We start from the raw sequence: 142,370 nt of genomic DNA on the forward strand, positions 1-142,370 counted from the left end.
AGTCATTTTCAAAAGGCTCAGAGCAACTGAGAGCCAGCAGGCCCCTCCAGCCACCGTCTCACTTTTCTTCCCTGACCCTCCTTCACTCTCTAGTTTCTTCTTAAGCCTCCTCAGTCTTGTTTGCTCTGGGCTGCAGAACTCTGCATCCACTCTTTATTCCCTTCATTTGGATTCCTATCCCTTTCTACCTGTCCCTTATGGGTACTTCCAAGTTTCCTTTAGCAATCACCTTAAACTTTCCTTCTTGACACCCCGTCCCCACTTTACCTTGCTCTTTCCCAGTAGTGGCACACAGCACACTTCATTGTAATGGTTCATTTAATTAACTGTTGCCCCTGCCAGGGCATAAGTTCTATAGGGATGTGGTCTTGTGTGTGTGTGTGTGTATGTGTGTGTGTGTGTGTGTGCGCACGCATGCAAGCAGTCCTAGGGATCAAGCCCAGTGCCTTATGCATGCTAGGCAAGTGCTCTGCCTTTAAGACACATGTCCAGCCCAGGACATGACCCTTCTTGTCTTATGCATAATTGCCTAGCACAGTGTCTGCCTCCTCATTTGGGCTTGGTACATATTTGAGTTCATTGTGAATGAATGAATGAATGAATGAGCAAGCAAAAATGAGTCCTGGGTGGGCAATGCTTTTGATGCCCATGCTCATTGCAGAGGTAACTGACCCATGGCCCCATTCTTGCCGGTGGACTCCCTCTCCACCGGTCTCAGCCCCTCATGCTGATGGCCCTCATGGACCACAGGCTCCTCCGGGCTATTTGGCCTGACCTGGGATTCAACAGGAGATCTTGTTCCAGCACCTGGGCGCACTTCAAAGAGGGCAGAAAACAAGAGCTCAGCTTTCGGAATATTGGGTACCCAGGAAAGAACTGAAGACTCTTGAGCAGCCTCAGTGAGGAGCAGACTCCCCCCAGCACAGGCAGCTGCCTGGACTGGTGGCATCAGTGGCAGTTTGAGACTCACCTCCATCCCCCTACCCCTCCACCCCAATTCCTATTTGAGTCGAACTCAGCCGATTTCCAGCTTCTCTGTTCTCCTTGTCTGTTCTCTTCTCCCCCCCACACTAGCTCCTGGCCCCGGTACTCAGGGTGGGGGCTGCTTTTCCCAGCTCGTCCCCCACCAGCCTCTGGCTCCCAAGAGAGCTGCCCCTTTCGCTGCTTCCTGGGGCGGAGGCAGCGGGTTTGGAGGAAATGGGCTCACTGCGACTGACTGACGTCTCCACCTGCTGGCCATCCTGACCCTTGCTGCCTGCAGCTCTCCGGCTCTGTCCCCGCCACCACTGCCGTTACTGTTGCTGCTGCTGCTGCTGCTGCAATATTTTATAACTCATGACCCAGAGACCCCGGGTAGGAGGCATGCCCCAGCAGAGGACCCGGCATGATGCTCCCGCCAGGATCTGCTGCTGTCGGATGCTCCGAACAAGTTTCCCCTGAGGAAAAGTGAGAGGGGGCGGGGAGCTAACCCTCTGACTGTGTTGCTGTCCCCTAGGGACCCTTCCATGAAGACTGAGGCCCACGTAGCTGCTAAGAACCTGCTGGCATGACATCAGCCACGGAGTTTGAAAACGTGGGCAACCAGCCACCGTACAGCCGGATCAATGCCCGCTGGGACGCCCCGGAAGATGAGCTGGATAATGACAACAGCTCAGCCAGGCTCTTTGAGAGGTCCCGGATCAAGGCCTTGGCAGGTACTGCTTGGGGCCACAGGGGTGAGAGAAGCATGTTCACAATCCCAAGGTCCATGCCCCTCCCCACGACAGTGAAGCCTCCGTGCATGTCGGGTGAGCCCTGGCATGGCAGCAATAGAGATGTGTTTGCTGGGCTCAGAGAGGCTAGGCAGCCCTGAGAGGGAGTAGAGGCTCTAGCAGGTTTGCCCCAAACAGCCCCCATTTCTTCCCAGGTCTTTCTGAAGAGCAGGGAGGAGCTGGAGTTGGTGCCAGTTGGGCTCTGCCTTCTGTTGCTCCTGTCTGGAGCAACCTGCGACTAATGTTAAAAGTATGAAAAAGCCTGGGCAAAGGAGTGTGTGAGGGCTAGACAGCCAGGCCCAGGTGCAAGGGGCCTCCTGGGCACCCCAGTTTCCTGCCTGGCCTTGGAGAGAAAAAATATTTTCCTCTCTGTGATCCCCAAAGAAAAGGGTGATTCAATTAGAAATTGAGAAGAGATAGCATCCTCTCCACACTGCCTTAGAAAGGAGGATTTTCTGGATAGAACCTCTCATCTTTAAACTGGAATTAGATTTGTACTTAGCAGGTTCATAATAGATTTTTTTTCTCTCTCTCTCTCTTTCAGAGAGAGTATCTTACATCTCTAGCAGAAATGGCTTCTCCTCCCCCTGCTGGCTGAGATCTGATTCTTGGAATTTTTTATTTTTATTTTTTTCCCACCAACCCTTGTGACTCTTGTCTCCCTGGAACTTGATTTGGGGGCAACTAAATTCTGTCCTGGTATCCTTGGCCAATAAATAGAGGTTGAGTTACACAGGGGTGTGTGGGGAAACTTTCTTCCCCTAATCCACCCATCACCACCCCATCTGGACCTGGTTCCTCATCACTGATTGTGCTCGACTTGTAAGAAGAGCACAGCCTTTCCCATGAGCACTTTCTGGAGTGATTTTTACCCTGTTTCTTATGGTCCTGCTGGAACTTGACGTTCATAGCGATCCTCTTCCTCCTGCCCTTCTTTCCCCTCCACTCCCAGATACTGTGGTCCCTGCTGACCTTGAGCCATGAGCAGGGCTCTAGGCCCCTCTAGAATTATAATGACCATTTATCTCAGAAGTATCTGGGCTTCTCATTCCATAAAAGGAATGCGGTGTCTCTTCTCTCTTGTCATGACAGGGAACTCACTAGGGACTTGGCCATCACCCTTTTGGTTCTGATCTTTACTGGAAGCTCCCTTTCTTCTTCCTTATCTTGTCCTCACCTTTTCTGACCCCAAACAATCCTTCCTTAGTTTTCCTGGGGGAAACATAATAGCTGTGACCCCTTGCTTTTTTGCTTATGTAATTTAACCTCTTTAAATAACCAAACTAAACTGAAACCCTTGGTTTTGTCAGTTTGGTTTTATATTTCTGCTGGCTGGATTTGGCTATGGTGAGCCTGGTGATACAGATGGAGGGAGAATGGTAACCATGTTCCATGAGGTTTGCCAACGGATGGAATGAGGTGACCTGTGTAGACGTTATTTGATCTGTTTCATACGTTACCTATATTATAGAAAACCAAGGTAAATTCGATTTTTAACAGTTATTCATTGTACTCTTACTAAGTTTAAAGCTAAACCCCCAGCCAGACACAAGAGGAGAGGGGTAAACCAAAGAAATGAATTCAATATAGCATCTGTCTCTAAGGAGTTTTAATCTATTAGGGAAAAATGAACTATGCTCACAACTAATTAGCATGAGTAGAATTAGAGAATTGTAGGAAAGGCATATAATTTAAATAGCAATGAGAGAGCAAGGGAGGATATGCAGGGAGAATTGTTCCTGGAGGAGAAAGCCATCATGCTGGGGAATTGAAGGGTGCTTGCTCCCGGGATGGGCAGAAAGCCTAAGGGTTACCCCAGGTGGCCTGTTGGTGTGGTAGCCATGTCTGAACTGCCTGGGAAGCTGGTGGAGATGGATTAAAGGGGCAAGCATAAGAGGGCATCACAGGGAAACAATGGTCAGTCCTAGGTCCGTCAGGAAAGAGCCTTCACTGACCATGGCTGTGCCTGACACCCTACCCCTCACCAAGAGTGTGTGTGTCCTACCTACCTAAGAATCTGAATGCTCCTGTGGAGTGTCCTGCCTGGACCTTAATGTTTCAGAACATCTGGCTCACAAGTAAACACTTAAGTTTGGGGTCCTTTCAAGATTTTTACAAACAACCAGGCAGTTTATGCTGAGATCCCATCAGAATGACCTCTGCTTAAAGCTAACTCTTTGAAAAGATCCAAATAGAGTGGCTGGCTGGGTGCATTCTGCTGAGTGGGCAAGGTGAAGAAAGGAAGTGTGTCCAGCTTCCCCAGCTTTAACTTCTTGACATTTTTTTTCCCTTCTGTACCATCTTTGGGGCCACCTCAGTAATCCAGGCGGGGGCTGGCCTTTCCAATGAGGCCTTAGGAAGTGGACGCTGCTGTTAGTCTCAGCATGTCAAAGTGGTCTATGGCTGTTCTCCACTTGTAAGAATATTAAGGCCCAGAAGGACTTTAGCCCTGTGTTCCTTTTGGGGTGAAGGCAGTCTGCTTGGAGGTTATGTAGCAGGTGGGGGAAGTTGGTCTGGCATTTTTTTTCTGCAATTGAAGGTGTTGGTCTGTCACCAGACCTGGATTTGAGTCCTGATTCCACCTCTCATGCTACTGCTATGGAAGAATCACTGGCTCAAACTTGATTTCCTGTTTTTAAAATTTGGACAATGGTCAGTCCTAGGTCCGTCAGGAAAGAGCCTTCACTAACCATGGCTGTGCCTGACACCCTACTTTCCCAAGGTGGTTGTGAAAATCAAATAAAGTGCATGAAAATATTTCATCAATAATAAAATGCTAGATGAATTTGGGATGTTATTAATACTAAGAACATTTCCTATAGATACTTTCTGTCCTTTCTCAACTTCTTATGTTCAAGATCATCAGCTCAGTCTTGGTCCTGGTTACCTAGGCCTGTTCCAGGACCTGTTTCTTCTGCTTCACCCCTACCTCCTTTGCCTGGGAAAGCCTGGGTTGAAGAACCAGGAACAGGGAAATTAGGCAGAGGCTTATGCTTGAAACTCTTGGCTCTGTGCCCTGCCCCTAGACCTCAGGTCCATGAGATTAAAGCCCCGTGCCATGCAGGTCTTTCCCTCTATAGGGCCATCTACTCCCACACCATAGCTGTGTCTCCACCATCCAACTGGGTGACACAGGGGACCAAGAAACCAGAGGGTTGATGGGCCGTGTCAGATGCTCTTCTGACTTGGCAGCTCCTCCAAGTCCTTCTCCACCCAGTGACCTGTGGTTGGAAGACCACTGGGCTAACAGGACTCTATCTTTTCTGCTCTTAAAGTCAATTCCTCTCTGCTCTATAGGAAATACTCCCTCTTCTGCCTTTCCTACTATTCCCAGCTCTTCTTGTCTGGGCCTAAATATGCAAGGTATCTGGTTACTCCGTTTTTTAAAAAAATATATAAAAATCTGACCTCTCTCCAGAATGAATGACTTTTGATCTGAAGTGGGGACTCAGCCTGGCTAAAGTGAAGGGGAAGGTAGGGAAGAAAGCTTGCAGAGGGGATGGGATTGACCTTGGCGATGCCAGGGGGAGGGCATGGACCCAGCAGGAGTTGTCTCCTTTAGATTTTGGCTTCTTAACCTCAGTCTCTGGCTGGTAACACTTCACAGGGTTAAGTGGTGGGTTACAGGGGACCATTTTGCTGTGCTTTGATGACCGTCTCTAATGTCTTTCTGCTTTTTGGATTAGAGGGATTAGAGGAAGGGGAGCAGTTGAAAAGCCCAAGTTTCTGTCCCTCCAGAAGGGTCTAGCCTTCATGTTTTGATAGGAAGACTCCTAGTGTCTCCTAGAGCCACTGTCCCTGTTGCTCAAACCCGGTTTCCTCTCGTTCTCTTTCTCACACTGGGAGCCACCCTGCACACATGTGGCTGTCCAGATGAGGGATGAAGCACTGCAGACTGCAGGGAAGTACCAGCCAGAGTGCCCGCCCTCTCGACTCTCTCCTCATGGTGGGGGTGGCAGGGAGTCAGGGGGAGGGGGCGGGGGCGGCCTGCCTGCACACCCCTCCTGGCACCAGGTTATGTCCCCCACTGACTCTGGTGAGGATGCCTCCTGGCAGATGTGACCCAGCTGAGAGAGGAGGGGGAGGGGGAAAGCAGCAACAAGATGCCCCCCAAAGAGAAACCCTGTGCATTAGCCTCTCCTCCTTTCTTTCCTCCCACACCCTGCTTCCCTCCTGCTCCCCCTGCCCTGCACATGCACACAGCTGAGTGCCCCCCACCCCCTGCTGGGTGATTTATGGCTCATCAGTACACAGAGGCATCTCAAAGATAGCAGCACATAGAACAGTCCAGAGCCTCCTGAGAGGGACCTGAGAGGAAGAGGGATGACAGGCTCTGTCTCAGTCTTTCTCCTGTTCCTTGTCCAGTTGGGCAGTTGCTAAGGGAGAAACTAAACAGAGCTCCTTCATTAAAAACCGAGTGTGTGACATGATGCAGCCTGCTCCATTTTGCCTTTAAATTAGAAGCCAGGGACGTCTCAAATTGGAGGTGAGCTTCCTTTCTGCATTATCTCATGTGGCCTTCTTCCTGGAAATGAGAGGAGGCCCAGTGGTGGGGGTGGATGAGAACAAGCCAAAGAATGTAACAGGGTAGCAGGTGCACCACAGGCCGTGGCCTTGTGCTCGGAAGCACGTAGTTGCTGCCACTTTGACCATCTTCCTGACCCACTGTGTCCAGACCCCAAGGTTAAGTTCTGTAACCAGCAGATATGACATCAGAACCTCAGGTCGGTGGGCCTCAGACCCTGCTGCTCCTTGCCCCATCCTCCCTGGCTGCCCCAGTGCTCCCCTAAGAGGGACGCCTGGGCTCCTTCCTTCTGACTTTGGTGACCAAAGGCCTTGAGAGCTCCTCAAGAGATTCTCGGCCTCTCCTTGGACGCCCCCTCTTTACCTGTACCAGGATGATACTGATCCCAAGTGGCCCAGTGACCTAGGAAGGGCTCTGTGTCCAGAGGGCAGATGACTGGGGTCTACCATTTCTTGGCAGTCCGTGAAATCAGTAGATTCAGAGGCAGCTGCTGGAGAACAAGGCTTTAGCTCTACATGGCCCCAGCATCTCTCTCCTGCTACCTGTGAGCACAGAGATGGTATTATTAATGGGACATTTAAATTTTTTTTCCTTCTCAGATTTCAAAACATAAAATTGAGTTTTACTTAGAGACTATATGTTAGGAAAATATACTATTCAAGGAACTATCTGTTACCATCAGCAATTATTTTAATGTACTATCAGGAAAAAAAATAATTGGATCAGCTGCTTCCTCTTGGAGGTCAGCCATTGTGAGATTGTACCCACCCCCACTGTATAGAAAGATCTGCCTGTTACCTGTGCAGGTAAACCCAAAGAGGCAGCATTGCCACCTGCACTGTGTGGTCCAGGACCTTGCCTGGGAGATAACACCTTGTCCCCTCGTGCCTTTTGATCAAAGCTGTTCTTCCTCTTTGAAAACTCTCAACAAAACCAGTCAGTTCCACCTTCTTTGGTTGACTGCTATCTATCATTGTGAAGATGTTTTATCAAATATTAATACACCAAAGTTAATAACAAGACTCTCTTCCCTCCCCAGGCAGTGCAGTCTGAGCGAGCCATGTTAACAGCCTCCTCCATCTTTGGGACATTTCTATGGGCTGTCCCCTCTGTACCCAAGGGCATGCTGTGACACCAGGCTTCTTAGGAGCAGCCCAGCACTCATTCCCTGCCCCCTTCCCCCCGAGGGCCCCTTTGCATGTTGCTTGGCTGAAGTGGGGGGACCCAGGGTGTTGTTTTCAGAGCATCTGTTCATTTTATCGTGTCACACAGAGAGAATGGCAGGGAGGCTAGTAGCAGCTGTGATCTGGGAACATTTTGCCTCCAGACCCTTTGGCCTTCAGACACTGAAAACTGAATCAGCCAGGGAATCTCACCTTACAGTCTGGTGAAAGAGGGGCAGATCAGATCAGCACACACGTGTCTGTCTACAGATGCACACACTTTACTTAAATTATGATACATGCTGTGAAGATATCTGGGGAACTATAAGATTTTATAATATAAAGCACAGGTTATAACTCATGCAAAGTATTGAGTAGGGGCTTATTGGAGTCAGAACAGAGGTCAGTGGTAGAGAGAGGAGGGGCAGGCAGGAGGTGTATCCCAGAGGGCTGGTTATGGTAAGATCAGACACCTGGCAAGAAGCAGCTGGAGATTCCAAAGGGGTGGCAGAGGAAATCATTTGCAGAAGGTGGCAGATTGAAGAGTCAAAGGGAGGGAGCTGTTAGCTGGGAGAGCAGTCAGGTTCAGGCCAGGAGCTGTGGCCTTCAGTAGAAGACTGGGTGGCCAGCGCTGCTCCCAACCCATCACTGAGCAGGGAAGTGACATGTGTAGGTTTGGGTTTTTAAAGATCACTCTGACTTCAAAGGGGAGATACGTGGCGGGGAGGCTGTGCAGAAGTCCAGGAGAGGATTGATGGCAGCTGGGTTGCCACAGTGGGGAGAAAGCGGTCCCTCGACTCTTTCTTCCGTCCTCCTGCTGCTATAGTTGGGTGGCCTTGGCCATGCCACTTTTGCTCCTGCTCCTCAGGGGCTGTTTCCTGGCCTGAACACCAGGGGCTCGGTCTAGATGATGCCCAGGGCCCTTCCAGCTTAGACAGCCCCAGAAGAGGCCACCTATGGGACAGCGCTGACAAAGTGCTGCTTTATCCTGAAGCGTGACATTTTGGATCCTGGCTTGGGAGAAGGAGGTTAATTTCTTTTAGCAAAGCAGTGGATACAGCCAGAAATCTCCCCTGGGCTCAGGCTGAGTCCTGGGCGGTCTCGACCTCCCAGACCAGGTTCTCAATGAGTATGTTTCTTTTTAAGCAGACAACACCAGCTGCTTGCTGACGATGCCTGGTGTGTGCACACTACTGTGTGTTCTGGGTGTTTTAAGGTTGTCTCGTGACCCTGTTACCACCCTGTGAAGGAGCAGGTAGAGCTGTGTCCATTCCCCCCTATACAGGAGGAAGGCCTCAGAGCCAGGTGGCAACCGACCAGGCAGGCCTAGAGAGAGAGCCAGGGTTTTAAAATCATCACTGTGCTTCTGGCTTCTTGAATGTTCCCGAGTCCTACATTGTCACCTCCTTTGCATCTCACCCAAGATACCCCTTCCCGTTTTTCCTTCCACCACCAGTCTCATCAGGCTCTTTGATCAAAACTTCCAACTCAGTGCTCTATCTCACATCCTATATGTACTGTCACCTGCGAGGATAATTGGTCCTTGTTCTATGGTGTTTTCCAACACATTTTTAGTGAGGTGCTGCTTCAGCTAAGAACCACCTTTTTTTGGTGGGGGGGGGGGTGGTACTGGGGATTGAACCCAGGGACACTCGACCACTGAGCCAGCCTATTTTGTATTTTATTTAGAGACAGGGTCTCACCGAGTTGCTTAGCACCTCCCTTTTGCTGAGGCTGTCTTTTTTTTTTTTTTTTTTTTTTTTTAGAGAGAGAGAATTTTTTAATATTTATTTTTTAGTTTTCGGCAGACACAACATCTTTGTTTGTATGTGGTGCGAACCGGGGCCGCACGCATGCCAGGCGAGCGCCCTACCACTTGAGCCACATCCCCAGCCCCTGCTGAGGCTGTTTTTGAACTCCCAATCCTCCTGCCTCAGCCTCCCAAGGATTACAGGCATGTGCCACCACGCCTGACATACCAGGCTCTTCCTCACTTGGAGTATAAAGTTCAGATTCCTAGACTGCCCCTCAGCTGTGTGGCTCTGAATCAGTTAAGTACCTCATCCTCACCCAAACATGCACACATGTGCACACGGGCGTGCGTACTCGCTGGGGACCAGAGGAGGGTTTTTGAACAAGACCCCCCTTTCTTCCCTGCTGTTCCAGAGGCATTATCTTCAAACCTCAGATCAAAACTAGGTTTCTTCAAAAATGAAACTTTTTTATTTAAATGGGTCTATGATAACCTGTTTTCTTTTGCTGAAATATTTAAGATCCTCTTTTATTAAAAAAAAATATTAAGGCAATTACTTTTATATTTTTAAACATTAGCAAGAATATATATTTAGTACAGAAAAGATAAGAAAAACAGGTAAAGAAAAAAACTAGAGCCACTGTTAATCTGTCATGTGGATATATTTTAATGCCTGTAGATACGTGACTGTGTATAAATGCCAAAATGTTACTATAATGTTATAATTTTCGAACTTTTTCACTTAATATTACCATGAATATCTTTTCACACCAATAAATATGCAAATTATCATTTTGTTGGCTTTACCATCCTCATTTACATGACTACACCCCAACCTAGTTAACCAGCCCCCTTGTGTTCAACTCTGTTCACTTTCTTTTTTTTTTTTTTTTGGTACTGAGTATTGAACCCAGGAGCACTCAACCACTGAGCCTCTTCCCCAGCCCGTTTTTGTATTTTATTTAGAGACAGGGTCTCACTGAGTTGCCTAGGGCCTCACTAAGTTGCTGAGGCTGGCTTTGAATTTGTGATCCTCCTGCCTCAGCCTCCTGAGCCGCTGGGATTACAGGCTTGCGCCACCTCGCCCGGCTCAGTGTATTTTCAAAGTCAGTCTTAAATGCTTTATTCTTGCATTTTGCATTATCAAACTTGCCTAAGTACCCTACAGTCCTACCCTGAAATCAACCCTAGTTAGGTTGCAAATCCTTCAGGGCAGGAGAACTGCGTTCCATTGTTCACAGGTCCAGTGTGATGAAGTTAACTGGTTGGAAACAAAATTCCCCACCCCCCAGCTAGTTAAACAGGAACAGTAGAATCCATGCCAACCCCTCTTACGATGTGGTGGGAGGCAGAGTGTGCCTGGCTGCCCCGCCCCCCAGGACCCCAGGATCCATCCCTGGAGCTCAGGAGTGTTTCCCCTCCTTGACCTGCCCCCTCTTGCCCTTGTGCAAAGGTGCTTAAAGATGCTTGTGATTTTTGCCTAGTGAAAAATCCTTAGGAACTAGCCTATGTTGGAAAGAGGGGGAAAGAAAAAAACATTTTAATTTTCTGTAAAAAAGGAAAATGTACTTATTTCTGTTTTAAAGAAGAAATATGTGTATACCTGGTAGTTAAAACTGAAAAGTTATAAAAGGGCAAATAACAAGTTTTACTCCCTCCTTAGCCTTCCAGGCACCCAATTCTTCTCCTACAACCTACAACCTGTGTTAACCATGTCTTGTATATCTTTCCAAGACTCTTTTATTCACATCTAAGCAAATGGTCTAGATTGTTTTCTGCCTATTTTTTTTTTACTATACATTCTTCTATACTTTTTCATCCAATACATCTTGAAATTGCTTTATATTAGTACATAAACAGCCTCCTCATTCTTTTTACAGTTGTATAGTATTCCATTGTGTGGACATATAATTTTAATTTAACTAGTCCCCTATTGATGAATATTTAGGTTGTTTCTGATCTTTATTTCAAAAAGTGCAATGAGTAAACATTCATATATATTATTTTGCAAATGTACGTGTATAGCTGTAGAATAAATTCCTAGAAGATAAATTACTGGTTCCAAAAGTATGTGCATTTGTAATTCTATTCAGTCTTGCCAAATTGCCTCTCACAAAGGTTGCCCCAGTTATGCCCTTTCCAGAAACATATGCATGCTTTCTTCCCCACATCCTTGCCAACATCATATTTTATCAGACTTTTTGATCTTTGCTTATCTGATAAATGAAATATAGTGTCTTGGTGTACTTTCACTTACTTTCTGACTTTAAGTGTGAAAAACATCAAATATACAAAAAAAAAAAAATCAGAGACAAAGGTGAAATGAACTATCACCCACATATAATAGTTGTTAATAGTTTGCTGTATTTGCTTATCTATTTTTGGGATTGAAGTATTCTAAAAATAAAGACCATCATGACATTTTACCTCTAATTAGTTTAGTAGGTGCTTCTGGAAGACAAGAACATTTCCCACCTAAGCATAAAATACCATTATTATATCTAATAAAATGAATACTGATATAATCTAATACCCACTTGCTATTCAAAGTTTTCTACTTGTCTCACAAATATCTTTTATAATTTGTTCAAATTAATTAAAGACACATATTAGACTTTGTGTGTGTGTATATATATATATATATATGTGTGCTTTTAATGTGAACTTCTATTACAAATTGGTTGGACAGCTTTTTACATATTTAAGAGATGTTTATAATTTTTTTCTGTTAACTCTTTTTTTGGGGGGGTGGGCAGGGGTGATTCCAGGAATTGAACTCAGGGGCACTCAAGCCACATTCCCAACCCTTTTTTGTATTTTACTTAGAGCCAGAGTGTCACTGAGTTGCTTAGGGCCTCACTAAATTACTGAGGCCATCTTTGAATTTGCAATCCTCCTGCCTCAGTCTCCCAAGCTGCTGGGATTACAGGCATGCGCCACCACTCCCGGCTTCTGTTAACTCTCTCTTCCTATTGTTGGTCTTTTTCCTTATTTATATTTAGGCATTTGTGTAAGTTAGCTTTCTGTCACTGTAACAAATACCCGAGATAAACACCTTATAAAGAGAAAAGGTTTATTTTGGATCACAGTTTTGGAGGTTTGGGTCCATGATCTGTTGACCCTATTGCTTTGGGCCTGTGGTGAGGCAGCACATGGTAGTGGGGAGTGCACAGTGGAACAAGGCTGCTCCCTTCATGGCCAACATGCAGGAAAAAAAGCGGAAGAAAAATAGAGTCCTGCAATACCCTTAAAGGGCATGACCCCTAGTGACCTGAAGACCCCTACCAGGCCCCACCCCTTAAGGTGTCCACCACCTCCCAATGCCAAGCCGGGGACCAAGGCTTTAACACAAGAGCCTCTTGGGGACATTCCAAACTTTAACGCTGTTCTTTTCATATTAAGTAAATCAGCCCAGTGACACGTTACAAATGCATTTCCCCATCAGGTGGACTTTTCTTATGGTGTTTTATTCCACACACATAAATTTTTTTGAACATAGTTGAACTTTCAATCTTTTATTTTGTGGCATTTGGATTTTGTGTTTTATTTAGAAGGCTCTTTTCTACACTAACATTATTTTGAGGAACATCTTAGCATGATTGATTTGGGTATTTTAATGGTTTCATTTTGTACATTTTGGGTTTTGATTCAAATGAAATTTAACCTGGAGTAGGAAGTGTGAATTTAACTTTTCCTGGATGGTCATTTAGATTTGCAAACACGTTTTACTGAATAATCGTCTCTCCTCTTCATATTTGAAACATACCTTTATCAGATATTAAATGACCATATGTATTTTGGAATATTTTCTTTCTTTTTTTTTGTAGTTGGGATTGAACCCCAGGGGCACTTAATCATTGAGCCACATCCCCAACCCTATTTAAAAAATATATTTATTTAGAGACAGGGTCTCGCTGAGTTGCTCAGGGCCTTGCTAAATTGCTAAGGCTAGCTTTGAGTTCAAGATCCTCCTGCCTCAGCCTCCTGAGCAGCTGGGATTGCAAGCACGTGCCACCCTGCAGGGCCTATTTATGGTTTATTGATTCTGGTTTCACATGCTAGTACCATGCTGTTTGGGAGATTTGGGTTTTTTTGTTGTTGTTGTTGTTTATTTGTTTTTTAGTACTGAGGATTGAATCCAGACATGCTCTACCACTGAGCCACAAATTTAACCTGGAATATGAAGCCACAATCCCCACTGCTTTCCTTTTTTTTGTTGTGAAGAAAGGTCTTGCTAAGTTCCTTAGGATCTCACTAAGTTGCTGGGGCTGGCCTCGAACTTGCAATCCTCCTGCCTCAGCTTCCTGAGTTGCTGGGATTACAGATGTGCACCACCATACCCAGCAGTACTACACAGTTTTACCATAAATATTCTTTGAAAGAAAAAATACCTGAGAAGATTGGTTGCCTTTTATTACTCTCATTTTTAGAATTTTCCTAGTCATTTTTGTTTGCTTATTTTTCCAATGAATTTTTGGATCATTTCTCTAATTTCTCCTCAATTTAAATTACATAATTAAATGCATTTCAATAGTGTTAAATATGTATTAATTCAGGGTAAATTGATGTGTCTTGCTGGTGTTGAATTTTCTTATCCAACAATTCAGTGCGCTTTTTCAAATGACCTGAAACATTTTGTCTTTTTATGGTTGTTTGGGATCCTTACAAATTAACATTTCAGGAAATGACTGTGCCATACTTTCTGTGGCTCCCTTGGCCTCTAGGATTAAGTCTAAATGTCTTAGCTTTTCATTCAGGGATGGCTATATCCTGTTTAAAACCTGTTTTGCCTCTCTCTCTCTCTCTCTTTCTCTCTCTCTCTCTCTCTCTTTTTCCTGTGGTACTAGGACTCTAACCCAGGGCAAGTACTCTACCACTGAGCCACATCCCCAGCCCTTAAAACCTATTTTGCACATGTCTGCTAACCTGCAACATTCAGTAGCCTGTGGACAAGCTTTGTCCTTTGATGCCTGTCTGCTTGGGCTCATTCTGTCTTCCTGACTTTCCTTCCTTTCCACATATACAAAATGCTTTTCTGTAGAAGGACCCTCTTGATGACTCCAGTTGAAATGACCTCTGTCTTCTTTGACATCTGGAACTTTTATTATATGCACCATTTATCTTGTAACTAAGCCAATATCACCTTGTAGCAGCATTTGTGTGATTGAAACTAATTGCCATTTATTTCTTGTGTGGTTGAAAAATGAACAGTTAGTGAGTATGTGTCTTGTTTCCTCAACTCCATCATGAGACCTCCGGGAGCCTGAGGCGGCCTATGCGCACGCATTCTCTAGGACAGGCCCATGCACGTAGTAACAGTAGCCGTGGTGATGATAACTCACATGATGTCATGCTTTCTGTGTGCCAGCATTTTCCATGTATGAACTCAGTGGAAAAATATGTGAGGGTTTGGTGTCGTGTGTATATTTGACCTCAAGCTTAACTTTTGAAGGGGATTATGAGAAAGAGATCACTCATCAAGATACCCAGAGAGTAATTCTGGGTTAGAGCTGACCATTGAGGAAGATGAATTTTCTTAGGGCAGCCCTGACATTTAGTGGGAGTGGAAGTGGCCACGGCCTGAGAAGGAGGAGAATCGGAGACGCCCTGGGTTCCATGGTGGCCAGAGACCAGGAGCCTGTCCATGCTCACGCACTCCTTCCTGCAAGGACAGGGTTAGAGCTCTGGAAATAAATCCTGGCTCCTGCAGGGCCTTGCTGAGGCTTCCTTCCCACAGCCTGATCCGCTGCAGGATGGCTCAGGTGCCCTGGGGACAGGCCTATGCACAGCGCCTTCCCTCCTGTCCACAGTACCAGGGTTCCCCACCCAGCTGGCTCTGGGCCACTGGCCTCTCCTGCACTTGGAAGGTTCTTGAGGAGTGACCAGGCCATGCGGAAGTGAATGTGCTGAGAGGGTCCATGGGGAGCAGCCAAGTGAATGGACTGATGGAAATTAATCCCCACCCCTGGGCCTTTTGTCTCCTTTTGATCATCATTACCCTCTCGGGATCTTTCCTGTGTCTCAACACTGCAAAGCATTGCAGGGTGCGGGAGACTCTGGGTGCTTCCACCCCAGCCTCCAAGTTACAGCAGCCAACAGGCCACTGCCCGTGCTCTCAATCTGCAGCTCGAGCATTTGAGGGCCTAAAGCGCATCATTTATGTGTTGAAAACTGGGGAGCTCTGAGGATGCTTCATGAAACTTCTGCACCAATGTATGTGCCAGCCCAAACTCCATGTCTCCAGCTAGAAATACCCCCTTATCCTTTTACCAGATACAGATAAACACGTCTGAGCACTGTGTGTCATGAAGCTTTGGGGTTTAAAGACAGGAGAATGTAGGAGGAATAAAAAATTAGCTTTTGGGGACACTTACTTGCTAAAGGGGCTAAAAGTTTCAGTGCCTTAGTCAAAGGTTGCACATCTAATTGAAAGGATGAGCCACTTAAGAAACAGATCTGTTTTCTAGGGAAAACCCTGGGGGACTCTAGCTGGCTCTGTTGAATCCCCAAATGCCCCAGAATAAATGCGGTTGCTTTCTGTCCAGCATTATCATCAACACTTTGGATGCATTTTGCTGAAGCTGTCTCTGAAACTAGGAAAGCATTTTAATTTGACGCAGACTATAGGGTTTCCCCCATGCAACTTTGCCCAGAGGTCCAGAATGAATGAATGCCGTTTTATATTTTGTATTTATTTAAGGTTCAGATGAGCTGTACTAGTACTTTTCCTCTTCTTGGAGAGCTTCTTTAGGACGCTGCCACAGAATTTTTCATATATGACTCAAACACCCATCATAGGTGTCATAGCATTCGTCTGCCTCAAAGATGGGGACTGTCCTGTCCTTGAATTCCCTACCTCCACCCAGAGCCTGGCACCTGCTGGGTGTACGGTAAACATTTGCTGAATGAATGAACAGATGAATAGAGAGGCTGAGTTCCTAGCACTAAAATAGCCATGAAGTAGGAAGGAATTTGATGCTAGAGCCTCAGGAACTGCCAGCTTTATACCCTTGAGGCGGCACTGGCTGGGCTCCTCTTTTTGTAATCCTGAAGTCAGGTATTTAATAATTGAAGAAGCCAGCCCTTCCACGGTTTGGGCTCCACTGAGCTCACATCCAGCCTGCTTCCGCAGTGCCAACGTTCCCTCCGGGCTTAGCCACACTATGTCTGCTCTGCCTGTGACCCACCCCCCACGCACCATCCCTAGGGATCCTGCAGGGCCCCCAGGCCCAGCCACGCTGTCAGGTCAGCTGAGCTCTGAATGCCCAAACCCAGGTGGCCAGGAGCCAATTGCCACAAACTGTACACAAAACCAAGCAGAAGGAGGGCTCACGCCACCTTCTCTCTTGTTTCTATTTCTTCTTTTCTACCTCTCCTTGCTCTCTTTCTCCCCTTTCTTTGTGTTATCCCAGTCTTCTCTCTTCTCTCCAGCCTTACCTGGACAGGTTAGTGGCATTTATTTATACAAAGATATCAAGAATTACCCACTCGAATTGGCCCAGCACAAGCTGGGAGCTTCTTTGGGGCTGATGTTGATTTAGGATGGAGGTGTCTTGTCACCATCCCAGAGCTGAAGATCAAGAAGCCCTGCCTGCCATTCTGAGGGTAGGAAAGAGAGAATTGTGCAATGGATAGAATAGATAGAGTAGTGCAATGCTCGTAGCTCCCAGCAGGAGCATTCATTCTCCTTAACCCCATGTGGATCACCATTCTATGTATCCTAACTCTTCATCTCTCTCCTCTACCTACCAGGAACTCCTTGTAGGCGGGTGATTTGTTTTACCTTCCTATGTCGTCAGGCCTAACATAGGCCTGCCACCTAGTACAGTCATCCCTAGTTCAGCTAGGAAGCACCAGCTGTGAAGCACGAGGCCCTGGGGGTGGAGAGGTGAACAGAACACCAAGGAGCCCACAGTCTTACCAGAGGATCATACATTTGGCTAATACTTGGAAATGCAAATGCAGGGGTCAGGACATGCACAGGGAGACCTGCCCCAGCCAGAGGATCAGGAAAAGCTCTCCTGAAAAATCCATTTACACTGAATCTTAAGGGATGGATGGGGATTAGATGAAGGGAATATGGAAGAGTGGATAGAATAAGAAAGAACATTGGATGGATGGGTGGAGGAATGAATGGAAGGATGGAAGGATGGATGCATGGGTGGGTGAACCTAGCATTGAAGTCTGAATTCAATGCCACAGTAGTACAGAATATTCTGACTGACAGTGGGAGACAGAAAGTGAATCCGGGGTGTCTTGCTAGGTACGTGGTGGTGGGAGCAGAGTCTTCATTGCCTTCCTCGGCTGGTCTGTGGGCCAGAGGTGCCAGGAATGGCGCATGCTCTTGGGAAACACGTGAAAGGACACACCAGCCTCCTCTGCCAGGCATGGGGGACCCTGGGACTACGGTGGAACTCCTCAGCCTAGGTCACATGGCCCTGCCAGCCTCACACAGCTCACCCAAATCTCTTCTTCCTACCCAGATGAACGGGAAGTTGTTCAGAAGAAGACCTTCACAAAATGGGTGAACTCCCACCTGGCCCGAGTGTCGTGCCGTATCAGCGATCTCTACAAGGACCTGCGGGATGGGCGGATGCTCATCAAGCTGCTGGAGGTGCTCTCCGGAGAGATGCTGGTAAAGCCCCTCTCTGTGCTGGGCCTCTTCCTGGACCCATGGCTGGTACCATCAGCCCCATTTTAGGAAAAGACATGGTCAGGGTACCTTCAATTCTCATGGCCTGCCAGGGTTTCTCCTTGTTCTTTTGGACTTCCCGATACTTAGAATGTCAAGTGTCCACATGGCTGACTAGGTCCCCTGACCTCTTCCCAGAGCTTTTTGTCCCTTCTGACCACTCCCACAATGGACAGTTAATTGAGCTCTTATTATGTGCCAGGCATGCTTCTCATAGAAGCCATGCAAAGCACTGTTGTTCTCACTGGAGTCTGGGCCTCTGGGGCTGCCTGAAATGGCCTGAGCCTTAGCCCCCTCACATGGGCTGAAATGTGTGTGTTGTTGGAGAATTTACATCTTTCCTGGAAGCCAGAGGAAAGTATGGAAGGTAGTTTAGCCATGTGATTTCCCACATGTGTTAGTAGAATCTCTTAGAGACCCTCCCAGCAGACCCCACCTGGTGGTACAATTGCCTCTGAAGGAGAAGTAGGTGAAAGTGCTTGTTTTGCTCTGTTACTTCCTTGGTGATCTTGGGCCTGTCAGATAGGACCCTCTTTGCTTCCATTTCCACGATGCATAGACTGAGAACAAGGATACGTGTACCTGAGGAAGTACTCTGAGAACCTTGGGGTTTGAATGAAAATGTACCTCACCTTTTCAACTCCAGGCTGAAGTTCTCTTTCTTGCTTGTTTTGAAATGCCACCGAAGAGTATTACCCTTGAGATCCTTTTGAATGGGACATTTAGCATCCCTGATGAGCCCCTTGGGTTTGGGCTGGAGGCATTTAGTGCAGGGAGGAGCATGATCCTGCGGGCACGGGTCTGTTATCAATCACCAAGCTTTGAATTATTCTTGTCACTGACCTGCAGTAATTAGTTCTTAGAACTGTGTCTGGAGCATAGTAAGTGCTCAATTAACTGTTTGTCCCATTATTGTGTTCGAAGGCCATTTGGTGCCTGCTCAGAAGGCTGTATTCAGACCCAAAAGGGCACCCATGTAGTCTGGTTGCTGAGCTCTGAGTGCTCACAACAGGGAACCTCCTACCTTTGCTAAAAGGAAAGCAAGAGTGACCCGTTGGCCAGGGAGAGTGGAGGGTGGTGCTGATGGCAGGAGCTGGTTCAGCCTGCAGACACCTGTGTAATCCCTCTGTGCCAACTGGTGCCATTTTGTCCCCCAGCCAAGGCCCACCAAGGGAAAGATGCGCATCCACTGTCTGGAGAACGTGGACAAGGCCCTGCAGTTCCTCAAGGAGCAGCGTGTGCACCTGGAGAACATGGGCTCCCACGACATCGTGGATGGCAACCACCGCCTGGTCCTGGGCCTCATCTGGACCATCATCCTCCGCTTCCAGGTGGGTCCCAGGGAGGAATTCAAGGAGGCCTCTTGGCACTTAGGGATTGTACAAAATGGTGACTAGAGAGCAAGTGAGTGTGTACCTTCTGGGAGTCTAGAAACCCATCTACGGGACAGAGGTCTTGGAAGGAGAGCCTATCCCGTGTCATCCCAAAGTGCCGAAGCTCAGGGGCATCCCTCAGTTGTAGAGCAGTGTCTTGAGGGACACCATAGAAGTCAATGAGAAATAATAATAATCAGGGTCCAGATTATTCCTGAGGACATTTGGAAAGGGTGAGGGAAGGAAAGCAGGGCTTTTGACCCGCTGGCTTGAGGGTGGCCAGGAGGGAGAAGAGAACAGCCAGCCACCGATAAGGCCTCATCTCAGTGGTCCCGGAGGAGGGATGTCACTCCACGCAAGTGAGGAAGAGTGGGTGGTCATAACAGCAGGACGAAAGGGCAGGGGGAACCGCTAATGAAACACCGCATATCCAGCTTTCCTGTTGTTCTTCCATCCTGGGGGGCATCGTACTGACCGGAGGAATCAGGGCGTGGTGTCGTCGGTTCTCAGTGTCCTGCTAGAGTTTCCCAATTTAAGCTGTCTCCTCTGACGTGAGGAAGCCATCCCATGTGCTCCGGCAGACTGAGGCCACAGGGACCAGGGCCTCAGGGTGGTGTTGCTGCAGAGCCGGAGCTGTGGACGGATGGCTGCAGAAGAGGACAGAGGAAGGGCGTCCCTCAGGGATCTGTGCTAAACTACTCCCCCCGCCTCCTCTCTCTGCCATCCTCAGATTCAGGACATTGTTGTCCAAACTCAGGAAGGTCGTGAGACGCGGTCAGCCAAAGATGCCTTGCTGTTGTGGTGTCAGATGAAGACGGCAGGGTATGTGTGCCTCGGCAACCTGCCACTACCACGTTCCCCCCCCCGTGTCTCTGGCTCCCCCCGGGGGCTGCCATCCCCAAGGGACACAAGAATCACCACCTAGAACTGTAATAGCTCCAACATTATCGATGCTGCCAGTCCTGACCTGGTTGTTGGGGCTGAGGCAGGTTCTTTTCTAAAGTTGCCTGAGGTCAGACTGTGGGGCCTGTTGGGTGTGTAGGCCACAGCCATGGGAGAGCGTCTTTGTGTGGCTTCGGTCTGCCCCCTGGTGTTGAAGTAGCTCAGAAGGGACAGATCTGTTCCTCTCCTGGCATATTGGCCCTCAGTTCACACACTTGTTTATGGCTCCAAAAGAATCTATTTCTCATATTTTTTTTTTGGTACTGGACATTGAACCCAGGGGCATTTATCCACGCTGAGTCATACCCCCAGCCCTTTTATGAATTTTATTTAGAGACAAGGTCTTGCTGAGTTCCTCAGGGCCTTGCTAAGTTGCTGAGGCTGGCTTTGAACTCACGATCCTCCTGTCTCAGCCTCCCAAGTTGCTGAGATTACAAGCTTGAGCTACCATGCCCAGATATTTCTCAGATCCTTTTTTTTGGAGTTGGGGGTGGGTACTGGGAATTGAACTCAGGAGCACTTGACCACTGAGTCATATCCTCAGCTTTATTTTGTATTTTATTTAGAGACAGGGTCTCATTGAGTTGCTTAGGGCCTCACCATTGCTGAGGCTATCTTTGAACTTGTGATCCTCCTGCCTCAGCCTCCCAAGCCAATAGGCTCACAGGTGAGCGCCACCACACCTGACCTATTTCTCAGATCTCACTGTTTCTCTTGAATATTTTAGATACCCCCACGTCAATGTCACCAACTTCACCTCCAGCTGGAAGGATGGCCTGGCCTTTAATGCCCTGATACACAAGCACCGGTAAGAGGAAGGAGAGAACTGTGGGGACGGACTGGGTATTTGGATGTGTTGCACTTAACACAGGGGCCCAGGGAAGGAAGGCTCCTCTGCTGTTTATTCTCCTTTCGCCCTTGGCCTCCCAAATGCCCATGCTTCCCTTAAGTTCCATTCGCACCTGATGCCCACTTCCTCACCAGCTGGTGCTCACAGCAGCCCCTCTTCGCTGTTCCTGTCTCTCATTTCTCCTACCTGGCTACCTTCCTGCATCTGTCCAGTGTCTTTCCATCATGCTAGGGCTGCCCTCTTAACTGTCCATCTTTGTCCCCAGGCCTGACCTGATCGATTTTGATAAGCTGAAGGACTCCAATGCCCGGCATAACCTAGAACACGCATTTGATGTGGCTGAGCGCCAGCTGGGCATCATCCCGCTCCTCGACCCTGAAGGTGAGCCAGCCCCCCTCACTATTCTAGAGAGAGCCGGGCTGAAAGGGTTCCTGGAGGCTGGCCAGGTGCCAGGTGCACTCAGGCACGGGGAGGGCGTGGAGACAGGCCAGGGCTCTGCACTGGACCAGCTCATCAGCTCCAAGCAGGTTCCAAGCACCTCCCCTGCCTATACACAGGTCTAGTGTGGACCTTGGATCCCTCTTTCTGCCTTTGTGGTCCTGCTGTGCATTTCATCACTGTGTGAATCAGACCTTCTACTCTCACCCCATTGGCTGTCACTTGATGCCTATGGTTGAACTTGTGCCGGAGGAAGAGGGGCTGAACCTCAGCCTGACCTTTCTGGCTTTGGTTTGGTGCTGAGAGGGCACCCTTTCCCCTTACAGATGTCTTCACAGAAAACCCCGATGAGAAATCCATCATCACGTACGTGGTGGCATTTTACCATTACTTCTCCAAGATGAAGGTGCTGGCAGTGGAGGGCAAGCGTGTCGGCAAGGTACTGAGCTCTTCTGTCAGTACAGCATCATTCTTCCCATTTGCCAGCCCCAGGCCCTGTCCAGTCTGAGAGCTTCAGGTCTGGGCCCCCAGCTACAGCGTGTGTGTGTGTGTGTGTGTGTGTGTGTGTGTGTGTGTCTAAAGCATTCTGTCAAACTCTCCAGCTGACTTCCAAAGCAGATCTTTGTCCAGAAAGAGGTTTCAGAGATTTCCACCTGCAGCTCCTAGTGTCTTCCGCGTGGAGACCTCATGAACATTCCCAAAGCAAACCCTGTGGGCTTATTTGGTTTGTCTGTGGTTTCAGACCTCTGAGGCTCCCACGGTTTACCAGAAACCCACCCCTCTGTACAGAACCTCAGGTCAGATTCCTTTCCCTTGCTGGGTCATTAAATTCTCAAGGATAGGAACCATTTCCCATTCATCTGTGTGTGTCTGGTATTTAATAAAGATGGTTCTCAATTCCTAAGAAACATTTTTGGATAAATGTATCCCTGTTTTTAAATAAATGAATCCCTAGCCACTCAAGAACTGGTATCCTGGTGCAGTGAGCTTACTAATCTTATTTATTTATTTATTTATTTTAGTTTTAGTGGGACACAATATCTTTATTTATTTTTATGTGGTGCTGAGGATCGAACCCAGGGCCTCACACATGCACCGCGGGTGCCCTACCACTGAGCCACAGCCACAGCCCGAGTTTACTAATCTTTTATAGGGTTAGAAGAAGGGGGCAAATTCTCCTGAACCCCAGCTCTCTGCCAATTTTGCAAGAGGGCTTTACCTCTTTCCAGCCCACCTCTTTTGCCTTAGCCACATTCTGGGTCTCAGGGGACAAACCCAACTTAGAACTCTCCAGGGCTTGAGAGGTGGGAGCCCCACTTTAGGCACCTTGATTTTGAGCCCCATTGGTGACCTCAGCAGTGGAGATGAGAATGACTGAAAAAGCAATTCCTTAGGTCATTGACCACGCCATTGAGACTGAGAAGATGATTGAAAAGTACAGTGGGCTAGCCTCAGACCTACTCACTTGGATCGAGCAGACCATTAACGTCCTGAACAGCCGCAAGTTTGCCAACTCGCTGACTGGTGTCCAGCAACAGCTGCAGGCCTTCAGCACCTACCGCACAGTGGAGAAGCCACCCAAGTAAGGGCACTTGGGAGGGTGTGGTCGTCGAGGGCTACCCGACTGTTCAAAGGTAGAGCCTGGCTCTGGGTGTTATGAAGTGTATCCTTGGGCCACAGCCTCAAGATTCAAGAGCTGCATGCACATCTGTCACCAGCATCATGCCCCTCTTGGCCACCCTACTCCCAAGTCATCAGTTTATAGGAAACAGGCATTGATGAGAAACCCTGACTCATAACCAAGGAAGGTACTTTGTAGAACCCCTGCCCCCCACCCAGTGAGGCGCAGGAGAGGAACTTGAGGCTTCTGAGTCTCCTTGGAGCACTAGTTTTGGAGAGCTCTGCTTTTGTCTGTGTCCTGAGCTGCGGGTTTGTTTTCTGGAGATGACCTCTGTATTCTCAGCCTCTGAGCTCTCTGTGTGGGGCCTTGTGATCATCAAGTATATCCATCTATGCCTCTCCCATCTGTCACTGCTCCTCTGCAAAGCACTAAGCCTGCTGCTCAGAATCTCAGCACCACCCCACCACATGTATACACACACACACAACCATGCAGGCACATATGTGGGCACACACAAAACTGCATGTGCATGCACATGTGCACAAACAACCACACACATGCATAGGTCTGTGCACACAATCATGGATGCACACAAACAACCATGCACACACAGGAACATATTCCCAACTGTGCACAAACAGTACATCCACACATGCACATGAACACACATACACCACACACACATGCATGTGTGTACAATGCAGTTATGCAGGCATATATATATACTCACAACCATGTGCACACGTACATGCATGTGTCCACAAACATGCACACAAACATGTATGTGCATGTGTGGTCTCCCTTCGTATCTCCCACACTCTCCATTCAAGACTCTCAAACAGGGTGTTACCCTTGGTTGTATAGACAGTGCTTCAAGGACTTAGCCCTCTTAAGTGCCTCTGAGCACTGAGATCCATCAGGCTGAGCTTGTGGTGGACATCTGGCTTATAGCCAATCCCAGCTGCCATGTGAAGGGTGTTTACATAAGTAGCCCCCTGAGTTTCATGAAGACGTGTAAAAGTCCCCAGTTACGTGGAGCTTAGAGCCCATGTGGCAGACATCAGTCCTGCTACCAGTTCTTCGTCTCCTGTACCCACAATCCTCCCAGAGCCTATCCTTTCCTGACCCCTTGAAAACATCTGGCTTATAGGACTTGTTGGAAGATCCAGCTTATTAGCACTTGGGGGGAAAGTTGCATTCAGTACAATATGTTCTTATGTGGATAATGCTGCTCCTAAGGTTTTATTGACTCAATTAAAAAAAAACTGTCCAAAGAGCTAGTCAGAAGCCTTCATCCTTTGCAGAAGAGGGAAGAGTGTCTTTATGTCGATTGCTAAAACCTGATATCTACCAGAATATTTCAGTTAACTGTTCCCTGTGGAAGCAAATGATAAGTGCTGTGTTAGCCACTGTGTTTTCTCTCATATGCGTTATGAAAACCCAAACCCCTAAGATCTCCCTTGGTGAGAATGATAGATGTTGTAACAGGTAAGCAGACCTATGGCTTCCCTTTACTTTTCCTTTGTTTTTAAATCAATATGCTTTGCTGTCCAAGATCCAAAAACCTCTGTTGATGTCAGCAAGCAATTTGGCCATGAGGATCATGACACCAATCTCCTACCTCTGATTTCTTGACAGGTTTCAGGAGAAGGGGAACCTGGAAGTCCTACTTTTTACCATCCAGTCTCGGATGAGAGCTAATAATCAGAAAGTGTATACGCCCCACGACGGGAAACTAGTGTCTGACATCAACCGGGTACCGTGGTGTTTTCCATTATGCATTCTCAGTGGTGGGCTGAGCTCCTGATGCAGGCATGGGGAATGGCCCCTGGACGAGGTTAAACCAAGCCAGTTTGTTTAGTGGTATTAGCTGCTTGCTGGCTATTTGGAGGCGTTGTTCTGAGAGAACAGACTCTACCCACCATCTTTTTTTGTTCAACTCCTTATTCAGATACTCAGAACTATTCTATGGAGCCAGGTGCATAGCCTGTCCTTAATAGAACCTTTAATTTATCTTTGAATATGAAATATTAATTACTTATAACAAAAGAGAAATGTCTTAAGATGTTTCCAAGGGTTGGAGGTAATCCTTTAGTCAACAGGTATTTACGGAGCTTCCAGAGAGTCGGAAAAACACAATATTGGGTCTAGAGTCTGAGGCAGATTTAGGGGAAGAGGGAAGCGAGAGGTCACGACCAGTGCTCCTCCACTCTTTGTGTGGCCCAGACATGAAGCCCGAGCTTTAAACTGCCACCACGTCGCCCAAGAGCATTGAGATTTACCTAGAATCCCGAAATCACTGTCTGTCTGGTGAAAGAGACGGGAGCCCAAACCCACCCATTTCTTCTGTGCCCCAAGAATTCTCCTTCCGCCCCACACAGGCCTGGGAAAGTCTAGAGGAAGCTGAGTACCAGAGGGAGCTGGCCCTGAGGAGCGAGCTCATTCGGCAGGAGAAGCTGGAGCAGCTGGCCCGGCGCTTTGACAGAAAGGCTGCCATGAGAGAGACGTGGCTCAGCGAAAACCAGCGCCTTGTGACCCAGGTAATGGGGAGGCACTTGGGGATGGCAGGAGAGGAGAGTGCTTCAGAGGCCCTAGCTCTCAACTGACTTGGAGCCTGATCGGCCTCTCAACAGCAGCTGGATAAGCTTCTCCTCACCCTTGTAGCCCAGCTCCTTGAGATTGGCTGGATTAAGAATGGTTTCTGAGGAAGAACTCTCTGGAATTTATCGTCTGTCTTTTTTTTTTCTGTGCTGGAGATCCAACCCAGGCCTCACCCACGCTAGGCCAGCACTCTATCACAGAGCCCTATACCCCCAGCCTGTATTAAATTTCCTTTTTAGGAAAGAGCCTCATAGTCCAGAAGTGGCCCCTAAAGTTGTCTTACGTGGGCTGTAGCATCAGCAAAAGTGGGGGTCAGAGTTGACACTAAATGATGGTTCTCTGGGAAAGGTGAAATCAGATGCACCTTTTGGAATCTAAGCCTCTAGGCTTGGGACATATTTTACCAGCTAAGAATGGACCCCAGGGCTGATTCTCCATCAGAGCATCTGTTCCCTCCTACTTAGAGCTTAGAATGAAATTAAATTCTGTCCAGAAAGGGGGTAGCGAGTATATTGAGAACAATGGAGAGTGTATGTGCGCCCCAGATAGCACAAGGGTAAACCATCTGTTCGCAGCTTTGTGGCTTCTGAGAGCAAGCAGTCCCTCCTACCCAGAATCAGACAGGTCCTCTCTTGGCAGGGTGGGGGAGTGCCACCAGAGCTCTGCTAGTAATACGCCTGTCACATCACCCACGAGTGTGACACAGAGAATAAAATAAGGGACTGCTTTTAAAGGTTCTTGCAAGACATTTCGTTTTTGGAACTTGGCTCTGATAAGATAGACTGCCAAAAGACAGCAGACTGTCTCCTCGCTGGGAGTGCGCTTTCCCACCCAGCCGTTGTGCTGAAGGGACCTGCTTGCTCTCTACATTTGGGAATGAACTCGGGGGAATCTGATTGAACTGCCTATTGTTGTCCCTGGGGTACAGGATAACTTTGGGTACGACCTGGCAGCTGTAGAGGCTGCCAAGAAGAAGCACGAGGCCATCGAGACTGACACAGCTGCCTACGAAGAGCGGGTGAAGGCCCTGGAGGACCTGGCTCAGGAGCTGGAGAAGGAGAATTACCACGACCAGAAGCGCATCATGGCCCGCAAGGACAACATCCTGCGCCTGTGGAGCTACCTGCAGGAGCTGCTGCGGTCCCGGCGCCAGAGGCTCGAGACCACCCTGGCGCTGCAGAAGCTCTTTCAGGACATGCTGCACAGCATCAACTGGATGGACGAGATCAAGGTGGGCCCCAGGGACCACCTACCCCTTCCCCTACCCACCCCAAGTGGGTTCACCATGGGCCTTCGTGGCCCTGCAGTTAGCATATGCTCCCTTAGATACCGTTTAGCCAATCATATCCCTGAAGCAAAATGGAGAAACTGAGGCAGTAGAGTGTCAACATCATCTGCCTGTCTGCTGCTTGGCTCATTCTGCTCCATCCAGGCAGATGTCACCATCCCACGTACACAGTATCCCCAGTGACTAAGAAATCTTGGGTTTGTGGTCACTAGGGGCCAGCCTGCCGGATCAAGAAGAGACAGGCATTAATCAGGAGCCTGGAGAATCAGGCTGACACTGGTTGGAATCCACTCACAGTATAGGAACAACCAGAGTCTGAACTCTCCCCTGTACTCCAGTGGGTCTTGACCAAGGAAGTCACATCAGACTGACTGCAGAGCTTTCTAAAAATGCACATGCCCAAGCCTCGAGACTGATGTAGTAGACGAATACGGGGCTTGGGCTTTCCGTAGGACTGTCCATGGGTGATTCCAATGGGCACCCTCCGCATGAATTCCTGCTCTGTAATTTCTTCTGTCCTGAGCAGCAGCTCAGATACATGGACATGCCCTTGGGAGGGGTCCCATCTCTTCACTTCTTTTTGTCTGCTCTATCATGTCCTCCACCAGGCTCACCTATTGTCTGCTGAGTTTGGGAAGCACTTGTTGGAGGTTGAGGACTTGCTACAGAAGCACAAGTTGATGGAGGCTGACATCGCCATCCAAGGGGACAAAGTCAAGGCCATCATCGCAGCCACCCTGCAGTTCACTGAGGGGAAAGGTGAGCCCAAAGGTGTCTCCTATGGCCAGAGCCCCATCCTCTGGCCTGACACCCACTTTGGATATATCTTTAGAATTCTGCTTCTTTCATCAAGTAATAGTGCATGAAACTTGAGGATAGCCAAGCTCTCCAGATAGCAGGCAGCTGCCTTGGAATCTATACTCAGGAAACATTCAGAGCACTAATAAGACATCGTCCATCTTCCATTCTCTTTGCTAGTTCATTATGGCTGAGACCATTTAAATTTTTAGTTTCTGGTCTTAAATAGAAGATCTCACTGCCTCCTTAAAATTTCATTCTAAACTTTTTAATATCATGGACTGGGGATATAGCTCAGTGATGGAGTACATGCCCACCACACACAAGGCATGATTGCACACAAGCAGTTTGAATGCAATCCCCAATATTGCAAATAAATAAATAAATAATGTTGTATCATGCATTTCTATTGAGAACTGATTTAACTTTTAATCTCTCTTATTCCTAAAGTTTAGTGGGAACCAATGATAAAGAATTTGGCCTGACCTCTGAGTAACTGAGAACTCTGGCATCCAATCCTAAAGCCCCAACAAGATAGTAGCTTCGAGAGTGTATGGTTCTTAATCTGGTAACCGAGCTGAAAGTTGCCTATAAATAAAGCCCTTCCCTATAGTCATCCTCCCTCTTCCTATTCCAGGGTACCAACCTTGTGACCCCCAGATCATCCAGGACCGTGTCAGCCACCTGGAGCAGTGTTTTGGGGAGCTGAGTGATATGGCAGCTGGGCGGAAGGCACAGCTAGAGCAGTCCAAGAGGCTCTGGAAGTTCTTTTGGGAGATGGATGAGGCCGAGAGCTGGATCAAGGAGAAAGAGCAAATCTACTCCTCCTTGGACTACGGCAAGGACCTGACCAGTGTGCTCATCTTGCAGCGCAAACACAAAGCCTTCGAGGATGAGCTGCGCGGGCTGGATGCCCACCTGGGGCAGATTTTTCAGGAGGCCGAAGGCATTATTGCACGCAAGCAGTATGGGTACCCGCGGATAGAGGCCCGCGTCAAGGAGGTGTCGGGCCAGTGGGACCAGCTGAAGGAGCTGGCTGCCTTTCGTAAAAAGAATCTCCAGGATGCGGAGAACTTCTTCCAGTTCCAGGGAGACGCGGACGATCTGAAGGCCTGGCTGCAAGATGCCCACCGGCTGCTCTCTGGTGAAGATGTGGGGCAGGATGAAGGGGCCACGCGGGCCCTGGGGAAGAAGCACAAGGACTTCCTAGAGGAGCTGGAAGAGAGCCGAGGGGTGATGGAGCACCTGGAACAGCAGGCCCAGGATTTTCCCCAAGAATTTCGGGATTCCCCCGATGTGACCAACAGGCTACAGGCCCTCCGGCAGCTCTACCAGCAGGTGGTGGCCCAGGCGGACTTGCGTGGGCAGAGGCTGCAGGACGCCCTGGACCTGTATACAGTGTTTGGGGAGACGGATGCCTGTGAGCTGTGGATGGGCGAGAAGGAAAAGTGGCTGAAGGAGATGGAAATCCCAGACACCCTGGAGGATCTGGAGGTCGTGCAGCACAGGTCAGAGGGGCTCAGCCTCTGCTCACCTCCCCAGCCAAGGCCTGGGTGCCACCTTCCACCTCTAGGTCAGCAGGGGTCTCTGAGAGTCAAAGGATATCCTTGGTGCAAATTTCAGGTGGTAGGAGCCCTGAGTTCTGTTCTGGCTTTGTGGCTTTGGGCGCTTCACCCATTGGGCTCCTCACAGGGATTTGCTAGTCCAGTTGCTGAGTTCCTTCTCAGCTCTAGCAACCTTTGCTCAAGGAATTGAATGTGGAAAGTAGGAGCTGGTGAGGATAAAGGGGCTGTGAAGCTAGGACTGTGCCAGTTCTAGTGTCCTGTGACAGTCCCTAAGCCACAGAACTCCAAGCAGCTGCAGAGACCAGTTTGTAAACTAGCAGTCTGCAAGGCCACCCTCACTTCTGGTGTTCTGATTCTAGCAGCCTTCTGGAAGGGGAGGCATGTTCAGTGTGTGCATGGAGGAGAGGCAGCATTTCAGCAGCCTAAGCTCAGAATCCAGGGATAGAGGAGGATAGAGGCTGCTCCCCAGAGCCATGCTCAGGTGGCCCCGCACTGATGCCTGAAGGTCCTGGGCTCTTACCCAAGAAGGCTGACCTTCATAATTCCAAAGCCCACTCCCCTTGGCAGCTCTCCCTTGTCTACTCAGGAATGGAGCATATCCTTGCACTACAGAGGGCATCCTTTGGGTCAGGGTATCAGGGAGTGGAACCAGGTCCAAGAGCAGTAATCAAGACGTTGGAAGTGTGGCAGGTGGTCAATGGGTGATTGACTCCTCTGCCCGTAAACACTCCGTAACCTCTTTAGAGGCCTCCCTTCCCTTCACACTTCTCCATGGAGCCACCAGCCCTCTCCCAACCTGATCCAGGAAATGCTAAACCACGGAATTGAACCCATGAACCAGAAAATAAGGGTGTGCCAGAATATCTGTCCCCTTTTCCTGCTCACCTGAACAAATGATTTTAGGAAGCAGAAGGAGAAAGCACCTCACTGCTCCTCATTTTCTCTATCAGGTTTGACATCTTGGACCAGGAGATGAAGACTTTGAAGGGTCAGATCGAAAGCGTGAACCTTGCTGCCAACAGCTTGGTGGAGAGTGGCCACCCACGCAGCGGGGAAGTGCGGCAGTACCAGGACCACCTGAACACCAGGTCAGGTGTGGTGGGACTTGGGCTGGGGGTACCTGAAGTATCCCTTGTGGCTATGCAGTGCCACATTAGTACCTTCAGTGCCCCTGTCTTTCTCAGCCACAGTCTTATACCTAGACCTGGGGCTGGGCAGCTAGGAGGAAAATCTGTGGTGAGCAGCAGGGTGAGCAACCAGGAGGAGAGCCGCGGTCACTGAGCTTTGATGGCTGCACATGGATAGAAGGGGTTATAGACACTTGCGCTGGAAGGGACTTCTGAGTCCATTTAGATCAGCTGTATGGTACTCATGCCATATTTCCCTGGACATGCTTGGGCAGGGAAAATTGCTTTCTGAGAGCTCTTAAGTACTGTCCATAAAAGAATGCTCCCGCCTGTGCCAAAATGCAGCATCGATAATAAGGTTGGCTTGAATGAAGAAGAGAATTAGCAGGGAGCCTCGAGCAAGCTTCATGGTTGGAACAAAAAACAGGCCCCAAGGAGCCTTTAGAGAGGGGGTGCTTTCAGTGCAGGATGTAATTGCTCATTAGTTCTCGAAGGATCTCTAAGGACAGAGCAAATGCCTGCAGTCTCTGTTTTTACCCTAGGCTCTGCACACACACTGCCATGTGTTCTACACTTAGGCTTGAGCCTCACTCTGCCTGGGGTAATCTGGAAGATGGGCTTAAGGAAGACCCTGTTGTAAAGAAATGGACCTGTGCAGTGGAGACTCCACTGAGGGCCTAAGGGAAAGCAGGCAGGAGTGAGATAGATACTTTGGAGCTACTAGAATGGGGTTGATTGTCTCAGCCCTCAAGGATGGAGACTGTAGTTCAGAAGATCCCTTTATAAGTCTGGTGTTTATGCAGAGCAGGGAGACACCTCTTCACTCTTCTTTAAGCTTGTTAGGTTGTGTGTGAGAGAAAGGCAGCGGGAGTGATTGAAAGATTGAAAGACTGAGAGATTATTGTAGTTGCTACTTAACTGAGGAAATTAGAGCCATCTAAATCAGAGGAACTTCCAGATAGGAGGAACTTCCAGATAGGAAGAACTTGTCAGCTGCACAATGAACTGAAGCCAGAGACTCTTGATCTTTACAGACCCCTGATGCATGCCTCATCCCAAGTGAAAAATATCAAAGTGCCTGCCATTCTTAGATGAGGGAAAATCTGAGGCTTTAATAATGGTAAGATGGTTCTGCATTGAGTCTGAGAGTTGAAAAGGCCCGAGAAGTCATCTGGTCTACCAGGCATGGGAAGCCCACCCTCTCACAATGCAACTCACCCTCTTTTGGGCAACTTCTTTTGGTTAGAATGCCTGATTCCATGTTGAGTGGAAATTGCCTCCTGGAACTTGTACGTGTGGCTTTTGTTCACTCTGATACTTAGAGATGTTAAAATTTATTCTGATTCATCTTCCATGTGTAGCTCTTCAAATAGTTTTCAAAACAACTATTCTACTCCTCCACCCCAGTCCTACTTCCCTGCATCTGCTCTTCTCTGCCACTGCGCTTGTCCTCTGGTCCCTATCCTGTCTGTCCTTTAGGCCAGTGCAAGTTCATCTCCTTCCCATTTTCCCAGATGAAAAATGATCTTTCCCTCCTTTGCACTGGTTTCAAGCTTCACATCCTGCGTTGAATTATAATTACAGTCACTCATCACTTAACACAGGAATACACTCTGAGAAATGAGTCATTAGGCAATTTCATCATCATGTGACCATTGTAGATAGAGTGTACTTATGTAAACTTAAATGGTCTAGCCCACAACACACCTGTGCTCTAAGGGTGTGTGTGTATGTGTGTGTGTTACAGTCTGTTGTTCCTAGAGCCACAATGCACAAAACAACATGAGATTAAATCAAGCACAAGAAAAAATTATGCAATCGAGACACGGTAAACATGAAATATTTGAGGCTGCTGGCTGACACAGCACACTGTTTCATAATAAACTTTTACAAGCAGAAGGAGCACACTCTAAAATAACATTCAGGAGTAGGTATAGTTAATATGTAGACCAGTAACATAGAACCAAGGAAGTAGCTCAATGGTACAGCCCTGGCCTAGCACGTGCAAGGCCCTGGGTTCAATACCTGGCACCACAAAAAAATACCACTGAGTAACAGTCATTTATTATTGTTATCAAGTATTATGTACTGTACGTAATTGTGTGTGCTAGACTTTATATAACCGGCAATGCAGTAGGCCTTACACCAGCGTCACCACAACCAGGTAGGTAACATGCTGCACTGTGACTTTTCTACAACTGCAACATATTTCTTAAGTGGTAGGCATCACAAATGAAATATCGTTATATGTGCAGGAATGTATGTATGTGTGAGCTGAAGGACTTGCCTACTTTTCCTATAGGCAAACAAAGGGCCTTATCTCTACCTATGCCCACCATGTTTTGCATAACAACCACATTCTGGTCTTAGGTTCACTCTGTTTGGAATATTCTTTTCCCAGATATCCACTTGGCCTGCTTTCCTACATTCTTGAGGCCTCGGCTCCATGTCAGCTTACTGGAAGAGCCCTCCCTGACCACCCCATGAAAGAAGCACGCTGTCCTCACCAGTCCTCTCTGCCTCTGTACCATAATCTGGCTTTATTTTTTTTTCTTTGCATGTTATCACTCTTGGTGATTACAGATGCATGTATTCATCCCTGCCCACTTGAGTGAAAACAAGATTTTCTGTTCTTTGCCATATTCCCAGTGCCCAGGTCAGTGTACTACACACAGCATGTGAAAGTTGTGTGACAGATGCTTAGTGAATGAGTGAACAGGGACAAAGCTGAAATATTTCTGCCTACTTGGCACATATGAGTCATTCAAATGCTCATCGAATGTGTGATCATCTTCACTCTGCATTCTAGTTAACCAAGATTTTTCTAAAAAATCTTGGGCCCAGGACCAACACTGGGTTCCCAGTGTTGCCTGATGCCAGTAAATAGAGTGGATATACCAACTTCCTCCTTGGAGATGGTGCTATGTAAGAGGAAAGTGTGGATTGGGAGGAAGACTAGACCCAACCCCAGCTTCTCTCCTTATGGGGGCTTCACTTGGTGGCTGCATGGAGGCCACACAGGAAAGGCCTGGACAATCACGTTGGGACCTCTTGCCCAGGGGCACAGCCAGACCCTCTTGCAGGGGCATTTCACTGTCAATTCAGAATGATTTTACACCAACTTGGAGAAAGCCTTCAGCTTCTTTCCCCTGGCTTCCCACCCTCAGAGGAGCGTCTGTGTGCCAGGCACAGAATCCCCTTAGAGCACAGGGACCTCATCGTCTAGGAGGAGAGCTGAGAAGTCCTCAGGTCTTGCTTTTCTCGCTCATGCATGGTCTTCCCAATCCCTTCCCATGGGAAAGCCTTCTTTCTGCAGACCTGTCTTTCAGAGCAGACTATCCACTGTTGTCTACTTTGGGAATGACACAGTGCCTTCCACCTGGCCTGTCTACCTAGGCCCTCCACTTCCAACACCTGGGTGCTGGGATACAAAGATGAAAGAGAGTCTCAGGATCCTCCTCCTCCTCCTCTTCTTCTTCAAATATTTTTAGTTGTAGATGGACACAATACTTTTATATTTATTTTTATTTTTATGTGGTGCTGAGGATCAAACCCAGTGCCTCACATATGCTAGGTGAGCGCTCCACCTCTGAGCCCCAGCCCCAGCCCCTCAGGGTCCTCTTCTTAAATAGCTCACCTCAGTGGAGGCACAGCTCAGGTGGCGTCTGCGAAATCTGTCCTCATCTCCTCATCACTCCTTACAGCTCCCTTCATCCTCTCTGCCTTATTTGTGCCATGTACACGGTCCTTTATACAATAGATATTTTGTGAGCTTGGCTTATTTTTTTCTCTAAGTCATATACTCCATAGTTCAAGATCTGGTTTTGTCAGTATTCTTCCAAAGTCTAATCTAATGCTTCATTCCCTTGTGGGTAATAGAAGAGAGATGGGTTCAATTGGTGCATGAGCAGTGCACATCCTCTCATGTACTTATATATTATAATGGTGCAGAATGAGAAAGCCTGGGCCAGGGAGGTACCTCTAGTAATCTGGCCTAGCTGATAGGCAACTCTTTTTTTTTGTACTGGGGATTGAACCCAGGGGTGTTTAACCACTGAGCCACATCTCCAGCCCTTTTTAATATTTTATTTAGTGACAGGGTCTCACTGAGTTGCTTAGGGCCTCACTAAATTGCTAAGGCTGACTTTGAACTCATGATCTTCCAGCAGAAAGCCTCCTGAGCTTCTGGGATGATGGGTGTGTGCCACCGTGCCTGGCTTGATGGGTAACTCTTTAAAAGAGGCTTATGTGCTGTGGAGCAACCCAGGTCCTTGGGACATCTGCCAGACCTTAGTATATTTCCCTGTTTCATAGCAACACTGCACTTGATGGTTAAGATAATGTTACCTATTTTAATTAAGATCCCAGCCAAAGTCTTCCTCCCTCTCCTCTTTCTCTTCTTCCTCTTCCTCCTGTTCTTTTTCACCAGGCCTCTTTTCTTTTAGGCTCTAGGGAATTTTTAACATGTCTGGGCAGGGCAGGGTTTCTCTGGCACTCTTATGTCCTAAAGTATCCTTGAAGTTAATCAAGTGAGCTTTCTAATTATTTTCAACATTTCTAAAACTCTGGGGAAGTTGTATACAGATGCTTCGTGACTTATGATGGAGTTACAGCCTGAAAAGTCTGTTGTAAACTGAAAATATTTTAAGTAGACAATGCATTTTGTCCAGGCACAGGGGCACTACTCCCAGCTACTTGGGAACCTAAAGTAAGAGGATTCCTTGAGACCGTCCTGGGCAACATAATGAGACCCTAGCTCAAAAAAGAAAAAAAAAATGCATTTTCTCTGCCTAACCTACCAAACATCCTAGTTTAGAACACAGAACACCAGAAAGCATCCATTATTTACCCTCATGGTCTCATGGTTGACTGGAACAGCAGCCCACTGCCCCTGCCCAGTATCTCCAGGGAATATTGTAATTTTTATCAATAGCCCAGGAAAAGATTAAAATTCAAAGTATGGTTTCTACTGAATGCCTGTTGTTTCTGCACCACTGAGAAGCTGAACTTTGTGTATGCCCAAAGTCCAGCTACACGTGCGACCTCGACTTGCAAGTTCCCTTACCTGTGGTTGGGAATCACATCACTGCTTGCCCCTTGCTGATCAGAGATCTGATTGTTGGTTAGATAGCTCTTGAGTAAAATTAGACAAATGAATTTTGCTCATCCAGTTTGTTAGGTAGATACTTTTTGTTTTTCAGCATACAAGGTCTATGGTGGGGACTGGGTGAAAATCTGGGAAGGGATACTCTCTAGGAAGAGTTAAGGAACAAGGTATCTCTTTCCTCTGGGGTCTCATCCCACTCTGGCAGGTGGCAGGAATTCCAGAACATGGTGTCAGAGCGGCGGGAGGCGGTGGACTCAGCCCTCAGGGTGCACAACTACTGCGTGGACTGTGAGGAGACCGGCAAGTGGATATCAGACAAGACGAGCGTTGTGGAGTCTACAAAGGACCTGGGGCGGGACCTGGCAGGTGTCATTGCCATCCAGAGAAAGCTGACAGGACTGGAGCGTGATGTGGCCGCAATCCAGGCCCGCGTGGGTGCCCTAGAGCGTGAGTCTCAGCGGCTGATGGAGTCACACCCCGAACTGAAGGAGGACATTGGGTCGCGGCAGGCATATGTTGAGGAGCTGTGGAAGGGCCTGCAGGAAGCCCTGAAGGGCCAGGAGGCCTCGCTGGGTGAAGCCAGTCAGCTGCAGACCTTCCTGCAGGATCTAGATGACTTCCAGACCTGGCTGTCCTTGGCCCAGAAGGCTGTGGCTTCTGAGGACATGCCTGAGTCATTCCCAGAGGCTGAGCAGCTCCTGCAGCAGCATAAATCCATCAAGGATGAGATTGATGGGCACGAAGAAAGCTTCAAGAAGGTGAAGGCTTCCGGAGAGAAGGTGATCCAAGGCCAGACAGACCCGGAGTACGTGCTTCTAGGCCAGCGACTGGAGGGTCTGGATATGGGCTGGGACGCCCTGTGCCGGATGTGGGAGAGCCGCGGCCGTTCCCTCGAACAGTGCCTCGGCTTTCAGGAGTTCCAGAAAGATGCCAAGCAGGCCGAAGCCATCCTCAGCAGCCAGGTAGAGGGGCATGCAGGGCTGGGGCTCTCTTGGGGCAACGTCATTGGTGGTGAGACTTCAAATGAGCCGTAGAACTTTGGGGCCAAATGATGCTTTCCTTGGGCTCTTCATAGTGACTAACTGGGGTGGGGATGGGGGTCTCTTTCTTCTTCCTCATGTGCCTTTTCCAGCCTTGAGTCCCAGACTGTCTTGTTCTCGGGTTAGTCAGAAGTTACAGAAGTGAATCTTGCCCTGGTTGGCTCCCCTTCCGTGTGACTTTAGACACACTGTTCACTGGGTACCCTGGGTACTCTTTGCCCCAGCATAGAGTCTTCTTTTTGCCCAATTCTAAGGGACGCCATTCACACCTCAGCCTCTGCGACTGCATGTGGTGTTACTGCTTGGCAGGAGCCCTCACCACCTCCTCAGCTAGTCCTCATGCCTTGTCTGGAAACTTCCTTCACAGGAATACACTCTGACTCACACGGAGCCCCCAGACTCCCTAGAAGGTGCAGAGGCTGGGATCCGCAAGTTCGAGGATTTCTTGGTGTCTATGGACAGCAACCGGGAAAAGGTCTTGAGTCCCGTGGACTCTGGAAACAAGCTGGTAGCTGAAGGAAATCTGTACTCTGACAAGATCAAGGAGAAGGTGCAGCTGATTGAAGAAAGGTATTCTCTGCTTCGAGCTACCTAGACTACCCAGGGGTTTGGGGTGCTGGGCAAGGGCCCAGATTCAGCGTTATGGTGATGGGTTTTGGCTTCCCTTCTAGACACCAGAACAACAATGAGAATGCCCAGAAGCTCTCGGTTCTTCTGAGAGACAACCTAGAGCTACAGAACTTCCTCCAGAACTGCCAGGAGGTGAGGCCATCAGGCAGGGCTCGCTTTCCAGGAGATTGCTGTCTGGGAGCAAAGTGACCTAGAGGTGGGAGGTCACAGGAATTCTTTCTCACCTAGGAGTGGTAGGATTTCACGAATGGAGAACTGAGGGTCCTCAGCAGCCTAGGTCATCCTCTTAATCTTCAATTCCACATCCTTCCTTCCCCCCACCTCCCAACCAATCCAAAAAGTCATCCTTTGATTGGCCAGATTTAGGATAGGGATTCTCAAGGAGTAGTCTGAGAATTCTCTATATTGGAATCACCCAAGGGCCTGAACAGGACTGGCTTCAAGAGCGTGTAACCCTGTGCTTGGTAATGTCCTGCTGTTGCCATCTGAAAACTTGTGATACCTTTGAACATCTTTATTTTGCTCTGGGCCTTACAAATTGTGGAGCCAGTCTTGGCCCTTGTTAAAGCAGACTCCTGGGCCCCACCTGGGCACTGTTAAGTCAGGACCTTAAGGAACAGGGGAGAGAAGGATGCATCTGAAACAAATCTCCCAGTCGGAAAACTGCTGGCTCAGAAGGTCCTTGCTCATCTGGGACTCACTCTATAAGGAAAGACTTTAATCCGCCCTCCCAAGTCCTTCCATTGACAGGAATTCCTTTGTCATGGGGCTTTCCCTGGCTTCCTCCCTACAATCCCCTTTCTTCCTAGTCCAGACAATTTTGTATTCATCTCCCTCTGCCCTTGGCACAAGACAAGCTTGGTATGGTGCCAGGACATCTTGGAAGCATTGAATGCTCATCACAGTTCTTCCTTTCTTTTTAATTATAGGATCTGTCCCTGGCCTCTCCCTCACATACCATTTTCTCTGTGTTTATTAATGATTTCTCAACCTACTGCCAAGGAGGGATTTTATCCATCCATTCAGTAAAAACTTACTGAGCTCCTATAATATACCAGACCCTGTGCTAGATCCTGGAAATAGGGAGAGAAGAATAAATAATCCCTGGTCTCACATCACATACTCTCTAGTGAGGAAAATATATCTATGGCCACATTATAGCCTAGGGATCCAGAGTTAAGAGATTAGTTCTCTTCTGTGCTCATGCTTCCTCCCCTGGATCTCTTTCTGGTCAAAAATGTACAGTCAGGGAATGTTGGCAGTTGGCAATGACAACCCGCCATCAGACCATCAGACTGTTTCTGCCCACAGCTTACTCTCTGGATCAATGACAAATTGCTGACTACCCCGGAAATCTCCTATGATGAAGCTCGCAATCTTCACAACAAATGGCTGAAGCACCAGGCATTTCTAGCAGAGCTGGAGTCCCACCAAGGGTGGCTTGAGAACATTGATGCAGTAAGTAGAATGAGTGGGTGGTGGGAAACTCTCTGCTCAGATATTGTTTTGGTCAGCATTTTTGTTGCTGGGACCAAAACAATTAAAAAAAACCTAACAAGAACAATTTTAGAGGAGGAAAAGTTTATTTGGTGCTCATGGCTCCATTGCTCTGGGCCCAAGATGAGGCAGGACTTCATGGCCGAAAAGTGGGGTGGAGGAAAGCAGGTCAAGACATGGCCACCAAGAAGCAGAGATAGGTTTCGACTCAACAAGGACAAAATATAGATCCTAAAGGCAAGCCCCAGGAACCCACCTCCACCAGCCATACCCTACCTGCCTACAGGGGATTGATGCACTGATTAGATTAAAACTCTCATAACCCTATCATTTCACCTCTAAACTTTCTTGCATTATCTCACACATGAGCTTTTGGGGGACACTAAATATCTCAACCATAACAGATATATGCATGAGAATAGGGCTTCACCCACAACAAAGACACTGTCCTGAAGCTTGCTGGACAGTATAGAATTTGGCAGTGAAAAAAACTTTTCTAAATAGTTGTTCAATCTTCAGAGATCCCGATTCAACAAGTCTTTTTAAAAAAAAATTTTTTTAGTTGTAGATGGACACAATATCTTTTTTATTTTATTTTATTTTTACATGGTGCTTAGGATCAAACCCAGTGCCTCAAACATGCCAGGCAAGCACTCTACTATTGAGCCACAACCCCAGCCCCAGCAAGTCTTATTAAGTCTGGTCATAACTGGTGCCTCTTATGGATCCCCTGATTTGAGACAGTCCAGGGCAATGAAGACATCCAGTTGGAGCTTTCAACATCCGTGCTAGGACAGTAGATGTTTCTGTTTGCCTTTTATTATCCTCACCAGGACTCCAGTACTGTCCTGACAGGGTCAGGGGAATACATGAAATGACCAGAGTCATCCAAGGAAGCTATTAACCCTCATTGTTTGGATGGGCAAAATTACCAGGAAGCAATCATTCATAGCCCTTATAGTCCTCTGGATAGAGGACTGCTCTCTAATGAGCTTGCCCAGTAACAGGGGTTAGATCTGGGAATCATGTCCTTGTGCTCAGCCTGCTGTTCCTGTCCAGGAAGAAGCAGGCCTAGGGTCCACACAAAGCCATGCTGTGCAGCAGTTAATGGTGCAGCCTCTGGAGCCAGATAATTTGGCTCCCTTGCCTCCCTGAGCCTCAGATTCATCTCTGAAATAAGGATAATAATAGCACATAAGCAATGGAGTTGAGTGCTGAATACTTAAGGACAAGTAACGAACTCAAGATAGTATTTGGCAATTGTAAGACTTGATAAGCCAGGTGTAGTGGCGCATGCCTGTAATCCCAGTGACTCAGGAGGCAGAGACAGGAGGATTGTAAATTCAAGGCCAACATCAGCAATTTAGCAAGGTCCTGTAATCAAAATAAAAGGGTTGGGGATGTAGCTCAGTAGTTCAATTCCCAGTACCAAAATAAATAAATCAATTCAGGAATAAAATAAAAATAAAAGATTCTCCATAAACATTGACTACTGTTGGCTGTATATGCCTCTAGGCTTAAGTCCTATCACATGATATGCACCCCATAAAAATACTCTTAGACAGGCAAAAACCAGATAAGGCAACCTCAATAATTAAAGGTATCACCAAAGGTTAACGTCAACCTCTGGAACCCCAAGGAAGGTTTCTGGGATGCTTGAACCTGGATAGATCACGAATCTTTTGTGTTTTCAGTACCAGCTGACCCCTATCTCCGGCCCCCCGTACAGTGGTCTCCCTGAATTGTTTACCCTCAATGATTCCAGGGGCTCAGATCCATTTCAGTGGAACCTTACCAAATCAAGTTCTGTGCTGATTCTTTGCCTTACTGACCTCCATTCCAAAAGCCCCTTGCAACAGCCTGGAATGGGACTGCTCAGAGGCCACCGAAGCCTCAGAGGGTGAGCTATCTCCATTCCCCCACAGGAAGGAAGGCAGCTGAAGGAGGAGAAGCCCCAATTTGAAGCCGTGGTGTCCCAGAGGCTGGACACACTGCACCGGCTCTGGGATGAGCTGCAAGCCACTACCAAGGAGAAGACCCTACAACTCTCTGCCGCCAGGAGCTCCGACCTGCGCTTGCAGACCCACGCCGACCTCAACAAATGGATCAGCGCCATGGAGGACCAGCTTCGGTCGGATGACCCGGGCAAGGACCTGACCAGCGTCAACCGGATGTTGGCTAAGTTGAAGGCACGTGAGCAGGCTGTAGACTCAAACTGTTAGACAACGAAAGATCTTGGGGAGGAAACCTGAAACCATAAAGCAAGTGCCTTTGTTCCTCCTGGTGGACTTGCTTTTATCATGTGAAAATGTCTTATGATTCACAATCCATCCCCTAACCCCTTTGGCAGTACGCTCCAATAAAAGGATGCATAAGAAATATGGGGCAGGTACTCAGAGGAGGGAAGGATGAGTGAGGGCAGCCAGGGAGACTTCTTGGAGGAGGCTGAGCTCAAGCTGGGGCTAACAGGATAGGCGGGGGATAGATGGGTGGAGAGCCAGGAGGGACTGCCCAGGTGCTGAGGCCAGTGCTGTGCTATCCCATTGTGTCTCAGAGAGTGGAGGACCAGGTGAATGTGCGGAAGGAGGAGCTGCAGGAGCTGTTTGGCCAGGCACCCTCACTGAGAGAAGAGGCGGGAGACGCTGACCTGAGCATCGAGAAGAGATTCCTGGACCTCCTGGAACCTCTGGGGAAGAGGAGGAAGCAGCTGGAATTATCCAAAGCCAAGCTGCAGATCAGCCGCGACTTAGAGGATGAGACGGTGCGTGGGCTGCAGCCTCTCCACCCCCCAGGGCTGAGCCGCCAGCTGCTACCAGGAGTAGCTGGCCACTGCCCACAGCAGTTCTTGGCAGCAGATGACTGCTCATCTCACCCACTTATTTCATAGGGTTGCTGTGATGATTGCATTAATTTGGGAAGCCAAGCCAAGCCAGTGCTTTTTGGATGGTAACTCATTAGTCCCTGGCTGATTTTGATGGTGATGAGCCTGGGATTTAGGTTCAGACAGCCTTGGGTTCAAGATCCAGCCTATGGCTTGCTCACAGTCTGGCCAGGAACAAGTTCTTTGGAACCTCAGTTCAAAATATCAGAACATCCCCATCTATAAAATAGTGGGTGGGGGACCCTAATGGGTGTTGGGAGGAACCAGGGAGACTGCTGACAATGCACTCTCAGGCCCTTGATGGTTACTTGGGAGAAAGTGGCTGTGTTTGTCATCAGCTATCCCCCCGCCTTTTGTCTCTGCAGCTTTGGGTGGAGGAGAGGCTGCCACTGGCCCAGTCAGCCGACTATGGCACTAACCTGCAAACAGTGCAGCTGTTCATGAAGAAGAACCAGGTAAGTCCTGTCTCACCTGGTCAGTGCACCTGCCTCTCCCTGCCCCTACCTGGTTGGGGTATAGCCCAACCCTGATCTGCAGAAGGTCAGCCATAGCAGATTATTGCTCCTGTTAGGGACTTGGGGATCCGTAAACTGTATTTGAAGTCTCACCGCAAAAAGAGCAGAGAGAACTCTGGGAGGATCCCAGAAGAAGGAGAAATCATGATACTTGGGGATTTGGGGCCATTCAGTCTCCATCAGGCTCAGATGGGTCCAGGACCCTGGAGCCCCTGGCCTGGATTTAATGTGTTTTCACAGTCCTGAATTCAGTGGCTTCCCCAAGAGAAGCTGATAACTCCTGGGTTTTCTGCCCTAACACTGCCTTGTTCTCTTTGAGGGCTGAGCTTGGAAAGTGTGCTGTCATCAAGGTACATAGGCCCCACTTCTCCAGTGGGCTCAAACCCCATGAGAAAGCTGCTGAACTTGGACTTAGAGTCCTAGAAGCAAACATCCAACTGCTGTTCAGCTCTCTTAAGCCAGACTGGGCCCTGGTCACAATTCTGGACATAGCAGATGCCAAATACTTCCTCTGTGTCAGAGCAGCAGAGGGAACCTGAATCTTCAAGGAAGCCAGCTGGGTGGGGTCACAGTGGCTTCATGTCTGGTCAGGAGCTGGCCTCAGTCCCTTCTCTTGGGCAGAGAGTCCCTTTTCCTGCCTGGTCAGCTCTCTGGATCAACAAGGAGAGCCCAGGAACTTAGATCCCAGAAAAGAGCAATGTGTCCCAGAGTGTCACGTCAGTACTGCAACTCCTTGGGGAAGGAAGGTCATGGCACGGCAAGCACTCCCGTCCTCCCAAATAACTGCAGCTGCCATCTGCTCCCAGACCACTGGAGCCCAGCAACTGTGCAAAGGCATGAACTATATTCAGAGAGGTTTCTCCAAAGCTCCCCAGGAACCTTTGTTTCCAGTTGACATGATCTAATCACCAAGGCTCCAGTGGCCACACGCAAGGACTTGCACTAGGGGATGGTAGAGATTCAGGCTCAGTTGATGCCACAGCCTTCAGTTATAGGAGGAAGGCTGACGGGAGAAAGTGTCCCCGGGACCTCAGTTTCTTCAGTTGTGCAGTGAGCCACCTCTAATCTTTCCAGCACCGAAGACTTTTGAGTCTATTGAGCCTCAGTAAGTATTAGCACCTAGAGGTTTCCACTCCCCTGGCCGGCAGCTGCTATTTCAGGAAAAGGGCAAGACAAATACAGATGGGGTTGCTCTAACCAAGAAAGAAAGGAAGCTCTTCAGAGAGTGTGGCTGCCCTAGTAAAGACTATTTGGGTCTAGGCTGCTAAAGTACAAGCCCTTGTAACCCTTCCTCCCTGAAAACCCTCCATGGAAGGGGCTCTGACTTCAGTGCCCGTTGGCCTGGGGGGCTTGTTCAACACAGTTGCTAGGCTTTACTGGGTGGTGGTGGGGGAGCCCAATGATTTGCATTTCTAGCTAGGCTCCAGATGCAGCGAGCTGGAGCCCCCACTTTGAGAACCACTGTTCTAGCAGCTGTCCGTTATAGCCAGAACACATCCTGCAAGGTGGCTGCACATTAAAAATCACTTGGGGAACTTTTAAACATACAAATGCCAGGTCTCACCCCAGATTCATTGATTAGTATCTCTGTGAGTGAGGCCCCGGCTGCACCTGTTTTCCTGGAGTATTGAATGTGCCGCCAGGGTTAAGAGCCGTCACCTCACCTGGTCTAGTTTCTGCCTACCTCTAAATCACATCACTTGTCCCATTCAGCCCCCTTCACTAGCTCTTCTCTTCCAGCCCTTGTAGCATCACACAGTCCAGGCTCCTTTCCACCCCAGGGCCTTTGCATGGACTCATATCTTGTGCTGGGAACACTCACCCCAAACCTTTGGTTGCCTCCCTCTCACTGTTCATGGCTCCCTCCAAGGTCTTCTCCTCAGAAGGCTCTTCCTGACTCTCCTAGCCAAAGGAGCCACCACCACAGCCTGGCAGCCCTTCTTCATTCCACTGTGTATTTTCCCCGTAGCACCAAGGGAAGATGGCCCAGACTCCATTTATTTCCATGCTCACATCTGTTTCCTCTGTGAGACTAGGAACTTTAAGAGGGCACAGGTCTTCTTCTTCTCTCCATTTAGTCCCTAGTCCCTAGAACAGGATCTGGTATGTACATAATACCTTAATAAATTGTGGAATGAATGAAAACAGGGAGAAAGACATCATAGATACGTACCCCAGAAAGACTAGAGGGCAATTGCTTAAAAAGAGATAGAAATACCTTTTTAAGGCACCAGGCAGAGGTCATAAGACCTCAGAGAAAGTAAAGAGGCCGACTAGAGCTGGCAACACGGGCTATTTATATACAATTGCACAGCCCACAGAAAATCCTCAAAAATTAAGATTTTGAATATAAAGTACAAAAACGTATTTCACCAGGTTAGATATTTTGTGGATCTTACTATTCTAGCATTTTTCTTTTCTTCTTTTTTTGCATTTTTTCTTTTTTAAATATTTTTTTAGTTATAGATGGACATGATAACTTTATTTTTATACTGATAAATAAAAATAATAATATTGACAAATGAAAATGGGGAAATGGTGCTGAGGATTGAACTCAGGGCCTCACACGTGCTAGGTAAGTGCTCCACCACTGAGCCACAACCCAAAACCCCATAGTTTAACATTTTTCTTTTTCTTTTTTTTTGTACTGGTAATTGAACCCAGGGGTGCTTTATCACTGAGCTATATCCCCAGCAACCCCCACACTTTAAAAAAAAATTATTTTGAGACAGAGTATCACTAAGTTACGGATGCAGGTCTAAACTTGCGATTCTCCTGACTCAGCCTCCCAGGCTACTGGGATTACAGGTGTGCATCACTGAGCCCAGTTTCATAAATATTTAAAGTGCTGGCAGTCACCGTTCTACCTCTGTGGACTCTTGCCTCTGCCTTCTAGATGGATTTTAAAGGCATGGGGAAATGGCCTTTAAAAGAGAGAGAAGAAACAAGGTGTAAAGAGGCCAAGAATCATATGAGAAGCAGCTAGTGTGACTTCAAGGACCCAGAAAGGATCCTGTATGTGTGTCCGGGCCTCCTGAAGGCAAAGGTGACCCAGTCATCAGAGGCAGAGGAAAAGGCCATTTTGGTAACCAAAGGCTCAGAAAGGAAATAATACACGATTCACAAAGGATTGATAAGTAAAAATAGGGAAAAACAAAACCAAACCCCAGACTCTACACAGGGACAGCCACCAACTGTCCTTGTATCTGGAGCAAAAGCTGCTAAAAGAAGATGTCAGGTGGCCATTCCAAGATTGCTTTCCTTCCCTCCAGTGTGTACACCTAAGAGATCAAGCTCTGTTGAGCAGAGGCGGGGTATGGAGCAGTCGAGAGCCCAGGCTTTGGAATTGGGTGGGGCTCTGTTCCCTCCTGGCTCTGCCACCGGCTGCCAGCAAGTTCCTTCATTGCCATGTGCCAGTTCCCAAATGCTACTCTCAGAAAGCTATGAGGGTCGAAGGAGGAGGCACAGGTGTGTTTGACGTCCTGCTGGCAGGTGGTCACGGGCAGCTTTATTATCATCACCTGCTTTGCTTTAGCAGGTGGCGGAGAGAGGCCCACAGTGCCCTGGTCCTGCAGAAATGGGCTCCCATACCTGGTGGGAGGACTCTGCCCCTGAATCCCTCCTTATGGTCACAGACACTGCAGAACGAGATCCTGGGCCACGCGCCGCGGGTGGAGGACGTGCTGCAGCGGGGACGGCAGCTCGTGGAGACAGCGGAGATGGACCTCCAGGACATCGAGGAACGCCTGGGGCACCTGCAAGACTCGTGGGCGGCGCTGCGGGAGGCGGCGGCTGGGCGGCTGCAGCGCCTGCGGGATGCCCACGAGGCGCAGCAGTACTACCTGGACGCCGGGGAGGCCGAGGCCTGGATCAGCGAGCAGGAGCTCTACGTCTTCTCTGATGAGCCCCCCAAGGTCTTCTGGGCCAGGGGCTGCCAGCTGGGGTGCCCAGATGGACAGGAGCGCTGGAGTGGGCAGTGAGCGGGGTGGAAAGAGTGGGGAGGCGGTGTACAGGGGACCCAGGCAATCTCCCTGCCTGTGGAGAGGGCTGGGCGAAGGGAAGGGTCTCTCAAAGCTGGGTTGAGTTAGGAAGTTTTCATGGGGACAGCAGCTTGGCAGTGGGCCTGTGAGGAAGGGCACGGAGCAGGCGACAGCAGGTGAGCCAGAAAGGCAAAAGGTGGGCAGGAGGGGCAGGCACATGGCTCTCTCCTCACTCGGCACCTCCAAACTCTGTGGCGCTGACCTCTGCTGCCTCCTAGGATGAAGAGGGTGCCGTCGTGATGCTCAAGCGGCACTTGAGGCAGCAGCGCACCGTGGAGGAGTATGGAAGGAACATGAAGCAGCTGGCCGGCCGGGCCCAGAGCCTGCTGTCCGCGGGACACCCCGAGGGGTGCGTGTGTCTCCTGAAGTGACTCGGCAGGTCATGGGCATCAGGCCAGGAGCCCCACCAGCCAAAATCCCTCCAGGTCCAAGAAAGGAAAATCGGAACAGTGTTCCCAAATATAGAAGTTTCTGGACTGTGGATTGGCCCAGTCCCATGTTATGCTTTGGTCTTGCGGGAGGGACTCCAATGTGGGCCACCTGAGGCCTGGTTTGCAAAAAAAAAAAAAAAAAAAATCAGAGAATGGAATAGCAAAACTATGCATTGGTTGAACTTAAAGCTGCAGTCTTTTGAAGAATTAGAATATGCTGTGAGATACTGAAGACTAATTTTGCTTTTCTTTTTGTGGTTCAGAAGGTACTTCCAGACCTCATAAAATCTTCAGCAGAATCCTATGTCAAAGCAAAAGTAGAAAATTACACCTGTCAGAACTGTTGAGTTGCAGGGATTCTGCATAAATTAGAACCCACTGACCAGATTCCTCAGGCTGCCCTAGTTATAGCCCTGTCCTCTGCTGCCTTTAGGGCATCCTCCACTGTATCCTCGCAGCCGCACAGCTCCCAGGGAACCCCAAGGACCGAGCCCCTGAAGAGCTAGGCAGGGGAACTGCTGCCAGAGCCCTCTCAGCACTGTCCCATCGGCCTCCTGTGTACCTGAGAGCTTCCCAGAGGGAGGGCTACAGCAGCAAGTGTCACACCAGGACAGAACTCCATGACAGAGTCCTGCCCTCCCCTGAGGCACTGTGGCCAAACGGGTCATTCCTTCTCTCACCAACTCTTCCCCAAGAAAAACCACTATCACTTCCCTTAAGCTTCACTCCCCACCAGTCTGTGCTAGGGATCTAGGGAGGCGTAGGTCAGCTCCTCTGAGTCAGCTGCTCTGGGTTCTTGCTGGCCATCTTTAAGGGATTTCTTGGATTGAATTCCAGGGAACAGATAATCAGACTTCAGGGGCAAGTGGATAAGCAGTATGCAGGGCTGAAGGACATGGCAGAGGAACGCAGGCGGAAGCTGGAGAACATGTACCATCTGTTCCAGCTGAAGAGAGAGGCTGACGACCTGGAACAGTGGATTACAGAAAAGGAGATGGTGGCCTCGTCCCAAGAAATGGGGCAAGACTTTGACCACGTGACTGTGAGTACCACAGCTCCTGCCTTCTCTGCAGTAGACACAGCCAGCCATGGTTCCAGACCCTCACGGTGCTCCTACCACTGCAGGGCATCACAAAGGGATTCAGTCACACTAGGGTGAAGTGTGGCCAGCGGGCTCAGGCCGCCCTGGGGAAAAACTGAGAGTCAGGGTCAGATGGTCACAGTGGCCACCTAGCAGCATCTGCAGCTGAGAGCATGATGACACCCGTCTGCCCCTGAGCCCCACTAACCCCATTTCTGTCTGCCCCATGTTTAGATGCTTCGGGACAAATTCCGAGACTTTGCCCGGGAGACTGGGGCCATCGGGCAGGAGCGGGTGGACAATGTGAATGCCATCATTGAGCGACTCATCGATGCAGGCCACAGCGAGGCGGCCACCATCGCCGAGTGGAAGGACGGGCTGAATGACATGTGGGCAGACCTGCTGGAGCTCATCGATACCCGCATGCAGCTGCTGGCGGCCTCCTATGACCTGCATCGCTACTTCTACACAGGGGTGGAGATCCTGGGCCTCATCGACGAGAAGCACCGCGAGCTGCCTGAGGATGTGGGGTTGGACGCCAGCACTGCTGAGTCCTTCCACCGGGTGCACACGGCCTTCGAGCGGGAGCTCCACTTGCTGGGAGTGCAGGTACCCACAAGTGCCATCACCCACCTGGCTCCTGGAGGGGAACCTTCTAGAATGGGCACCTGGTGATTTCTCTTCCTTAGAGAACTAACAGCTCAGAACAGGGAGTAGTGGCTTTCAGATGCTCTTTAACTTCAGAAGTACTTTAAACTGAATTCTCACAAAAAAACCAATGCATAAAATACCTTATGCAATATTATTAGCTAATGCATAGTGCTCTTCTAGCACTGTTCTAAGCGATATATGCAGCACTGGATCCTCATAGCCCCCCTCTGAGGTACTAACACTGTCTGCATTTTGTAGAAGAGGAAAGCAAGGTGCAGAGAGCCAGTTAGTGGCCTGGGAACGTGCAGATACCCAGTGGAGCCAGGACTGAGGCTTTGGTGCTCTGGCCATGGGCCCTACATACATAGTCCCCAGGCAGGCCAATCTTTCCCGTGGGAGGTGGGGCATTCCCAAGATCTGCTTTCTCAACACTCTTAATCACTGGGATATTTGCTGAGGCACCTCTGCAGATCCCTAGGGTTTCCCCAGAGCTTGGTGTGATAGAACAAGACAAAGGTGAGAGGCCCCAGCTGCCAAAGGTTCCCCAGGCCTCCACTGGCTATGCAGTCCCAGGCCAGCCCAGTGGGGTTCAGGGATGACACCAAGGTAGGTCGGGCTGGGCCCCTGGTTCACCTGGAAGTAGACCTTTCAGAGATTTATCTGACAGAGAAGGTGGGACCTGGTGTGCAGCCATTGTGCTTGGTGGTACCAGAATCCCTGAGACAGGAGTAGCCACACTGAGGTCTCAGGAATGAGAATTTGTTGTCCCTGAGAATCTGATGCAGCTCCTTCCTGAAGATGTGGTGGTGGTTAAGAACAGGGGCCCAGGAGCACAGCTCTAACCCAGCTGTCCCTTTGACCAGGTAGTATGAGGGAACTTGGGCCATTTACTTGGCCTTGCTATGCCTTAGTTTCCTCATCTCAAAAGCAGGGATAATGAAATTCCCTTTCCATGGGATTGTTGCAAGGATGCAAAGTTAACATAAACTGTCTAGAATGGTGCCTGGTTCACACTTGCTCTCGTTATAGTACCTCTAAGGAGATCAAAGGGTATTGAGTTGCTGTCACTCCCAAATACTCATCAAATTCCTTGGATAGACAGAGGCGCCCAAGCAGGGATCCTTCTACAGCATCTGCTGGGCAGGGGATGGAGCCTTCCTATGGTGCTCTGGGGAGGAGACAAGAGACAGATGTCCTTCCAGTGCCAGGCCTGAGATGCCTCTGTTCAAGGAACAATGTCTGGTTTTGCCTGACCACAGGTACAGCAGTTCCAGGATGTGGCTACCCGCCTGCAGACAGCATACGCCGGGGAAAAGGCAGACGCCATCCAGAGCAAGGAACAGGAGGTATCTGCCGCTTGGCAGGCATTGCTCGATGCCTGTGCTGGGCGCCGGACTCAACTCGTGGACACGGCAGACAAGTTCCGCTTCTTCAGCATGGTCCGGGATCTGCTTTCCTGGATGGAGGGTATCATCCGGCAGATCGATACCCAGGAGAGGCCCAGGTAAGGGGGCATCCTCCATGATAGGTGAGGCTGGCAGACAAGGGTGCTGCCCAGGGCTCCTCCTCTCCTAAGGGGCACCTGAGGTGAATTCCTCAGTGGCTCAGGTTCTGGGAGCACTGACCATTTCAGAGTAAAGGGAGAAATTCAGCCTGTCCAGCAGGGACAGTGACCACTGTCAACTCACACTTTCAAAGCTGGACAGGTCCAAGACAGGTCCATGGGACCTTCCCCAGGTTCCAGCATATGGGGCCGTTCTCCTAAAACTCAGGATGGAGCTGATTATCCCTGAAAGGTGGGGTCAGGCTCCTGAGCAGTGAGCACCAGTGAGCTCTGAGCTCTCCGCCCAGTTAGTGTCCATTTAGTAATTATTGACAACTCTCTGTCCCTCTGCCTACAAGACACCCACCTCAGTGACCATACTGTTATCTTTAACATTTTTATTGAGATATAATTCACACACTATACTTAATCCATTTAAAGTTTTCCATTCAGTGGTATTTATCTATTCCTAGTTTGTTTTGTTTTTGTTACCAGGGATTGAACCCAGGGGTGCTTAACCATTGAGCCACATCTCTAGCCCTTTTTAAAATATATTTTATTTAGAGATAGGATGTTGCTAAATTGCTTAGGGCTTCCCTAAGCTGCTGAGACTGGCTTTGAACTCGAGATCTTCCTGCCTCAGCTTCCTGAGCTGCTGAGATTTTAGGTGTGCGTCACTGCGCTCAGCTATATATTCCTAGTTACACAACTATCAACTACAATCCAGATTTAGGAGATTTTCATCACCCGCCACCACCAAATAAGCTCATCCCCATTAGTAGCCACTCACTTTGCTTCTTGCCCCAGATCCCTGGCAGCCACCACTTTCTATCTCCTTAGATTTGCCCATTCTGAACATTTTTCATAGAAATGGAATCACATAATATATTGTCTTTTGTGAATGGCTTCTTTCACTTAGTCTGTTTACAAGATTCATTCTTATTGTACCATGAAGCAGTACCTCATTCCTTTAAAAAAAAAAAATTGATGATGAATACAATACCTTTATTTTATTTCTTTTTCTGTGGTGCTGAGGATCCAACCCAGGGCCTCACACATGCTAGGCAAGTGCTCTACCACTGAGCCACACCTCATTCCTTTCTATTGTTGAATAGTATCCCCTGGCTGCTTCTGGGGACCCATGCCCTGACCACTAGCCACGGGAAGGCATTAGGACATCAGTGTTCCTGGTGGGGCTGGACTTCCTGGCTGAGCAGAGAGACAGGAGGGAGCTGGCCAGACTCCCTGGAGCAAGTGAGAGGCAGCCCCCCCCACTGCCAGAGTGACCCAGAGTTTCCTTCTTCCCCAACTGCCTCCCTGGCCCTGTCCTGCCCCCAGGGATGTGTCCTCCGTGGAACTACTCTTGAAGTATCACCAGGGCATCAAGTCAGAGATCAACACCCGGGCCAAGAACTTCAGCACCTGCCTGGAGCTTGGGGAGTCCCTGCTACAGCGGCAACACCAGGCTTCAGAGGAGGTGAGCCCCTTCGTGTCCTTGTCCCCACTATTACTGGCCAGGCAGCTTCTTGGTAGGGCAGTGGGGGAACTTCTGAGGAACTTATCTTTCACTTATGGAGCATCAGGTCTGCCTGTGGGTCAGGAATCAGAGCCACACCCAGCCTATTCTCCATCTTAAGGAGTTGGCCTCTCACTAGAGGAGAACAGGCTCACCATCTACCCATCACCCATAGGTGCGCATGCTTAGAAGTCGATGACCCCATCTCACAGGCGAGGCATATTTAGGTATCTCAGTGAGGTTAAGTAACTTGCACAGCTGACAAGTAGCAAGGCCAAGACTTGAAGCCAGGCCTGTGTGATCAAGCCTGACATTCTCTGCGGCCATCTGTGCACTGCTTCAGAGAGAGGGAAGGGTTACCAAAGCCCGTGCTTTTCTCCTTTCCTCTCTACAGATCCGGGAAAAACTGAAGCAGGTATTGATCAGGAGGCAGGAGATGAATGATAAATGGGTGACCCGAGATGATCGGCTCCACATGCGTGAGTGAAATGCAGGGCCTGGGACCTGGGGGCAGGGCCTCACCCCTACTGGAGCAGAGGAAGGGAGGGTGATGCTGTAATAGGGTGGCTTCGGGCTTCTGGTGACAGGGGACCAGGCAGGAAAATCAAGCAGACTTGCTCTGGAAGCCTCCCTCCAGCAACCAGGTGCCCCACTCCCAGTCTACCCCGTGCTGGGCTGCTGTGTCTGCTGAGCTGAGGCTGGGGAGGTGCAGGGCGGCGCTCCCCTGTGCGTTGGGTATTTGCTCTAAGGAGCATCAGTCAGGGACTCCTTCCTCCAGTGGCTGGAGGCTGAGGAGAGGTGCAGAAACTCTCACCTCTCGGGTAGGAGCTGAGAGCCAAAAAGGCCTGGTCTGGTCGGCGTGGCTCTTCATCCACAATGATGAGAGACAAAGGCCAGCAAGAGAATTAGGGCAGAAGACTGTTCCTCAAAGAGAGGCATCTAAACTGCATTTGGCTTCCAAAACAGTTTGTTTCAATTAATGTGTTTTAAAAATATGGCTATTAGGCTGGGTGCGGTGGTGCACCCCTATAATCCCAGCAGCTCAGGAGGCTGAGGTAGGAGGATCACAAGTTCAAAGCCAGCCTTAGCAACTTAGCAAGGCTCTAAGCAACTCAGTGAGACCCTATTTCTAAATAAAATACAAAATAGGGGATGTAGCTCAATGGTTGAGTGCCCCTGAGTTCAATCCCCGTATATATATGTATTTATATTTGTCGATGGAGACGGGGTAGGACCCCAGAGTGAGCATGGAGTGGTCTTGAGCAGGATTCAGAACTGAGCAAGATATTCAGGAGTTTAGGGACCCCTGTGGCCCTTGTACCTGGCCACTGGCCACCTAGGTCCCTGCAGGAATGGACTGTTGAATGCTAACAGGCCCCTGGCCTTGCGGGTGGGTCTTTGGCTTGTTCTCGTGGCAGTGCTGGAGGTGTGCCAGTTCTCGAGGGATGCCTCTGTGGCCGAAGCATGGCTCATTGCCCAGGAGCCCTACCTGGCCAGCCGGGACTTTGGCCACACTGTGGACAGCGTAGAGAAGCTGATCAAGAGGCATGAGGCTTTTGAGAAGTCCACAGCCACCTGGGCAGAGCGCTTTGCTGCTCTGGAGAAGCCCACCACGGTGAGCTGGGACAGGCTGGAAGGCTGGGGAGGGCAGCAGCCTTGCCTTGTGGGCGGGGGTGTCCCAGAACTCTGGCCAGGTGTCAGGTGTAAGAGTGGGGGCGGGTGGAGAGGAAAGCTGGGCAGCAGACCGTACTCACCTTTGAATGCCAGAGATGAAAAGGGGCGTCTGGGACAGAGAGGGGCAAACCCCAGGGTGTGCTGGGGCGCAGGGCCCTGACTAGAGAGAGGTCACCTGAGAACCCAGCTCTGCTTGTGGCTACTCTGATCTTCCCCCTTTCCTTCCCCAGCTTGAGCTTAAAGAACGCCAGACCCCAGACAGACCTGCAGAGGAGCCCGGGTGAGTGGTGGCTGTGTGTCTGAGGAGCAGCGCTCTGTGAGAGGGGTGGGTGGGAAGGAGGAGGAGGAGTTTTTGATGGCAGCTGGGCATCTGAACCAGACACGCTTGACCCCGCGATCCTGGGCACCTTGTCAGTGAAACCCAGAGTGCATGGAGCTTGAAGCCACAATGTTCTGCTGCCCTCATCACAGGTGACCCAAAGCCCTGCACAGGAAGGAAGGGGAGGCCAGCAGTGGCTGCCACTGAGATAGGGCTTTCCCTCAGGGAGCCAGCCCCCCAACATCGCCCCCAGGGCTGTCTAACGTGGAACTTGTCCATTTCTGAAGCATGTGCTTCACTTTTCCTATCTATCAAGCCTCTGGGTGACTCTTTTCTGAGCACCTGGGGCTGATGGAAGTCTGGTGGGATGATGAGTGGCACACATGCCACATGTGCGCAGAGCGGACCGAAGCCAGGCCTCGGGGGGAGGCGCCGGCCTCAGTGAGGTACCTGTCATTAAAGAGAAGCTGTGTCTTCCTTAGGCCTCAAGAGGAGGAAGGCGAGACAGCAGGGGAGGCTCCCCGAGTCCCCCACCGTGCGGCGACTGAGAGAACATCCCCGGTCAGTTTCATGTCCCATTTGTCTAGTTCCTGGGAGTCGTTGCTGCCAGAGCCTCCTCATCCCTACTAGGCTCCTCCAGGGCAGAGGGCGAGAATGGGGCATGTGCCACTCTGCTCCCCAGGCCCTCCTCCTGCCCCTGTGTCCCCAGAAGCCTCATTCCCATCAAGTCTACTTTTACACTTAGGTTTTCTTAATTCTTAGAGTAATTCCCCTCCTCCTCCCAACCCAGAGGAAACTGACAGCCAGCCACTGACATGACTCTATTAGTTTGGTTTTATCTAATATAATAAATTTTATTACATAAACTTATCACCATCTACATCTGGAGAAGCACTTTATACAGGGAGGATTCACTTTGTACACTTTCCTTTTTCCCATTCTCCTGACTCCATACAACACACACACACACACACACACACATACACACACACACACCCCTGAGACATGAACCAGTAGACATCCCGTTCTGCCTGCCCACCCCACCCCCCGCAGGCATTTGGGCAATGAAGTGGGGAGACCCACCCTTCCAGCAGATTCCTCCCTCTCATGCAGAGCTCTCTCCCTCTTTCTACTGACCTGGACCAGTGAGTTTGGATGTGGAGCTGGTTCTGAGGCAGATAGACTAGAAGGGTCCTGCAGGAGTGAGGGAGAATCCCAGGGCTTTGGGTATCAGGGGGACTAGCCCCAAAATTTGTAGAAAAGGAGGGTGTGATGGAGGCCTGGCTGGGGGAGGGGCTGGAAGGGCCCAACAGGGCCACTTTGGGGAGCAATGGGCTGAGAAGAGAGCAACAATCAGCATGAAACTTGCATGGCTTTTCTACTGTGTCGAGCTCTCATGGCATGTGGCTCTGGGGGTCAAGGGAGCAACAGATCCTTCAAGTGCCCAGGTGAGCTCGCCTGATTTCTGAGTGGGGACTAAGAAAGATTAGTATTCTTGGTGAAAATTTCTGGTACATGAACCACCCCAGAAGAATACACATACAACTTGTCGAACAAGCACAAGGACCTAGAAGGAGGTGGGGAGAAGAAAAAAAGAAAAGAAAAATACATATAGTAATTCCTCCCTATGCAGAATCTCTGTTAGGCTCGGATCTGAGCACCCTGCCTCCCCCAATCTCTCTCACTCACTAACACACACAAACACACACATTTCCCTCTGCCTCCCTTCTAAGCTGTACCAGCCCATCATGCCCAGCAGAGGGCACTGCTGGGCTCTGCTGGAGGGCCTCTCTCGGGAGTCCCCTCTGAAGTGCCCAACGTCTCTGTGGCCGACCATGTTCCAGCCCCTTTTCCTAGCACCAGCCCCCATCGGAGGGAGAGAAAACTCTGGGGGCTGAAGTGGACTGTGGACACAGGCTGGGACTGTCCCTGCCTCCTGCTCCCACCTGCGCTTCTGCCCTGCATCCCTGTGTGTCTGCATGCCATGGTGTCCTGGTGTGCGGGCTCCTTCGTGACCACCTGAGCAATTCCACCATTGTCTGTGTCATATATGTTTGTGCAAATATAATTACATGTGCATCAGAGCCTTCTCCATCCAGCACCTGAATGTCACTGGGTTGGGGGGAATAAAACTTGCTTGGACCTGAGTGTCTCTTTGGGGGAAGATGAGTGAGCCCACATCTGAGACCCTTCCTGGAGAGCCAGCCACTCTGCCAGATGGGAAAACTGGCCCTTGCCTGGTTCCAGAAAGAAACCAGACGGTGAATCAAATGAACACAAGGCCAGAGGCCTCCTGGAAACCGATTTCCTGCTGCTTCTCCTTTCTGAGCATCTAAGTTTTCATGAGGATCCACAAAACACAGAGGGAAGGGCTAACGCCCAGTCTGTCAGTCTCTGGCATGAGAGAGACAGGAGGATGGAGAACCACCAATCCAGCCTCGCAAGGCTCCTCACAAAGCCAGCTGCTGACTCCTCCAGCCTCCCCCGTTCCTGCCCTTTACAGAACCTCTGGCCCATCCCAGGAAGGTTCGGCTTCCTCTCTGGGACAGGCCTGGGGTCCAGTGGCTCTCCTGCTGGTCTTGTGTGTGCAGTGTGGCGTTGGTGCCCTCTAGAGTAGATACGTGTTGCTTCATGTAAAACCCCTTACTAGTGCATGTCGCTTCCTGCTGGGGGGCGGCTGGGAATGGCCCAGGCACCCTTGCCCTGTCCAGACAGGCACATACTCCAGTCCACCTCTTCCCCGGGGGTGCATGCGCACACATGTGTACACGCAGTGTCTGAGCTGCCATCCCATCACTGCAGTAACGCTGGCTCCCCTCACCTCTGGCCTCTCCACGTTAGTGCACGTGCTGGGTAAAAGCAACCCCTTCCTACAGGTAAGCGTGTGCAAGGCCACACAGAAGCAACACTAACCAAAGACAAAACCTACGACGGAGAGCACATCAGGGCATCTGGGTTCTGCTGGAAACTTGCCCCTGGTTTTAGATAATGACCCTGAGTCTCTTGCCCTTATAAAGGCCTCTCTGTGGGATTACAGAAAGTCCAGAATGTTCCTTTATGACAGCATTGTAGCAATTCAAGGGAGGGGCTGGGGAGGTGGTTTCCCACGTTCCTGTGGTCTCGTTCTTAGCTCTAAGGTACCTGGTTCGTTTATCAGGCACCAGCCAGTGCCAGGCCGGGACCGGGAAGAAGAGCTAAAGGGCCAAGGTGTTTGTCTTTTCTCCTGTTTGGGGAAGAGAGACCAGGTCAGACCTTTGCTGCTGCCAAGGACAGAGCCCTGAAGGGGACCTGCTGGCTTTTCTGTGCCTGTGGCAGCAGTGAGCAGGCAGATCTGCCTGGGCCTGGTGCATGAGAGCCTCTGGCCAGGGTCACCTCACCCCACACCCTCTGCCCGTGCAAACCCCCTTCACCTGGGTATATGGCCCTGAATAGGGCTGGAGTGTCCCTCAACTTCCAGGCTCCAGATGCCTCAGACTCCCCAATGTAGCATTGGTGGTGACATGTTCTTTTCTCCTGGGAGGGAAAGAGACCATTTCCATGGTGTTGGAGAGAATAGGAGTGCCCCTAGACTAAAGGGTCCCCAAGCCCCAGGACATAGTCCTACACACTGCCTCTCTCCTGGCTTGGGGGTGGAAAGAAGGACCTGCTCTAGGAATTCACCTTCCAGCGCTGTGAAAATGTACCATCCTTCACAGGGATGGGTGCTCCCAAGGGCTGTGACAAGAAAGGATTTCCTTCATTGTTTGGGGACAAAGATACCCTGACTGTCCCCAAGCTTCTGGGATAGTCGGGTCTGCACTGGAGGGGAAATCCTGAGACATAAGACCACTGCAAAGAGCAGCTGCCCGAGTGCCCTTCACGATCAAACTTCAGGAAGTTGTCAAGGAAAACTGACCCAAGGGCAGCTCACAGATGTCACTCTTGCAAGTGGCCTTCCAAGACTGCACAGTGGGCCTCCCTGAAGAGGGGCAGTGAGCATCCTGTCAGGGCTGAACACAGAGTCAGGATTCCTGCGTCCCTTGTCTCCCTTCCATGGTCTCTTTGGGAAAGTAGCCGCCCTTGTGAAGGTGTGGGGCAGCGTTGCAGGGCCTAGCTGGCCCCAGCTTCCATCACCCTCTTAGCAACCTGTGAAACTCCCCCAGCAGCAGCCTCCCCTCAGCTCTGACGCCCTTGGGTGGAAGCCATGTGGGTGTGGAGACAGCGGCTGTGTTTCTTGCCCGAACAAGCTTCCCCAGGCTTTCCCTCCTCCCCCTTAAGAGCAGTTTTTTCAGACATTTTGCAGTGAATGCAAATCCTATGTTTGTTGGAAATCGGCAGGCCCAGCCTGGAAAGAAGGTCAACTTGCCCCCAAACCTGGGCGTGGCCCTGTCTCCCCAGGATGCCTGAGTCAGCATGGCAGGGGTGTGTCTGCCTGCAGCCTGGCGTGGCTCCCTGAACATCTGCCCACTGCTGGCTGTGCCCAGCTCTCTGCTATGGTCAGACGCCCTCTTCCTGGCCCCTCTGCTTAAGAAGAACTTCCGCTCTTCCTAAGTTCTTTCAGGCTGTCTCAGAGCATCTCAGATACTGGTAGACTCAGGATGAGACTCAGTTGGAAGTGTCTCAGAAAGGGTTTTGAAGTTGGCAACTTGACCATTGGGTGGTCGATCTGGATGCAGGGGCTGGTATCTTCTCTCTAGTCATTCTAATGCTCTGGATCACCGAGAGATTGAGCAGCCTCCAGCTCCTCCAGGACGGTGACCAAAGAGACCACACAGGTGGTGGGCAAGGTGGAGAGCTCCCAAAGAAGCCTGTTTCCCTCTCAGCTCCTGGTGGCAGTGGACCAGGTCTCCCTCCTAGGGTCTAGGGAAGCCTAAACTGCCATTGCCCTGTCCCCTCACTCTCTTTACCTGGTGGCCTTCTCTGCATCCCTCCCTTCCTGGCATCTTGCCCAAGCTCCTTAGTTGCCATCTTGGTCGGGTAGCTTGAGCCATTGAGCTGCTCTGCTCACCCTGCCCAACCTACTATCCAGGGGATCACTCCCCCTGTCATCAGCCTCTATTTCTCCCTGGTTCCTTCTTCCTGTTCAGCCAGACTTCTTTCTTGTTTGAGCATTTGTCTCTGCCTATCTGAAGTTGCCACCTCTTCATCTTTGGCTGGTTTCAAGTCAGCACACCATTTATTTATTTATTTTCTTGCAAACAGTTGCCTTCCTAACCCATCTAGATGGCCCTTCTCATCCAAGGCACAGGAGTCAAAGCATCAGACACCAGGGAGGGTAAACATTCTCAGCTGCCAGAGTTCTAGCTCTGCCCACCCTACTCTCACCCTATGCCATTTAGTTATCTAAGGCATCTAGCAGTGGGTCTTCTCTGTCTCCAAGCTCCTCTTCCATCCCCTTCCAGTGTATCTCTAACACAATCAGCAGCCTCAACAGACCAGTCTTGTGTCTTACCTAAGCTGGGCACATTTCATCTAGGCTGTGAACCCCATTGGATAGGAGGCTTCCTCTGGAGTGATGGTGCTGGCTTCTACCTCTTACAGCAGGCCTTGTGGGGAAAAGCATCGAGTTTGGGGCCTACATCCTCTACTTTCCATCACAAGATATATGTGTGGACAAGCTACTCATTAGCTCTGACCCTGGTTCCCCTCATCTGAAAACAGGGGTTCCAATGGTACCTGCCTTGCAGAAGCATTGCAAGACTTGGAAGAGAGAATATAGGTAGAATACCTGGTGATCACTTGGCAGGTAATATTTTAAATTCCCTCACCTCTTAAAACGCACACACACACTCTATATGAATTCTAACATTACCAAGTTCTTTCCCAAGCCAGCCTTCAGGGAGCCTCCCAATCCTTGAGACCCCTCTACACACACTCTAGGCTCATCATATATCGTCCTATGGTAGGCTTCTGAGGTACATCCTCATGCCCTGGCTTATACCTTCCATCATTACCTTTAGAAGATCCTATCACCCATGTAACTTTGCTTGCAAGCATATCTGAATTCACTGGGCATCTTTGGAACTTGGGAAAGAGCCAGGTTATCCGGGCATGGTGAGTGTTGATTGCGTGTAGTTCCCTTCGCCACCTGCTGGCTGATCTTGGAACTACACCTTCAGCTCCTTAGTCCAAAGACTCATCCTGCCCATCTGGTTTGAAAATCCTCTGTGGAGGAAATCCCCCACACCAAGCCAACTTCCTAGCAAGGCAGGGCTCCAAAAAGTTAAATTTATATGATTCTTGCTTGACTCCGAAAATCTCCACCAAGACTTTGAGTCAGCCTTCCCTCCCATCAGAAACCTGGGACCTCACCCTCTTTGACCTCAATCCTGTGACAGCCAGCAAGGCTTTCCTGACATATCCTTCCTTCCCCTAATGTCCCTCAACCAGCCACAAATGTTGCCTGTCTCCTGCTCTCCTCTGATGTGGTCCCAATGTCTGGCACACCTTCCTAATGACTGAGGGCAATGGCAGTAGGTCTTGTACCTCAGAGCAGAGGATGGAAGGGATCCCAGACCATCTCCTGTCCGTTGGCACAACCTGCCTGTCATCACAACCACACCTCAGCAGCATGGGTAGCCAGCTCTGAGCCTGGCCAGTGTCCTCTTCTCCTGGCACTCTCTAACCAAATTCCTCCAGGAATAGCATGCTTCCAGGGATGGCAAGAGAACTGTCACCTCTTCCCAGGGCAATAATGGCCCCTCCACCCAAACCATCCACCAGCCTAACCCCAGGTCCCCCTGTTGATATGGAGGTCATTGCTTAAATGGGAAGTCCTTGCCAGATCTTCCTTAGCCTCAAACTCACTCTGCAGCAGGTTTGGAGTCTGGGCCACAAGTGGGTCTCTGCCCAGCCACTTGGTCCCCCCCCCATTCCCTGACCATCCTGTATGCCAGTACCAACTGTCCTGTGCTACACCCTTTCAGATTCTTCTTCTTCTTCTTTTTTTTTTTTTTTTTAATACTGAGGATTTTAATCCAGGGGCACTTTACCACCAACCCACATCCCCAGCACTTTTTCCCTTTTTATATTTTGAGAAAGGGATTCACTAAGTTGCATAAGGCCTTGCTAAGTTGCTGAGGCTGGCTTTTAACTTGCAATCCTCCTGCCCCAGCCTCCTGGGTTGTGGGACATGTCTGGCTCCCTTTCAGATTTGAAAGACGTCTTACTGACAGGGAAGCAGAAAGCATGTGTTCTTGCTTGGCTCTACCACCTGCTACACAATCTCATCTGGTCCCTGGGCTTTTCTGGAACCCAGTGTCTGTAATAAGGAGAGGAGGGCTGAATCCATGATTCCAAGGCTTCTTTCCAGTTCCAGAATCTCTTGCATCAACTTTGTCTGCCCTCTTCATCATTCACCATCCCCAGCCTTTCCCCATGGAGTCTGCTTCCGTAACAACGTCCCCTTTTCTGATCTTACTATAGGTCTTCCCAGTGTCACGGCTCCAAATAAAATTCCCCAGGGAAATTCTTGATCTCTTATGAATTGCAAAATAAAGATCTTTCCAACACACCGAGGTTGCCAGCACAGCCATGTGCAGGGTTTACCCATGGGAGTGAGGAGGCGGCTTTCTCCTGCTTGTTCTCACTGTCTTGTGAACTTGTGCTCTGCAGATCAGGATTATGACGGTAATTTTTTAAAACCGGTTTTGCTTCAGGTATATGAATATGTGTCGAGGTATTATCTTCCTGGAAGTCTTTTCTTTACAAAGTTGTGAGCTCTTTATAAAAATCTAATTCTGAATTACCAGAACCTTCCATTAAGGAGCACCCTGTTGGCCTCAGCCCCGTCTGATAACTTCTGCCTTCACTTTCTCGGGGTCTCCTACTCCAGGCTGCTTCTGGTCCTTCCTGGTAGGGCTCACATGTTCACAATGGTCCTGCCATTCCTGCCTGGGGTCTCGGAATGCTCCAACTGAAAAGGGCAGAGGGAGGAGGGAGTCAGGTCTTGCCCGGCAGAGGTTGAGATTCAACATTTCTCAGTCCTGAGCAGCCCATACTGGAGACAAAGGGGTATTTGAGATGGTCGTGCTGGCCACCTAGGGCATCGGGCACAACAATTGCTCAGCAAAGCTCCAAGATAGTGGCTGGAAAATCACCAAAGAGCAGCACTTGCAAATGCTTTCTCACTTTGAAATGCTCCAAACCACCTGCAAAGTAAGTGCTGACACCCTGCCACTAACTGACCGCATGGGGAAGGGTTAGTGACTTGATACTCTGCCTTCCCCCAGACAGAAGCCCAGGCTCTTTACTCCAGGCCTGTTTGGCTCAACCCTTGGTCTCCATCCCTAGAAAGGGATAAGAATGTATTAGAAAGATTCAGTGGGAAAAAAGAAGGTGGCTTAAGAGAGCTTCTGCCTACCCCTACGCTTCTCCTCTTTGGGGATTTGGCCAGCCTCCCTTAGGAGCAAGGAAAAAAGATTGATCCCCAAAGCCTCTTCCCCCTCTCTGCATCCACCTTCATTCCATCCCCATCTTCCTCATCTCTGTGCCTCCCCCAGCCCAGGAAGGAAGGGAATCCTGGCAACGCCTAACACCTCCATCTCCATCTCCACCCTGGTTCTTGGCTCCTCCTCTTCAGGCCTTAACCTTTGGGTGGGAAGGGGAAGGATGCATTTAAATCATCACCATACAAACAGGAACACAGAAGAAAGCTTTGCATATAGTGGGAAACCCGCACTCCAAAGCCAACCCATGACCCAGCCATATTGCTTTGGAACACACTGGCTGGCCCTCTGCATGTCCCTGCCAGGAAGCATGGGCCAGGCACTTATGAGGAGGGAACAGAGATTATGTTGGGAGTCAGTCTTGGCTAAATCCATCCTGATTGTCAGAGATCAGTTCCCTAAAGAAGGAGTAAGAATATAGGAATCAGATGTGGACACAGAGCTCTCAGCCAGTCCCAAGTGGGTAGAAACTGGGTGAGAGGGACACATATGGCTGTGAGGACTGGCAGGCTTCCCTCCTGTGTCCACTATGGCATTTCTCCAAGACTCCAGACCTGGGACTCGGAGTACCTGGCCCGTCATCAAGGGCAGCCATGCACCTGCACCTCCTCTGGACACTCTCCTCTCCTGGAGGAAGAACAGGACCAGCAGGGCTTGAGGCTGGCGAGGTGGGGCAGGGGGCGGGGAGAACAAGGCTTCCTTTCTGCACTAATCATCCACTCCTGCCAGGAACAGGGGCACACGCCTGTGATACCAGGAGGCAGAGGCACGAGGATCCCAAGTTCAAGACTGGCCTAGGTGACTTATGTGTCTCAAAATAAAAAAAAAAACAAAAAGGGCCAGGGGGGGTAGCCCAGTGGTAAAGCGCTCCAGGTTCAATTCTCAGTATGGGGCCGCAGGGGAAGTACTTTTGAACCTTATTCCCAAAGCAGAGGGTTGGCCTGACTAGGGTCCCAGAAGGGCTCCAAACCCCGTTCTCCAGTCCCATTTTTGTCACTCCTGCCCTTCCTGTAGCTAGAGAATGATTCAGGCAGGGATTCAGGACTTCCAGAACTTTGTGGCCAAGGCAAGCTCATCGCAGATGGTGCCAAAACTCTTAAGACAGAAAGACCACAAATAATGCAGAGAGGAGAGTGGCCCAGCCACAACTCTTAAGGGAGTCTAAGGAAGGAAAAGATGAGTGCCCGAGGGTGGCATAAAAACGCACACCTGTTCGATTCTGGAGTGCATGCACCCAATTACCTCCTTACTTATTAGCTGTGTGACTGAGCAAGTCACTTAACCTCTCTGAACACTGATTTTATTACACATAGAAAATGTGAGAATAGACCAGTGGTTTCCAAACTTTTCCAACCACATTACCCTTCCTTCATTTTTATTTAAATTAAATCAATTATTTTTTTAGTACTGGGGAATGAACCCAGGGATGATTTTCCACTGAGCTACAACTCCAGTCCTTTTTTTTTTTTTTTATTTTTTGAGACAAGGCTCAATAGGTTTCCCAGGCTGGTCTTGAACTTGTAATTCTCTTGCCTCAGCCTCCCAGTTGCTGGGATTACAGGTGTGTACCACCACTCCCAGCTACCCTTCTTTACATAAAATCTTACCAGGCCCTCTATTTACAACGTGTTTATTGAAAAGCCCTCATTTGATGGGTTACAAATATGATCAGCTTTTCCTTTCTTCTGAACACTACCTTCAAACTTCTCCACCGAGCCCCTCCTTCACAGAGCCAGTCTGTTCACTGTTAAAAAGTCTACTCAGTTTGTTTCAGTTTCAAGTTTCAATCTGATGTCCAACATGGTGCCCCCCTCTATTTCTCTCCATCAGATTTAGCCCATGGCCTAAGGAACCCCTGCTGCAGAGGAGAACATAGTCTGCTCTTTCTTTGCTTCTCCCCCAGCACTTTTCTGGGCCTCCATGTCAGTTTCTGGGGCAGGGAGGGAAGGGGAACAGAAAAAGAAGCGAGTCCCTTTACTACCCAGGGTGGCTCTGGTCCTCCTGGGCTGTCTGTGTCCATGCCCTTCAGGCGTCCAGACATGGTTGCTTGGGGCATCTTCCCTCCCCTTGGTATCAAGTTCCAGCAGCCACCCTGTGCTGGCCAGATGGCCCAAGCGAGGCCATCCACAGCCCTCAAGGATTCTAAGGTACTTACTCTTGCTAGCTGCTCCCTGCTACCCAGTTCTCCTGCTGCATGAGGCATAGGTAAGAGGCCTCTGCAAAAGGAAATGCCCAGTCAGGGAACAGGAAGTGTGCAGGGAGGGAGAACCCACAGCAGTTCCCCAAGGTAAGGACTCTGTTTGGGCAATTCTCGGCCTATAGTACACATTAGAGTCATGAAATGCTTATCAAGAAACACCAACGTGCTGACCCCTGCAGGCCGGTTAACACTGTCTTGAGGGAAGGACTTGAGAACATTTTGTAAGCTTCCAAGGTGACTTTCAAAGGCAACCAGCCCTGGGAACCACTGCCCCATCCACAAATTCTCATTAGATGATGGGAGGGGGCCTGCTAGACCCAATGAAGGACTGGGAGTGACATGGGGTGACTTGGAGCCCAGTACCCTTAGCATTAGGGCTTTGGTGACAATTTGAAGTACCAGAAGATCTCCCACTCAACACCCTAGGAAAAGTGGTTTGCAAACTTGTCTTAGCAGCAGAACTTCCGTTCATATGAACTCTTCCCAAGGCCCGTGTGTCACAGAGTAAATGATAGAAGCAGGGGTTGGGGTCTGGAGCCAAGCACTGAACCAGAGCTCTCCAATAGCCTTGGAACCTGTTCCAAATTCGACCATTCCTCAGGCCCCTCTGAAGACCTTCTGTTGCTGTTAGATGGGGATGAAAGAGAGCAGGGGAGCTGGAGCCAGAGGTATGGGGAGAGGCCAGGGAAGCGAGGGGGTACCCATGGCAGGCTAGGGAGCCATTGAACAAGGGAAGGAGGCTCAGGTGGAGGCCCTGCCTGAGCCCCCAGAAAGGTATGCTCTCCCCCTGTGCCCCTGAGCAGGGGGAAGAAGAGAGGCCATGGCCTCAGGACCTGCAGCCACCACCCTTGCCTGGGCAGGAGGAGAAATCTGATGAAAATGAGAGGCCTGCCACGGAGCCCCTGTTTAAGGTCCTAGACACTCCTCTGAGTGAGGGCGACGAGCCCACAACGTTGCCGGCCCAGCAGGACCACGGGCACAGCGTACAGATGGAGGGCTACCTTGGCCGCAAGCATGACCTGGAGGGGCCCAACAAGAAGGCATCCAACAGGTGTCGGGGAGGGCTGCTGGGCTCGGGGAGAGGGGCAGCTTCCAGGGTTCTCTAGTAGCAGAGCCTTGGCCACGGGTGTGTGCTGGGAAAGAGCCGCCCTTGGCCTCTCATTTGGGAGAGCTCCTGGGTACCCCCAGGAGCCAAACCAGGGCCACTTGGCATGATGGAAAAAGCCTCAGTTGTGGTCCAGAGTTCAAATCCTACAACTTCACACACGTTATCCAACCTCCCTGTCAGTTTCCCCATTCATAAAATGGCCATGATGACAATGGTAGGCATGTTCAGTAGGGACACTGTCCCTGGCACAGAGTGGGGCCGTGGTGGACACTGGCTATTGATATTACAGTTATTGCAAAGCTGGGCAGCAAGAGGGAGTCTTGGTGCTAACAGCATGTCCTTGACCAAGACCTGCTTTCATTGATCTAGGCCTATTTCTTTAGCTATAAAATAGGAGGTGACTGGGGGCCCATGACCCAGATGCCCTCTGGGAGTCCCTTCTAGTGCTGTCATTCAGTGAGTCCATGACCCTGAGAAACTGACTCAAAGGATATGTCCATTCCTGATTCTGAGATAGTCATGTCCTTGGATTTGGTCTTTACAGGGCTGCTCCTCCCAGGTCCTTGGAGCCTCTTTTTCTCTAGCAGCAGTCCATGGCCTCAGGGAAATGGAATCCAGAAGTTGAAGCAAGCCACATTCCCAGGGACACTTGGAAGCACACAGAGCTCCCTATCTGGGGGGACTCAACAAAGCTACTTCAAATTCCAAAAAGAAACAATTTAGTGACCCAACTGCCCAGAAGAGGTTTATTGCTTAAATGGGAGTCCACCAGAAAAAGGGAGGCTAACACTTATTGAGTACCTACTATGTGCCAGGCATTATGTTAGGACTGATAAAATCTAACAACCACCCTGCGATACTAAAGTTTCCATTTCCAGATGGAGAAACAGTCTCAGAGAGGCTAAGTCATTTACTCAAGGCACAGCCTTACTCCAAAGACCCAGGTCCCCCTCAGCAGCTGCCTTACTGCTGGAGGAAGGATCTCTGAGTAGCAAGTCAGAAACCCAGGCTTCATAAAAATGGCTCTGCAGCAACTTTATACTGACCTTCCAGTACTTCTTATCCATGCGCCCTGCTAGTTCTCCACTTTCCTACCCTCAAAAAAGGCCTGGAAGTACAGCTCAGTGGCAGAGAGTGTGCGTAGCATGCAAAAGGCTCTGGGTTCAATCCCTAATGCTACACACACACACACACACACACACACATGCTAGGATAATATACTGTGCATATATCATCCAAACAGAAATAACAACCAAAACAAAACCCAATTCACTTCATGATTCTGTAGTGAGAATCAAATTTTCCAATGAATGCGGAATACTTTGAAAAATTAAGTTTGTGCTATTGATCTTAGATTTAGTAATTCTACTTCTAGAAATGTATGATCTCATGGTAAGATCAGAACTATAGGCAAAGACATATACATGAGAATGATCATCACATCACTATTTAAATTATGGATAAATTTTCCACAAAAAAGAGATTATGTGTATATATATGGCATACTATAGTCACCCAAAAATCGATATCAAGAAATAATTGAGGATATGAATAAATACTCATGATATAGTGTTTAATCTTAAAAGCAGGAGGCAAAACTGAATAGATAAGGCTGTGGATGTAGCTCAGTGGTAGAGCATTTGCCTAGCATGCCTGAGGCCCTGGGTGTGATTCCCAGAAAATAAATAAATACACACACACACACACACACACACACACACACACACACAACAGAGAGAGAGAGAGAGAGAGAGAGAGAGAGAGAGAGTATATTCCAATTTTAGCTATCTATGTATATAGGAAAATCTGAATGTGAATAGAAGAAAAACTAGAATATGTAAAATGTGAACAGTAGTTAGCTTTTGGTATTGAAATTACATACAGATGATCCTCTCCCCTACCCACCCCCCACACTTTCTAAACAATAAAATCTGACTATTTATCAGAGCAAAAATAACTCAATAAAAAGAAACGGAAAAGCCATAGGCATTGATCATAAAGATACTGTATCAGGACTGTGGGTGACCTATTTGTCCCCATCTTTGCAGGTCCTGGAACAATTTGTACTGTGTGCTCAGGAATAGTGAACTGACCTTCTACAAGGACGCCAAAAACCTGGCCCTGGGGGTTCCCTACCATGGGGAGGAGCCCCTGGCCCTGAGACATGCTATCTGTGAGATTGCTGCCAACTACAAAAAGAAGAAGCACGTCTTTAAGCTGAGGTGAGCCTTCCTGCCTGCTGCCCCTTACCTAGGCCCTGAACCCTTTGAACCCTCAGGCTGATGGCTTTGGCATGAGTGACCAGGTAGAGGTTCACTGTAGGGGACCAGCTCCAACCAAGCTCATGCTGCTCCTTGAGGATTTTGCGAATTGAAGAGGCTCACCATTCAGACTCTTACCTCTCAGAAGGCACTGAGAGTATTCTGAATAACAGGCTCGGGGACAGGGGGAGTCTTAGCCCAGGTCATGGCTTCTGACATGACAGGAAACTCTGTTTTTCTCCTAGGCTGAGTAATGGCAGCGAGTGGCTCTTTCATGGCAAAGATGAGGTAAGTGTGGGGTGACCAACCCATCTGAGCCTAACAAAGAGGCAGGTGGAAGAGACCTAGGCCTCTGGACCTCAAGGCTCCCGTGGAACAGGCAGTCCCAGGAGCACTCCCATTGCCTTGGGGCCCTGGACTTGGCCCTGACACCCCCATCCCGTAGGAGGAGATGCTGTCCTGGCTGCAAGGTGTGAGCACGGCCATCAACGAGTCCCAGAGCATCCGCGTCAAGACGCAGAGCCTGCCTCTGCCCTCCCTCACTGGCCCGGATGCTAGTCTTGGCAAGAAGGACAAGGAGAAGAGATTCAGTTTCTTCCCCAAAAAGAAATAGCAGCCGGTGGCCCCCGCTGGTGGGGCCAGCCAGGCAGGCGCAGTGGTGCATCAGGGCACACAGGGACTGGCCACCTGAGGCCGTGGGCCCTGACCTCCACAGTGGATGGTCCTCCTCCACCTCCTGCCCACCAGCTCGAGAGTCACCAGGCCGGCCCCTGGGGCCCCCGCTGCGCTGCAATAGCTGCCTCTGCGCCCTGCCTGGCAGCCCCGACGCCTGCCAACATGCCCTCTGCCTGTGGCACAGACGGCTTGGCTCCAGGAGGCAGGAAACGGTTCCCTGAGGCGCATGCCCTCCTCTCTGCATCCCCATAAAAGCAGAAGGTGGCTGATGGGGCTTGTTCAATGCTGCCCACTCCCACAGCAAGTCGTGCTTGGGGTTACCTCCCATGTGGTCACAGCCAGGAAAGGGGAAGGGAAAGGGAAGGGGGACACTGGCAAAGCCTGACCTGCCCTTAGGGGAATGAGGAGACTTCAGGGGGGCCACAGAGCCCCAGCTCTGGGCCAGGGGCTGCTGGGGGACTGAGGGGACAAGAAGGAACACAGGGCCTCAGGTGCTGCCAGCCACCTCCCCACTGGGCTTTCTCAGAACTGGGTCCCTCCTTAGGGCCAGCAGATACTTTCCTCTCCCCTCCTCTGTGTTGTGGGTCCTGACTAAGGGAGCCTCCTGCTGCCCCTGGCACCCTTTTTTGGTACCAGCAGAGACTGAAGGAGGGAGGACCAGCAGTTCTCAAACCATTCCTCTTTGAAAACCCTAGTTAGAGCTTCGGGCTCAGGGCTCAGACCTGAAGGAGGGACAGACAGGTCCCCACACTGCCTAAGGCTCTGCCTCTCCGGGCTGGGATCCTTCCCACTCCCAATAGCAACCAAGCCAGCAATATCCGCTAGATGCACAGCGGGGAACCAGTGTAGGCCCCCAGATATGGGATGGATGCCCCAGCGCCAGGTAAAGCATCCCAAAGTCCAGTGCCCATTGTGTCTGCAGCTGGTGTCATCCAAGGCTACTGACTGACAGGACAGAGAGCCGGGTTATCAGAGTGGAGTGACAAATATGGCCGTACCTAGGTATTAACGGCATGTGACACAACTACTGCTGGGCAGCTGGGATAAATGCTGGGGCCAGAGAGGGCCTGGCCTTGGGTTCTGAGAGACATATAGATACAGAGATCACCAAACATCTCCCAAACCCACTCCAAACACTAACAGGGGCTCTGCAATCTCTGTCCCCAGGGAGAGTCTTCCCCATGCTCTGGAGGGGCAAAATCACCAGTCCAATGAGGACTTTCCTTCTCTGAAAGCAATACAGCTTCAGCCCAGCATCTTATCTGGGGTTAGGTCCTAAAGAGGGGATCAAGCTGAAGGCAGCAGGCGTTCTCCCCCAGGGAGACCAAAAAGGTCCCCAGGGCCCAAAGCTACTTTTTCTATTGCCTTCCCTATGGGAAGGAGCTTTGGCTTTGTGGAAATGAATCAGGTAAGACTCAGGGAAAAGCCACACAGGTAGATATCAGAGTTAGGAGGCCTTCCCGGGAACCTTTAGTACTGACTGGGGCAGGCACAGCTCAGAGAGCACTATGTCAGGGTGAGGCCGACTCCAGCAGACAGGAACCACACGGGAGGGAATCAGTTACCCAATGGAGCCTGCTCTCCCCACATGAGGTCTTCCACCTCTATAGTGAGGGTCTTCATTTGGCCTCAACACATAGGACCCTATGACCCTCTGCTTCTACAGGGAACCTGGCGTGTTCCATTAGTCAGCCTCTGTCTACTGCTGGGGAAGCCAAGGCTGGAAGGTGACCATACTCACCTGGCAGTAAAAAAAGCCTTTGGTGCATTCAAAGGCAGGCCCACCTCTGGGACAGAGAGCAGGCTCCTTGCCAAGGGCAGAAGGTGACAAGTAGCTCTCAACTATTTCCCCGGGCCAGTAGTGAGCCAATGGACAAAGGTCCACCTTCTCCCCTCCATGTGTGCCCAAGTAGCACCAGAAGTGAGGAATTTCCAGTGAGCAACTCCATGGAGTCAAGAAAGAAAGGGCTCCATGGAAGAGCTAGAATCTCGCCACCCCAGGTTCCCAGGATTGGGCAAGGGCAGCCAGCTGCATGTGATTCACTATCTACCGCCAGCTCCCCACACATCTTGCCCATATCACCCAGGTCCCGAGACACTCAATCTTTAACTGGACTGACATTGCAGGTGCCTGAATTTGGGAGACTCTATGCCACTCAAGGACTAAGCTCTCCAGGTGCCCTGGCAAGGTTTCTTTTTTTTCCTTCTTTTCTCATATTTTTTTTATTTTGCAGTCTTTTCCTTGACAGTGTTTCCAAACTAGGGTGACACAGCTCCAGTCCACACCAGCATAACAGGCTTCCTCCCCAGGGCGGCTTAGAGGAAGCTCCTTCTGGGCATGTCAGGCGTCCTCCTGCCCACTCTTCCCCTTTGTCCCTGGCCTCAGCTGATTCTGGCTGAGGGAGGAGTGGAGGGTCCTGGGGCTCCCCCCACTCCTAACTTTCACCAAGCACCCAGAACAGGAGGCCTGTGTCGGGCTCGGCTTTCCCCCCTACTCCACCCCTCCGTTCTGCCTGTGGGAGGGCAATCAGGTCCCCTAGACTGGTCCTGGATCTCCTTCCTCCCTCAGTGGGAGGGGGCAGAGATCCAGAAGAGGAAGAGACCAGCTGGCCACATGGCTTGGTCCCTTGGACAAACAAGCTCAGGGAGGATGCAAGAGAGGAGGTGGCTGCGGAGGAATGTCACTTGTTGGGTACAGAATATGCTATCTGGGGCTGGCCCTGGGGCCGGCTGGGCCTTGTCCTCCACCTGCTCAAATGTGCTTCCACCAACCAGAGGAAACCCATTTACTAGTTTTTCTAATAAATCTATATAATGCTCCACATTTGTCTGTTCCTTATTTGACTAGCCTCGTTTTTTCTTTGAACTGGGCCACAGAGAGCCAGCACCATGAAGACAAGGGGATAGCTAGGCGCCACCTGAGACCCTGAGCCAAGCTTCCTTCAACTAGAAGGCCTACTGCAGGGTAAAATCATTTCTAGTCACAGATGAGTCCAGGCCACACTGGACATTAGAGTCCCCAGCCTCTGTGCCTAGGGTCCATCTACAGAGGGGCAGATTCATTTGGTCTGGGTGCATGGAACATAGGCACTGACGGGTTTCAAAAGGCTCCCAGATGATTCTAATGGGCAGCCGATAAGACCCTCTGCCCTGGCCTTGGCCCATGTCCTGAAGAGTTCCATCAGGGAGTCTGAGAAGCAGGAGCTCATCTGTTGTCTTCAATTCACATATGAGGAAAGGGCAAAAGTTCGGGCGATCCAGTTGGCTACTGGCAAGGCTGGGATAAAAGTGTGAGTCACCTGCCTGGTACATTTGTGGCTTCTCAGTGTTGTATCCAGGACTGGCCTGGGAGGAGCCAGCTCTCTTCTCAGTGACTATGGATATGACCACAGAAGATTCCGGGCAGCTGGTAGAACACAGGCTAACTGCCCTGCTTCTGCACAGGAGACTGCCACTCACCACTGGTCTCCCCTTGACCTCAGGAGATTCAGCAAACCCATGTTCAGGTTGAATCCATCCTCTTAGGTCAGAAGACTCATGGGCCCTCACTCTGCAGGGCTACGGGAACATTTATCTACCACCTGGGCCCTGCAGCCTCTTCCTATCCAACCCCAGCCAGAACAAACTGGGCAAAATGAGATTGGTCCTCCAAGGAGAAAGGGCAGAAATCCCAATGAGCAAGAGGGAGGCATTCCTAGCCCTTCTGAATCCAGGCTTTCTCAATGTGATGAAAACAGAGGATCCATCCTGGCAAAATACACATGCACTCCTCACCCAATATTGGAAGCCATTTGAGGACATGCCCAGACCCCAAGCTAGGAACCCTTGCCTTCTGGGATGCCTCCTGGGACTGGAGAGGGAAAGATGAGGTATTCGCACCAGATATTGGTAACTTCTTATTAGAAAGTATCCCATTTGCCCCGGTCACTCCTCCCTCCCTGCTTTTAGCACAACTTTGGCCCTTGAGGAAGAGAGCTATAGGCTGGCATGTGAGGCCCTCTGCCCCAGACAGGACGCCAGGCCGTGGGTAGACAGAGAAGCAGAAGTAGCACAGAACAAGCTCCTTTCTGTGCATCCTGCTGTCTCTGCCTGCCCCATGAGCATCCTGGTGCCTGGATGACCAATGAGTGCAGAGGGAACACCCTGTGCCCTGACTACTCTAAGAAATCCTCAGCCACCAGCAACTCTCCCCACCCCCGCCAGGCGCAGTAAGAAGGCACACACAGGTCGGTGGGTCAGCAGTGGTTATTGCACCATTGGCACAGAGTGAAATGTGTGTACATTAGCGACAACCACAGGGACAGCAAGGCAACCCTCAAAAGTACCTGAACTAAGTCGGTTACATTCTTCACAGGAGGGGAATAAACAACAAGATGTATACTCGCTCGCACGCACATACCACAGGATGGAAAGCAATAAATTATTGGCCTCATTCCTGAGTCCTAAGAAAAGGCACAGTTAAAGAGCAAAGCCTGCCCAGGTCTCCCCCCGAGGGTCCTCAGCCTGGCAATGGCCAGCCAAGGGCCTGAGCAGTGCTTGCTCTCCCTGGGAAGAAGTGAGCTTAAATATTTGGCTTCCAACCAGAGAGATATTTACAAGGGAAGTGGGAAGCGCGACTCATCTGGGCTTGAGGAAAGGTGTCTGGAGCCCCAGGAGACCACCAGTACACAGAGCAGGCTGCAGGTGAGGTCACGCTAGGTCGCTCTTCTAGGAGAGCAAGGGCAGCCTTCACGAGGGCCCTGGGCAAGGGGCCCATGTAAGCCCAGATTCGTGGGGAGGTATGCCAGGTTCTTCCACACCAACATGGCTCCTGCCCCTGACCAGGAATCAGAGTCAACCTACAGAGTTCAAGGCCTGGAATTTCTCTCTCAGGTTTCTCACTCTGCTCTGCTTGCTTGGGTCTGCTGGGTCCCTGGGACCATCTTCCTTCGGCTGATACTCTACAGAGTCTGGGAAATGTTGGCCTTGTGCCACCATGGCTGCCGGTGAGCTTGGTCCCTGCCCACTGCCCTCCTCATCCAGCCCTGCAGTGGGGCTGGGAAGGGGTCCCTTCTCCATGACAATCACCCGCCGGTTGTTCTCCAGGGTGACGTCTGCGGTGACATACAGGGCTTCACCTCCATTCAGCCGGCTTTGAGGCGGCATCCTAGGAGGTGGGGACTGGGTAGCTCCCTGGCTCCTCTTGGTGTTCAGGCTGCAACAGCGGCCCACTCTGCCAGAGAGAGGGGGCTCCACCATATTCTCAGGCGCAGAGTAGCTCCGGTTGACGGGTGGGCCACGAGGGCGAGGGCGGCTTCCCTCGGCCTGGACAGCCTCATCGTGGGAGGCATACTTGGAGCAGAGTTCTCGGACATCGGGCCAGTTGAAAGTCTCAGTGTCAAAGGGGCTGAGGGGACTCCGAGTGCAGGGCCGGCCCCCAGGTGAGGTGGTCCTTGGGCTGGCAGCAGAAGGGCTGAAGGAGAAACGGCGTGGGGACGTCTCTCTAGCAGAGGAGGGCTTGGGGGGGCTGTGCTCTTGGGCCACCAGCTGCTCGTAGGTGAAGAGAGAGAGCAAGGGCCTTCTCTTGCCTGTGAGGAGAGAGCGAGCCATGAGTGGCTGTGAGAGGAGGGGCCCGAAGGGAGGGCTCCCAACCGCCCTCAGCTCACTTCCCAGGTGAGACTGCTTCCTGGGGCTTGGTACAAAAGAAGAGAAATTCCATTAACTGCCCCTTTATCACAGGGCAACGGGAAGAGAAGAAAAGGCAGTGGGGGGAAGGGGCCAGGAGTCAAAGGAAGAAATGAGAGCTCTGCTCTCATCCTGGTAAGGGAGGGGCCCCTGACCATGTTCCTCCCTCTGCTCCACACAGAGGGCTCACCCAGAGGAGCAGGCTTAGCCTCAGAGCACCAGACCAGAGGCTGGGACTCACCACACATCGGTAGAGCAGGAGGTCCTACTTTTTTGTTTTGGGGTTTTTTTTTTGGTGGGGGATGGATTACCACGGACTCAGGGGCACTCAACCACTGAGCCACATTCCCAACCCTATTTTGTATTTTATTTAGTGATAGGGTCTCACTGAGTTGCTTAGGGCCTCACTAAGTTGCTGAGGCTGGCTTTGAACTCTCGATCCTCCTGCTTCAGCCTCCCGAGTGGCTGGGATTACAGACATGCACCACGGTGCCTGGCCCCACTCCTCCCTTTGACATGGTCTCTTTAGAAGTTACTTTCTCCAAGTTCCCAATTGACTTTTCCACCCCTGGACCATCACCCCCATCATACCTTTGTCACCTCCTAGGTCTCCAGGCTCCTCCTGTGGGCAGGGAACGGTGGGGCTCTTCCCGTCCCTCTCAGGAGCTGCCTTTTCCCACTGCAGTGGCGGCCTGGCCGTCACTGACTTGATGTTCTTGATGCGGAGGCTGTACTGGCGGGCCAGCTGGTAGACCTTGTTCTTGACACGCTCACTCATGTGGCTGTCCATCACATGAGAGAGCTGCATGATGCGGGGGTGCAGTGGGGTGACCAGCTCCCCCTGGGCACCGCTGCTCAGCTCCTTCACCAGTTCTTTCAGCTCCCGAGCCAGGTGGGCCGGGCTGGGCCGTTCCGTGGGGGAGGCGCTTTCTGGTGAGGCGGTAGCCGACTCCTCTGTGATGGCCCCCAGCTCATGCTCCTCCAAAATGAAGAGTGGCTCTTGCAGGTCAAAGCCATTGGCCTGGCCCTGGCCTTGCCCTGTCCGGGGACTCCCCTCAGCAGACTCCATTCTCTCCCACATTTTTACAATTTCAGAAGATGGACGGAACTCAGCATCCGTGATAGGAGCCGAGTCCCCTGTTCCCACCTGGCTGGGTCCTGGGAGATCAAACAGGGCCCAGGAGGCTGGTCGGGAGCCCCCCTGTCTCTTGTACTCTACTGGAGCTGCGGGCTTTGGGTCTGGCCTGGGAAGGTTGTTGAACCTGGAGACGGAGTTTCTCACTAGTCCTTTGGGGATGTAGGAGAGACTCTCCCGGCGCCGGACACTGAAGCCGGCATCATGGTGCTCTGCATTTTCATAGTAGCTCTTGATTTTGTCCAGCAGTAACCTGTCTCGGGTAGAGAGTGTCGATTCCTTCTTCTTGCAGGAAGACCTGTCAGGCTCCACAGGGCTGCCTGCAATTGGGGGTTCTGTCCCATTGACAGAAGGGCCACTCTCTGAGGCCATCCCTGTGCTGATGTCCATTTCTGGAGTGGGCTGGTTGCTGAGGGAGTCCGTGGTGCTGCCCCACCGGGCCAGGCCCTTCTCACTGCCCTCTAAGCTGAGCACGCTACTGCTCCGGCTGACCAGCCGTGGTGTCCCAAAGCCACTGGACTTGCCATCCTCCAGTGCCAGGCTGCTCCGCCGAGAGAAGCTGCTGACAAAACGCTCAGCAATGACACTGGCCTGGTCTAGCACAGAGGGTGGCAGGAGGCTCTCTGGCTCCTGGACTGTCCCCATTTCCTCCTCCTCTTCTTCACTGCTCAGGGCCTTAAGGTCCTCGTTGCTGTCGGCCACCACTAAGTCCACCATGTCACCTGGGTGGTCCATCTCCAGCAGCCCCTGGTGGGCATCAAGCTGTGTTTCCAGGACCTCTGGAGACTCTGCGTCTGAAGGCATGTCCTCAGTGCTGGGACCTTCCACAGCAGCAAAGACCTCCTGTTCAGGCCCAAGCTCAGGGTCTGGCTCAACCTGAGACACAGGAGAGAGAGCTCACGTGAGTATAAAGCCTCCCTCATGACACTGGGAGACACGAGGATGGCATGGTCTGCTCAGAGCCTGTGAGAGGGCCTGTAGGGTAGGACTGGAAGACAGGATGAGTGTGACTCAGTAGGGTGACAGGGCCTCACAGAAAGGAAAATGAGGATGTTGGTTTGTTTTGTTTTGTTCTGTTGGTACTGGGGATCTAACCCAGGGATGCCTTCCCACTGAGCACCCCCAGCCCATTTGTTTTTTAAGACAAGGTCTCACTAAGTTGCTAAGGCCAGCCTCGACTTGTGATCCTGTCTCAGCCTCCTGAGCTGCTGGGATTACAGGTGCACACCACCACACCCAGCAATGATGGTGTTTTTAATCACCCTGCAGCTAGGGTGCTGGGCTCATGTCCTCACACCAAGAAAATCATGAGGAATGGGGAAGGGCAGGGACACCTCTCAATGGCAGCCTGCCTGTGAACTATAGGCACAAGGTGGAGATTTAACACTGGGCCAAGCACTGCCCCTGACTCCCAGGGGCTGGCTCTCACTGAGCCATAGCACTAGGAATCCTTGGTCTGAAGGTAAGTCTCCTACCCAAGCTCTCAAGGTTCCAGACCCAGGCTGTGTGAGTGACATTCCAACTTCCCTAAGGGACCAAGGCCTCTGTGGGATGTAAGGAAGGAGGGCAACACAACCATGTGCCAAAACCCTGTTAGACCGTGAGGACAGGGAATTGGCTCCTACCAGACCCAGTACCTGTGGGCCTAGCATAAATGCATATGCCAGGACTGGGGTTGGAGCTCAGTGGCAGAGCACTTGCCTCGCAACTGTGAGGCACTGGGTTCGATCCTCAGCACCACATACAAATAAACAAATAGAGGTCCATCAACAACTACAAAAAAAAATCTTAAATGCATTTCCCAACAGATGGACATGGAAAGAAGCAAATTTGAGAATTCCCTCTTGACCACCACCTAAAGTATGGCTAGTCCAAACTGAGAATATATTTCAAAGGTTTTCTCTCTCTTTCTATATATATATAAAAGGATAAAATGCATCCATAACTTTTTATATTGATTACATGTTGAAATGATAATATTTTGGACCTACTGGGTTATATAAAATATAATGCTAAAATTAATTTCACGTTTCTTTTTAACATAGCTACTAGAAAACTAACATTACATGTGGGACTTACATCCTATTATTATTGCACAGTGCCACTTTCTATGGTCTGGATGATAGTGTCATCCTAAAACTGATGTGAGACCCTAACACCCAGTGTGACAGCATTAACCAACTGTGCCTTTTGGAGGTGATTAAGTCGTGGGTGGGGGCTCCTCCTTCATGAATGGAATTAGTGCCCTTAGAAAAGAAGCTTGAGGGAGTTTCTTTGCCCCTTCCACTGTGAGAGGACACAGCGAGAAGAGGACATCTATGAAGCAGAAAGCGGTCCTTCACTAGATATGGAATCTGCTGGTCCCTTGATCTTGGACCTTCCAGCTTGCAGGACTATGAATAATAAATTTGTTGTTTTTTTATTATTATTCCTTGCAGTACTGGGGATTGGACCCAGGGGTGGTCTACCACTGAGCTACATCCCCAATCCTTTTTATTTTTCGAGACAGGGTCTTGTTAAGTTGCTGAGGCTGGTCTCGAACTTGCAATTCTCCTGCCTCAGCCTCCCAAGTCACTAGGATTATAGGCATGTACCATTGCACCCAGCAATTTCTGTTGTTTTATAAGCTCCCAATCTAAGTATAGCAACCCAAACAAACAAGGACATCATGGTCTATTCCTATCCAGTGTCATCCAGCTTTTTAGTCTCTCCTGGCTAGGAAGGACAACCTGGGGTCTAGCCTAGCTTGTGACCTTTTCCCTATAACTTTGGAAGTCAGCTGGACTTGCCATCCCAAGGAGGTGGTGAAGGTGATGGAGGAGGAGGAGGAGGAGGAACAGCAGCAGCAGCAAAGGAGTCAGCTCCATACAACCCACAGTCAGCATGAGGTAGGAGAAGAGGAAGGTGGGCCTCTGAGCCAGAGATCCAGATCCACTCTCCGCTCTACCCAGCTGCAGCCCACCACTTAACCGCTCAGAGCCTCTTCTCCTTCTAGAGCTATTGCAGGGAAAAGAAGGGAGAGACAAAACAAAGCATAGGAGGCGTCCAATAGATGTCAATACCCTATTCCTTTGTCCAGGTGGCTGCAGGAGTGATTTAAATGTCTGGCACGCTGGCAGAGTCAGAGCCTTCTGCTGTATATAAGGTGGCCTAGCTTAGAGGACCTGAAGTCCTGGTTCACTTCCATTAGCTATGTCCCTTGGCATGTGGCTGTATCTGTCTCAAGGAAGGGTCAACTTTTTTTATAATTTATGGAAGGGGCTATCTATTCACCAAACCATATACCCTAGACTGGACAGGTCTCCTGAAGGGGCAAGAGTTCGGGGGGGTGGGGGGACACAGCCCTATTTCCAAGAGCACAGTGGGACAGTTCCTGTCTCAAAGACCTGCTTGCAGACCTGGAGATTGGGGCTCCAGGCACCCCCACATTATCTCCATCCCATTTGCTGGCCACTCACCTCTGGCAGAGAAGAGATAGACTCGAAGCTCAGATGCTTCTCAGCACTGGTTGGAGAATGGTTACTGGGCCTTCTGCAGCTTTTGGGGCCTTCAGATTCCCTGTGTCCCTTCCCCTGAAGCAAGAAGACGTCAGTCATCAACTCCAGGACAACTGGGAGCTGGTCCCTTCTGCATCCCAACATGGACAGCATGTCCCATACCCAAGGAGGTTGGGCTGCCCTAAGCTAGCCCCGGACCTGAGACATTCCAGAGCACCTGACCCACCAGGCCTGGGGCCGCAGAGAGCCTTGCCAGGTATGCAGCTTTGGAAAAGCCCAGCCACTTTTCCTTCCAGGCCAAGTGGCCTTGACCTTTTAGCCCTGCAGTGTGCTGGCTTCTCCTCCCCCACCCCACCCCCACCCCATTAGTCCTACTCAGTGGGTTAGTGCCCAGTCCTGGAACAGCGCATGCCAGGGACTCACCAGGGCATGACAATGAGTGAGGAGGTTAAGAAGTGCTGATAGGAGTGAAGAAACAGGGCAGGGTGGGGAGGGGACAGGAGGGGACTCTCAGATGGGCATGCATGAGCTAGGGAACATGCAAGGAGGAGGGGAGATCAAAGAGACACCTCACCATAGCACCCCGGGAGAAAAGTAAAGCGTTGGCTCGATAGTGCCAGCAGTGGAGGGCGGCCAGCAGGGAGCTGGCAAAGTCAGCTACCTGCTCTGCCACTGCCAGACTCTCCTCCTCCTCCTCCTCCTCCTCCTCCGAGCCTGGGGGCTCCGGCCTGGCCCCCTTCTCGCTGCCTTCATGCCCTTCCAGGTCCTCCAGAGAGACCGGAAAGGCCTGCTCCTCCTCCTCCTCCTCCACCACCTCCTCCTCCTCCTCTTCCTCCTGCTCCTCTTGGGCAGCCCCTTCAGCCTGTGGCTGCAGGCCCCGTGTATGGAGGGGCTGCCCAAAGTCCAGGAGGGCACCAGCACTGCCTGCATGCTGTTCAGAGCACAAGAGCCCTCGTGACCAGCCTTGTGGGCAACCTCCTCCCCTCCCACAGGCAAATGGGGGCAGGGAGTGGGGGGCTTCACACAGACAACCATCCATGCCCAGCCTCGGCCTCCACGGGATTCCAGTGAGGAGGGGGGCATCTCATGGTGGGGAGGCTTGGATCAAGTTGGGAACACAGGCCCTGAAGAAGCCTGACTGCCTCAGAGAGGGGAATGAGAGGGGAATGAGAAAGGCTCTAGGTGGGAAGGATGCCACTCCAGGAGAGGGTACAAAGGGTCCCCTGGGGCAAGGACCATCTTATTCATCCCTGTGACCCTGTGCCAGAGCCTGGCACCCAATAGGTGTTGATAGGTATATGGTGAATGAATGAAGACAGTAAGTAGCGGGGTGGGCCGACCTGGGCTATCCCTCCCACCCTCGGTCCTGCCAGCCCTTCTTCCCCGGCCTCTGCACCCACTGGCCTTACCTTCATTCCTGCTCCTCTGGCTGCTGACACCACCACCAGGTCCCCAGCACATGGGGAGGAGAAAAGACCAATAAGCAGGAGAAAGGGCCTCTTTAGAGAGGCCAGAGCCCCCAGGGAAGCCTCACTGAGGGCTCGGGCTCCAAAGACCCTTCACCCTGGGCTTTCAAAGGAATGGCTAACAGATGATCAGGAGCACAGGTCTGTGCCTGCTGCTTGGCTCCTGTTGTTATGGAGGAAAGGGTATAAGGCATGCAAGTTGAGGTAGAGCTCAATCCCCTCTTCAGGTGACATGAGGAACAGAGATGAGTTCCCTCAACCTGTTCTCCACAACCCCCCACCTGCTTCGCCCTCGCACCCCACCCAACGCTCCCTGCAAATCCCATCCACCCCCTCACATACTCACCTTTCTCGTTTAGTTGCCTGAGCAGGTGTCTGGTCGGCTCTGAGGAACACAAATGGGCAGAGTCAGCACAGGCCAAGAAATAGCGACACCTGGCCTGCATCCCACGCTCACAGCACCGCAGGCCCATCACCAGCTCAAAGTCCCTCTGGCTCACCTCCAGCAACCCTACGGCCCCAGGGAGGCTCCCTCCACACTGTCACCAAGCCTCCTCACACCTTGCCAACAGGGAGGCAGGGCCTGGGCCACTCCCATCCCGCTGCAGAGCCCCACAGTGCAGCATGTTACCCCAGTCCTTACAATAGAACACCCATGGCCTTTAGTTCTAGAGCCATAGAGACGGGATGGGCTCCATGCAGCCCCTTCAGACTACCCAGCCATGTCGCCCTTTTCCCTCTCTGGCAAAGACCTTGTCAGCACACTGGCTACAACCCCATAGCACCCTAGCTGGAAAACAGAGGTCACACCCGACTTCCTACGGCCCTGAAAGCCTAGCATCGCACAGCCTCGTTGCCTGTTGGGGAGTGTCGCCCAGCTGGATAAGGGGTGACCAGGCTCTGGGGACAGGACACAAAACATATCCATTAGACTGGTGGTGCCATGACCTCCTACCCCAGCCTTTCTGGGGGCAGACCTGAGGGATAGGAAGACCTTATCTCAAGAGATCCCTCTATGGAACCCCTAGCCTATCCCCATAGTTGCCCAGCTGGAGTTAAATAGGAGGCTTAGGGCCGGTCACGGTTTTCTATAAACTTGGAGCCAAGTTCTCTCAGCTGACCCTTGTCAGATGGGCAGACTGAAGAACTTCTTTACTCCTGAGATACACACATAAGTACGCGCTCTAACTGCATCAACATAAGTAAGCACCTCATTGCTTTTGAAGTGAGAAATAGAATATACTTTATTCTTTCATTTTAAAAGTTGTAATCAAGAATACTTAACAGGGGCTGAAGGTGTAGCTCGGTGGCAAAGCACTTGCCTAGCATGTGTGAGCCCTTGGGTTTGATTCCCAAAACCATCAAAAAAAAAGAATTTTTTTTTAAGACAACTTAAGATGTAACCATAGACCTTACTTATCCTATAGTGCACTTGTGTGCCCAATTCAGTTCTCTGGAAGGAGAGAGTAGAAAAAACTCCTGGGGAAGGCAGAGTAGTTGGCTAAGCCCAGGCACTAGGTCTTTGCAGGTAGCCTGAGATCCCCTCTCAGTAGCTCCCTAGTCTGTTTTTATCCACAGTTTCCATAAGTTCTTTCCATTGATTTCTAACCCAGAGAAGGAGGGAAAAGGGATACTAGAGACAGACATTCTCGGACTAAGGAGACTTTTCCTTAAAAACCCTTTTCAAAGTGCTATGGAAGAACTATCACGATGAACACATCTCAAATGCAGGCTGTCTCTATGGCAACCCACAGCCCCTACCCCAGGGCTTCTGGAGCATCTGGCAGCTTCTTCCCCACCAGTGACGCTGCACCAGCTCCAGAAAATGAACAGTTCAAGCACGGCCAGCACCCCCTGCCCTAGAGTCTCAAGAGTATCAAACGTTTCAGGAAGATGTCTGTTTTCTTAAAGTTAAAAATAAAACTCATAAACAAGTGAACAAACTGTTAAAACCAAACTCTTGTAGTATTTATTTATTTATAGGTTAAAATCTCAGCCACATGAGGGGCTGGGGATGTGGCTCAGAGGTAGAGCACCTGCCTAGCACGGCGAGACCCTGGGTTCAATCCTCAGCACCATATAAAGATAAATAAAGGTATTGTGTCCAACTACAACTAAAAAAAAAAAATCTCAGCCACGTGGAAATTTCGGCTGTATAAAATGGCTCATTTCCTGACTGCCTTGGTGATAGCTTGGTTGAGATGTAATTTTTATACCACACAATGCATTTAAAGTGTACGAGTTGACGGTTTTAAGTATATTACAGTTGTGCATCGGAGGGAGAGTTTTGATGCTGACATTATGACAGACAGTACTACGGTTACCATAGCTACTATTATCACTTAAAAGCTTCCATGTTCCAAGAGCTTCTAATGTTAAGCTATGGCAAGTTAAGCGGGAACATCAGAGGAAAGGGAACAAAATAAGCCTAAGACCAATAAAGCAACACCCCCAATTTGGAGCTTTTAACCATAAAATTTTCGTAACCATTTCAAGTTTGCCCAGGGTTCAAGATCTACCTGAAGTAATACCAAACAATACAAAAACAGGACCACCTGGCTTCCCTACTAGAAGGCCAAAGCCCACTCGTCAATCCACATGGGTGTCCAGGGCAACCCATGGGTCAGTCACTCAACCCAATGCAGAGCTGGAGTTATAGCTCAGTGGTAGAACAATTGCCTAGCAAGTATGAGCTAGATGAATAAAAGTTCATCTACAACTAAAAATATTTTTTAAAGAAACAAAAAAACAATGCCATTGTGGATCCAAACCAAGACACTGCTCTTAGTCACTCCACAATCTTTCTCTCAGGGCAACTATGAGATGGTTCTCAATCCCCATCCCCAACCCAAATCTGTCCCCAGCCTTTAGACCAAAGGGCAGAGTAAAAACAGACCAGAAAACACACATGTGCATTAGCATCACTGCAGAGCTAAGAATAAAAGCAAGGTTTTCTCTTTCTAAATAGACGATTCATTATAATAAATCCAAGAACACGTTGGCAAGTCCAGCAATGGAAGAAGGCCCAGGGGAGGAAAATGGAACCATTTCCTGAGACCCAAAGTAAATATTTCCTGTCTGGATTTGGTGCCACTTGGTCTAATTCATTTTCCTCATGTCCTGCTTCTGCTTTGCCATTCCAGAACTAGGCTGGGGATCACACAATGATGTCCTAGTGTTCCTCCCACTGGCTTAGTGTTCTGAGTGGAAAGGAGGGAGGTTTGGATGCAAGAGAGCTAAGAAGGGGCTGAGGCCTGAATGAACAAGTATTCCTAGGTCCTTAAAGGGGGCTGCCCAAGCTGGTGGGCAAGAAGAGCCCAGAAGTACCCTGAGGAGGGCAGTAAGAGCACAGGGAAAAAATACTCCATGGATGGCCTGCTGCCCTTGTCCTAGTTTTTGGAGAGATGAAAACATATTGCCACAGATGACTCCCTGCCTGGTCCAGGGTCCTACAAAAAGGTCTCCTGCCCATACAACCGTCCCTTACCAGATTGCCGGCGCCCCTGGCGCACATGGGTGGACACCTCATCCTGAGAGGACCAAGCCTTCTTCAGCCGCTCTGGACTACAGCGGTACCGATTGGGATCTGCAACCAGAAGAAAGACAATCAGGTTTTGGATTCCATGGACCTTGACCTAGACCCAGCCCTTACCCAGCCACACCTCTGCTACCCAACCCCAGATCCAGGGCCCAGATGCCTCCAGAGTACCCTCCATCTTCTTCCATCTGGGGTCTTCAGGCTGAGAATCCTGCTCCTCAGCAGGACGGATTCCCTAATTGTGTAGATGACCTTCAACACTTGACAGAGGAGCCCCTCGCCCTCCCTGCTCCTGGAATAAAATTAGGCAAAGCCTGCCCAGGATGCAGCCTGACCTAACAGTGTATAATTAGGAACAAAAAAGGCAAAAAAGGATCACTCACAATAGGAATCCATTTCCAAGATGGCTTCCTTGGCCTAGAAACGAAGAAAACCCACCTAGTTACTACCTTGCTGTGTGCTGTACCTCTCTCACCCACTAGGACACCCCACAGAGCCACAACAAGGCCTGCGTACCTGCTATACCAATATCCACTGTCCACTGGAGCCAGTATCCAGAGGGTGGGGCCCCAGCAGATCCTCTGGACCTGGCCCCGAGGGACACACTCTCTCCATGCCCCACCAGAAGCACTCTGGGAACTGACCTTCTGGGGAATGGTGGCATGGTGGTTCTCCAGGATGAGCCTCTTGATGTGATGAGTCCAGCTCCGTTTCTCCTCCACTGTCTTGGCCTGAGAGGACCCAAGGGAAAGGGACCCCGGGGTTATTAGTATAGGCTGAAGCTGCTGGGCACAGACAGCACTTCTGCCTGAGGGAAAGGTGGGAGGAAGGACTGTGCTGGGCTCTCGGTGAGGTTGCCTTGACTCTTCACCACGACCCCAGGGTGTCTGCAATGACCCCTTTACAGATGGAGACACTGGGTCTTGGGGCAGCGGGGTGAGCCAAGGAGCCAGGAATCACATGCACAGGTGCTCGCCAGTCTTGGTCCCCACCCCAGCACCCTGGCCACCCCTCACCTGGATGCTGTACTGTTGCTTGCTGTGCTTGTAGTGGGTGACAGTGAAGCACAGGGAATCTTTGGTGCTCTCAATCAGCATCAGGGAGGAGCACTGGGGACAAAGGGAAGAGGGAGTCAGAGGGAGGAAGGGGGGACCAGCCATTGAGACAGTCTCACTAGGCTGGTGCTGGAGCCTGGTGAAGCAGACAAGAAGCAGAAGAGACAGGACCCTTTGGGAAGGGAGAAGACAGCAGAGGAGCTGGGGTGGCCTAGTTACCGGGATGTGACCCTTGTAGACAAAATGGTCGCCCCGTTTCTTGGTGATGAACAGTGTTTTGTCAAAGAGGAAGAAAGTCCTTTCGTTGCGCACACGGTGCACACGGAACGTGCCCTCCAGGACAAGCTCCCCGTAGATGGTCAGGTCTGGCCCCTTCCAGTTGATGAGCAGTGACTGAATTTCCTACAGCAGAAAGACCCCCAACCACCAGGGTCAGGCTTCACAGGCCCCAGAAGGCTCTTCAGACATCACCCCTCAGCTCATCTCAGCAGGGCAGTGACATTCCCTGTCCCCAGCCTGGCCCACCCACCCAGGCATCTCCACCCACCTCCCAGACCCAGAGCACCTGGAGACGAACGGCATGCTCGTGCCTCCTCTTCATGTCATTGATGTACCAGGCCACACAGGTCATGGTGTCAATGGCATCTTCCACCACCTCAAAGCCATCCTCTTCTTCATCAAAATGTTTGGCAATTTCCTGCACAGGAGAAAGGGGTTTGGACAATGTGGACTCAAAGGCCCTGCCCCTCCCTGAGACTCCATGTCCAGGGAAGGACACCTGGGCTACCTGGAGCAGCAGGTGGTACTTGAGGATGCGCTGGACTGGCTTCAGGAGGTAGGAGCCCAAGGGCAGTGAGTGCTGTAGCAGCTCCTGCCGGTCCCGAAAGAACTTGGCCTGCTGCTTGTCCCGCATACATTCTGTCAGGGCAGCCACAGAGCTGGGAGTAGGAAGAAGGAGTGTCACTGCTGGGGGGAAGGCCTGGTGAGGAGGAAGGGACTCCAGACTCACCACATGGCTCGGCATCCCATCCCACCCCAATTACTCACTTGGGGTAGTTGTTGCAATACTGGGTGTAGATATCAAACTCTTGGCTCTAAGAGAGATCAAGAAATAGTAATTTCAGGAAGTTTCTCATTTGACTATAAACCGTGTGGGACCCCTGGCCCCTAAGTGCCCTCTGTCTCCCCTTCCCCTGAGTGCCTGCAGAAACACCTTTGTATTCATTTCTCTAGGGCATCCCATCCACCAGGCAGACCCTGGGCACAGGGCACCCGGCCCTTCCCCTGGAGAGGGATCCCCAGGACTCAGGTATCTTCATGTATTGGGCTTTCCTTTCCCTTTAAGCTCCTTGCAAGGTGGAACAAGAACCCAGCCCTTCTTACCCTTTCCACAAAGCAGCTGGCCACAGCCACAGGGTCACTATTGCAGCTGTCCAGGTCTCTGAGTAGCTGGCTGGGTGAGGGGAGAGCAGATCAGAGGCCAAACTCTGCAGCCTCCCCTGCAGCAATATGCCCTCTGCCCGACCTCTTGAGACCCAGACTCACAGCCTGCTCTGCTGTCATGCTAAGAGCTAGGGCTTCCACCCTCTGGTGAGCCCTGCCTCAGAAAGTATCCAGCACACCACAAATACAGGGAGCCCACATGCTCAGCAAGCAGGAAAGGAAGAGGGGACACTACTACCCACCTTAGGAAAGGGACACAGATCCTCTGTGGGCAGAAGGAGTCAAACACACAAAAGCAGAGATTAAAGGGGGAAGGAAAGAGGAGACTAGTAAAGAAGACTCCCCTATGTAAAGGATGCAAGAAGCAGGGAGACATGGTAAGTTCTAGCACCCTTGATCTTAGATGGGAGCACTGTAGGAACCCCAGAAACAATGCTCCCCTGCCTCCTGCTCTTCCCTAGCCCACCATCTGCTGAAGTTTGGCCTGCACCCCACCTTCTCAGACTTCTCTGGCTGCAAAGGTCCCTCTGCCCATCTTAAGGGACTTGGGGGAAGGGTCCTCCTATCAACACTGTTCCCCAGGCTCTGCACCTCCTGTCTAGTGCCCCTCCCTGATGCTCCATGGTCCCATGGCAGCAGACACAGGCCCTCACAAGCCTCTTGGCCCTGAGGCAGCCCCTGGCCAGGCCTTGTTTGGCCTCTCCCACCGATCCTGCCTGGCTTGTGCATTCCACTAACAGGTCAAATCATCCTTGGGGAGTCCAGACTTCCCTTGGGACCAGTGGGAAGGAGAAGTAATTATAAGAAGTGCAAGTGGGGAACGAAGAGGAGGCCAAAGGAAGAGCACTAGCGTGGAAGGTTCTAGCTGTCCCCTGAGAAGGTGCTGGCCCAGGCTGGACCAAGCAAGCACATGCCCTCAAATGATCTATCTCTTCTCCCCAGAGCACATTTTCCCAGCTGGTATCCTGTCTCCTAAACGTGCCCTTGTGCAGAGATGAAACTCCCCTTCCCCCTATCCTTACAGATTAGATCCCAGGCCCATTTGTCACAGCCCATGTCCAGGGACATCTAGGCTCCTCCCGGGGTCCCAAGATGGGCCTCATCAGCAGAAAGTGGTGAGCATCAGGCCCATTCACACACCTGTTCAGGGCATAGATGCTTTCTATGTTCCCAAAGAGGGCACTGACTTGTTCTGGTGTCAGCAGTCCAGGCGTGTCGATGATCTTCAAGAGGTAGTCCTGCATGGAGAGAGGGGATCAGAACCCAGCCCCTCCTGGCTCACCCTGTTCTCCCTACCCACCCCGCCCTGCCCACCCCTCAATTCTGTACTGCATTTTATAGCTATGACACAATTTCACAGACAGCACTCACTGTACTGGGTTAGACAGTGTCCACCCAAAACTTCATGCCCACTTGGCACCTCAAAATACAATGTTATTTGGAAATAGGGTCTTTGCAGATGTCACTGGTTAAGGCTCTGAAGATGATATAATTTTTAGAATGAACTCTAAATCCAATAACTGGTATCCTTATAAGAGGAAAGGACCCAGACACAAAGAAGGTGATGGGAAGAGAGTAGAATGATACAGCTACAGACTAAGGGACCCAGAGTGTGCCAGCAACCTCCAGAAGCTAGAGGAGAGAATGGAACACATTCACCTGGAGGCTCCCGAGAACCAACCTGGCTAACACCTTGATTTTGGACTTTTGAACTGACAAAGAATTAATTTCTGTTGTTTTAAGCCACGGGATTTGTGGTGATTTGTTACAGAGCCTTATCAACCTGATATACCTCTCTCCCTAGCAGGGCAGAAGGACCGTCAACACCACATCACCATTTCCTGCGTGCTGTGCAGTCTCAAACACTTTACAAGCCTGGCCAGTTAGGCATGGCCTTGCTTTGCAGGTGAGGAACCTGAGGCTCAGGGAGTTACACAGAGACTAAGACATCACAGGCAGAGGACAGCAGAGTAGGGATCTAGATGTGACTACGAGGGTTCAGTCCCTATGAAGCACCATTGTCTTCCAAGTGGGGCTGGAGTCTCTCCCTCCCTATCAATGGTGCCTCCTCCATGGACACATGCAAAAGTTCTTCTGCCCTAACTACTGATATGGCTCAGTGTCATAAGGAAACCCAAGAAGTCACAGGGTATGGCTCTGAGACCTCCCCACCACTCCCTGAGAAGAATGTCCTGAGACAAATGTGCAAGGGAGACCTTTCCTTCCTTGGGTATAAACAGGTTCCTATGAGAGCTGAGCCACTGGAGGCCAGTGTCCCCAGCCCTGCGAGGAAATTAATGGACCCCTCCCAGCATCAGCACTCACCTCCACGATGCTGCGCAGGTCCTGCACATACATGCGCTCTGTTTCCACAATCTCCCTCACCACTCGGCCCAGGTAGCTGAGCTTGTGGTGCGCAGGCCCTGCTGCCGCCCGGCTATTGAATGGGGAGAGGGGTCCCTTCATGTTCAGCCAGCTGCTGGAGTTGTTGTTGCTGTTGGGGGCATGCCGGCCACGTGGGGAGCCTGCCCCATTCTGGGCCGAGGCCTCAGAGCCAATGGGCTCCTCCATGGCACTGTGGCTGTCACGGGAGGAGCCAGATGAAGAGGTGGTGGACGTCAGGCTTGCTGGCCGCTCCTGGCTGCCATCTTGGCGAAGGGCGGTGGAGACGGGCATCCTGGCATTGCTGCCTGCAGGGTGCACTTCAGGGAGATTCTGGAGCAAAAAAGAGACAGCAGAAGGATCAACCTCTGAGTCTCCACAGAATCAGAAAGCGGAAGGAAGGTTGCCAGGGAGAGGGGAAGGGTGGAATGGGAAGTTATTAATGGTGAGTACAGAGTTCAGTTTCATAAGATGATGACAGTTCCCCGGATGTGCAGTGGTGACAGCTGCACAGAAGCACGAAAGTACTTAATGTCTCCAAATTGTACACTTAAAAGTAGTCAAGATGGTAAGTTTTACATTAAGTGTATTTTACCACAATTTAAGAAACAAGACAAAACTGAAGGCCAATGAGGACCATTCTCTCAGAGTACATGAGCACTGGCAAGGATGCCCAAGTGACATTTCTTCCCAATTCCAACCACTCCATCTCCATCCTTCCCAGAGCAGAACAGGTGGCTTACTCCAGGGAACAATAAAAGGCCTAGAAATTTGAGGCCCCAGGAAAGCAGAGAGGACACCGTTCCAGCATAGTAGTCCAGGGTACCTTCTGGGGAACTCAAAAGTCCAGCCCTGCCACTTGGGCAAAGTGCTTATTCTCTCAGAGTCTCGATCTGCTCCTCACCTGTAAGTGGGGATGAATACAGCCTACCCCAGGGGCTGTGTCCTCCAAGATGAAGTGACCCACTGTCTGTACAGCTCTCAGCATGGTGCGTGGCACAGAGCAAATGCTCCATAAGCCATCCGTATGGTGAGGACAATGGTAGTTGTCAAACACACATCCCTAGTGCCTGCCTGGCAGGGCCTGCGCTGGGGTGAATGCACAGGGAGGAGGGATCTAGCTCTTACAAAGTTAAGACAGCACTCGGACCAGCAGGCAATATTCTCCCAGAACTGCAAAATCTCAGGCACCAGTGGCTTCATCATGCACCTGAAACTTTATGGCTACTGATGGGGAAGACAGAAGAGATGGTGGCATGGCTGAACCAACTTCACCCCCTGCCCCACCCTAGCACTTGGTACAGGTAGGACCCTGACTCAGCCAAGCCAGGAAATTCCTCAGAGTTGAGCCACTGCTGAATCTCTATAAGCTCCTGGCAGCACAGCAGGCAGGAAACTGCACCCAGGTGAGGCAAACACAGCCTCAGGTGGACTTTATTCCCCAGCAGATGGTGCAGCTCACAGGCAGGCCCACCCAGAGTGGGCAGGGAGAAGTGGCTAGAGCCTACTTCAGGTTGTGGCCTTTGGGAAAGACAAGACCCACCTCACAGGTCCAGAGCTCACTAATACCACTTTCCAGAATGTTCATTTGATGGCTATTTCCAAAGGGTCAAAAAAAAAAAAAAAAAAGCTTGTGTGCATCCCTCTCGCCTCTGCTAACCCAATTCTTCAAACTCTAGCCTGGGACTCTGAAGCTACTGACCCACAAACATAGCCAAGAGGCACAGGTTTGGGTTACAAGGAGAGAATCTAAGAAGTGTCATCACTCCAGTATCCTTGGCACTGGCCCCCTGATTTTCTGTGCCTCTGCCCCTACTTGCAAGCCAGTACTCTGGACCTTGGCTTTTGCAAATATTGTGCTCTCTGCCTGGGCATTATTTCCTCCCCACCTACTCCATGCCATACCATCCCCCAACCTTCAATCTCAGATTAGAAGCCACTTCCTCCAGGAACCTTCCCATACCACCCCCCAAAACCTGGGGTACCCCTGCTATGTACTCTTACAGCCTCCCAGGTTTCCTCTTCTGAGACCCTCTGCTCTGGACTGTAAATTACTTAAGTACAGCAATCACAAGGGCAGATTTGGCAAATGAATAACAATGGCGTACAAATTGATGCTTTTACTAAACTAAAAGTCAGGCGGGCCAGACCTACTTACCTTCCATCACTTAATTCAGCTCTGCCAGCCAGGACCTTCTGGAACACAGGACTTTGTCATGCTGGATCTCAGCTGGGGATGGGAAAAGGTCACCTTTGAGGTGCTCTACAAAATCCCCTCAAGTGGCAGATGAGGACACAGCGGCAGCACTGGGACCAGCCTGGTGTTCCTCTCTGCTGTGCCACGCAGGGAGGATTACATAACAGGACTGTGTGGGTGCATCTCAGAGGAGAGCCCCAGGGAAGACAGTGCTACTGCTTCCTCCTCCCTCTCCAAAGAGGCTTTGCAGTTAATCAGCTCTGCTTCTCTGGAGAACCAGCAGCAGGGCAACAGCAAAGGCAGCAGGAAGAGAAAGACCCAAGCCTCACCTCCACTCTGGACCCCCAGCTCTGGGGCACTCTGATGTCCTTCAAAGCAGCTGTATAGTCAGGCACCGCCCCCCATCTGGAACAAGGGATTTATGGCCTAAGACCTTTCCCAGATCCCTGGGGTCAGTTACCTCCTGTGGGGAGGCTAAAAGGAAAAAGCCCAAATCCCAAATGGATTTTGCAGCCAGGCAGATCACAGCCTTAAAGCAAAGGATTAATTACAGACCCACTCCAAACTGCACATACCAGGGAGATCTGTCACTATAGGGTACCTTCTGAGGGTTACTCTTTGGTGATCCCACTGTGTGAGGATGGCAACATAAGTACACTAGGAACCCAGAAACTAATTATTTTCTACTTTGAGAAGTTTTGAAAAAGTGGAATTCACACCTAAATTCTCCTAGAGCTAAAACAAACCAGAGAAGCCACCTACTGGCAGGTTCTCCGTGCCATATGCAGGAAGTCACCCCTCAAATAAGGCTATGCAGCAGGCACTCTCAGGGTCCCCATAGATTCAGAGCTGAAGCCACAGAAGTAGTAAGTGGTAGATCTGGACTTGGAAAGCAGGCCCCAGAACTTATGCTCTACCAGACCCTGCCTCCCTGATGGATTTCACATCAGTCAGGGCGACAAGCAAAGGATTAGTGACAGCCCCTGGATGCATGGCTTTGCTTCAGAATAAGCTATGGAGGACATGGGAGACATGAAAGACTAGAGTCTATAACACTCCAAAGGACTGAGAAGGCTATTTCTGGACCTGCCTACCACGTGGCCTCTAGCATTTACTCTCCCATTAGAGCAACACAGTAATAATACAAATTCCAGGTCAAAGGATCACAGGCCATGCGGAAGCAGAAAGGAGAAGGGAAAGGTCCCTAGGATCAGATTAAAAATTTCTCAGATGACAACAGAAACCCTGCAGTGACTGGGAGACCCACCCATGATCACAAGGCTCTCTCTCCTTGGCAGAATTCACTGGGAAAGAACCTAGAGGCCAAGAAAGGGAGGGCCAAGGAGAAATGGGCAGCAAGTACAGCAAGGCAGGTCCGTGTGTGGGCTGTGGAGAGGCCACTGTGACACAGTAGACACACCCCAATCCATCGAGCAGAGACAAGTACCACCCACATGCTCCCAGGACAGGGGCAGCCTTTCCTTCCTATGTGATCTGGTAAGCATCACCCATAAGGTAAGATCCTCTCTCCAACCTAGGATGAGAAATTGGTTCCTCCAACTCATTCTGGAAGACACTGTCTGCTGGGGAATGAGGGGATGAGGCAGACAGCAGCCAGACCCTCAAGCCCAAGCCCACGCCCACCCCATGCTACCATACCTGGTCTCCAAGTTCCCTAAGCATTTCCTGCAGAGACCTCTTCCAACAGAGTCAATCCAGTCAGTATCAATCCATGAATTAACCTTCTGGAAAATCTCCTTCTCATATCCTAAGCTGTGAATCCCTGTCGAGGTCCCCAAAGAACTTTCTTTATGATGAGCCCAAGAAACACAGGTATATACCTTTTTTAAGGATGCAGGAGCATGAGAGGAAGGAAGAATGATTTCTTTCTCTTTCCTTCTTTTTTTTTTTTTGGCAGAACTGGGGATTGAAGCTAGGGCCTGACATGCCAGATAAGCACTCTACCACTGAGTCATACACTCAGCCCTTTTTTTTGAATACTTTTACTTACTTATTTGTTTGTTTATTTATTTATTCATTTATTTAAATGTGGTGCTAAGGATCGAACCAGTACCTCACATGTGCTAGGCAAGTGCTCTATCACTGAGCCACAACCCCAGCCCACCCAGCCCTTTTTAAAAAATATTTTGAGACTGGGACTCAGCTGGGCATGGTGACACACACCTGTAATCCCAGCAACTCAGGAGGCTAAAGCAGAAGGATCATCTGCCTAGGCGATTTAGTAGCACACTGTCTCAAAATTTAAAGAAAAAAAAAAAAAAAACTGAAGGGCTGGGGGTTGTAACTCAGTGGTACAGCGCCCCTGGTTCAATCCCTAGTAAACCACCCCCCCCACAAAAAAGCTTTAATTTAAATATAAGGAAAATTACATTCTTCCTCTACCCCCACACCTGCCCAAGTTATACAGCCTCACCTCCTGAGAATAGGCCCTACATCTCCCCAGGTATGGAGGCAGGCAGGTTACAGCAGGTCCCTTGGAATCCCAGCAGGGTGGACTGGGGCCAAGTCTCACATCCTTCCCCTCCCAACCATGCCTCAGCACCATTCCCTCAATCTGACCCAACAGGGGGGAAAAAGATACCCCCAGGAAAGTGCAATGGCTTCTGTGTTTTGTCCTCAGGCCTCTTGTAAATGAGCAGTGAGATCTTACTTCCCCACCACATTCCCTTTAGAAAGGAACATCCCACAGGGGTACCCACCTGCAGCCCTCAAGAATTCTATGCCTCTGGTTCTGGGGAATCCCCAGGAATCACCTCATTCCCTCAGACTTTGCTCCCAGGCAGCCAACGAGCCGAGAAGGCAGTGAACCCTTTGGTGGGCAGGTAGGCTGGAGACTCCCCAGAAAACATTCTGGTTAAGAGAAGCTGACGTCATCCTTTCACCTACTGCCCTTCCTTCACCCCACACCCAAGAACGGAAATGCCACAGCACCACACCTGTGTGGTGTGGTGGGCAGGAAAGGAGTAAGGGGGTTCCCCCAATAGTAGCTGCTCCAAAGTCCACCTTCCTCAGCCAGAAGGTGCAGATTGCCGCCGTCACCTCTTGGCTGTAAACATCTAGATGTCCTAAAGGTCTCAGAACTAGAGTGGCCAAAGGGCTTTTGACCTTCCCCAGAACAATCCCCCAAGTCCATCTTCAGAATCTCCTCAGAAAGGGTGCCGAAAGGAAGCCACAGAGAGCAACCACAACTGCTCTGACACCAGGGTGGGGAGCAGTGTAACTTCCACAGAGATCTCAACTGAGACCCTAAAACCACGAGGCTGTGCTCTCCCAGCTCTGCACACCTCCGGCCACCCTACTCCCACAGCCCAGCTCCTGCCCATCAGTTCCTACTGCTCCTGACCCATGTCCTAGAGCCTCTCCAGGGGAGGGGACGACCCCAAGAGGGCTTGGCCACCTGAGAAAACTCCCTGGGGAGTGACTTTGTGTTTATTGTCTGCAACATGCTCTGTAGAGGCTGTGGCAACTGTGTGATCAGGGTTGCTGGACCATTCAAACCCAGCCCAGCTGGCTCAAATTCATTTTCCCTCAGGAATTTGTTTTCCCAGCGCCTAAGAGCAGCAGGGGTCCACGCTGTCTGAGACCCTGAGCAGGACCACAGCTGCCAGGAAGGAAAAGAATTGTGGTTGCTCTGCCAATGGAGCCCTCCCACCTGAATTCCAGGAGGAAGTCTGGGCCTACAGCCTGAAGTCCAGAAAACTCCCTCAGCCTGGCCTTGGAAAGGAAGGAGAACCCTGGGGTTCACCCACACCCCAATGTTCTCACCTCCCACAACCTCAACATTTGCTTGTGAATGCAGCATTTCTCAGAATGCAACAGCAGACCCTCTCCATCTATAAATGTAACCAAATCACTTCCTTTAGAAAGGCATCCTCAGTCATTTCCAACATACTATACTACAGTAGGGTGAACAATGCCCCTGCCATAGAAAACCATGTCCACAGATATCCTCAGAATCTATGTCACCTTGTGTGGCAAAAGGGACTTTGCAAATGTGATCAAATTAAGGATCTTGGCCAGGGGCAGTGGCGCACGCCTGTAATCCCAGTGGCTGGGGTGGGGGTGGGGGCTGAGGCAGTAGGATCATGAGTTCAAAACCAGCCTCAGCAAAAGCAAGGCACTAAGCAATTCAGTGAGACCCTGTCCATAAATAAAATACAAAATAGGGCTGGGGATGTGGCTCAGTGGTCAGTCAAGTACCCGAGTTCAATCCCTGGTACCAAAAAAAAAAGAAAAATTAAGGATCTTTTTTTTTTTTTTAAATATACTTTTTAGTTGTAGTTGGACACAATACTTTATTTTATTTATTTTTATGTGATGCTAAGGGCCTCCCATGTGCTAGGCAAGTGCTCTACCGCTGAGCCACAACCCCAGCCCAAATTAAAGATCTTAAGGTGGGAAGATCATCCTGGATTATCTGGGTGAGCCCACTGTAATCATAAAAAGAACCCCACAGGAGTCAGAGTAAGACAGATGTTTTTATGACGTCAAACAGAGGAGCAGAGAGAAAGAGGTGGAAGATGCTATGCTGCTGCCTTTGAAGATGGAGAAGTGGCCATAAGCAAAGGAAGCTGAAAAGAGCAAAGAAACAAATTCCACCCTGGAACCCTTAGGAAGAATGCAGCTCTGTGGACTTAGCTAAGCCACTAAGTTTGTGGCATTTGTTAAAACAGCAATAGGAAACTAATACACACACGTCTTTGAATTCTAATAACCTGGATATCATTTAAAGCACTGGTCCATGGAGTTCATATGTGCAAGCATTTCTTTTGAATTAGTGAACCCCAACAGTCTGGATCTTCACTACCAGACAGCAAGACACCACTAGGTGCCCGATAGATGCCTGCTAGGAGGACTGCAGGACCACACCTAGAACACTTCACCACTCCTACAGTGGATAAAGGTAAATAGCGGTCAAGGTCATGACCAAAGCCAGTTCCTTCTAGACTAATGAGTATCCACATGAGTCACTGCCAGCAAGTTTCCAGTAAGCCAAGAAGCACCCAGGATGGGTGACTACTCATTCACCCAGCAGTCCCATCCTAGTTGGCCCCAGATACGGGGCAAGAACAGGGGCACTGCTGCCTTGTCATGCCACATACAGAGTGCTTAGTCACAAAAGACCAGGAGGAAGGGGAAAGTAACCAAGCCTGGACAAACAATTATGATGATTCTACATATGAATATCCCAAGAAAAGCTGTCTACCAGGAAGTTTCACATAAACACATACAAAAGTGAAAGAAGGGCAATTACTGTAGTTTAGTTTATAAACTGCTGCTGCTCACAGCCAAGACAGGTCATCAAGGCTTCCAACATAACTTACCTCCATGCAGGGAAATGACACAAGGTCCCCAAAAGATGCAGCAACCAAAAAAAGCTCTAAAAGATGGTGCTAGAAATTACTCTTGGAAACCACAGGCAGATCCAAAGTTCCAGAGGGCCCACCCCTCATATCTCTAGGTCAAAATGATTCTAGAGGGCTGAGTGTGGAGCTCAATGGTAGAGTGATTATTGAGCATGTATGAGGCTCTGAGTTCCACCCCCAGCACCAGGGAACGGGAGGGTGTCTCAAAGGATCTTTGCTACCTGGCAGCAAAATTAAGGGCCCTCGCCCTGCAAATTACCCATTTTATAGGCACCATCCCCATTTTGGATGGGAATGCTTGTTTTGAGGCTTCTAGGCTGGGAGAGGAGCTTTGAAAAGAAGAACAGGGGAGCCACACCTTCAGAGTGACAGCATTCATTACTGCATCAGGGGCACTGGAGAACTTCAGTGGGAACAGAGGGGCCCCAGTAAATCCTGCTGAGTTCAGCACAGAAGAGAAAGTACAAGTGTGCAGCTCCAGTCCACAAGGGTTAACGCACTAAATTCACACACAAGCTCTGGAGTCAGACAAACCTGATTTGAATTCCACGTCCTCTACTTTCCTGGCTCTATGTGTCCTTGGGCAAGTCACTTGACCTCACTAGGCTTCAAGTATTTCATCAGCAAAATGGGAATAGTAATAGTAATAGTAATAGTGCCAATCTCACTGGATTCTTTCCAAGAGATGATACAAGGAAGTATCTGTGCACTCGACACTCAGTAAGCCACTCAGTAAGTCGACCAAGAACAGTGGTGGTGGTGTTGAGGACAATGGTGGATAAATCTCTTATTTGTTCCATAAGCACAAAGAAAAGAGATTTTTCTGACTTGTACCCAAGTTTATTTTACCCATATCTCATATTAATACTGAACATACAAGATCAACTTGGTGAACCAGCATGACTTAATCCTGCTCCACCAACACAGCATTTATCCATCTTCTACGACCCACCATCAATTCAGACCAAATAAGTACAAATACAGAGCAATTTAGCTGGAAAAAATAACGTGATATCCTTTCCCAACAGAAAGTCAAATCAGAAAATGAAAGATAAATGAAGAGATCCACTGCTATGGCAGGAAGGGCGCATTCTGTAGCATTCTGCAGGGAGAAACAGCATGTACTAGTAGGAGCTAGAGAGAACAGAGCTAAGGCATTGTGGGAGCAAAGGCACAAAGAAGAGACCAACAAAAAACAACCTTGACCGTGGTCCTTGGATTTTAAATCCAGCTTCAGGATGGACATCTGGGAAAGCTAACAAGGAACTGGGAAGGGCTCTGATGATCATCCATTTTCTAAGTCACAGGGAATATCAAATAGCGGGGAAAGCAGAAAAATGAGTATGGAAGAGCCCAGGGAATATAGCCAGCTCCTCTCCAAATGAGCCCTTGCTCTGTTCCTAATGCTCAGGATGATGGTAAGGAGCAGGGAGGTGAGCATTAAGTGCCTCAATGTCTACTCTTCAGGGATAATGCTAGTTGCCCTTCCTGAGTTGTGAGCTTCAAAACTCATTCACTTGACAAGTATTTACCAAGCACCTACTTTGCACAAAGACCTTGTGGCAGCCTTGTGGGAGATACAGCAGTGAATCACACACATTTGTCTTAGGAGAAACAAGACAAGTATCTCAATGACAAAAAGAAGCAGATTAACTCTGCTTTTCCCAGGATGTAGCTCAGTGGTAGAATGCTTGCCTAGCAAGTACAAAGCTCTGGGTCAAGCCCCAGCACTGTAAAAACAAAACAAAACAAAACCCCCAAGAAGTACTGTCTTGGAAGGCAAAGGAGATCCAATCTGCCTGTAGTTTGGGAATTCATTCAAAACCTCTGAGCATGATGCTAGGCCCTGAGGACACTGAAATGAATGACACATTGTCCCCATCCTTGAGAAACTTGAACTCTAGCAAGGAAAACAGTCCTATAAACAGATTATCCACAAAATAATGCCTTGAGTGCGGGTACGGAGTATGAATAAAGAAACCACGCTAACATAATACGAAGTGCTAGTGCACCCAGGGGACCAGAGCGCTTTCCAGGAAGAGGTGGCATTTTAGTGAGTCATGAATGATGAGCACACCTTTAACAGGTGAGGAGGAGATCTCTGATGCCAAGGGAACAGCATATGGGCAAGATGGATCCCAAAAGCACCTGGACCACCCAGAACCTGAACATCTGGCAGCAAGAAATCAGACTGGAAAGCAGGCCAAGGACAGTGTGAAGAGAACCCACTCGGCCTTGTGGAACTGGACACATCCAAGGAAGGTCTGGAAGAACCACTGCTGGGACAGGCAGAAATGGATCTCCATGAGACAAGGTATATAAGAATGTGCCCTAAAAAGGAACAAAATGAGATATGTAGGGCTGTGACTACAGGTGTCCATAGAGTCCAGCAGCCTTCAAGAAGATGCAAGGCCCCAAGAGGTGCTAACTGTTCAGTGTTTCTAGGAGAGATGGCCCCAGGCAATGCTGGCTCAAAAGAGGAATGAGACCTATTTCTATTCCAGAAGAAAGAACTGTGCCCAAAATAAAGGTGACAACATGAGCTATGCATAAATTAGAAGCTCCCCAAGGCAGAAAAAGACTAGCTACTCTAGAAAACTGACTACCAGGTCTTAACCACAGGGGAATTGATCCCTCAGGGATCCTAGGCCAGCAACTCTCTCCAGGGCTCAGGGAGGGCTCCTCCACATCTTACCCCCTGAGGGTTTCTTCTTCGCCATTTGAACTTTCCTTCTCCACACTGGTCAGAACTGGGGGTGAGACTGCCAGGGTGCCTTCCTTCCCAATTCCAAGCAGGAGCCTCCAGACCGGAAAAGAAATGTGCACAAGTGTGGCCTCTTTGTGTAAACTGCTGCAGTGGTTTAAACCCTCCTGGCCTTCCCCACCTCCCAGGTACCATAGGGAGCAAAAAGCTCTCATTACTACCAACTCCAACTGCCTTTGCCCTGGGCTTTCACCTGGGGCCTGATGAAGTTACAGGAATGGATCTTCCCAGGCAGGATTCACACACAATGTAAATTCTCAAAGGGAGGTACAGGGTGAGACGGCTGTTCTGCAAGTCCAGGAGGCCCCCATCCCCCATGGGGCTAAGGGGCCTCCACCAGGGAGGCCTAAGGAACTCATCCAACCAGTTCCAAGGAGGAGGGGGGAGGAATCCCCATCCCCCACCCTGCCCCGACTGAAAGCCTACAAAGACCAGAATTCAGAGGGTGGGGCAGCTGTCACCAGTCCGTTTCTGGGATACATGGTGAAGCCCAGCCCAGGCAGCAGAATCTACTTCTGGAAAAGTGAGGCCTTGATTTGGAGGCAAAACAAATAGCCAAGTCAGGGCAACAATCTGCCCCCTAACCTCCCAACACCTGCTGCCCAGAGCTACAGAAATGGTGGGTGCTGACCCAGCGTCCATCAGGGTGGGGAGAACTTCCTTTCACCTGTGCTACCAGCCACCACTTGCTTTGATACAAAACAACCAACCCCTGTGGATTCTGGGAAAAGGAAGCTTCAGGAAGAAGCGTGAGATTAACTCTGCTTTTCCCAGGGTATGTGTGTGCAATCGCGTGAGCTGGGTCCCACAGGACCTTCTTTCACTGACCACCCAATTCTGAATATTCAAGATGAGAAGACCCTCTGAAGTGCCCTAACAAAGCATTTGCAGTAGCCTCGAAAAGAAACACAGGACAATGTCCCAGGCACAAGGACAAACCCACCAGAAGCAACCAGAGCAGGACACAAAAGGAGCCACTCCTGCTCCCCTGCACCTTGCCCGGGAACAGCCCTCAGTTTCTGAACCCCCACGGGAACAGGCTGTCTTTTCCCCCAAACCTGTAGCCAGCCAGGTTTCCTGGAGGCTGTCAGACAAGGCTTGGAGGCCCAGAGGTGACAGAAATCCAGAGACACCCCACTTGCACCCCAGGCCTGGCCCCAGCTGTACCTACCGCTTTCCTCAAAAGGGCTCCCATCCAAGCACCAGCACCCAGAGGGCGGCCAGGGGTTGGGGAGCGGCATTCTCCCGGGGGACCGGCAGCCCAGCGGTTAACAGGCTCAGGGCGAGCAGCAGCAAACTGCCACCAACAGCCTCAGGGGGGAATTAAGCGCCCCGCCAATTAAAGTGCCCGCCACCTCCAGCGAAACCTCTTCCAATAAATGTCCTATTCAGATCCAGTTCCGCGTGTGGGTCATACTTTCTGCATTTCTCTCATTCCTGACTGCTGGGGGGCCCAGCACAGGAAATGCAGCTGCCCACCACAACTCAAAGGTCCCAGCGGGGTGAGGACGAGGACGCTAGAGCCACAGCCCCAGGAGGTGAGCAACACTCAGCAGAAGACCCACAAGCATCTCCAGCAATTAAGCACATGGGACACTAAGTGCAGGAAGTCAAATACTGAAGACTCTCAAACAAAGCCGGATCATTCACCAGCACAACAATACACCATTTATGCTGCGCCTCCCCCACCCAGGCCCTCAGAGCCTGAGGCTATTAACCCTTAGGTCCTCAGGTCAGCAAGAGAGGAAGGGAGGGACAGAAGGACCTCAGTTATTGTCCCCATTTTACAGATCAGGAAAACTTAGGTGTAGTGGCTCCTGAAATTATCTCAGCTGACATTTATCAGGGTGCACAGAGCCTGGTGCTAACACATCCTCAACATAATCTCAGGATGCTCACCACTCAGGGCTGCCCAGATAGATGTGGGAGGCCAGAGTTTGCTGAAACCCATTAGCAAAAGCATCCCCTGCAGGCCCAAGAGGTGGAGCCAAAGATGAAAAGAAAGGCACCATCCCTCAACACCCCTCCAGGGAATGCCCTTGGAGACTCTGCCCTTTCACAAGTTAGTGCTTTTTGCTAGGACCATACACCACGGGGCAACCTCAGAATAAGGCCAAATGGAGTCACGGGGAATTCATAACTCACCTGTAAGTAACCTGTAAGAAGCCTCCAGAAACCACTAGTGAGAGCACAGCTGAGGAAGAGTGGCTGTTCTCCTCCACCCCGACTCTCACCACAGGGTGCTAATCTGCACCTTGGTTTAGTGAGCCCAGTGGCCAGTATCCTACACTGCTTTCTGGGTGTTCAGTCACTTTCTCCAGGGTTCGGTGCCCTTTCTTCCCAGGTCTTTCCACACTCAAATTCCCACTCCCATTTTTTTTTTTTTTCCCCTAGTGCTGGGGACAGAAGCTAGGGCTTCATACACTCCAAGTGCTCTACCACTGTGTTACTTTCCTGGCCCCTTTTACAAATTCTGGCAGCTGTGTGAATGCTTACCAGAATAAGATCAAAGCACACAGGAGAGACAATGTTTTGTGGGTGCCTGTATTGGGAGAGAAAGGCACCTCCAGTGGAGGCATAGTAGAGGTTTGGGAATGGAAGCTCACCTCCTTCCTGCTGCCTGGTCACTCAGTGGAAATAGACCACAGGATCAGAGCGGAGATCTCTTCCTGTCTGAAAGGTAGACTGCTTGAACTCACCTATATATATTAACAGCATAAACCATACACCAGGTGCTGGGGACATGTATGAATGAGACAATTCCTTGTTCTCATAGAGCTTACATTCCAGTGGGGAAGAGAGCCATAAATGACAGACAAATTAATCTATTCCTGTTTGGGTACTGAGAATTGAACCCAGGAGTGCTTTACCACTGGGCTAAGTCCCTAACCCTTTTTATTTTTTTTATTTTGAGGCAGGGTCTATCTAAATTGCTGAGGCTGGCTTTGAACTTGCAATGCTCTTGCCTCAGCCTCCAGAGTCCCTGCTGTCAGTACACTGAGCTACACCCCACACCCCTAACATATTTCTGGGTAGTGCTAATTGCTATGAAGAAGATGGAGCTGGGAAAATAGTGTGACAGGGGCATGGGAACTTCATTTTAGGTAAGTAGTCGGGCAAGTCTCTGAAGAAGCCACTTTTGAGCCAAGACCTGCATGGTAAGAAGCAGCAGGACATGCAAAGCTCTGGGGAAAAGCCTTCCAAGCCTCTTGTCCTCTACCCCACTTCAAACCTCTACTCACACTCACGATGAACCTAGATCTCAGCATCACTAAGTGCAGAATTCCAAAATATCTTGCTTTTTAGCCTTCCTCCCCCTGTGACCAATGAAGCGGAGCTCAATATAAAAAGTATAAACCATGTGAGGAAGCAAACCATCACAAGGGTATCAGAAGATGTAAGAGAGAGGCTCAAAGATCTGAAAAAGACTTTTAAAAAATACACACTTTCCAACTTCAAAATCCACTACAAAGCTCCTGTTATCAACACTGTGCTGTACTAACATAAGAACATATATAGAGATCAATGAAACAGCATTAAAAGTACAGAAATAAGGGACTGGGGTTGTGGTGGAGCGTTCACCTAGCATGCATGAGGCACTGGGTTCGATCCTCAGAACCACATAAATGTAAAATAAAGATATTATGTCTACCTAAAACTAAAAAATAAATATTAAAAAAAGAAAATACAGAAATAAAACCTCACACATTTACAGTCAACTGATTTTCAACAAGGGGCCAAGACAATTCAATAAGGAAAGAATTGTCTTTTCAACAAAAGGTGCTGGGATAACTGGATATCCACATGCAAAAAAAAAAAAAAAAATGAATGTGGACACCCATCTCACAAAATGTCACAAAAAATGTCAAAACGGATCACAGGCCTAAATGAAAGAAGCTTAAGCTATAAAACTCTCAGAAGAAAAGATAGGAATAAGTATTTGAAGTGTTTGTGACCTTGGGTGAGCAAGGGTTTCTTAGGTAAAACACCAAAAGCTTAGATAAATTAGACTTTACCAAAATTTAAAAACTTTGTGCTGAGGGTATAGCTCAGTGGTAGAGCACTTACCCAGCATGCACAAAGCCCTAGATTCAATCCCCAGGACAGCCATTAAAAAAAAAAAAAGTGAAAAGATTAACTACAGAATAAGAGAAAAAATACTTGACAATGAACTTATATCCAGAATACATAAAGAACCTTTACAACTTAACTATAAAAAAGTCAAACAGGCCAATTTAAAAATGGGCAAAAAAATTTAATTCAACATTTCTCCAAAGAAGATACAGAAATGGCCAATAGGCATATGAAGAGATACGCCACATAATCAGTCATTAGGGAAATACAAATCAAAATCACAATCAGGGCTGGGGTTGTGGCTCAGTGGTAGAGTGCTTGCCTTGCATGCACAAAGTCCTGGGTTCAATCTCCAACACACACACACACACAAAAAAAAGATATGTGAAATAAATCTCAATGAAACTATAAAGAAAGAATTAGAGAAAGAAAGAATATTAAAAGCAAAAAGAGTATAGGAAAAATATAGACCATTCAATAACCACAGCTGGAAAAATTGGCTACTCCTCTGGAAAAAATAAAATCAGTTCTACCCAAGAAGATTGGGTAGTTCTCAATCATGGCTACACAGAAAAGCCCCCTGAGTACTTCATGACCATGCCTGGGCCTCAGCCCAAGGAACTTCCCTCTTGTTGGTCTGATCTGGAGCAGGCTCAGGCATCAGTACATTCATTAAAAGTCCTCCAGAGGCATTCCCGTGCAGCTAGGGTAGAGAAGCCACTGTCACTTAAGAGCACACATTCTAGGCGAATCAAGAGGGTGAGTGTGGGAGGCAAAACTTGATTTTATGAGAAAATATACTAAGAGATATATTTATAATATCAGAATAGGAAAGGATTTTTTTTCCTTTTCTGCTTTTGTGGTACTAGGGATCAAACTTCAGGCCTCACACGTGTCCAGACTAAAAAAGAACAAGACACAAAGTACGACATTAGAACTAAAATGTCCCCATGAAAATGACATTATTTAATAAGGTTAAGACTATGTCTATGTATACATATATAATATATATAGTCCACAAAATATTATTTAACAAACAGATATATAAGGCACGCATAGATGTGTACGTACACCTGTAATCCTAGAGACTCAGGAGGTTAAGGCAGGAGAATTGCAAGTTCAAGGGGAGCCTTAGCAATTTAGGAAGACTCTGTCTCAAAATAAAACATAAAAAAGAGCTGGGGATGAATTCAATCCCCAATACCTCCCCCAAAACCCAAATACATATGTTATATATACATATACGTATGCATGTCTCTATATGTGTACATACACACACATACCCCTACAAATCCACAAGAAAAGACGATGGCAATTAAGAATGCATAGAAGAGCTAGGGATGGTCCTGACACCTTGAACCTAAACAACTCAGGAAGCTGAAGTAGGAGGGCTGTAAGTTGGAGGCCAGCCTCAGTCACTTAGCAAGATCCTGTCTCAATAAAAATATAAAAAAGGATGGGGATGTAGCACAAAACCCCAGTACCACCTCCCATCCAATATACACAAAATGTGTAAAGCATAGAATTACCTCTGAAAAAGTACCTAAGGAACTCTTAAAATGTTTTACTTAGGATGGGGAGCTGGGTAACTAGGGAACAGGGAGATAATTTTCACTGTATTCCCTTTTAGAGTTTGGATCATATGGATAAAGTATTACCTGTTTAAAAAATTTTTTAAGATGGAACAGTAAACAACTGGCCAATAGACATAAGCATCCCTACCTAAGTAATTGAAGCGTTAATTTTTAAAACAGTTTAAAAATATTGTTTTGTATTCCCCAGATTAGAAAAGACAGTCCAAATATTAGTGAAATAGGAGCTCTCATATTTCAATAAATTTCATTTATTTAACTCATTTCAATAAATGAGTTGCAAATCATTGGGAGGCATTATTTGGCAGTATTTTGAAAAGCATGCTTAGGATGCAGAAACCCCCTGCTGGTCTATGAGAGAGAGAGAGAAGACTGGCATGTGGATGTTCTGTACAGAATTTTCTGCAGTGGTGAGAACATGGACACAACCTACATGCCCATCAACAAGAGAAGTGTGACATAATTACACAATATACCACAGAGCAGTTAAAATGAATAACCTAGCTTTAAGTTTATTGGCATGGTTGAATCTGAAACAATGTTGGATTAAAAAACAAAAAAAAAAAAACAAAGAATGTAAGTCCAAGAAGAATACATTCAACACAACTCTATATGTCAAAATTAAGATAACATGATACTATAAATTATTTATAAATAACATTTTAAAATATAAAGACATGCATAGGAATGATAAACCCCATGTTAGGGGGATATTACTTCTGAGGAGAGGAAAGTGAAAAGGATTAGAAAGAAAAAGCTTTGGTTGCATCTGTAACATTTTATCTCTATAATAAATGAGAGAAATAAGTTTGGGAAACAAACATTTGCTGAATCTGGATGGTGGGAATGTGGGTAGGGGTCTCCAAGCAGCTAACAACCAACGAGCCCATAGCTCAGTGTCTTTTAGCAGCATTTGGAACCCAAACAAAGCTCCTGATAGAAAGAGGCCTAGGATTTTTGAAATTGCACTCCTCTCTGTCATTTCCGGCCTCTGAGAGAGAAAGTGAGAAAAAGTGGCACCCATATAGGTGCTTTTAGACGAAAATGCTTGAAAGCAATCTTATTTCAACTAAGGCAAGCACCCTTTGGGAAAACTGACAGCCTGCTAGGGTGAAACTGAATTAAGACTGAACCTATCCCAGCTCTAGAGGGCACACCTTGGCTACTAGGACCTCCTGTGGACAAGGACCTGTTAGAAATGCCTTGCTTTTAAGAATGCAGCTGGGCATGGTAGTGCAGGCCTGTAGTCCCAGCTATTCAGAAAACAGAGGATAGCAAGTTTGAGGCCAGCCTAGGCAATTTAAAGAGACCCTATCTCAAACTAAAAAGGGGCTGGGAATGGAGCTCAGTGGTAGAGCACCCCAGGGAGAAGGAAGGGAAGGAGGGAGGGAGGGAGGGAGGGAGGGAGTGTGTGTGTGTGTGTGTGTGTGTGTGGAGGAGAGGGGAAGAGGGGGGGAGGGGGGGGAGAGAGAGAGAGAGAGAATCCCCACCTAGAGCTAGGGGGGTTGGTTAAGTGCTTCAGAGCTGAGCTCACGCAAGGCCCTGGATTCCATCACCAGCACAGGCCCCTATCCCTATCCTCCTCTTAAAAAAAAAAAAAAAAAAAAAGAGAGAGAGAGAAAGAAGAAAAAGAAAATTCAAACCTCACCCTTTCCAGAGTGTTGGCTAAGTGATCTTGGACCTTGCAGGGACTCAGTTCACTTATCTGTAGACGGGATAATATTATTTATTTTGCCTTATTGAGAGAGGATTTATGACATTATTACTCAAGTATCAATACCTTTGAAATTTTTAATCAGCTGAGAATTTATTTATTTATTTTTTAGCTGTAGATGGACACAATACCTTTATTTTGTTCATTTACTTTTATGTGGTGCTGAGGATCGAACCCAGTGCCTCACACATACTAGGCAAGCGCTCTGCCATTGAGCTACAGCCCCAATCTCTGACTGGGTAAAAAATATATTTTATACTTCCCTGCCATCCTAAACAGAGTCAAGGGAACATCACTCAGCCTTTTCTTGGTGACTCAGGCTTACAATTACCAGCAGAACATCTACTATAACACTGATGATTCTGGAGGCGGAAGGTGTGCCAAGCCATTCCCCCTAAGTAAATGACCCTGGGCTCGGCCATTAGGAGTTGCTTTCCTAGAGCTTTGGTCTCAGCCTGCTCTCACTGCCAACTCTCACTGCACTATGGTCATTTTCCCTCTCTGTTCTGGTTTCTTTCCTGTCTTTCACGTGCTGCTTCTTATCTGCTGTGGGCTTGGAAATAGGATGACAATGATTATAAGTAAAAGTAAAACAGGCCGGGCATGGTGGTGCACACCTATAATCCCTGCAACTCAGAAGGCTGAGGCAGGAGGATCACAAGTTCAAGGCCAGCCTCAGCAACTTAGCAAGACCCTGTCTCAAAATACAAAATAAAAGGGCCAGAGATGTAGCTCAGTGGTAGAGCGCCCCTAGGTTCAATCCCCAGTACCAGGGGTGGGACAGAGGTAGAGGGAGTCAAAGGGTCTGAGGAGGCTGGTGTGAATATCACAGAAACTTGAGCCCTTGGGTGATGCAGGGCAATCTTGGCTATGTGTAGATAAGCAAGGCTGCTGGGTGGCTGCTAGGTGGTTAGGATTGAAGAGATGTTATAGGATATTATGGGACATATCTCCAAGACTATAAGCATACCTTGCTGCCATTTCCAGTCCTACTTTCATGGTGGCAAACTCTGCAGCCTGGGAAGACAGGTTCCACGGACTCCAAATTCTCTCACACTTTTGTAGGCTTGAGGAATTTGGGCTGCCTGCCCCACGTTCAGCACAGCTGACCACAGATTTACTTCTTAGAACCCTATATCCTGGCCACTTTCGGGCAGGAGTAGAACATTTGTGAAGAGCATGAACATTTCTTTAATTCCTGAGTTTTGTCACACAGTAGCAATTTGCTCACTTGACAAGCATTTATTGAATTCCTACTATGCTACAGGTGCCCGGGAGGCGTACTGGTTGCCTTTGCCTCTCAGCAAACACTTGCCATCTATTGGCCAAGAGCCTCTGGTTTATGTACAGTCTCACACAGCCCCAGGGGTACAGGATATGGTTTTTAAGACCTCCCAGTGCTTGCAAAACCCATCTCTCCTCTTGGGATCCTGTTACCGAGATAAAACAGACTTCACTCTTCTTACAGCCCTCCCTCCCAGCTCACCTCAGACTAGCATTAATCAAAGCAAACACTATGTTTCACAGAAAGTCACATGCACAATCACCATGACATCCACCAGAACCTGTTCAGGCTCTGAGTTCAGCCCCAGAATCCCCTTAACATGAAATAGAGTAGGAATCTTCAAAACTCCAGAGCTTCAATCTGGACTCCCTCTCCAAAGGCCAGCCAAGAGAACTGTACAAACCCCACTCACCTTTTGATTGCATTCACAGGTGGCAATAGCCCACCCAGGCTGGACCTGATCCCTGCCACTGCCTTTCGCTCCCTGGCACAGTGGAACAAAAGCTGGAGCAGATGAACCCACCAAGTCCAGACTGCTCTCAGAGTGGGAACCAATATAAGCCAAGCCCAGTTCCTGCCCTCTGAGTGCTTCTAATCAAAATAAATCTAACGGAACTCTGCCCCAGCTGGGAAGGCCAGAGGGACTGCCAGCATGAATATTCTGCTGATCACAGCTTTGACCCTGCCCAGGTTTCCTTTCTCCTGATTTCAAGTCCCCCAATAACACAAACTTGCTTAAGGGCATACAGGGCCCTCTCTCCAACTTCCTCTTCAGGCAGATTATATCTAGCTTTGCCCCAGCTGACAGACTCAGAAAGTTCCTTCATCACGGGTCCTGCCTGGCTGCCCTGTGCGTGTGCTGTAGGCCCTCAGAGGGAGTGGTCTGGCTGCTGACCACTTCCCTGGGCCTTGCCTGCCACCACAGTCTCTCACTTCCTGTGCCAGGGCTGGGCCCCCAGGAAACCGCTCACCACAAAGTTTGACAACAGCATTTTAGATTACACCCTTTTGAGACCCATGGTTCCAACTGAGAGGGCTTCGAAGAGACTCATCAGTTGGGCTAGGTAGAAACAGTTGGGAGGCAGCCAGGCCTGACTGTGTTGGTCATTCTGCTAGTTTAAATTCTGGGGCATTGCTGCGTGCAGTGACACATGCCTGGAATTCCAGCAACTTGGGAGGATGAGGCAGGAGGATTGCAAGTTCTAAGCCATTCTGGGCAACTCAGGGAAATCCTGTCTCAAAATAAAAAATAAAAAAGGGCTGGGGATGTAGCTCAGTAGGTAGAGGGATCTTGGTACCTTTAAAAAAAAAAAAATTCTGGAATATGGTGGCCCATGCCTGTATTCAATCCCAGCTACTCCAGGAGCTGAGGTGAGAGCATCAACTGAGCCCAGGAGCTGGAGACTAGTCTGGGCAAAAGAAGGAGTCCCCATGTCAAAAAGTAATTAATCAATTAATTCTGACCACTCGTGAACACTTATTGAAGATGTTGGCAGGGCTGCCTAAGAGTCTCCATCAGAATCCTCTTGCCACCTCTGTGGGCTTTGCTGGCACAGCTACACCCACCATCTGCCCCCCTCTCTCTCTCTCTCTCCTCCTGTTCCCACTCCCAGCATAACGATCCATACAAGGTTAAGGGGAGGAGTGGCCAGCCTTGCAGCTGTGAAGCTAAGTGGGGAGGCCAGGGACAAAGGTGTGATTCATCAGCTGGTTGCAAGCAGGGGGAATTCCAGAGCAAGAAAGGGTCAGGGCTGCCCTGGGTCCCTATCTATCACAGGGGCAAGGGCCAGCACACATCTGGGAGTCCTGCATCCTCAACCATCTACAATCAAGGGTAGAGTAGAAAAGGCTCACTACTAGAAAGAAATCACTTAGGTTTTTCAATTCCAATCCCCCCTGCCCAGTACTTGAAATTAAAAACTCTCATCCAGAATCCTTCCCACTAGCACCAAAAACCATGCTACCCCTGCAGAATCTGGCGGATTTACTGGACACCTCTAAGCACTGAACACACGTTACCTCATTGTTCACTCTCACAATGCCACATGTGGTAGGTTTGATGACTCACTTCATTTTACAGGTGAGAAACACATGTTCAAAGGAGTTTAGTGCCCAGTCAGCAGCTGTAAGGCTAGTGACTATCAAGCCAGGATCCGAACGCAGGATCCAACTCCACACTCTGCCCCTAAGTGCCACCAACCTGGATTCAAGGAAGGGAAATCAGAGCTGCAGGAAAAATACCTCCTCTGGGCATCAGCAAAAAAGTCCTTCCCTCAGGGCAACATTTCCTGACCATCTAAACTGTCATCTCACCCCATGACAATTCACATCTACCTTCCCTATCATAGTTTTCTGTTTATCACTAACACACCCTATATGTCTATTACCTGTCATTTACTGTCAGCTTCCATCACTAGATGTCAGTTCTGTGAGGTCAACGGTTGTTGACTACTGTTAATTTTGTTCACTGCGCTGTCCCTCACACCTAGCATTTATACATAGTAATTGCTAAATAAATAATTGTTGAATGAATACATACAATAGAATTAAGAGGCACAAGCATAGGAAGAAGTGCATGATCTGATCTGTCCATGCAGGGAAAGAGCTGAAAAAAGACAGTGAGGGAATCCATTCAGGGGTAAATTGGGGGTCCCAAGGTGAGCCTGGCAAGAGGAAATGAGGGTCTGCTAGGTCCCCTGGGGGTTCCAGAAGAGACATGCTGCTGGCAGTTGTGATTTCTAGCTTCCAACGCCCCAGCCTGAGGACTTCTGGTGGGATAGGAGGGCACCAAGCAGGGCTTGGAACAAAAGGCCTGTGGACATGCAGCTGGCTAAAGAGGCGGACAGAGCAGTGGCTGGGCCTGAGGGGTGCCTGGGAGCGGGGAGAGTCACCAATGAGAAGCTGAAGACAGCCCTCAGTGCAGCTGCAAAGGCGACACCCTCCCATCACCCAGAGTCCCCCCCACCACCAACACAACAGAGAACAGCTTCAGAATTAACCTTCCACATCCACAGCCACAGCTCGTGACAACCTCCCAGCTTGGGGCCAGAGCCTTCCTAGGTTCTGAGAGTGAGGTGGAAGTGCTGGGCCAGCCATACATCTGGAAAACAGACCCTCTCACCCTACAGCCCTGGTCATCCCTCAGGCCATGGCCTTTGGCCTGCTCTGGTGTAAACACAGTGACCCTGGGATAGCAGTGGATTTGGTAAGGCCAGTGTTTACTCTAGAGCTGAGATATTATAAGCCAGGGGATTAAACATCCACCCTTGGCTCCTGGTGTCTACCGACTTTTGTGGCACACATGGGACCTATCCAGTAAAATGTAAAGCCCTTGAGGGCCCCTCCCAACCACCATGCATCATTGTTTCTTTTTCTTCTTTCCACAGAGGCTTCATTTGATCCTTACCATAGCCGCTATAAAGAAAAGCAGGCAAGTAACCTCACTTTATTCATGTGGAAACTATGAAAAGATAAGTGAATTGGCCAGGTCAGGTTGGAAAAACAGACTCAAAAGTGAGGAAATCAGAGCTCTGGTCCCTACTGGGCCAACAGGGACCAAAGCTGAAATCACCTCACCTCTATGAGCCGTGCTGCCTTCCTGTGTAAATGGAGCAGGCTGATCTGAGGGACCTACAGCCCCAGCCACTGTACCAATCTTTGATCCTATGCAGTATAGCCAGGACTAAAACTCAGGCAAAATCTGAGGCGGACTGTCAGCCCATGGCTCCTTCTACTCACCCTGCGCCTTCTAGAAAAGGTAACATAAAAGCCCTGCAGCAACTCAAAGGAATCACTCCCTCAGCAGCAGGAACTTGGCCTAGGCTTTACTTCATCCCGACTGCCTGCCTCATCCCCAAGGGAGCAAAGGGGACAACAGAGTCAACAGCAGGGGCATCAACAGCAGTTGTACAAAGGGGAAGGGAGCAGCCAGCCAGGTGTGAACCCAGAACCACAGGGAGGGGATGAGTTACAGAGAAATGATTCACCTTCTTTGGCTCTTACCCCCTGGGTTTTCTGCTGGGGACATTTGGGGTTTAGTGGTGAAGGATCCTACTCCCAGTCCAGCAAAGGGGCAGGAGAGGTGCTTCCCGGAGGCCAGCCAGCTGATGTGCTCAGCGGGAGCGCCCCCCTCTCCTTCTCTGGACTGTCATTACTCTCCCTGCTTATTATTTCTTGAGCAAGGGCCATATGATAGGGCTGCATGCAGAGGCACGGCTGAGGAGACTCTAGGAACCCCCAGGCAGAGCTCCTCAAAAAGTGATGCAGTCCGGGTTAACTTCTGGGGGCTTCCGAGCAGCGGACCAGCCCCTACATTTGCCAGCAGCTTGGCGCGGGACCTCTAGAGTGAAACCCTTACACGCTCTCTACTCCACCCCCCTCCCTGCCTAGACTCCCCACCCCCCAACCACTACATTTCAAGCTCCGTGTTTCCTTTTATTTCCAAAGTCGCTCTAAAGAATAAAAGCAGCTACCTAAACAACTTGTTTAAAATTCCCAGCTTGCACGCCTTATCCTGAGATCCCAAACCAAAGGGCTGAGAGCGAGCTGCAAATGCCCAAATTGACTGCGGGAATGGGCGACGGCCGGCAAGTCAGCGGCAGCCAGAGGCTCTGTACTTTCAACTCCCCAACACCCAGTTTCTGGCACCTACTCTAATCCCTCTTGGACAGGGAGCTGGGATTCCCAAGAGCGAACACCGTGTGGCACCAACCCGGAACAAGCTGCGGGCACCTTGTGGGCTCACGGGACTAGAGGCTGGAGTCCTTCCCCAGAAAGGTCCACAGCCCGAGGCAAGGACCGGCCCAGGGAGACCCAGCACGCAAGGGAGCTGCCGGGCGCCGCTCCTCGGCTTTCCGGATTTCAAATTGAGCTCCCGCGGAGCCGCTCGGAGCCTTCGTTCCTTTTGCTTCCGGGGTGGGTGTAAAAAGACAGAAAATGTCTCCTCGAACGACCCTCCCAAGGTCTAGCCGTCGTCTGGAAGGGTTGCCCCGGAAAGAACCAGCACAGCCCTGGGCCCTCCCGGTAGCCCAAGTCCTCACCTCGCCGGGGGTCGGCACGAGGAGTGCAGGAACCCAGCCTGACTCTGGGCATTGCCACTTCCGACGACTACACGGGCAAAGGGAGAGGAGAGAACCCAGGGGCGCTTACCCAGCGGTCGCCGCCCCTCTGGCTCAGGTCGCTCTTGGCGCTCTGGGCTGTCCAGGTGGCGCCAGGACGCGAGCGCGAGTTTGAAAGTCGCTCTCGGAAGGGGCTGAGGCTGCTGGCTGCTCCCGCCCACTGCCAGAGGGTCGGCGGTCCCGGACGCGGCCAGCTGCGAGCTCGGCCTCTGGGGATCCCAGTCCGCGCGCGGCTTCCCAGAGCCCGGCAGGAAGTCGGGGCCGAGCGGAGCCCGGGCTGCGGCGGGCGGGAGGGAGGGAGTGAGGGAGGAGCGGACCAGGAATTTTTCCAGTGGGTGGAGACTGGGGCCCGCGGCTGGAATCCAGCGAATTGGCAGCTGGGCGGGGGTCGGGGGAACCTTCACTGGGACTCGTGCTGAAGGATACCGCGGCGGCGCGGCTCCCGCCTGGCTAATGAGTAACGCGCGCAGGTGGGGCGAGCGCTGCCGCACGGTGCTGCTCCCGCGATCGCCAGCCCTTCCCAAGCAGCCTAGATGCTCTAAAATACCTGGACGGGATCACACTAAGGTCACAGATCTGTCATCAGCGCCTTTCGAGACATCCCCAATACACGGACAGGGAACTTGAGGCTCAGCAAAGGGGGCTTTCTGCAGCGAGGCGCCGGTCGGGATGGCACGTGGAGGTCCTGATCCTACCGGAGCAGGTCACCTCGGTTGTTGTGAGTCAGAAAGGCTAGTGTCGAATTCCTCACCCAAACTAGTCTCCGTGACCCTTTACAGATGTAAACACAAACTTCAGAGAAGCTGATAACTTGGAGCAGGGGCTCCACAAGGGACTGTTAAGGGGGAAACACGATGCAGAAACCTGGGTGATAAGAGAGGATCCCAGTTTTAAAAAAAACAGAAACTTCCATTTTTGGGTCTGTAAAGGGTCTTGTTCGCTGGGAAAGGTACACACCTGTAAGCTGAGGAGGGAGTGAAGGTAGGAACAGACAGGTTGGGTTTTGAGCAAGATTAAAAATCTAAAAACCTGTAATAATTCATCAATAACGATCCTGGAATAAAGATGGTGTCCCAACACAAACTCGGGAGTGAGGAGCCTAGGGTGGGACCCCGGAAGAGGATCGACTCCCACTGGTTAGACGCTACCATCAATTCCTTGGGAAGAGGGATGGCACACTGATCTCAGAACCACTGGGTATATTTGATATCCAGGCGTAGAAAATGTGTATGGTAAACGGTTTATAGAGTTCTTTTAAAAAACACAACTTCCCCGCCCCGTTCCTGAAGGAAAAAAAAAAAAAAAAAAAGCTGCTTCGGGCAAAAGCAACTCCAGGTGATTTACAGAGAGGGGCGGGGCGGCGCGGAGGAAATGGCTTTCAGGTGACTTTGAAACCGGATCCTGGCTGAGGGTGGGGTGAAGGCTACCCGCGTCCGCTCTCCTGACTGCGGGAGGCCCTCGGCCTGGCTGGCCCATAAAGCGGGGACCACATTCCTCAGGGAGGGAGTGTCTAGTCTAGGCCCGCAGAGCTGCAAAGGTGACAGCTTGAGATTGCAGAAGGGGCGCCGGTGATATACTTCCGCCTCGACTCCCCTGGACGCAGGCGGCCAGACTCGGAGGTATAGGAAAAAGTGAGAAGTCCAGGTCCCTTCCGGTTTTCCAGGGGGCAGGCCATCCTCAGGATTTCACCTTTCTTTGTTTCCGCTTTTCTTTCTGATCACCTGAATCCTATCAGTCCCTTCCTGCCCACCTCAAATTCCAACTTCCAAAGTTGCCCCCTGGCTAAACTCAGGGCAGTTAACAGTGAACCCTTACTTGCCTGGGGCCTGTTTACAAACACTGTCTCCTTGGATCTTCAAAGCCGCCTTGGGACTTAGGAGTAGACTTTTCTCCATTTTGTAGATAGGATACTGAGCTTCAAAGAGATGGAGCAGCTTGACCAAGATCATCTACATGACCAGTCTCAAGCCCACTCTGTCAAGAGCCCAGGTGGGTCCAACATTTGAATGCTTACTATGTGTTAGCCATTATTCGAAACGCTTTACAAAAACAATTGTAAACTGAGAGAAACTGAGGGAAGGCCATCTAGCTTGTGAGTGGCAGACCTGGGAGTCACCATAGGGGAAGAACTTGGCTGTACATCACCACCACCTCTGCTTTCTGACACTTGTTACATTCAATTCAGCACTTGATTATAATGTCTTGCATTGTTTCTAATTGTTTTAATTTATATCACCCGTTTCCTGGAAAGATCATAATCTCCCTATGGCAGAAATCATGTAGGAAGCACTTGGTAAAGCTATGCTGAAGTCAGACAAAATAACTTGAAGAGTTTGTGAGAAATCACACAATCTCACCTCCAAGAATAAAAATCTAGATTTGGGCCCTGGGTTACCAGTTGCAGCCCCTCCACAGTTTTGAGCCTCTCTCCTTCCTTTCCAGTTCTTGCTTCAGTCATCTCACCCTGCTATTAAATCATTTATTATTATAATAATACCTTGAATCTCAGTAATGCCTTTAATCTTAGATCTCAAAGTATACTAACAAATACAGATTAATTCATCTTCACAGTACCCCCTCCCACGGGGAAATAGAGGTGTTCTCCCCACTTTATGAGTGAGAAAACCAAAACACCCAAGAGTTAAGATGACTCACTATGGAAACCAGTAGCAGAGTTTCTTTCTCATCTCTTCCCCTCCTCCTTCCTAACTCGAGGCTGCCAACACTTGCATGAAAATTTCAAATCCCAGAGACAAAGGCCATTGAGTTTTCACAATAAAGGACATTTCCAAACTGTCATTTCAGCTGCTCTATTGTGGTAGACCTCAGGAGAGGGAGGGGATATAAACACACAGAAGGTCCCCAAGGGCTCTGTTCCCTGGCTCCCAGAAAGAGCTGTGGTTTGCTGAGATGAAGGAATAAAACCCCAAGCATGGAAGAAATCCTCCTTGAAGGTGACCCACAAAACCCTATTAAGCTCTGAAAAGAGTGCCCTCCAGAGTTCCAAGTGGCATTTTAGCAATGTTTCTCGAAGCATAAGCCACATGCAACAGAAGAAAAGGAAAATAGATAAATTGGACATCATCAAACATTAAAAGTTGTTTTGTTTTGTTTATTTTTGGAAAGGTACATCCCCAGTCCTTTTTATTTTTTATTGTGAGATATGTTCTCTCTAAGTTGCCAGAGTCACACCAAGTTGCTTAGACTGGTCTCAACCTTGTGATCCTCCTGCCTCAGATTCCCAAATTGCTGGGTTACAGGCCTGCACCACCATACATGGCAAACTTTATAACTTTTATGATTCAAAGAACATCAAGAAAATGAAAAGACAAACCAAACAATGAGAAAAATGTTTGCTAATATTTCAGGAACTTACTGTAACACATAAAGAACCCCTGTAACTCAAAAAGGCAAGTAACCCAATTTTAAAATAGGCAAAATATCTCAATAGATACTTCTCAAAGACATACAAATGGCCAATAAGCACAAGAACATATACCCAACATCATTAGTCCTTAGGGAAATGCAAATTTAAAGCACAATAAAATACTACTTCAAGCCCCACAGGATGCCTATAAGCAAAAATATATATTAACAAGTGTTGGTAAGGATGTGGAGAAATTGGAGCCCTTTTGTGCTGCTGGTGGAAATGTAAAATAGCGCAGCTATTTTGGAAAACAGTCTGGCAATTCCTCAAAAGGTTATAAAGATTTGCTGCATGACCTCACAATTCCAGGCCTATATACTCCGAGAAATGAAAACACCTGTCTAAACAAGAGCATGTACACAAATATTCAGAGCAGCATTATTCATAATAGCCCCAAAGTAGAAACAACCCAAATGTCTATCAGCTGATGAGTAAACAAAATGTGGTATATCAGGACATAGAGAAAATGGGGAAAAGTCCACTCCTATGTTGGAATATTTATTCAACCGTAAAAAGGAATGAAATATTGATTCCTGGATGAACTTAAAAATATTATGCTAAGTGGCAAAACCTAGACACAAAGGACCAAATATTGTATAATTCCATTTATATGAAATGTCCAGAATAGGCAAGCCTATACAGATGGGAAGTAGATTAATGTTTGCCTAGGGTGGGGATGGAGTTGGGGGAGGTTGGAGGGAATAGGGAGTGTCTGCAAACAAGTCAGGTTTCTTTTTTAGCAGTGATACAAATGTCCTAAAAATATTGTGATGGTTGCATGACTCTGAATATACTAAAAGGCACTGAATTGATTTTGTGTTTGTTTTGTTTTGGTTGCTGGGATTGCACCCAAGGCCTTAGCATGCTAAGTATGTGCTCTATCACCAATACCTCAACCTGAATTGTACATTTCAGTCTGCGGGCGAGGGATACTGGGGATCAAACCCAGGACCTTGTGCATGTAAAGTGCTCTACCACAGAGTTATATTCCCATCCCATTTTTTAAATTTTATTTTGAGACAGGGTCTTGTTAAATTGCCCAGGATGGCCTCAAACTTTCAATCCTCCTGTCTCAGCCTCTGGAGTGGTTGGAATTACAAGAGTGCATCACCATGCCCAGCTGAATTGCACATTTTAAATGGGTGAAATATGTCTCAATAAAGCTATTATTAAAAAAAAACAAACAAACAGGTGTGAGCTAATTACCTGATCCAGAGTTACTGGAGCTGCCAGTAATCAGAATCTATCAGGATCTTAGACCCTTCAGTGGGCCTGGTCTGACCCAATTCTCTGCATTTCAGCAAGGCATGCTATATGAAGAATCAGAGAATCACTGTAGTGCAATGCCTTACAACACTCAGCCATTCAAAGCCTCTGGGCCCCAGGCTTCCTGAAACAAGTAAAAAGGAAGGTTTGTAATTAACTCTGAGAGGGTAGTGGCCTCCAGGAATGGGGCTCCCCTTCTTCAAGTTCTTTATTTATAGCTTTGTCTGGACTTCTTAATGTCAGAAAAAAAAAATTGACATCAGAAAGGGGAAGAAACAGTGGGAGAAGAAAGATGACTTCTTCCCTCCCTTACCTTACCTTGCAACTACTGCTATGGGGCGCTCTAGAGGAAATGAGCTGTTTGTTTGAGTTTGTGTATACAACAAAAGCATTTGCCAATCACTTGTGGTTTTTCAAGAACCAGGGAGCCCCGTGTGAACCATTTCTGGAGATCACTTATGTTCACCTTCCTTATCAGTAGATAAAGGGGCCTAGTCAGCACTTACAACACCTGAGCCCGGCAGTTGGCACTGAGACAGCCTTTGATACTCTAAGGTTGATTTATACACAAGCTTGCTGTTCTTTCCCTGACTTCTGGCCTTTGGGCTGTTTTTCTATCTGCATCTCCATGTACAAACAAGCCTTAACCCTGCTTCATGCTAAAGTAATAGATTTTCTAGAGCTGGATGTCATGGTGTACACCTTTCATCTCAGCAATGAGGGAGGCTCAGGCAGGAGGATTACAAGTTCAAGGCCAGCCTGGGCAACCTAAAATAAAGAATAAAAATAAATCAAAATAGCTGGGCACAGTGGCACACACCTATAATCACAGCAGTTCTGGGGACTGAAGCAGAAGGATTGCAAGTTCAAAGCCAGTGTCAGCAACTTAATGAGGCCCTAAGCAACTTAAACCTTGTCTCAAAAAAAAAAAAAAAAAAAAAAAAAAAAAAAATTAAAGGGCTAGGGATGTGGCTCGGTGGTTAAGCATCTCTGGGTTTAATCCCTGATACCAAAAAGAAGAAAAAGAAGGGCTGGGATGTGGCTCAGTGGTAGAGCATTTGCCTAGCATGTCTAAGGCCTTGGGTTCAAACCCCAGCATATACAACAAAAGATGTTTTCTAGGGTGGATATGTCCTTACAAGGTGAAATGTGTTTTGGTTTGTTTGGTGGACTTCATGGATCCATGTTGTTAAATATTGCAGGAAGATTTTCCTTCTACATGAACTTTGCAGGCCTGGGTGTTCACAAGAATCACTGAAAAGTTCCTGGCTCAGAATTGATGCAGATCCTGGGAATCTACACTCTCAATAGGCAAGTGACCCAGAGGCAAAAGAGATAGATCCATCTTCTACTGTGTTTTTTCTCCTTCTGATGCTTCCTCTTCTTCTTCCTCCCCTGAAATACAGAGAACCCAAAAGAAAAACCCTGTAATTCCTCCCAGAGCTCCAAAGATAAAAGGGCACTGCTTACAAGGCTTTCTGATGTTAGAATAACTCTGGCTATTATATTTAATCAGATGTCAGAGTTCCACTTTTATTCATGTGAAATGCTTAATCTTCTACCTTGGTGACAAGCAGGGCAGGGCACATCTTCCAAGCACTACACTGTAACCTTCAGAAAACAAACTAATAAGACCTTAATTAGCAGGTAATTGCCCAGTTGCTTGCAGATGGAGGCAGATCAGTCCTAGTGATGGTAATTGTGGTTGTTGATGTTTTCTTCTTGGGCAAGGGCCTATGAGTTCCCAGCTCTGGCTTTTCTGTCTTCTGGAAGAGGACAGGGCAGGAACCCAAGAGGCCTAGGAACCCAAGAGGCCTAGCCCTTGCCTTGGTTTCTGTGTCAGACTGTACAGGAAGAATGGATTGGTTATAACCAGACTTAGGGCAATGGAACCCAAACCATTGATTTCCTAAGTCATTAGCAACTCCTCCAGGAGAAAGGAGCCCCCAGCCCAGGCATGGTTGGTAACTTTTCTCTTACCTGAGCAATGATGGGATTCATGGAGCCCACACAGTTCCATCCTATTCCTAGCTGTCAGGCATTCCCATCAAAACCTCCAATTCCTTCATGCCCCTGGCCCATTCTCTTTGTCACTCTCCTGTAACTTCTCAGACTTTGAGGGTTTCCAGGATCTCTTCCCATCCTAAAAATCTTGGATTCTGCCATCTTAAAGGAACCCAAACTGGATCTTTCAGCTTACAATAATCTCTCTCATTCTTTGCTTCCAAGCTTGTCTAGGGAGAAAAGTCTAGCTTTATAACTTCTCATTCTGCAACCCAAACACCCTTATCCCAGGCGCATGGCTGTCCTAGGCCTGCCAGGGATATTGAGGGTGACATTGTGCCAGGAACTATGCCAAGTGCTTCCTAAGCACTCTCATTCCACCATCACAACACCTCTGAGACTGGTATTAGTTCTTTCTCACTTTATGGATGAGAACACTCAGTCTCGGAGAAGTGAAGTCACACATCCCAGGGCAGAGCCCAGCCCCCTCTGCCGCTTAAATCTGTGCTCTTAGCCACCATTCTACCATGGAAATATCCCACCCGAGCTTCTGAGGAGCCAGATGCTAAGCCTGAATAGAGGAAGTGAGAGTAGCTTAAGCAAACTGAACCCAAGAAAAAAAATGCCCCTATTCGCTGGGCACACCTATAATCCTAGAGACTCAGGAGTCTGAAGCAGGGGTATGGCAAGTTGGAAACCAGCCTCAGCAATTTAGCAAGACTTTGCTTCAAAATAAAAAATAAGGGGGGCTGGGGGTGTAGCTCAGTTGGTAGAGTACCTACCTAGCATTCACAAGGCCCTAGGTTCAATCCTCAGCACCACCAAAAAAAAACAAAAAAAAAAAACAGAAAAATAAAAAGAACTGGGGATGTAGCTCTGTGTCCCTGGGTTTAATCCTCAGTACTGTGAAAAAGAACAAGAAAAAAGAAATGTCCCCTTTCTTCTCTGCCTAACCACAGATTTGAATTACCTCAAAACTCACCAGAAAGCTTTCCCGGCTCACAAGTGAGTTACAAACTTATTCCAGAGACTGGTAAATGAGTGACAGAAATTGAAGAAAGAATGTGTTCAGGGCCATAAAGCTGAGAAGAGGGGGAAAAAACCTAAGTCTCTAAATGCTTGTGACGTCTTGAGCTAGATGGCTATAAAAGGTGAAGCAGGCCCTGCGCCTGACAGCCACAGACTTTTAAACACTAGTCACAGTTCTGTGGCCTCATAGTCTTGCTGCTGGAAATCAGAGAACATCCTGTCCTACACTTCTGGGGGACAAAGCAGAGTTTTACCAAGTGTGGCTGAATGGAGTTGGCCTCCTGCCCCTGCAGACCTGATGTGGACAGGAACCCTGAAATTGTCTTCAGAACCTTCTTTAGCCCCAGCTGCTCTGCTGGCCACCCCTCCTCACAGAGGATCTTGCTGTTCCTATGACAACACTGGCCCCTCTCATGCTCCCCCTCCCTGCCCTCAAGTGGCCCAGTAGAGAGGTGCCTTCCGGAGCACAGAGGACTTTGCAGACTCTTTGGAAGCAAGGTGGTCCAGAGCACAGACTTTAGAGTCAACAGAGCAAAATGCTGGCTCTGCATTCTTAAGCAAACCATTTAACCTCTCATGCCTCAGTTATAAATGAGCAAATATCTATAATTAAGCACAGTTCCTAGCTCATAGAAAGGACTGACTTATTTTTATTTCAGCTCTAAGTGCTAGGTTCCCAAGCCCCACCTAATATCCTAGTTTCCTTAATGCCGCATCAAGTCAGAGAATCTTACTAGAAGAAACTCAGAAGTCACCTAATAGAATTATTTTTCTCTATATGATTTTCACACATATACATTTCTAAGAATGAGATAATATGTCAGTAAAGTACTGAATGTGTGCCTGGGCTATAGTGAGTGCTTAACAAACATTAGTGGGTTTTTTGTTTTTGTTGGTTTATCTACATAGGTATTCATTGAGCCGTCTGTGCATCCAATAGCCACTTATTGAGTGCCCTGGGAATTGCACTCTTAGTATGACAGGGCATTGCCCCAGGAGAGAAACACATAACCAAATCAAATAAATAAGCGAGAAAATATTTGAGGGCCTATATTTTCTAAACTGTATTTTCTGTGTGACTATTTTCATACCTGAAGGGAAGAGATTCACTCACTTCTCAAGGATGAGTCAGATTGCCACCCCTTCTCATGGAGGATGTTGCTGTTCCTAGGACAATGCATGCCCCTCCCTCCCGCCTCCATTTGACCCAGTGGAAAGGCGCCTTCTGGGGCACAGAGGACGTATTCAAGTAGTGTGGCCTTTCAAAGAATGAAGATATGTGCTTTTTTCAAAGATTATATCATTCAAAAGTGCTTTCAATTATTTTAAATAACTACAAGATTGGCAAATCCTGGACTTTTTTAAGGGGGAGGATGTTTGGGAAATGGAAGAACACCATTCAGACTCATGTAGGGTAGGAAATGCCATCTCTGGCTGTGCTACTCCAGAATGAGGAGTGACAAGAATGAGGACACCCGATCTTGGGAGACAACCTGGGAGAGCCAGCTCTGAAAAGAAGAGCTGAGCCAGACACACCCATCCCCATCTTGCTATGCCTCCCCTCCTGCATCCTCACTCCCTGACAGGCACAGAGTCATTTGGTAAGGGAGCATATAGCTTTAATACAGGAACACAGACCATTGCCATCCAGGGCACTTGAATCAAGTGCTTGTCTCTCCACTAAGAAGAGCTGCTTAGAGACTCGCCTCCAGCTGCTCCAACATGGCCACGCCTAAGAACAGAGTAGGGAGGAAGAGCATGAGAAGAAGATTAACATTAAACAGGGACGAGAGGTGGGAGGGAAAGGGAGAGAGAAGGGAATTGCATGGAAATGGAAGGAGACCCTCATCGGTATACAAAATTACATATAAGAGGAGGTGAAGGGAAAGGGGGAAAAAAAAACAAGGGAGAGAAATGAAGTACAGTAGATGGGGTAGAGAGAGAAGATGGGAGGGGAGGGGAGGGGAGGGGGGATAGTAGAGGATAGGAAAGACAGCAGAATACAACAGACACTAACATGGCAGTATGTAAAAACGTGGATGTGTAACCGATGTGATTCTGCAATCTGTATACGGGGGAAAAATGGGAGTTCATAACCCACTTGAATCAAATGTATGAAATATGATATGTCAAGAGCTTTGTAATGTTTTGAACAACTAATAAAAAAAAAAACATGGCCACGCCTTAGCTATTTTCTACCTTAAAATCTTTCTCGTAAGTTTTCTAATTCCCAAACATTCATCAAGATTGGTTATGTGCCAGGAATTCTGCTGGTTCCTGTCAGGGACACAAAAGCATCACACCCTGCCTCTGACATTGACCCTGTAGATTTTACTGTGAGCAGCAAAATCTTTAAAGTGCCACTCTATGAAATAGAAACAGACAGCATAGAAGACTGTTCACAACTCTTTGATAATTGGTACTAAAAGGCAGAGGGTAGAGTGCTCACTGCTGGGCTGGTCAGGGAAGGCTTTGGAGGTGGGGGGCTCTAACCTAGAGACTAGAGCCTTGGGGAGGATGGGGGATGCTGGAGAGGAGAGGAAGTATTAAGAGCAGATGACAGTGTCAGTGATGGAAGATTGGTCTCTGGTTCATTGGCTATTTCAGTCTGGCCATTCCTTGCTGGTATCCAGGCAAGGACCTAAACTTAGTATATAAGCAGAGGTTTCCTCCAGCAAATTTTGTGACCTATGAATTTTTATTAGATTCTTTTGGCTGGGCTAGATGGCACATGCCTATAATTCCAGCGGCTCAGAAGGCTGAGGCAAGAGGATCGCAAGTTCAAAGCCAGCCTCAGCAAAAACAAGGTTTAGCAATTCAGTGAGATCTTGTCTCTAAATAAAATACAAAAAAAGTCTGGGGATGTGGCTCAGTGGTCAAGTGCCCCTGAGTTCAATAATCCCTGGTACTTCCCCCCACCCCATAAAAAGATTTTTTTGGTTGCAAGTGACAGAGACTCAGCTCAAATTAACTGAAGCACAAAGTACTTTTATTGTCTGTTATAATTGGGAAATCCTATATGGAGTTACATTCGTTTGAAAGCATTGGGGCCCAGCTGGTGCCAGGGCCTCTGAGAATATTACAGGGTTCTCTTTTCTGTCCCTTTTTCTACTCCACCAAGACCCCAGCTGGTTCTCGCTGCGAAGCAAGGAAGATGACTGTGTCAACCCTATGCTCATACTCTTGGAGCTTAGCAACCCCGGTGGAAAGAGAAGTTTCCCTCTGGGCTCTCTCTTTAGCCCCTTGTCAAGATCCCAGACAAAGCAGATAAAGTGGATTAACTGATAAAGTTCCAAAGTTAACCGTCATGTGGGGAATACGTGGTATTGTTGGATAGACCAAAAGACAAATTTGGGCTGGTCTGGGGAAGAAGGTAAGGCTGTATCTCAGCCCTGTTACAGAATTCCCATTTCTGCATCCTCCCAATCTTATGGCCAAACTCTTCACAGGGAAACATGGTGCACTTCAGGAAAGCCTGTGTACAGACAACAGCTACCATTGCCAGAGCCCTGCAGCAGGGTAAGCTCCTGGAGAAGCATCCAAGGAGAGCTTTAGGAAAGTTTTCAGATCAGAAAAGAAGGTTAGGCTGGTGCAACCTCACACCCTGGCCAATTCATTAAGTGGATTTGTTGTTGAGCACATGAGCAGAGAAGAATTCCCACTGCAGGCCAGAACTCACTTAAAAGAGGCTGGTGGGTGACTTCTGGACTATAGATGTCACAATCAAGAAAGACAATATTTCAGAGTAAAGGTCTGCCCTGGTCTCAATATCGACTAGGGACTGAAGGCATTTTCCACTCTACTCATTCTCTGCTGGTTCAATTCCCAGGACCTCATGCATACTAGGCAAATGTTCTACTACTAAGCTATGTCTTACAGAACTTTGTGTGATAATGGAAATGTTCTATTATGTGCAATACACATTATAGTAGCCACTGGCCACATATGGCTATTGAGCTCTTGAAATGTGGTTAGTAAAACTAAGGAACTGAATTTTTCATTTTATTCAATTGAATTTAATGTAAAACTTCCATAGCCGCATGCAGTGATAGCTAGGTATTAGACACTAAATCTCAGTGAACATCCTTCCTCCATCACCTTCCAGGGCTTAGAAGGGAAAAAGGCAGGATAATTTGGAACGGAACATCCCAATCAGTGGTCCATGTCAGGAAAGGCAGATGGTGTTAAATGGGAAATGGGGAAGACCCCTCATGTCAACCTCCTTCCTACACACAGACAGCAGCTGCCTGAACCTTTGGCAACAGTCACCCAGCTCTGCAAGCCACTGCCCATAAAAAAGGACTTTACAAAAAGTCATCTGAGGATACCAGGTGGCCCCAAAGCCACAGTCCAGTGAGGAAGGAAATAACTTCCACACCTTCCAATATCCCCAAGGGAAAAACTCCCCCATGATTTTGGAGACCCCACATCCCATATTCTTCCACTACTATGGAAAGTATCTCATACTATGCCTGAGGACCCCAGCTCACAAGTCCATTCAAGGGCAGGACCCTACAGGATGTCGGTTTCACATGTGTTAACTGAATCCTTCCCAGAGTATCAGAGGAAAAGTGGAACTTAAATAATTTCCTGTCCAAGAACAAGGCTGTCACCTCACACAGTGGGAAACCATCCAAGTCAGATTGCAGGAGTGATGCGGGGCTCCACCCACAGCCTCCAGCCTAGACAGGGATCTGCTCTATCAGGACAGTCATGGACAAAGTGGATGGGTCCTGATAACCCAGGGAGACCTGATTTAGCCCTGCAAATCAACACCAAGGCACAGGCCCAAGAATTTTTAAAAGAGAAAAGAACGAAAGTAAGCTTGTGGGAAAGGGAGTAGGACAATTATTCCCATTAAATTCCAATCCCAGCTACTCACAGACACCAAAAGCCAGACCAGGGCCCTGGGTTGGTATTACCATGGCTGGGAGAACCCAGCGGTGGGAAATACCACAGAGGTCCATGGATCCCAAAGAGGATCATGTGCCAAGCTGATGCCAACTTGCCCTTTTCTGTACACCTTCCATTCTAACCCATGACTCCTATCTCATGGTTCCTTCAGCTTACAGGACCAACCATCCCAAGAGGGGGAACCCTGGCTGGCTCCCCCACTGCCAGGAAAGGCAAGGGCAGGAGTTCAAGCCCTGGGCTCACCCCAGCCCAGGAGGGACTTACACAAGTTCTGGGCCTTCTCTGACCATGGTTTCCATTTCTATTTGAGACTCTCTTTTTAAAAAGTAAATGAAGCTTGTACGCCCACATACATTGTAGCGTTATTCACAATAGCCAAGAGATGGAAACAACCCCAATATCCAGGGATGATTGAATGGATAAAGGAAATATGGTGGGCTGGGGTTGTGGTTCAGTGGTAGAGGGCTTGCCTCACATGTGTGAAGCACTGGGTTCAATCCTCAGCACCCCATAAAAATAATAATAATAATAAACAAAATAAAGTTATTTTAAAAAGAAAGAAAATATGGTATGTACACACCATTTAATGTTATTCATATTTAAAAGGAAGAAAATCCTGCCAATGCTACAATACCCATGGACTTCCAGGACATTATGCTAAGTGAAACAAGCCAGTGACAAAACACAGATACTGTATGATTCTATTCATATGAAGTATCTACAGTCAAAGTCACAGAAACAAAGTAGAATAGTGGTTCTAAGGAGCAAGGGACAGGTGGAAACAGGGAGCTAGCAGTTAATGGGTACAGAGTTCTAGTTTCACAAGATGAAAAATTCTAGAAATCTGTTGTGCAACATGTGAATAGCATTAATACTACTGAGCTGTACATGTAAAAATGACTGAGATGGTAAATATTGTGTCTTACCACTATTTTTTTTTTTCAGTGCTGAGGATTGAACTCAGGGCCTTAGCTCATACTAGGTACGCACTCTACCACTGAACTATATTCCCAGCCTTTTTCATTTTATATTCTAAGACAGAGTCTCACTAAGTTGCCCAGGCTGGTCTCGAACTTCCTCAGTAGCTGGGATTACATGTGGGCACCATGGTACCCAGCTGAGTCCATTCTCATGGGTCTCTTAGAACAGTAAAACAAGTTTATTAGAGTCCTTTCCTGTCTTTCCACCTCTAACTTCTGTCAGTTGCACCTCTATGTTTATCTCATAATAGTTGATAACACTTAATTCAATCCATCTTATTTACAATAGATTGATTTTAGAAGTTGAAAGCCAGTGCGCCATGTTTATATAACTTTGACTTTGTCCACATGGTTTGCTGGGTTCACATTTTCCTCTTGATGGATCCACTGTCACATGGACATGCCCTTTATCAGGCATGTGAGTAGTACCTGCTTATAAATGTATTGGATGACCACAAAGGACTCATAATCTCCCACACTTAAGCAACTGTTTAATTTCCACAGCTTCCTCATGGATAAACAACAATAAAATCAGAGCAGAGATCATGGACAATACCATGCTAAACATCCCAAATAAGGCAAACTGTTGCCCATGTGGGAAGGTCCCCTGTGATCCACCCAAATAAAACCTTCCCACCTGTCTGGCCTCTGTAATTAGCAGTTCTCTCCTTTGCTATTAATGAAAGCACTCAACAAATATTTCTGGGAGGGCCACTAAATTAAGTGGCAGACACTTTGGTGCAGCCCATTTTATCAGATCTCTGCCTTCCTGTGTGTCAGGAAGGGTGAGCCTGCTCTGATAAACACTGGAGCAGCAGGCTGGTGGGGCCACTGTGGTGGCCAGAAAGGACAGGCAGCTCTTCCCTGCTGAGGAGGGGAGGAACATGGGTAGCATCTGGGCTGTGCTCACAGCGAGGCTTCCACTTACCAGTGACAGAAGCTGCTCTTCAAAGCCCATCAAGGCTAATGTCAGGCAGCAGTAAGCCTGAAATGCCACCCTGGCTCCAGGTATTCCCAGGGTGGCAGTACCTCACTCTCAAACCCAACCTGCAGGTCTCTGCCTGCCCAGAGCAGGTGAGGGCGAGGAAATGAGGCACTGGAAAGGAAACCAGGGCTCTAAGGTGGCTCCAGGGAAAAAGAGTGGAGTGGTCAGCCTCTTTCTACCTCAAAATGTAAGGGTTGGCCTAAGCGGAGGAATATTCTTTCCACCCCTTGCTTTGGAATCATAGCTCATGTCATTGTGGGAATTCTCTGCTTTGTGTCTGTCTCTGCACATGAATGCAGGCTCCTTGAGGGCAGGAAAGAGCTATCCAGTCTCCACTGTGCCCTCATCCCCAGTGCAGGGCATGGCAAGGTGTGTGTATCTGGCAATATTATTGCTGACTAAATGAAGCAATAGGCAAATATATGAGTTATATGTTCTTTGGTTTGCAAATGCCCTTCTCAGCAGATCTATGTTAATAAACTGTGTCCTTCCATGTCTAGGCTGCAGTAGCAATTACACATGGATTGAGTCCAGGTGAAATGCTAAGAATCAGGGCTGTAGTTGGGAGTCAATGGTAGAGCACTTGCCTAGTATGTGTGAGACACTGGGTTCGATCCACAGCACCACATAAAAATAAATAAATAAGCCAGGCGTGGTGGCACACACCTGTAATCCCAGCTGCTCAGGAGGAGGCAGGACTATCAAGAGTTCAAAGCCAGCCTCAGCAACAGGGAGGTGCTAAGCAACTCGGTGAGACCCTATCTCTAAATAAAATACAAAAAAAAGGGCTGGGGATGTGGCTCAGTGGTTAAATGCCCCAAGTTCAATCCCCAGTACCAAGCTAAGAATCAAAGGAAAGGGTTGTCTCTTCAGCTAAAGCAAGGATTTGAAGGTTAGTTTAGGGCAGCCCATTGCCCAGATATGGTGATAACCATCTGGACCAATCAGAGGTTGGAAAAGCAAAGGGGAAAGAGACCCAGATGGCAGGAAAAATTCTCAGCATCCATTTTACAATACTTACAGCATTAATGGGCATACTCACATCTGTGGGAAATAGTGTCTATATAAGTTTTTCACTGCATTTTTGTTTAAAATAGCAAAATGTTGGAAACAACCTAAATTCCTCATCTATTTTGAGCTGGTTAAATAAATGATGGTGCCTCCATATACTGAAATTCTCTGTGGCCATAAAACAAAGAAGAAGCCCTTTATATGCTGTTGATATGGAACATTCTCTAAGACATAATGTTAATTGAGAAGTGTAGGGAACAAACAGTTTCTAAAGTACATGGCATTTGTAGAAAGAATGAAGAAGAATAGTATATACATATATAGTTGCATATGTAAAAGCATCTCCCAATATAAGTCTAAGAATCTGGCAGTGGGGAGGGAGCAGGGTGATTTGGGGACAGGTGGGGGGGGGGGACTTATTTTTCTACTTTATGAATTTTTAATTGTGTGACTGTCACTTATTTTAAAACTTAAATAAAATTAAATTTTGAAATAAATAACAACTGCCTCATTTATGCCAGTCAACCTTTATTAAATTTGTCTTCTAGTTTTAGCACAATTCTGTGAAATGGAAAATAGTATCCCAATTTTCCAAGTAAGAAAGAAACTCAGGGGACTGGGGTTGTGGCTCAGTGGTAGAGTGCTCACCTGGCACGTGTGAGGCACTGGGTTCGATCCTCAGCACCACATAAAAATAAATAAATAAAATAAAATAAAGATATTTTTAAAAAGAAAGAAACAGAGAAATAAGGCCAATACCTAAGTGAATGCAAGTGTGCAATGTGAGGGTGCAAGCCTATGAGCATGTGAAGTTATGTGGTGGTGCAAAGAAAATATATGTGTATGTGCAAATGTCAGTTGGCACACATGTGTGAACATGTACAGCATGAGTGTGTGCAAACGGAATGTAGCACATGTATGAGTGTGCAAACGTCAATGTGACTGTGAAGTGAGGATGTATGAACACGTGTGTATGACTGAAGAGTATGTGTATATGTGTAAATGTCTTTGAGCACATAAAATATAGATGTTCCTCAACTTAGGGTGGGGTTGCATCTCAATAAATACATCAAAGTTGAAACTATCTTAAGTCCAAAATGCATTTTAGGGGCTGGGGTTGTAGCTCAGCAGTAGAGTACTCGCCTAGCACGTGTGAGGCCCTGGGTTCGATCCTCAGCACCACATAAAAAATAAATAAATAAAATAAAGGTGTTCAACTACAACTAAAAAATGAATATTTTAAAAAATGCATTTAATACCCTAATCTACGGAACATCACATTTAGCAACACAATATTTGGCGGGGTGTTAACTGTTTCCCTGGATGATGGTGGGGCTTACTGCTGCTTTCCAGTGTCACAAGAAAGAGTATAGTACTGCATATCCCTAGCTTGGGAAAAGATCAAAATTTTAAATATGGGCCAAGGATGGTGGCACACACCTGTAAACCCAGTACTTGGGAGGCTAAGACAGGAAGATTGCAAGTTTGAGGTCAGCATCAGCAACTTAGCAAGATCCTGTTTCAAAATAAAAAGGACTGGAGATGTAGCTCAGTGATAAAACGCCCCTGGGTTCAATCCTCAGTACCACTGCCCCCCCCCCCCAATGTAAATACAGTTTACTGAATGTACATCACTTTTGCACCTAAAGTAAAAAAATCTTAAACCATTAAAAATTAGGGGCAGGCTATAGAGCGAGTATGTGTGAATGTGTGTGACTTCCTGGAGTAAGTGAGGAGTGTGTGTCCTGAGGCCTTCAAGTCCTTCCTGACTGAGGAGAGGAAAAAGCTGAGGGACAGAAAGTTGCACAGGGGAGCCCTTGGGTCCTCAAGAGGAAGCTGGCAGGGCAGGGGCTGGAGCTCACTGGTGGAGCACTTGTCTAGTGCTGGCAAAGTTTGGGTTCAATCCCAGCACCAAAAAAAAAAAAAAAAAAGAGTAGGCTGGGGCAGGCCAGGCATAGAGCTGAACCCAAGCCTTGGAGAGGGCCTGAGACGGTGGTTCACAGGAAGAGTACCAAATGTGCCTGAAGCTGAAAGTCCTCTGGACTGGTACCCGTAGACCATGGGCCCAGGAAGCAACATTTTGACCCCTAGGTGAGGCTTCCCCTGGCCCAGACCAGATGCATGGGGGTGTTAGGTAGACCCAGGAGGAGTAGTCACTAACCGCACAGCTTAACTTGGGCATAGCTGGATGAAAGGGTCCATGTCACAGGGCTGCTCCCTCTGCCCTGGGTGCCCACTGACTATCACTCCTGTACCAAATGCTAGAGCTGCCTCTGCCCCTCTGAGAGTGCCAGGAAAGCCTGGAGAAGGGATGGTGGAGGTAGAGGATTCTGGGGAGGATATGGGGATTGGAGGGGCAGTGGATATTTTCAGAGTATTTTTTGTTTGTTTGTTTTAGTTGTAAATGGATACAATACCTTTATTTTATTTATTTATCTTTATGTGGTGCTGAGGATCGAACCCAGGGCTTCACATGTGCTGGGCAAGCACTCTACCACTGAGCCACAACCCCAGCCCCAGAAGTGTTTTTTTGTGGCCTGTGCAAACCACAAGGCTGGGCAAGTCAAGTATCTGTACCACTGGCTGCTTCCTGTCCATTCTACTGGTGCACCTGGCCCCTGATTACGTCACCTTGGCCCACTGTGCCGGTCGCCATGGGTTTTTTTTTTTTTTTTGGTACGGAGGATTGAACTTAGGGGTGCTTTACCTCTAAGCTACCTCCCCAGTCACTGCTGCACTTTTCCAGAAGTCATTGAAATGCTGGCGTCCAAAAAGCTTCAGAGAAGATGAGGACCCAGCGAAGGATCTACTGATATGGATGAAGGGTGAGGGGACCAGTGTGATAGGGAGGCCAGGCAGGACCTCAAGGACAAAGGACTCCCAGGCCCTGCGTACCACGGTGCCATGGCCGCCAGCTGGAGAGGCGCCTTGTGGGGGTTGTGCAGACCATAAACATCACAGCCAGTGGAGCTGGAGTCACCCAACCCACAATAATATGCCTTTCTGCCCTGGCGGAGAGAGAGGGCATTGTGTGTGCCGGCTGCGTCCTGAGACCTGTAGCACAGTGGCCTCTCAGAAAGACCTGATTGTCTTGGGCAACCTCCATGGCCTGGGGTTGCCGCCCCGCACGTCACAACAACAAACTCAGAGCAGGCAAAGGGACAGCCCCTCTCTGGGGACAGGGCCCCTATGAGAGATTCCCATCTTACAGACCCCAAAGAGTCAGGGTAGAAAAGAGAATCAGCTGAGGTAGGAGTTCTAGGACAAACTGGGTAATTCAGAGCCCTGGAAGCATTTTTGTTTTGTTTTGTGTTTTTGTTTGTTTGTTTGTTTTGCTTTTTGGCAGCTCTAGGGATTGAACCCAGGGCCTTGTGCGTGCCAGGCACTCATTCTACCATTGAGCTACCCGCCCAGCTCTGTGGGAAAATCTTGAAGGCCATACACGTGATAGAGCCTCACAAAACCCACCAACAGAACTTGTGTCTGGAAGGTCTGAGATTAAGAGCAGGGCGTAGAATTAGAAGACCTGTGTTCAAATCCCAGCTGGGATAGTTACTGGCAGAGTGATTTAGTGCAACATGATAGATAAGGCAAAATTTCCCTCCACCCATAGATAGGGAGGTTAGTGAGGATTAAATGGATTGATGTCTGGTCCCCTGGTATTTCTATGGTTCCAACTGAGATTAGAAAAGCAAAACCGTTCGTACAGAGTGGTATGACGGTACCTAGTCATATTTGGTACCTAGTAGTTGTTCGATAAAGTTAGCTTGTGCTCTGCATCCCTGATTTCGGTTTCAGAAGGCTAGTTGAGGGGCCTCTTCTCTTCAGAGGTATCCTTTCTTCAGCAGAGATCGTGGGTAGAATGACCTCAGGCAAATGGTCCTGCTCAGTTTCCTCCTCGATGCTGGGCCCCAGCCAGCTGGTCTGTATCAGAGCTCTGAGTTGCCACTGGGAGCTGGCTGTCAATGGCAGACAAGGAGGACCTCATTTGCCTGCTCCTGCTTTGCCTCCCAATGAATTCACATCCTGTGCTCTGCCTGAGCCGTGGCCAGCCCAGTTCTTGGGAGATAATCTTTCCTCTACCTCATGTCCAGGCATCTGAAAGAGCCAACAGCCTCACCCCAATCAGCAACCAAATGAGCTTCCAAAAGCTCTAGGCAGCCAGGACAGCCCTCCCCTGCCCACGGCTCAGGACCCTGCAGGAATGGGGAGGGAATGTGCCTCCTGGGCTCACGCCCAGTTCTGAGTGAGGCTGGGGTGAGGCCTCTCCTTATCCTTCCCCCACAGACACACAGGGCTTTATAGTCAGATTATGCCATGGAAACTATGCGCACGGCCTGCCCCGTTCACATGGCCTCAGAAGAAAAAATAACAGAGCCTTCTCTCTCTGCCAAGACCCACAGTCCTAGCAGGCCTGAACTCCCAAAGCAGGCCTCCTGTGTGAAACAGGTCCCTATAAAAATCTCAGGAGGACTTTGGGGGTGCCCTCAAATCAACTCCCCCTCCCCCAGGCTGCAGTCGCCTGTCTCCCTCTCCTCTGAATCCTGGAAGGTTTTGCTGCCAGGAACATGTTTCCTTATAAGGCAGTTTTCTTCTGAGAACAAATCTCACTTCCCTCTCCACTATCTTGGTCTTGGGAGCCCCACTCTGATTCTCCAGCTGTGTTCCTCCCCGAGGGATGAAGTCAGCAGAGCTGACAGGACAGTTCCAGTAGAACCCCCCCACCAACCACCTTTAGACCTCTCCTGTCCAATATGGTAGCCACTAGCTACAGTTGGCCATTTAAATTTATTTTATTTTTTGCTGTACTGGAGATTGAACCTAGGAGTGCTCTATCACTGAGCTATATCCCCAGTTCTTTTTATTTTTATTTTGCGATAGTGTCTCCCTAAGTTGCCCAGGCTGGCCTCACACTTGTGATCCTCCTGCCTTAGCCTCCAAGTTGCTGGGATTAGAGGCATTTGCTGTTGTACCTAATCCCTTGAAATTAAAATGATACTTAATTAATTTTTTTTTGCAGTGCTGAGGATTAAATCCTTAATTAAAATTTGTTAAAACATTTCTTTTTTTTTTTTTTGAAATTCAGCATTGTTTTATATTTTCTTTTATTGATGCATTGTAGTTATACAGAATAGTTGGGTTTGTTAGGACATTTCTTTTTTTAAAATATTTTTGTATATGGACACAATATCTTTATTTTATTTATTTATCTTTTCGTGGTGCTGAGGATCAAACCCAGGGCTTCACATGTGCTAGGCAAGTACTCTACAACTGAGCTACAACCTCAGTCCTTGTTGTCTAACAACCCAGAATGTCCTATTAGCACTACTCTGGACCAGGATTCAGAATTCCCTGGTCAAAAGGCCCCAAGTCCACTTGGGCCTGTGATGATGTCTTCTTTGAGTCTGACCCCCCAAGAGCAAACCCTCCCCCTAGTATGTACAACTCTAGCTCTGAAGTGACTGCAGTGGACAGAGTCAGAACTTGTAAGTTGATTCTCCCTTATGGGCCTGTCAAGGTTCAGGACATGTGCCTGCCACATGCCATGGGGACCTCTAAGGGCACTAACTACCTCAACTTCAAACCTGGCCTTCCAGATCATCATGAAAGAACACTTTTCAAAGGAAAGAGAACATATTTTATATAACTCTTAAACTTTTAAGCAATTTTATTGAGATATAACTTACATACCATCCAGTTCACACATTTCTGTGTAGGATTCCATGACTTTGATTATGTGTCTGATTAGATGGTGTTTAGTATAGTCACAGAGTTGTGTGACCATCCTCATAGTCAATTCAAGAACATTGTCATCCCCTCAAGAACCCTCACATCCTCAGTTACCCCCAACTGTTAAATGTTAGTATTTAGGTAGATGACAGGTGGCCTTCACAGGTCTTTGTGAAGGTAAGCCTGTCTCCCTCTTACCTCTGTGCTCAACTACATGATACCTGTGTGTGCCCACCCCACCTGCACTTGGCAAGCACTCCCTAAACAGAGAACTCTAGTTATCCTGGGCGGAATGAGGAGAGGTCTAGAAATCCCAGAGCCACGAGGATGTTGAACTTGGAGAAGCCTGGGGACAAGATGAATAGGATAATAGCTCAAATTGACCCGCACATAATATAGGGACTGGGGCATGGGGCCAAAGCTCCAGAAGCTGAACTTCTGTCTCTAGGAGGAGCGTGGTAATGGTGTGGCAGGGTGGAATGGTCGTGAGCTCTCTCTTCCAGAGCACAAGTACACAGGACCTGGGGACACTTGTCTGGATGCCATGGTATGGCTAGGGAAGTGTGGGCCTAGATGAGTTCTGGAGTCTTGTCTATGTCTAGGCCCCTGAGCCAGGAACTGCCATAGACAGAAGGTATCTAAGAGACACAGAAGCAGGCACAGTAGACCTTTGGTACCTTTGTGTTCAACTTACCATCAGCAAGATTCTGCCTCCTTTTCTTTCAAAGTCAGAGTCTGGCCCCTGCCTGACCCACCTCTCTCCACCTGCTCCAGGGCTTGGGTCTATCAGAGACTCTGGGTCTGTCTGACCAGGAAGATGACTGGGATTGGCATGCAGAATTGAGAGTCTAGCAGGTGAGCTGAGACTAATAAACCCTGGAGCTCACAGGTCCAAACAGGCCTCAGGGAGGTTTCGGGAGCCAGGCCCAGGCCACAGGGCTAAACCAAGCTCGCTGAGTCCAGCCAGGCAAGAGACCATGCCAGGCTGCACCTGGGCTGGGCTTTCACTCATTATTCCAGAGGTACCAAGCGTGGGTGGGGAAGGGTGAGGGACGGAGGAACAGGCTCCATTTAAGTATGTGTGTGTGTGTGGGGGGGGTGGACATGTGACTTCAGTGACCAAAAGAAAGGTGTTTACTATGCATCAGGCACAGTCCAAGATACTAGGGACCCATGAGGAATGGAGGTTGGGACATAGAGAAAATCAGTAAGGAATCCAAGGCCACACACCTTGCCAGGAGGAGACAGCCCCAGCTCCCCTGCTCCAGGCCCAGTGGACAACAATTGGAAGGAGGATCACGACCTCTGTTCTTACCGGGGTAGAACCTGAGGCTCTGAAAAGTTATGTGACTTGCCCGAAGTCGTGCCCTTAGCTACGCTGCCAAGGTTCACTGGGCCTGGGAGACCCCAAGGCCCACACTCTTTTGCTGCCCATCACTGAATGTCTGGGAGGGAATAAGGTGAGGATTTAGTTAGTCGGGACAGCTGCTTTTTAATTCACAAAGTGCAAATTTTGTTTTTAAAGAAAACAATGAAATATGCCTGAGATGATGGGAGTATAATCAGGTTAGATAAATTGGCTGGGCCTCAAACAAATCAGTAGTGAATAAGTGAGGCCTGTACTTAAATTTATTCCAGAGCATTGTTATTATAACTTCAGGTGCCAGCTGCTCATGCTGACATTGTGTATGTCACTCCACCTGCACAGAGGAGAGTGACAAGGGTTTTACACAAAGCCCTTTGTGGGGTCGGCCCACTTTCCAATTCAAGAAGAAGTTATACCAGGACCAGAGTCAAATTTCTGCCTCTAGGGTCTTCTCACTTACTCCTACCCACAACTGGCTGACCTCCCTGGCTCCCTCTGACCTATCTGGCTCCCTCCCTCATGTCTAGCGGCCCCACAGAGCAGTGAAAGAACTCAGTTCCTGGAGTCACAGAGCCAGGTCTAGTTAGGTCACCAATTGCTGTGTGAGGTTGACTGAATTACTTGGCTTTTCAGACACATCTGAAAAATACCAACTTGAACCCCAGTGACCTCCAAAGTCTCTTCCAGGTCCAGGGCTGGCGCTCATGGTTAGCCATTCATTGGGCTGACTTGGGCCAAGCATTATGCTACATGCTGGTGAAACGGAGGTTGCTACTGCCTGTGGCTAGCTCCAAGATCACTGCCTAGTGCTGCCATACAGTTCTGAATGGCAAGTGACAGAGATCTTGCTAGAAGCATCAGAAAGGCTTCAAGGAGAAGGAAATCTCAGAACTGCATGTTGAGTGATAAGAGGATGAGGAGGAAGGGACATGGAGGCCAGAGGGAACAGCCTGCAGAAAGGCCCTGCCAGCAGCAGTGTGGCTGGAGCAGAGACTGTGGGCAGAGGAGAAGGAGACGGGTCTCCAGAGGTAGGCAGAGATCAGGCCACACAGGCAACGGGAACTGCAGAAAGATTTTAAGCATCATAATAATGTAGTCTGATTTGGGTTTGAGAACATCACACCATTGGCAAGAAACAGAAGGATCAGGAAGCAAGTCTGAGGGAGAAAGACTGATCAGAAAATCATCCCAGCATCCCAGTGAGAGACTTCAAAGGCCTTGCCAGGTGTGGTGGGGCACACCTGTAAGCCCAGCCACTCAGGAGGCTGAGGCAGGAGGACGGCAAGCTCAAGGCCAGCCTTGGCAACATAGCAAGGCCCTAAGCAACTTAGTGAGACCCTGTCTCAAAATAAAACAATAATAATAATTTTTTAAAAGGGCTGGGAATGTGGCTCAGTGGGTAAGCACTGTTGGGTTCAATCCCTGGTACGAAAGAAGTGGTGGTGGTGGTGGGGGGAGACAAGGAGAGAGAGAGAAGGAAAGAAAGCAAGCAAGCAAGGAAGGAAATCATCCCAGAAGCCCAGTGAGAAATCCTGAGGGCCCTGCCAGGAGTGGTAATGCATGTAATCCTGTAATCCCAGTAAGCCAGGAGGCTAAGGTAGGAGGATGGCAAATTGGAGACCAGCTCAGCAATTTAATGAGACTCTGTCTCAAAATAAAAACTAAAAAGGGCTGGGGACGTAACTCTGTGCTAAACTGCCTCTGGGTTTAATTCCCAGGACAAAAAGAAAGAAAGAAATCTTGAGGGCCTTAACTAAGGTAACAGTAACAGGGAGGGAAGGAGAGCAAGGAGAGGACTTCTTGTTTAAGGAGGAAGAATGAGCAGTGGCAGATGGGACACAGAAGGTAAAACAAGACAAGGGGTCACGTTTGAATTGGATAGGTCTGAAGCAGGAGGAACAGGCTTGTGGGGGAGAAGCCTGTTCTGTGGTGCACCTGAGTGGATGAGAATCCCACTAGTGTAGAAAATATGCATTACTTTAAAGGCTGTCCCATGGCCGGCTACCCATTTAGTATTTATCTCAAAGAATTCGAGTCAGCATCCTGTGCCATACATGCATCCCATGTTCAGAGGAGCACAATTCACAACAGCCAAGTTGTGGAGTCAGCCTAGGTGATGGATAAATAGATAAAGAAAATGTAAATATTCACAATGGAATTGTATTCAGTCATAAAGAAAAATGAAATTATGGCATTTGTAGAAAAAGGGATGAAACTAGAGGCCATCATGTGAAGTGAAATAAGCCAAACTCAGAAGGTCAAGGGTCATATGTTTTCTCTCCTATGTGGAAGCTAGAGAGTAAAAGGAAAAAAAAATGGTGGTGGTGGTCAGGAGGGAATCTCAGAGTACAGTAGAGTACAGGAAAGTAAATAGGGGAGGGAGAATGGAGGAGAGGGAAAGGGGATATACTTGGGAATGAGATAGACCAAACTATACTGTTATATTGTGCACATGTGCAAATATCACCATTATGTACAACTATAATGCACCAATAAAAATATGGACAAAATAAATAAAGGCAGTCCCCTTACCAGGTCAGCTAAAGTCCTCCTGTGGGAATACTACCTTAATTCCCCAAACCCTGTAGTGATGAGGTTCTGTTCTTGAACCATTCACAAAGGAGGGAGAAAGGAGGACGATGTGATATGAAGGCAGTGTCTGGAAGACAAAGAGGATGTACAGATCCTCTGGGCCTGAGGGTGGTCAGAAGCCAGTGCTCTCGCCCATGTCGAACCTTGACATGGCTGACAGCATGCCACAGACAGAAGTGATTTGTGCTCCACTCCTCCCTTGGAGCCCAGGACAGCCCTTTTGCAGTGGGTCCCTCTGTCCACCTGGAGTGGCTGCACAAAGTGAGGCCACTGCATGGTATGTTTAATCTGGGAGAGAGACCTTAGATGTCCCCCTCTCCTCCATATACACCCTGCCCATCTCCAATTCCCCTCAGCTTGAGTGAGGTCCAGGAGAAACCCAGAAATTCTTAAGGGTCACTAGGAAGGCAGAGGTTGCAAGTTGAGAGGCTGGGGACCCGCCATGGGCATAAGCCAATAGGGCAATGGAAAGCGAGAGACCTCAGACAGGTTCAGGTTTGTATCTCCAGAACCAGCAGAGCTGAGACAGGACCCCAGCTGTGGATGCCAGCAGACCAGGTGGGAGAAGAACATCTCCACGGGTGCCACGGAGACCCGGAGTACAGCACAGGGTCCAACATCCAGACCTGCCACCCTTGCCCACTGTCCAGAGTTCTATATAGGGTGGGGAGGAGGGAGGGGCAGAGGGGAGGTCACAGTCCAGGCAGGGATTTAACTGAATATTTGTCCACAACAGGCTAAACTCAAACTAACAGACGGTGGAAGAGACTGCTTTTCCTTAATTATTGGGTTTAAACTCTACCACTTACTATTAATGTGAATAAGAATGTCTGGGGTGGAGGTTGTGGCTCAGCGGTGGAGCGCTTGCCTAGCACTGTGAGGCCCTGGGTTTGATCCTCAGCACCACATACAAATAAATAAAATAAAATAAAATAAATGTATAAAAAATATATTGAAAAAAAAAAAGAATGTCTGAAATGTACCTCCCTTCTAGGGAATAAAGGTGCTACCTTCCTCTTCTTCCAAACAGCTGAATTGTGGTAGGTAATGTTTGACAACTTCTACAAATTCACTTTTTGGGGGAGGGGGTACTGGAGATGAACTCAGGGGCACTTGACCACTGAGCCACATCCCCAGTCCTATTTTGTATTTTATTTAGAAACAGGGTCTCACTGAGTTATTTGGTGCCTCACTTTTGCTGAGGCTGGCTTTGAACTTGAGATCCTCCTGCCTCATCCTCTGGAGCCATTGGGATTAAAGGTATGTGTCACGGTGCCTGGCCTGCAAATTCACTTTTAAGTCAAGTTTATGAGTTATAATGTGTATATGAGTAAAATTAACCCTTTTAAACTGTCATTTCCATTTTTTTTTTGACAAATGTGTGCAGTTGTGTAACCATCACACGATTAAAATATAGAATGGTTCCATTATTGCAAAAGGTCCCTTGTACCCCCTGGAAGTTGAACACTCCCTCCTGCTCCAGCCTCTGATGACTGGAGATCTGATTTCTGTCTCGGTTATTTTATCTTTTCCAGAATGTTATATAAATGGAATCAGAGTACGTAACCCTTTATGCTAAACATTCAAACATATTTCCCTAACTGCCTCAGCTTCCTGACTTTCCACTCTGCCTTCTCTGCAAATTGCTTTATATGGAAAGTCCAGGATCAGCTTTCACAGTCTCCCTCGATCCTACTGCCCAGACCTTTGTGCAGCAACTGTCCCCATGGTCACCCTACATAGGGATACTTATTCTAATCCTGTTGTTCTCTATAGCAACATTTGCTTTTCTTTTGAAGCTGTTTCTTTTCACCTCTCAGAACACAAAGCCCTCTCTTCAGGTCCCTCCCCACACATACTCCCCTTGTCCCTCCTCACCTGCCCCAGCAGCTGGGCATCTGGGGAATCCATGCACACTGGCCTGGCCTCTCCTGAGCTTCAAGCATCCCTCCTCTTCTACACAGGCTTCCCCCTCCCCTCCTTCTCCGCCACTGTCCTGTTATCCTGGTTTCTAGCCATCTTGTAATCTGATTTGCCACAGATCTACTCTGCTGCTGCCCAGCTCCCTCCAGCATCGTTTGTTTATTTGGTTTGAGGTTTGTCGATGGTTGGGGTTTTTCTCTCTCAGTGAGGAAGAAGCAAGAAATCCCAACATTGCAATTTCCTTCGTAACAGATTCAGCATCTTCAGGGCAAGGACCATGTCTTTGCTTGTCCTGTTGTGTGTTGCCTTCACTGTGGTGAAGAAGTAAGGAGGTGAAGAGGTGAGACTGGGCTGAGGGGCAGGGCTTAATTTGTCTAAGGAGAACTTAAAAAATGTCTCTCTTCCCACTTGTGCATCTGCAAGCTGATGGCACCTCAGAGGAGCTGCACATCCCCTTCCCCATCCACTGTGAGTCTGTCAAAGGGTCATATCCAGGGAATGCAAGGTCTCAAGAAGAAGGGGAACTTGGTGTGGGAAAGGTGGATGGAAGTACACAGGCAGGAGAGTAGGAGATGGTAGAGAACATGGCTGTGGTTTACTGACTCCTTCCCATATGGAGGCTCTTTCCTTTAGACATCTTGACAGAGGGAGCTCAGGCTGTAGTCAGACTTTTTCTTTCTTTTGGTACCAAGAATTGGACTCAGGGGCACTTAACCACTAAACCACATCCCCAGCCCTATTTTGTATTTTACTTAGAAACAGAGTCTCACTGAGTTGCTGAGAGCCTCGCTAAGTTGAGGAGGCTGGCTTTGAATTCATGATCCTCCTGTCTTAGCCTCCTGAACCACTGGGATTACAGGCATGCGCCACTGCACAAGGCTGTAGTTAGGCTTTTTCAAGAATCAGGGATTGTCAACGGTCTTTGGTTTTATCACTGATCCATGGGAAAGAAGGGGTGGGAGGCAATGTTCAAATTCATTCGATTTTCTTCAAAGCCATGTGATTTGGAATTCAGCTCCAAAACTCCTTCCCTGCCTATACCTGAGGCCTTGAGCAAGTCACCTAATCTCCCAACACTTCAATTTCTCTATCCATAGAATGACAGGGTTATAGGAACTAACCCACTGGGTTGTGGTCAAGAGGAAACCAGAGAACTCATATAAAGCACTTGGCGTGCAAGACGGCTCCACAAGTGTAGCTACTGCCATCACCATTATTCTTGTTATTTCCACTTAGGGATGAAGGGTCTTGGAATCTCAGGGGGGTAAAAAAACCACAACTTACTGACATCCTCAATCAAATCAAACCCAGCTCCTCCAGTGTCGCAGTGAAGGGACATCCCCATTGGAGTGATGAAGGGTGCAGTTCTTCTTACACATGGTGGCACCAGTGAGATTAGGGAGCTATTTCTAGAGGAAGGAGAAACTTGGGGGAGAAAACAGCAATCCAGCTACTCTTCCCATGGGAGAAGTCTCCTCCTACCAGCTGGAGCCAATGTGGGAGGATATGGGTTTGGTTTTAATAAGGAAGCCATCAAGTTTCCTTCTGTCCACTGTGGCTTCTGTGTTCTGTGTGTCCCTGGATATGAAATGTCATTCTAGGAGGGAGCTCCAGAAAAGAGTGGGCTTGGCCTGGGGTATAGCTCAGTTGGTAGAGTGCTTGCCTTGCAGACTTAAAACCCTGGGTTCAATCCCCAGCATAAAAAAAAAAAAAAAAAGTGGGCTGAATGCCTCTTTAAGGAGTTTTAACTAATTACTGGAGAAAGTAAGACCCCACCTTCTCAACAAGCTTAATAATCATATACCTTTAGAGTATAGTTGAGGTATTCAACAGTATAGTTGAGGTATTCATAACAGCCAATATTGTTGTTGTTGAGTATTTTTAGTTGTAGATGAACACAATACCTTTATTTTGTTTATTTAGTTTTTTTTTATGTGGTCCTAGGGATCGAACCCAATGCCTCACGTGTGCTAGGCAAGCACTCTATCACTGAGTCACAATCCCAGCCCCCAGCCAATGTTTTTTAAACACTTGCAATATTAGGCTCACAACAATCTTGTTAACTGGTATTATTATTATTATTATTCTCATTATATAGAACAAGAAACCAAGGCTTGATGAGTTTAAATAGCCTGCTAAGTTCACAACGACTAAAAGCGTTCTTCAAATGCTTGTTTGACTCTGGATTTCAATTTATTTTCTGATTTCAGAGCCTGAGTTCCTACCAGTGTTTTGTCTCGTAGAGGATTCTAGATCACATTTCAATCTAGTGAGAAAAGCATGTTTAATATCTGCTCCCTTTCTGGCCGCCTCTGGGTATTTTGTATTCTTATAAAAGTCTGGGAAACTCACAAGGATCTGGGAAACTCATTCTTCAGCCGGGAAGAATGCACAAGTGGCTCGTTCCTGCCCCCTAGAGGACACAACTGCAGCACTGAGGATAAAGTCAGGAAAGGCCAAAACCCAAACCTGGAAAGACCACCTTTTGTTTGTGAAAGGAAGATGATAAAAGGTTGGGGTTATCTGGACCAAGAACGACAGCAGCAAATCAGGGCAGGATCACTAGTCAACTGGAGCCCTCTTTTTTTTTTTTTTTTCTTGGTACTGGGAATTGAACCCAGGGGCACTTAACCACTGAGCCGCATCCCCAGCCCTTTTTTTGTATTTTATTTAGAGACAGGTTCTCGCTGAGTTCCTTAGGGCCTTGCTATGTTGCTGAGGCTGGCTTTGAACTCGTGATCCTCCTGCCTC

General features: G+C 49.0%; 2 protein-coding genes across 12 annotated transcripts; one reads left to right on the forward strand and one right to left on the reverse strand.

Moving 5' to 3' along the window:
* The first annotated feature begins 1,540 nt into the window (after positions 1-1,540).
* Sptb (spectrin beta, erythrocytic) lies at positions 1,541-70,902 on the forward strand. Its single transcript, XM_027929453.2, has 35 exons — positions 1,541-1,694; positions 17,676-17,827; positions 19,042-19,215; positions 19,988-20,079; positions 20,927-21,007; positions 21,315-21,430; positions 21,814-21,926; positions 22,882-23,069; positions 24,747-24,864; positions 25,490-25,648; positions 26,638-26,940; positions 27,606-27,756; positions 28,433-29,303; positions 30,311-30,448; positions 35,800-36,556; positions 37,002-37,204; positions 37,306-37,396; positions 38,576-38,722; positions 40,687-40,950; positions 41,316-41,522; positions 42,008-42,097; positions 45,793-46,071; positions 46,416-46,546; positions 47,466-47,670; positions 47,944-48,318; positions 49,620-49,864; positions 51,242-51,380; positions 51,814-51,898; positions 52,838-53,034; positions 53,324-53,373; positions 53,895-53,973; positions 64,842-65,089; positions 67,195-67,368; positions 67,653-67,695; positions 67,853-70,902. Exons 1-35 carry the CDS (start codon positions 1,547-1,549, stop codon positions 68,018-68,020), a joined length of 6,981 nt encoding a protein of 2,326 aa, XP_027785254.2. The 5' UTR covers positions 1,541-1,546; the 3' UTR covers positions 68,021-70,902.
* Positions 70,903-72,309: 1,407 nt separating this feature from the next.
* Positions 72,310-112,625, reverse strand: Plekhg3 (pleckstrin homology and RhoGEF domain containing G3). 11 transcript variants are annotated; one of them, XM_027929386.2, is made up of 19 exons: positions 112,424-112,625; positions 90,421-90,492; positions 88,206-88,595; positions 87,021-87,118; positions 85,821-85,890; positions 85,485-85,531; positions 85,225-85,375; positions 85,003-85,134; positions 84,657-84,839; positions 84,399-84,491; positions 84,027-84,113; positions 83,766-83,799; positions 83,332-83,430; positions 80,191-80,229; positions 79,788-79,810; positions 78,953-79,309; positions 78,340-78,453; positions 74,338-75,757; positions 72,310-73,649 (listed from the first exon to the last, which is right to left on the reverse strand). In XM_027929386.2, the coding sequence occupies exons 3-19, from the start codon at positions 88,554-88,556 to the stop codon at positions 72,916-72,918; spliced, it is 4,032 nt and encodes a 1,343-aa protein (XP_027785187.1). In that variant the 5' UTR covers positions 88,557-88,595; positions 90,421-90,492; positions 112,424-112,625; the 3' UTR covers positions 72,310-72,915. The 11 variants fall into 11 exon arrangements, with proteins under 11 accessions (XP_027785187.1, XP_027785188.1, XP_027785185.1 ...); XM_027929387.2 differs by lacking the exon at positions 112,424-112,625 and adding an exon at positions 112,315-112,333; XM_027929384.3 differs by lacking the exon at positions 112,424-112,625 and adding an exon at positions 107,688-108,105.
* Positions 112,626-142,370: the final 29,745 nt, after the last annotated feature.

This window comes from Marmota flaviventris, chromosome 2 (assembly GCF_047511675.1).
Source record: "Marmota flaviventris isolate mMarFla1 chromosome 2, mMarFla1.hap1, whole genome shotgun sequence".
Classification (NCBI taxonomy): Eukaryota; Metazoa; Chordata; class Mammalia; order Rodentia; family Sciuridae; genus Marmota; species Marmota flaviventris.

Coding starts and splice junctions, on each gene's coding strand:
- Sptb (XM_027929453.2), top strand. CDS start 1,547: ATGACATCAGCCACGGAGTTTGAAAACGTGGGCAACCAGCCACCGTAC. Junction 17,828..19,041: donor TGCTCTCCGGAGAGATGCTG/GTAAAGCCCCTC, acceptor TTTGTCCCCCAG/CCAAGGCCCACCAAGGGAAA. Junction 19,216..19,987: donor CCATCATCCTCCGCTTCCAG/GTGGGTCCCAGG, acceptor TGCCATCCTCAG/ATTCAGGACATTGTTGTCCA.
- Plekhg3 (XM_071607961.1), bottom strand. CDS start 99,805: ATGGGAGCCCTTTTGAGGAAAGCG. Junction 85,532..85,820: donor CCAGCTGCTTTGTGGAAAGG/GTAAGAAGGGCT, acceptor GATCTCTCTTAG/AGCCAAGAGTTTGATATCTA. Junction 80,230..83,331: donor CCAGGGGCGCCGGCAATCTG/GTAAGGGACGGT, acceptor TGTGTTCCTCAG/AGCCGACCAGACACCTGCTC.